Source organism: Neopelma chrysocephalum, unplaced genomic scaffold (assembly GCF_003984885.1).
Source record: "Neopelma chrysocephalum unplaced genomic scaffold, ASM398488v2 Primary Assembly neopelma1_97033, whole genome shotgun sequence".
NCBI lineage: Eukaryota > Metazoa > Chordata > Aves > Passeriformes > Pipridae > Neopelma > Neopelma chrysocephalum.
In genome coordinates this window covers 1,776,640-1,920,818 of record NW_020925675.1, presented here as the reverse complement: position 1 = coordinate 1,920,818, position 144,179 = coordinate 1,776,640, and the positions used below count along the sequence as shown (strand labels likewise).

At 42.0% G+C, this 144,179-nt stretch overlaps 1 protein-coding gene and 1 long non-coding RNA gene across 4 annotated transcripts in view; one reads left to right on the top strand and one right to left on the bottom strand.

Moving 5' to 3' along the window:
* LOC113961070 overlaps positions 1 to 8,115 on the top strand; it is a 15,136-nt gene extending 7,021 nt beyond the window's left edge. Inside the window, exons 2-3 of the long non-coding RNA XR_003532189.1 lie at positions 1,422 to 1,425; positions 8,004 to 8,115. This is a non-coding gene — a long non-coding RNA (uncharacterized LOC113961070). The remainder of the gene's footprint in view (positions 1 to 1,421; positions 1,426 to 8,003) is intronic.
* Positions 8,116 to 36,589: 28,474 nt separating this feature from the next.
* LOC113961071 (kinesin-like protein KIF2A) lies at positions 36,590 to 139,952 on the bottom strand. 3 transcript variants are annotated; one of them, XM_027671088.1, is made up of 21 exons: positions 139,839 to 139,902; positions 99,598 to 99,692; positions 96,850 to 96,969; positions 96,360 to 96,414; positions 94,141 to 94,263; positions 93,465 to 93,565; positions 77,834 to 77,929; positions 75,190 to 75,244; positions 71,046 to 71,208; positions 67,759 to 67,849; positions 67,548 to 67,611; positions 65,982 to 66,073; positions 65,536 to 65,678; positions 64,658 to 64,862; positions 57,232 to 57,342; positions 47,518 to 47,585; positions 45,583 to 45,696; positions 44,329 to 44,479; positions 42,658 to 42,759; positions 40,181 to 40,316; positions 38,272 to 38,357 (listed from the first exon to the last, which is right to left on the bottom strand). In XM_027671088.1, exons 1-21 carry the CDS (start codon positions 139,900 to 139,902, stop codon positions 38,272 to 38,274), a joined length of 2,235 nt encoding a protein of 744 aa, XP_027526889.1. The 3 variants fall into 3 exon arrangements, with proteins under 3 accessions (XP_027526890.1, XP_027526889.1, XP_027526891.1); XM_027671089.1 differs by lacking the exon at positions 45,583 to 45,696 and having other exon boundaries at positions 36,590 to 38,357; positions 139,839 to 139,952; XM_027671090.1 differs by lacking the exon at positions 45,583 to 45,696 and having other exon boundaries at positions 94,198 to 94,263.
* Positions 139,953 to 144,179: the final 4,227 nt, after the last annotated feature.

Here is a 144,179-nt window from a genome sequence, read left to right as displayed (position 1 = left end):
CTCAGGGGGACCACGTGGGGCTCAGCACGGGGGGCCAATGAACACCACTCTGTTTGTGCCCCAGGGTGCTGGGTTATACATCTGGGTTTTGTGGGTTAAAACCAATTGTTTGTCCATATAATTGTATTTATTGTATTATTTTTATTAAATTGTAACTCTGACTTATAATCTCTTTTGAGTTGGGTTAATTTCTCCTGCTGGTTTACCTTTAAACCAGCACACACCCCCAACAGATTAAGGTCACCACTTCAACTGACAGACATGGAAGCTGCAACTACCAAGTTTCATCGCTGGACCCCATAGGTGGTGACTATATACATCTTTCCACTCTCATCTTTTCTTTCCCTTACTCTCCCTTACCCTTATCCTGTCTTTCCTTTCTCTCCCTTATGCATTTTCCCTAAAGGTTATCTTTATGCCATATTGCTATAGATGAGAGATATAGATGATAACACCCAAAATGGCAACATACCTGTTTACCTTTGAAACAAAATTGTTCTAAAATAAACCCTACATATATAAGTTTTCAAAAACTGATTATTTAGTGTTGTTTCACTCTAATCCACCCCAAGGGATTTATTAATAAGAACTTGGGTTACCCCATCCTTTTCTGGAGCGGGTCATAACAGCCTCCAATTCCCTCCAGCGTGGAGAGGGAGGGGAAAGTGGGGAGTGAGAGAGAGCAGCATGTGGTTTGGAGTGTCTCGGTGGGGGCACTGAATTGGGGAGTACCACTGCTAAACCACAACACTGATGCGCAAGAAGTTCTACCTGAATATCACCTGGTGGATGAGGGGAAGGCTGTGGATGTGGTCTATCTGGACTTCAGCAAAGTCTTTGACACCGTCTCCCACAGCATACTCCTGAAAAAGCTGGCAGCCCACAGCTTGGACAGGGGCACTCTCTGCTGGGTTAAGAACTGGCTGGAGGGTCGAGCCCAAAGAGTGGTGGTGAATGGTGATGAATCCAGTTGGCGGCTGGTCACTAGTGGTGTCCTCCAGGGATCAGTGTTGGGCCCAGTCCTGTTTAATATCTTTATTGATGATCTGGATGAGGGGATTGAGTGTACCATTAGTAAATTTGCAGACGACACCAAGTTGGGGGGGAGTGTTGACCTGCTGGAAGGCAGGAGGGCGATCACAAGGCAATCGAGTTAAAACCTCTGTCAACAGGAGGAAAATTGTCAGCAAAACCTCAGCTCTGCACATGAATTAGTAAGTAAGGTCTGCTGGGAAAATGTTTTTACAGGTGCTGAGGTCTATCAGTGCTAGTCACTTTTCAAATATCACCTCCTAAGGGCACAGGAGCAGGCAATTCCCAAAAGTCAGAAGTCAAGCAGGAAAGGCACAAGGACGGCTTGGCTGAACAGGGATCACCTCTTGGAAATACAGTAAACAAAGAAGGTGTATGCCCAGTGGAAGCAAGGTCAAGTGATGTGGGAAGAATTCAGAGATGCTGCTTGGCGCTGTAGGGAGAAAATTTGTGTGGTCAAAGCTCAACTGGAGTTGAAGCTGGCCAGAAATGGGGGGGGGACAATAAAAAGAGTTTTTTAAAATACATTAATGGCAATAGGCAGTATAGAAATATCACTGGCCCATTACAGGGTGAGGACAGGCACCTCACAAACAGGGACAGAGACAAGGCAGAGATGTTTAACGCCTTCTTTGCCTCTATCTTCAACATGGATGATGGACCACAGGGATCTCAGTGCCCTGAGCTGGAGGACCATGACTGCAAGAATGAAAAACTCCCAGTTGACCCTGAAATTATACGGGATCTGCTGCTCCTGCTGGACCCCTACAAATCTATGGGGTTGGATGGGATTCATCCCAGAATCCTCAAAGAGCTGTCTGATGATTTTTGAGTGGTCTTGGGAATCCGGAGATGTCCCAGCTGACTGGAAGCTGGCAAATGTTGTCCCGATTTTCAAGAAGGGCAAGAAGGAGGACCCTAGAAACTACAGGTCTGTCAGTCTCACTTCAGTGCCTGGCAAAATTATGGAGAAGATTATTCTGGGAGGTATTGGAAAACGCCTGAAAGACAATGCAGTCATTGGTCACAGCCAGCATGGCTTCACGAGGGTGAAGTCCTGCTTATCAAACCTGATTTCCTTTTATGACAAGGTAACCCACCTAGCTGATCAAGGGAAGCCAGTTGATGTACTCTTCTTGGATTTCAGTAAAGCTTTCTATACTGTCTCTCACAGGATCCTTCTGGACAAAATGTCCAGCACACAGATGGATAAACACATCATGCAGTGGGTGAGCAATTGGCTCACAGGTCGAGCACAAAGGGTTATAGTGAATGGATTAACATGAGACTGGAAACCTGTCACTAGTGGGGTTCCACAGGGCTCCATCTTAGGCCCTGTGCTCTTCAACATCTTCATAAATGACTTGGATGCAGGACTGGAGGGGATACTAAGCAAGTTTGTAATGACACAAAGCTTGGAGGAGCCACTGACTACTTCTAGAACATTGTGTTCAATTTTGTCATCATTGGTCTCCATTTCCCCAATTCAAGAAAAAAAGTGTAGAAACTGGAGAGAGGCCAGCTACTAAGATGGCCTGGGATCTAAAGCAAATGACCTATAAGGAGTGGCTGAAGTCTTGTTTAGTCTGGTAAAGTGGAAGCTCCATAGACACCTACAGGTAACCTGTACTGGGTTTGCATGTCAAGGTTTTGGTAGCAGGAGCAGGGTCTACAGGGGTGGTTTCTGTAAGAAGCTTCTAGAAGCTTCCCCCATGTCCAACAGAGCCAATGCCAACCGTCTCCAAGATAGACCCACTGCTGCCCAAGGCCAAGCCCATCAGCAATGGCATTAATGACTCTGGGATAACATATTTAAGAAGGAAAAAAGTTATTGCACAGATGTAATTGCGGCCAGAGAAGAGCAGAGTGAGAATATGTGATAGAAACAACTTTGCAGACACTGAGGTCAGTGAAGGAGGGGGGGAGGAGGTGCTCCAGGTATTGTAACAGACATTCCATGCTGTCCATGGAGGTCCACGGTGGAGCAAATATCCACCTACAGCCTGTAGAGGACCCCACACTGGAACAGGTGGATGTACCCTGAGGGAAACTGTGATCCCGTGGAGAGCCCATGCTGGAGCAGGCTCCAGGCAGGACCTGTGGCCCTGTGGGGGACCCATGCTGGACCAGCCTGTTCCTGAAGGACTGCATTCTGTGAAAGAGACCCATCCCGGAGCAGGGAAAAAGTGTGAGGAGTCCTTCTCCTAAGGAGGAAGGAGCAGCAGAAACAACATGTGATGAACTGACCGTGACCCCCATTCCCCATCCCCCTGCGCCACTGGGGGGGGAGAAGGTAGAGGAAATCGGGTGTAAAGTTAAGCTTGAAAAGAAGGGAGGGGTGGGGAGAAGGTGTTTTTAAAATTTGCTTTTATTTCTCATCCTACTCTGATTTTGTTTGTAATAAATTAATTATATTTCAATTTTTTTTTTTTAATTTATATTTTTCTCTCCCTTCTCCAGCGGAGGAGCAGAGTGACAGAGTGGCTTTGCTGGGATCCTAGCATCTAGCCAGGGTCAACCCACCACACTATTTGAAGGGCACTTACAAGGAGAACAAAGCCAAACACTTCTTCTCAGCAAATTATATAACTAGGGGCAAAAGTTACAAGCTGCAGTTTGGGAGGTTCAAGTAGAAACTTAAGGTTGTCTTTTCTTCCCAGCACATTTGTTTTTAAAAAAATGGAAAAAACCAAAGTTTTCTTTCTGAAAAGCCACAAGAACCACTTATGGGGTCACCTTCTGAAGAAATGAGTAACCAGCATTCATAGCAATATTCCCATGACATACTAGCACTGCTTTTAAGGATGCTGTCAATTTCAGGAACAGTTGGTAGTTACACCAACCCCTCTCCAGCCTTCTATCAACTTTCCTATGAGTCTCTTTTCTAACATTATAATACCTGTATCAATCATGCCATATATCAGTATTTCTACTGAACAGTAAAAACCAAAACCACAGGAAAAAACACAACCTATCAGTATCTTGGCTATTCAAGGTTCTCATAAAACCACTAACCACTAAACTAACAACCACAATCACTACAATGACTGTTAGTCATTACTGAGATTTTAAAAAGCAATAGATTATTTTTTCTTTATGTAAATAAACAAAGCTGTCTATACTTTGCCCAATTTAAGCCACAGTAAGGAAGACCAAAATGTCTAAGTAGGAAAGAGTAATGGTTGGTTTTTTCCCCATACTACAAATTTATTTTTACAAGAATGCAACACTGAAACGAAAATCTAGGTCTGAAAAAAAATCAGCATGCAGAAGACACAAGGGATAAAAGACTAAGAAGGAGGAACACTGGAATAAAGAACAGCAGTGAGCAAGGCTGACAATAATATCGAGGGAAGGAACTCAGATTACAATATAAAATATTGAGGCCAATAAGAATGGCCTTTCAGGTTAAATGGAAAGCACCAAACTGACAAAAACTCCTAACAAACAACAAACAGTAAAAAAAACCCCAAATCACAAACCACAACATGGACTATTCCAAGAAATTTGCTTGGATACAGCTCAGAAGAAACTCTTATCATAGGGTTCAATATTGATGACATCAGGAAACACAAAGGGATACACAAAGACAACAGAAGAATATTTTAATGTTTAATAGTACGCTTATAGAATGACCAATCTCACAAGACCAATCTTGTTCTTTTGACTTCTTCCTAGTTCACCTGATTTTAACATATTTTCAAAAAGAAAGAACACTTTATAAAAAATTATTGTGTGTGGTAGTTTACTTTGGCTGAATGCCAGGTGTCCGCCAAGCCTGCGCAGATTCCATCCCCCCCAAGGGGATACGGAGGAAAGAAAAAAAACATGAAACAATCCCAGGCTTACCAAGAACGAAAGTTTATATTTACATGGAGAAAAAGAAAGGAAGAAGCTAATAACGTTACAGACACATAGGCAAAGGAAACCAACAGTAAAAAAAAATTCTACCTCCCTCAATGAACGGCATTTCAGACAGGCCCAGTTGTCTATTCAGCCATTCCCGGAAGGAAGAAGAAGGCCGAATTAACTTTCCCTCCCCTTATATAGCCAGGGTGACTTAACATGGCATGGAATATCCTGTTCCTCCCAGGAAAAGGAAGTTCTATTTGACTACACAAACCTATTACATTGTGCAACAGCTGAAATAGAAAGTTAAGTTTCAGTCTGCTGTCATGCTCTGAAACTGCTTTAAACCATTTCAGTTTCACCACAGTTAAAACCTGCTTCTGATGACAAAGTTTTAAAATTTAATATATAAAGCTTGGGCAACAAAAAGCTTTATTATGTCATTTATATATATAGTACTAAATACCCTTCTGCAGAATGGTGCAATGAAAGAATGAGAGAAGAAAAGTAGACAGCAATTAGAAAGCCTAGCATTCAAAACCCATAAGGTACAGGCTATTTTCAAAGACTGAGGTTGTTCTCATATATTTTGAATGTCTGCAAATGCTACCCCCTGCTCCCAACCCCTGGTAATGTGGTTAGCATAACTAATGTCATTTTATGAGGCAAGCAGCCATTCTCTGTGACTGATCAGGTCACGTATTTGTTCCATTTCCCTCATTATAAGGCCCTGAAGGTTCTGTGAACCAAGTGGACAAACCAAACAGATTTCTTCTTCCCCTTCCTACTGGCCTCAAGATTCCTGGGTGCCAGGCTGATTACTGCCTTCCTTACCGGCCTTGAAGGTCCCACTCACCCGACCAGACAGGTGTTGTTGATGGCCCCATCACAGAACAGGGAAGTGTAACAGCGCACAGAGCACTGTCTATAAAATCAAGCAGTTACAAAACTTAAGTGGGAAACTTGGAGTAGAACTGCTCCCAGACAGCGAGACACGTGATCCTCCAGTGGCCAGGGACACCTCCCACCATCATCTGCTTCCTCTGAGGACTGAATGAATGACTCATATTCTTTTATATGATTTTTGAGTCTAAATTATGATTGTTTTATTGATACAGCAAAGCATGTATTAAGATTTGACCCAATCTGCAGAGGGTCCAGGTGATTAGAAATAATAACAAGTTGTATTTTAAATGCTGTATTATGCTGCTTATAGATTGTACTATATTGATTCTGCTTGTAGAAATCCCATGTCATTCTAATCATAAATTCTGTGCTATACTAATCATAATATCCTGTTAAGAAAATAAAGCTTTAATTGTAACTATGACTTAGTGCCATCGTCATTCTGCCAAAGATCCCTAAAAGAACCTTTCTCTCCCCTTAATGTTGGGTGGCAATGCCAATTTGAAAGCCACAACAAATACATTACCGAGATCATTTGACCTATGAGACAACGGAAACAAGGCACGTAGTAGCAGAAGTTGGAAGCAATGTCAGTACTCGATGCAGGACTACGTTCTTACATTTTACACATGTTGTCTTCTAAGGTAACAAACTGTAGAAATAACTCACCACTACTGCACTGACCCTACCTTTGATTTAGAAAATAATCTCTTTACCAGTAAGACTTTGACTGCTGTTCTTCAAAAACCTGTAGGAAGGAAATAACCATCTTTAACAAAAGACCAAGACTTGTCCTTTCCCCCAAAAAACCAAACCAAAACAAAAAAAAACACCAAAAAAACCCCAACCAAAAATCCAAACAAACTTCTGTGAACAAACCACACAGCTTAATGATTCATATTCTTCTGATACCTTCCTATTAATTCTATCCACATTTAAAACTGTTGCAATATGAAACTAGAAAATAGCTCCCTGGAATTAGGTAGCAGTTCTTTTCTTTTGACTCAGAGAAAGCACTCTGCCACTGACAAACAATATAAAATACAAAGCTGAGTGATCGTATCCTGGAAGGTCAACAGAAGTCAGCCCAGAAAATTACACACAACATAAAAACAATGTTACATTAGCACAGAACAGCACCTGTTCACAGATGTAAACAGCCTATATATATGGGTGAAGAACGGCCAGGAGAGCATCTCTTGGTGCACTACAACTTAAGGGCACCTTCCTCCAAGCTGTGCCTTGATCTAAGACGAAACTATTTTTCCTTCCCTTCCCCGCTCCCTGGCCTACTGCCTGCCTGCACCGTGTAGCACCTGTCCGAAACCAGCACTGACTGGCTTTACGTTGTGTTGCTGCCCGCACGCCATGCCAAGGGACACAGGAGGTCTGCTACCCTCACGCCACACTGGGATGACAACTTGCAACCATCCACTCCCAAGCCCAAACCACTGCCACTCCCTTGGTCCTAAAAGGGCCTGCGATGGTGGGAAATCCCCGGATAGCAGAGAACCAGCGAGCGCAGCTCACTGTGGCAGCCATCGGTGCTGCATGTGGAACAGGCCTGTCATGTGCAGCCCTGCCTATTACAAAGTTCACGCCACAAGCCAGGACTAACAGCCATGGCTGCAGCACCCCGCCTCCTTGGTGCGTCGCTGCTGACATCATCACCCAACCATGGGCGAGAGGCACCGGCACAGCTGGGTGGACACTCAGAATCACAGAATCAACTGGGTTGGAAAAGACCTCCGAGATCATCGAGTCCAACCTATGACCTAACACCACCTTGTCAACTAGATCATGGCACTAAGTGCCACATCCAGTCTCATCTTAAAAACCTCCAGGGACGGTGAATCCACCACCTCCCTGGGCAGCCCATTCCAATGTCTGATTACTCTCTCTGTAAAAAATTTCTTCCTAATATCTAACCTAAACCTCCCCTGGCAGAGCTTAAGACTGTGCCTTCTTGTCCTACTGCTGGTTGACTGGGAGAAGAGACCGACGCCCACCTGGCTACAACCTCCTTTCAGATAGTTGTAGAGAGTGATAAGGTCTCCTCTGAGCCTCCTGCTCTCCAGGCTGAACAGTCCCAGCTCCCTCAGCCTCTCCTCATAGGACTTGTGCTTGAGTCCCTTCACCAACCTTCTTTGGACACACTCCAGCACCTCGACATCCTTCCTAAATTGAGGGGCCCAGAACTAGACACAGTATTTGAGGTGCGGCCTAACTAGTGCCAAGTAAAGGGGAAGAATCACTTCCCTGGTCCTGCTGGCCACACTATTCCTGATACAGGCCAGGATGCCACTGGCCTTTTTGGCCACCTGGGCACACTGCTGGCTCATGTTCAGCCTGCTGTCAATCAGTACCCCCAGGTCCCTTTCTGCCTGGCCGCTGTCCAGCCACTCTGTCCCCAACCTGTAGTGCTGCACAGGGTTGTTGTGGCCAAAGTGCAGGACCCGGCACTTGGCCTTGTTGAACCTCATACCGTTGGATTTGGCCCATCTATCCAGCCTGTCCAGATCCCTCTGCAGAGCCCTCCTACTCTCCAGCAGATCGACACTTCCCCCCCAACTTGGTGTCATCTGCAAATTTGCTAATGGTAGACTCGATCCCCTCATCCAGATCATCGATAAAGATATTAAACAGGACTGGACCTCACACTGATCCCTGGGGGATGCCACTAGTGACCGGCTGCCAACTGGATGCAGCACCGTTCACCACCACTCTCTGGGCTGAGCCATCCAGCCAGTTCTTGATCCAGCAGAGTGCACCTGTCCAAGCCATGGGCTGCCAGCTTTTTCAGGAGAATGCTATGGGAGATGCTATCAAAGGCTTTGCTGAAGTCCAGATAGACCACATCCACAGCCTTCCCCTCATCCACCAGGCAGGTCATCTGATCATAAAAGGAGATCAGGTTGGTCAGACAGGACCTGCCCGTCCTAAACCCATGCTGGCTGGGTCTGATCCCTTGTCCATTGTTGCAGGATTCAAATTGTGTGAACAATTTCTATTGCATTTCTGTAGACCTTGCTTGACATGACTTTAGAAGTTGTAAGCTGTAATGTTTATACTTATAGACTGTGTGAAAATATGTAATGTTTATACTTGTTAGCTGTGTGTCTAATTATAAGGTTTGAGAACATAGTATGTTTATAGCAAGAAAGCCTTGAGAAAGTACAGATAAAGGTACACCTGCAGATTTCAGAAAGCCCCTAATTATGAAGGCCTCTACATGCCAAGTATGATTCCAGGTCGCGTGGACAGAACATCAGGTCCAATGAACTGGAGACATGAGACGCATGTACAGACTGAGCTATCCAATCACCTTGTTGTAAGCATGTGCCCAAAACAAACTAAACTGTATAAAAGTTGACTTAATTAAATAATAAATTGAACATATGGCCGACCATAATGGTCTGTGAGCTTTATGTTTATGCCCCTCCATCGATAGTCCATCCTGTAGGTGCCATGAGATCGCACTCATGATGATCTCTTCCATATCCTTGCCAGGCACTGAGGTCGGGCTGACAGGCCTGTAGTTTCCCAGGTCCTCCTTCTGGCCCTTCTTATGGATGGGTGTCACACTGGTCAACTTCCAGTCGTCTGGGACCTCCCTGGTTAGCCAGGACTGATTATAAATGATGGAGACTGGCTTGTCGAGTTCCTCTGCCAGCTCCCTTATCACCCTAGGATGGATCCCATCTGGTCCCATAGACTTGTGAGCATCTAAGTAGCTCAGCAGGTCACTAACTGCTTCCTCCTGGATTATAGGGGGGGCTATTTGGCTCCCCGTCTATGTCTACTAGCTCAGGAGGCCAGTTGTCCTGAGGACAACCTGTCTTATTATTGAAAACTGAGGCAAAGAAGGCATTAAGTACCTCAGTCTTTTCCTCATCTTTTGTAACTATATTATCCCCCGCATCCAATAAAGAATGGAGGTTTTCCTTGCTTCTCCTTTTGCTATTAATGTATTTATAAAAACACTTTTTAATATCCTTTACAGAAGTGGCCAGATTAAGTTCAAATTGTGCTTTCACCTTCCTAATTTTCTTTCTGCATGATCTACTGACTTTCTTAAACACTTCCTGAGTTGCCTGTCCCTTTTTCCAAAGATGATAAACCCTCTTTTTTTCCCTGAGTTCCTGCAAAAGCTCCCTGCCCAGCCAGGCCGGTCATCTGCCAACTCATCTTCCAGCACATAGGGACAGCCTGCTCTTGCATGTTCAGGATTTCTTTCTTGAAGTATGTCCATCCTTTCTGGACCCCTTTGTTTTTAAGGGTTGTTTCCCAAGGTACTCTCCCAATCAGCATCCTGAATAGGCCAAAGTCTGCCCTCCTGAAGTCCAGGGTAGAGGTTTTGTTGATACCCCTCCTTGCTTCACTGAGTATTGAAAACTCTATCCTTTCATGGTCACTGTGCCCCAGACGGCCTCCGACCACCACATGTCCCACCAGGCCTTCTCTGTTTGTAACCAGCAGGTCTAGTGGGGCGCCACCCTGGTAGGTTCGCTTACCAGCTGAGACAAGAAACTATCCTCCATACACTTCTGTCAGGGACTGAAATGGTTAATGGCTTAAACAGACATTGAAGCTGCAACTACCAAGTTTCATCACTGGATCCAGTGGGTGGTGACTATATGTGTATCTTTCTACTTTTACCCTTTCTTTCTCTTTCTTTTCCTTATACATTTTCTTTAGTGTTATTTTTTATGATTTAATATTGCTGTATTACTATAGATGATAACAACCAAAATAGCTACATACCTGCTTTCCTTTGAAACCAAATTGTTCTAAAATAAACCCTACATATATATATTTACAAACACCGATCATTCAGTGTCATTTCACTCTAATACACCCCAAGGGATTTATTAACAAGAACCTGGGTTACCCTCACCTTCTGGAGCGGGTCGTAACACACTCCAAGAACTGAAACAGGAGGGTAAGCCCAAAAGAGTTAACTAAGAAACTTGGGCCTACTAACAAGTTACTTACATCCAAAACGATCTGTTCTGTTCTGCTAACTGGACCAAAGCTTAACAGAGTGTTAGAGGTACATGTAATAGGCCTAGAGGCAATAAATTAGGACGCAGTAAGCTAAAGTAGACATTTGAATAGGAGAAATAGGCCGGGAGCCAGGGCTTTCTCCAAGCTTGAGCGAGCGGGTCAAGAACAATGGAAAGGAAGAAAGGTCAGACTGAGGAAGATGAGAATAAGCCCCCTCCCCATGGGATGAAGATAGGATCTACCCCTAGAATTGGGGATAGAGAGAAGCGTCGCCCCAAGCTCCGCCTGAGCTCCACCTATACTCCGTCTGTTATCAATATGCATGAATAGATGCTGTAATCACTTGAATATGCATTTAATCACACCTGAAAATTGTATAAAACTGCTGATTTTGTGTGAAGCCTTTGAGCAAGTTTTTCCAGCAATAGCTGGCTTGCTCCCAGCGCTGCTAATAAATACCTTTGCTGCTCAAAAGATCAAAGTTCTCTGAGCAGTTCTTTATACTCGATTTTTCGGATTCAGAACCTCCTAGACTGCCTCTTCTCTGCTGTGTTGAGTTCCCAGCAGACATCTGGCAGGTTAAAGTCTCCCACAAGAACAAGAGCTGGTGATCTTGAAACATCCACCAGCTGCTTATAGAATAATTCATCCACTTCTTCATCCTTGTTGGGTGGTCTATAACAGATGCCCACCAGGATGTCAGCCTTGTTGGCCTTCCCCCTGATTTTCACCTATAGGCACTCAACCTTATCATCACTAACCTCAAGTTCTACAGAGTCAAGAGACTCTCTAACATATAGAGCCACCCCTCCACCTCTCCTACCTTGCCTGTCTCTTCTAAAGAGCATGTAGCCATCCATTGCAGCACTCCAGTCATGTGAGACATGCTACCATGTTTCTGTGATGGCAACTACATCATAGCTTTCCTGCTGCACAATGGCTTCCAGCTCCTCTTGTTTGTTATCCATATTGCATGCATTAGTGTACATGCACTTCAGCTGGGCTACTGATTTTACCCCTAACTCTGGCTTACCACCCTTAGGCTCATCTCTGGAGAGTCTGGTTTCATTCCCTTACCCCTTCAAACCTAGTTTAAAGCCCTCCTGATCAGCCCTGTCAACTCATAGGCTACTCCTATGAGTTGCTAGATAGATGAAGCCCACTTGACTCTAGCAGGCCTGGTACCATAAAAATTGTCCCATGATCAAAAAAACCAAAATTTCACTGATGGCACCAGTCCTTAAGCCACTTACTGATATCACAGGTTTTCCTGTTCCTTTCATCGTTCATCCCTGCTACTGAAGGAATTGAGCAGAACACCACCTGTGCTCCTGTCCCATCAACCAGTCGACCCAGAGCCTTGGAGTCCTTTTTAATTACCCTGGTACCCCTCTTATCAACCTCATCACTGCCAACCTGGGCAACCAACAGTGGGTAATAATCAGAGGGTTGAATTAGTTCAGGGAGTCTCCTGGTGATATCCCTTACCGTGGCCCCAGGGAGACAGCAAACTTCCCTGTGGGATGGGTCCAGTCGGCATACAGGGCCCTCAGTTCCTCTCAGAAGGGAGTCACCTACTACAACTACCTTTCTTTTCTTCTTAATACCTGAGGTTGTGATCCATCTGATGGAGTGCAACTGGGAGACCCTCCAGACAGATTTTTTTCTTCAGTGTCATCTGCCTGACCCTCTAGATCCAGAGCCTCATACCTATTCTGTAAGGGCACCTGGGAAGGCAATGGGGGTCGGGAGGGGATTCTTTTACCTCCCGGAGCAGGGACCCATTTCCATTTCCCCCCATCTACTAGGTCTCCTTCTGCCTGATGGCAAGAGGGGCAGGGCATCTCTGACTCCTACTGAGCTTTTCTCAGGGTTGGAAGGATGTAACTCCACCAGTCTATGTCACTGTTGAGATGGCCGAAGCGACACAGAAACAGTCTTCTTCCAAAAATAGGACAGGAGAGGGATAGATCCTTTATTGTAACAAATCACTGACATTTATAGCCCTTGGCATAACATACATGTTACACTACAATTGATGTCTTCAAATAAATATGCATCAGGATTGGCTGCCCTGCAGCACACTCATGATGATTCAGCATTTGCAGACTCACAGTGACTTGCTTAGCTCTGTCTTCCTTCCAACAGACCTGTTGTCAACCCTGACAATTCATCCTTTTTTTGTATTTATGCCACAAAGATGGCCTTGACAGTCTGCTGCAGGGCCCTTTGCAACAGGCTGATCAAGCAAGGCATCAGTATCAACAACTCCTGATCTAAAGCTAAGAAGAAATGCAGCATCTCACAATAAAGATGGATAACAACACTTCACCAAGAAAAAAAGTTAGAGTTCACCTACCACCCAGAATAAGGATTCACTATGGTCCAACAGATTCATGTAACACGTTCCCTTAAAATCTTGACACTCATGTAAAGTATTTTTAAGTTTACACACATATATATCTACACAGTTTCTCTCTCTCATACAGTCTTTTTCCAGGCATTCAATTGGTGGCCACCTCAGTCATCCTTCATTCACGCATATTTGGAATTTCTATTATATTTTTACATTTTAATTACACATTTTACATTTTAAGTAGTTATTGGTTGTGTACTTCTCGGTTCGTCATTTTTGGTAGTCACGTTTAATAATTGTACCTGGTTTGAAGAGGAATTATTATAAGGAATATAAAGCCTAACAAACTTAAATGAGATCTATTCTGATTTAGCATCTGTTTATACGTCTGCATAGTCTCTTTCCCCCTTTTTGTATTTTTAAAATATTCATTTGATGTGTAATTCTATATTTTTGTTCATCTTTTAGTAACATGCCGTAAGAGTTGTAAATTAATACAAATGGTATTTCATGTCATAATTCACATCTTGATAGAACTGAAGGGACATTGTATCACATATGGATTAAATTAGCCTGTACAATATGTTATCATGGGATTATCTCCTCAACAGTGTTAATACTGAATAAGAATCTCTGAACATTTACATTAGACATATCAAGAGAATTTGAACAGCAGTAGTCACTAAAGGAAAACAAAGCAGTTATTAGAATTCACGCAGTATATCACAAATAATTCTTTTGAAGAGATTCATACTCCCTTTTACTGAGTATAATGTTGTAACTTCTGCAGTGTGACACTCACTCTAACCTGCAAGAATTGTTTTAGCTTTTGAAAAACAGCAAATCACAACATTACTTGTCTTTACAGTTTTTTAAGACTTCCTAAATTGTGGAAAAGTTAAACCGATGTTTGAGTTATGTGAGTAATGTGTGATTGGCAGCAACGCATGATTTCTGTCTATAGTCTGCACCTAGAAAAATGAATAGATAAGTCAGAATTACAGTCTATTAATACAGTGAGAAGTCAGTCCAAGTGGTCTCTGATGTCTGGGATGTAGTCAACTTTCGGCCTTTGTTCATCTGCCTCTTCTAGTTGTTCTTCACCTTTAATAAAAAACTTACAAATTTGTTATTAATAGTTCAATTAGTTTTTAGTGGTTATTGTGGGTAATTTCACAGTTTTTCTTTGAAGTTGAAGGCCTAGTAATGATTCTTTGCAGTGTAATTCTCTCTGTTGGAGATAGGTTCCATGGTTTGGTTCTTCAATCCTGCTTCTCAAATAACATCGGTTGGAACAATCACATTTAGTTTTAATTCAGCTTCTTAGGTCTCTAATTTTTGTATTTTCTTTTACTCTACTTTTATAATTTTGAGCAGCATTTTATCAGGTTGTACTGCAGAACAATTCTCTCTTATTGTAAAGCAAAACACACTGAATTTCAGGAAGGCCACTGTAACTTTGATAAAGTCAAGTAGCAAGGCATTAATTGAGAGCAGGTTGATAAGTGTCAGTTTTCATTATGAAGAAACAACTGGCTGTTCAAAATCCCAGCATATGGAAATTCTTCAGAGGATGGGATTACTGATTTTGATAAGGGTTTTATTTGCATGATTGGATTAAATATAGTTTTATCCCTTTTACCTTTCTGTTATCAAGTCACACACAGTTTGGGATTTGAACAGCATTTCTGAAACTGAAACTTCTACCTTTCTAATGTAAGGATTCACAGTAATTCATAGGGCAGATTTTTGCCTCTCTGGATGCAAAAAAAATGAAACTGGAGAACAGTCACATCCTTTCAGACTTAAGCAGTTTCACCCAGCCTCTGAAAAGACATGATCAGCTAGGATTTATAAGCAACTAAATCTGAATTTTTGCTGATATTATATATTTTTCTGGGATAACATAATATTTTGAGAATATTTGTATGTATTAAGTAATAAAAAATAGGAATGCTTGAAAATTCTAAACACATTACTTAAACAAAATAGTTATAATAGTTTAACTTACGCAGATGCATTCAAGAATTTAACAATTGTAAAGCAACTTCCAACTTTCATGGCTAGGCTTCGCGAACGAAGATTTGGGAAGGGCTCTACCCACGTTTGTTGCAGGCGCGTTGGTGGCTAAAAGCCACAGCAAAACTCACTCAGGTTGCTCCAAACTAGGGTCTTGCTCATAGGAGCATACTGGGGGATCCAGTACGCACACCTGACTACAGGGAGGATGTAGTGGTCTGGCAGAAATGCTTCCTGGCAAAGCAGCAACAGTTCTGGTCTAAGCTTGTCACTTGATAACAGGGACACATCTTTGCTGCTTAGTACAGACACTAGAACAGATGCAGTTTAAGACAATTTAGATACTTTCAAAATTACGCATATTTGTATTTCACACAATCTGAGCAAGGCAGAATTTGTCTTTTGAATCCCCAAATATATTAAACTTAAATCAACGTAAGGCTGTAACTAATAGTCAGTTGTGTTCTATTTTAGAGTTTGTTATTGGAGCTGTTATGTTTGTCAGCAAAATATCTTTGGGTGAAAGAGCATTTATACCCTTTTGTTTCCTTTCTCAGAAAACCTCACAGTTCTGAAGGTACTCGAGTTTTTTCAGAATGTTTTCTGGTTTTCAGCAACAATCTGCATTAAAAATTGCCTAAGAAACAATTTCCACCTCTCAGTCTTTCTGGCATATGCTCTACTGAAAAGAGAACAGAAAAATTAAGGTTTTCAAAGAGATTCCCATGGTTTGTTTCTTGTTTGTTGTTATAAAAAGTAGAAAAGGTTTTGATTTCTTCTATTCAATTACTAAGCAACAGTTTAAACTTGAAAGGCTGTCTGTTGCTATCCAATTCCTTTAATTATCTCTTTAGATCTCCCCACAAAGGTGGAATTCTCAGGCTAAAATGGCCCAATTTTTCTTTTTTCTCTGGCAAAAACTGCCTTTGTCAAATTAGTCTACACAAAAACTTTTCTAGTAATCTCTAGATTACTAGAAACGAAAGGGTGCTGCACAGCTGTCCACGCAGGGGGGAAGGAGAGGGTAGGCAGTGTAGCTGTGCCTGGTGCCACCTCCGCTCTACTCTGGTGGAAAGCCGTCCCCCCCCACCACGCTTCGGAATTCATCACCGCAGGCAGCAGGACCGCCCCCACAGGGGTCCCCGTGCCAGCCGCGGCCGCCGCTGCGCGGATCTGGGCTACCGCCCACACCCCAGTCGAGCACGGATCCGGCTCCAGCCCGTCCCAGCACGGCACCACCCCATGCCGCACCCCCCCCCCCCCCCCCGCTCACAAGTGGTCGGGGTCGTCTCCATCAGGGTCCTGGCACAGCGTAGGTACCCTCTCTCTTTTGTTCAAGACACTTTCTTCAGGCTTTCACTACATTAAACTTAATCTGTGAGAACTTTTCAAAACTGTTGCATGTCTTATGTGTTTCGCCTTACACACAATGTGAAACTGAAACAGTTAACTAGCACATTGTAATAAATTAGTAGTAGTAAAGTAATTTACTCATCAAATTGTATTGTATGTTATATTCCTATATATATATGTTATTGTAATCAATGTTCTGTTAAGGCTGGGAAACTGTAAGTTGCAGAATGGTTAATGAATCTGTCAACATTATAAGCTGATAGTCCTGCAGCTTGTAGTTCTCAAACTGACAAGATGAAGTACTGTGCCTTGCTGAATAAGTATTTTGCATCTTGTTTTTCTAAAAGTATATTATCTAAAAGTGTACGCATAAAGTAACGAGGGGAAGGACAAGGATCAAAGGGTCAAGTACGAGAACGATAAAGAAAATCCAGGATGAACATCTGGAAATGCCTACACACTAGGTCTCAAGGATGAAGGACTAATTAAAACTATATAGAGAAAAAGCACCTGGCAACTGAAACGGGCCTGCAAAAGAACCAACCAGATTCAGACCTGTGAACTCGGATCCAATAGAGAGATAACAAGTGACTGTGGGAAGGGAATTGATAAAGGTATAAAAGTTACTGGTTTTGCCCCCTTCATTTGCGTACTGTGAGGGAGCAGGGGTCTCCCTGGCCACCCAGCGTGCTGTTTTGCTTATTTGCATTTTATATAAATCTTTAATAAATTTTTGCTGCTACATTTCAGCCTAGTTTCATTTTACTTATAACAATTTTTGGTGCCGTGACTCGGATCAGAGTTCCTGGGCAGTATGACTTCCCTCTGGGGCAGGTGCCCCCATCCCTTTTGGATGGTCCTGAAGGGAGTCCTGCAGCACAGACTCTGAGATTCCGACCGAAAAGATTTAGAAAAAGCAAATAAGCAAATAAATTACTGCAGTTCCCTGTAATCTTTGTGTACAAAATCCGGGCGAAGGCTCACTCAGGGGGGAGTGAGTAATAAATCCTCTTCAGTCGGGAAGGGGTCCATTCAGCAGGGGTTCGAAAGGGGACTTACTCCAGGGGAGAGTAAGTGTCTTACTCCAGGAGAGAGTAAGAGTATTGGGTACCGTCCGGTCAGGGAAGGGACTGTCCAGCAAGGAGTTGGACGAAGGCTTACCCAGGAGAGGTAAGCATCTGCAGCCCCTTTTCGGTTGGGAGGGGATCCCGGAGTGTGAACAGCTGAGACGTCCAGTAGGACGAGGCGAGTGGGACCTCCTATTAGTGCAGTTCTTGTACCCCACAAGGGGGCAAGTCACGAACGGAGGGAAGTGAGTGAAGTGTGTGTGTGTGTGTGTGTGTGTGAAGGCATTCCGGAGGATGGAGCAGGAGAAAAGTAAATCTTCTGCTCCCATGGGTGGCTGTAAATTAGTGCAGGACAGCCCTAAGAGTCAGAAAAAAAAAACAAAAACAAAAACAAAAAAAAAAAACAAGGAGGAGGGTGGAAGGGGGGGTCATAAGGAGAAGTTGCAGGATACCCCACAGGAGAAGAGAAAACTTGAGAATGAGTCCGTGGTAAGGTTACCAACCATACCCCCAGACAGTCCTTTAGGAGTTATGATCAGATATTGGAATGATTATCCCTCTAGAGAAGGGAAGTTGAGAGAAAAGATGGTGCATTATTGTATGGAGGTATGGGGGGGGCAACAAATAAGACAGGATCATTTGTATTGGCCAGTATACGGTTCATTTGAGGGCTGGATATGTCAGGCTTTAAATCTGTATATAAATAACAAAGCCGTTTTGTGCAGAAGAAAGTGAGTATGCTAATTTATGGATCAAATCAGATACTAGAAATTACTCATTTCCTTTAAAGGAAACGAAAAAACAAACAAAAAAAAAAGAATAATTGGGATCTAGAAGATTTTTAAAGATACCCTCCACCATATATCCCGCCCCCTCCACCACCTGCACCCATTCCAGCACCGGCACTTCAACCCTCTGCCCCAACAGAACCAGAACCCCCACTATCTGAGAGCTCTTCACCTCCCTCACCTACTGGTAACAGGAGAGTGATGAGAAGCCAAACCAGGGAAAAACAAAAGGTGGAAAGTCAGTTATATCCTTTAAGAGAGATTGCAATGGGAGGACAAGATGCTGGGTTAGGATTTGTGTCTGTTCCTTTAAGTTCAGGGGATGTGAGAGAATTCAAAAAGGAGATGGGGAAATTGTTAGATGCTTAAGATGCAGTTTGTGCAGGGATCATGAGAGGATATTCGGAGGAAGTTAGAAAAGAGTGACAATTGGCAGATTAAGGGCTTGGATGAGTTGTTAAGGAAAACTCAGAGCGTGTATGTACGTCGAGATGAGGAAAAAGAGAAAGAAAGACAAAGGAAAGAAGAGGAAATGCAGAAGAGACAGGAGGAGAGACAGGAGGAATTACAGAAGAGGCAGGAGGAAATGCAGAAGAGGCAGACAAAGATTTTGACAACAGCTATACAAGAAGGACCAAGGGGGGAGTGCTGGGGTGGTGAGCAAGGACAGAGTGGCTGGCAGGTGGTCTGGCTCTCTGTGTAGTGGGCAGGGTGGAAGACAAAGATAGAATCATGATACGTTAGGGATAGTGACAGTGCAGTGTTGTAGTAGGTCTGTGAGTGAGAGGTGAAGCATAGAGAGACAGTGGGGACAAGCCTGGAAAGGAGTTGATGGGGTAAGATGAAGTTGCACAGGCTAGCCAGGTGCAGACAGTTCCTGCAGGGTAATGTGGCACTTCCAGGACAGAGTTTGTCCCTGCCTGAGGCAGGTGGAGGGCATGCAGGCACAGACACTCCTTTCCCAGGCTGTGGAGCAGAGAAGGCGGCACAGCTCAGTGTGGAACTGGGAGCCAGGGAATGCAGCACTGGGATGTGGAGTGTCCTCCCCGACATCATCTAGTCCTTTAGCTCTTTGGCACACCTGCCAGGTTTCAAAGCCTTTTTGGTGCTCTCAAGCCACTTTTTCAAGCACTTCCTTGCACCCCCATCACCATAAACTCCTTACTTTGCTTTATAGACAAACCCTCCCATTTCCAAGCAGTTGTCTTCCTCCAGACCAGGGTTGGGGCCTGCAGTGCTGGCATTGGCATCTGCAGGGATGAGCACACCTCCACCCCTCAGTGGGGAGTGAACTGCTGGTGTCTGCAGAAGGGCTCTGTCACATCTATGGTTTACACCCTCCAAAAAGTGAATCCAAGATCTCAGGATCCCCCACCAGCCCCCAGGATGCTCTTGGCTGAGAACCACCTGTAGTGACCTCCAAAGGACCCAGAGCTTGTTTCTTTTCTGCAAGCACTTTTATCACCTGCCTAGTGCTACAACCTCTAAGAGGCCATGACTGAAGGAGTATGAACTAGAGTCCCGATGTCCGTCCCTGTGGAAACACTGAATGAGGTGTGGATGAGACCCCCGGGGTCAGTATGAACTGTGCTATGTACCCTCTGCCACAAGACAGGGCTGGATGATGTGAGGAGCTAGAGAGTCCCAGTAGAAAGGAAAGAAGGACATGTTTTAGTGTCCCCAGCAGTGCCCTAGTGTCCAGGGGAGCCTCTGCACCAACCACAGAGGAGGCAGAGTGGGAGAGGGTGTTGTTTAGTACATGGGTGCTCCTGTCATCTGGTCACCACTACCTCTATGTGCCCTGTCCCACACCACTGTGGGCACAGCAGTGTGCTAGTCCCTCTACCCAGCATCCCACTACCAGTTTGCAGCAGTTAGAGGTGAAAGCATGGGGTGGGAGGCTGGTCCAGCTAGGAGGAAGAAGTGGGTATGGCAGCACACACAGGACATGGCGCAGACAGGGTAGGGATGCATAGGTGAGCTTGGAGAAGGATTTCCATTTGGGCAGACAGATTTTTCAGCAGAGGGGACGGCAGGAGCCCAGCAGCAAAATTGCAGCAAGCAGAAAAAAAAAAAGCATCTTCTGTCTGGCCACTTTTCCAGACCGTTTTTTTTTCCTCCCCCTCCTCTCTCCTAGGGGGGGGTGCTGGGCAACTGCAGCTGTAGGGAATCAGAAAAAAAGAAAAGGAGTAAAAACAGCTCCTAGCTGCTTTTCCCTCCCCCTCCCCCGGGTGGAAGGGGGGGCCGCAGCCTCAACAGCTGAGGCAGCAGGGAGATAACTTTCGGTTTTAGTGACTTTAATAAGGAAAAAGTATTTATATAGTGTGTTCGTGTTTTTGGTCGGCAAGCACCAGGTGCTGGGTGCACATAGGCAATTGGATGCCTTCGCACACATGTTATAGTTGGGTTTAGAGAAAGAGTTTAAGAATAATATTGAATTTGACTTAGAGAAGAAAAAGGTTAGAACCTCAAATTGATCGATTCATTTGTGCCTATGTTTGGAATCTGATTGTGTTGAAAACCCTATTTGGGGAGTTTGTGGTTATGTTTGTCAAATTGGCATGGCTAATAGCATCTAATTCGTGAAATCCAACAGCCCCCAGGAGCTGGTTTCTCCTCTGAGGGTGCAGAGCAGCCCCAACTGTGCCTTCCAGAAAAGGTGGATTTTTAGGAACAAACTTTGAATGGAGAAGTCAATTAGAGAATTAACTGCAGCACTGCTTGAGATGCAGTCAAGAAGCTTTGGTTTCACGGTGATGGTAAAAAAATTAGTTGTGACCCTTTTGTATGTTACGCCATGACATTTCTGAATTAACCTGCATGGGGCCAGGGATACTCTGTCCCCTGAGGGTGCTAGTGGATATGGAGTTTTATGGCCCTGGTGGGGGCAGTGAGACAGCAGCTGCCAACCTTAAAGTCATTGTGGGTTTAAGTTCCTGAAAATTTGGGAGCCATGGTAATTTTCAGTTCACGCAGTGACCATTTAGTTCATGCGGTGGGCATGTGTGAGCTGGGGTCACAAACAGACACCTCAAGTAGATATTAAGTTGTTAGTATGGGAAGGGGGGGCTTTGTTAGTGTTTTGTCTCCCACAGGACCTTGCTGGCTTCCAGCATGTTTGATGAAACCTTATTAGGAGCGGCAAGAATTCTGGACAGAGATCAGTGAATGCTGAGCAGCACAAGACCAGCCCAAATATCACATGGAAGAAAACATATCCTAAATATAATTCATTTGTGTCTACTAACCTTTACTAACTGATGTAATAACTCAGTTATCATGTGCCTGTCTCTTGTGCGCACCTGATGTTGTGATTCGTGTAATGAACAATACCTTTCAAGTGATCCTTGTTTGTCATTTGTGGTTCTCAGTGAACCTGGCCAGGGGCTGGGAAGATACAGCTACCACAGCCATGACTACTCCTGGATTAGCCTATTCAGCGCAGGCCTTGTATCTTAGATAACAAAATGGATTGGTTATTCTTTTCTGCATAACAAGTCTCGTGTCCCACAGATTTCCTGGATCCACTATTCCAGAGATAAGAAAGTCTATATTTCCTAGATGAGTTGCACCAACAATCTGTATGCTTTGTTTTGTTTTACTGGTAAGCAACAATCAGAATTGGGATATTATTCCTGAACGGTGTGCTGCCAAGTTGTTCTGGCAGCAAGGTTAAAGGTAAAAGCTAGAGCTAAGCCCTGACTTCAGGATGTGAAGGACATATGTGATGCCGTGCGCAGAGTGTCTGCAATTGTGCTTAGTTTTGCCTCCTAGGATGAGGCCGACGTGTTACTAAGGGGGGAAAGAAGACAATAGAAAACTATAGAACTTGTAACATCCTGAGGCCTAATGGTCGTCACTGTATAAAACAATCTGTTTTTGTGCTGTTCATATCACACCAGTGATGTTTGTGAAGATCAGGCAGAATGGTGTGGTTTGAGAATTCTAAACCAGACATTGATTGTTTTGCAATGCTCATTTTTGTAAGTGTTTTGTCCCAGTAATATCACAGCAGGTGGCAAGAATTATTTGGAATCAGCATATGACAGAAACCTTTTGGCTTACGAGTCTACCCAAGATTATATGTGATTGTGAAATAACAATATTTGAGGTGCTGAGCCTCCCAGAAGAAAAAAAAATCCTATGTGGAAAAACTGGTTGACAAGACTGCAAATGAAGGACTGATGTTTGTAGAGCTCCCTATGGGCTCTGGCTCGCATCATGCCTGCAATTTTCTTGTGATGAACTGATAACATTCTAGTTAAGTGCAGAAATGGTTTCTTTTATAGCATGGAGGCAAGAGATACCTGCACTATCACTCCATGAGGTGGAGGGGATTGACTGCAGTCAGGGGCAAACTGTGGCAGGACGGCTTGCCCTGATGAGGCCTAGAATCTTTACAGAAAGTATAAACTTTCTGTGGGAGCAATTAGTTAGACCTAGATGTTGTCTGGGGTTGAATCAAACTCCAGACATACATTGCCTGTGATGGCTCCTAATGGGCTCATAAGAAATAATGGCTGGCAGTCAACCACTTCATACTATAAAAGATGAATCTGAAGTATAAAAATTGTCTAATAGTCTAAAGTTACATTTAGGAGGAAACCCTAAGTTTCATCACATTGTCCGGGCCCATATGAGTAGACACACCTGTTCGTCTGTCCCAACTTGAGAAACTAGGTCTGCCAACCGTGGCCAATCATTCAGGAATCATCCGAAATTGTATGACTAAATTATGTAATGGACTTGAGCAAAGGAAAAAAAAAAAAAAGGGAAACACAACAAAGTTGGTTTAAATCTTAGTATAATCAATTCCCTTAGCTAACAACTTTACTGACTACCCTAGCAGGGCCCTTAATAACGCTACTAGCCGCATTAACCTTTGGCCCATGTATTCTTAATAAAGTAACAAAATTCGTCAGAGACAGGGTTGAAAACATACAGCTTATGAAACAAAATTATGAGAATATGAGTGGCAATACAAAAAAAGGAGGAGCAGGCTGACAATACAGAGCTTAACACCACAAAGCAGTATTATGAAAATATGAGCTGTGGCATAAAAGGAGAGCAGTCTTCTCTGTAGAGAACAGCCAAAGAAGCTGTAGAAAGATTTGATGAGTAAATTTATGAATAAATAAAAAGGGGGGGAATTGTAATAAATTAGTAGTAGTAGTAAAGTAATTTACTCATCAAATTGTATTGTATGTTATATTCCTATATATATATATGTTATTGTAATCAATGTTCTGTTAAGGCTGGGAAACTGTAAGTTGCAGAATGGTTAATGAATCTGTCAACATTATAAGCTGATAGTCCTGCAGCTTGTAGTTCTCAAACTGACAAGATGAAGTACTGTGCCTTGCTGAATAAGTATTTTGTATCTTGTTTTTCTAAAAGTATATTATCTAAAAGTGTACGCATAAAGTAACGAGGGGAAGGACAAGGATCCAAGGGTCAAGTACGAGAACGATAAAGAAAATCCAGGATGAACATCTGGAAATGCCTACACACTAGGTCTCAAGGACGAAGGACTAATTAAAACTATAGAGAGAAAAAGCACCTGGCAACTGAAACGGGCCTGCAAAAGAACCAACCAGATTCAGACCTGTGAACTCGGATCCAATAGAGAGATAACAAGTGACTGTGGGAAGGGAATTGATAAAGGTATAAAAGTTACTGGGTTTGCCCCCTTCATTTGCGTGCCGTGAGGGAGCAGGGGTCTCCCTGGCCACCCAGCGCGCTGTTTTGCTTATTTGCATTTTATATAAATCTTTAATAAATTTTTGCTGCTACATTTCAGCCTAGTTTCATTTTACTTATAACAACATGAACAAAGAATAGGTAACAGGCTGCGAAAAAGAAAGAAAAGAAGGTGGGTGCAGACTCTAAGCCTGGTGGCTCGTACAAGGACGGGCTCTGCTCTGCTGTTTTCCGCCCGGCCCCCGCTGAGGGGCCGTGGCACTCAGCTTGGTTTCACTGCTCCTCTGTTCGCTCTCGAGTTTGTTTCTGCCCCGCTCCTTTTGCCTGCATGTCTCGATTTGACTTTCTCTCCTTATTTGTCTTCTTGGTGGAGTCGTCTGGTGGAAAGACTGTCTTTGCTGCAGCAGCAGCACCGTGTGAGCCATGATGGAAGGTCTCCCGATCGGAGGGGGAGTCTAGAGGGTTGGAAGTGAGTCACAGTTCGATTTTGCACGGTTTGGTCGGGGCAGCGTGTGTCGGGTAGTGATGCACTCCTCCCCCCTCGGCAGGGCGCCGACGCCATTCCACGACTACGCAGCTGAAAATTCCCGCATCGGCAGCAATGGAGGGTAGGGGCCCCTCTTTCTTTCTGCCTCTGGGGGTGAATTGTCAGGTTTTTCTACATTTTCTGGCTTGGAGGGCGGTGACTTTATAAAAGCGCGATCTTTTAAAGTTTCAAAGACAGTTTGCTATGGTTTCAGGACACTGGCAGCCTGCTTATCTTCTTGGGTAGCTGCGTCTCAGAATTTGGTCCCTATGTGAATCATTGCATGGATTGCTGCCTCCTTCCCGCTTCCAAATCTTTCAAAGTCTCACAGAGCAAGCACCAGGCAGACACACTAAATGCAACTGACATAGTAGCTTCAAAGCCTTGTTTTCAGCACCATAACAGCACACGTCGTAATGCAAAATCGTTAAGCTTAACACCCTTACGACTAAGGAGGGCTTATGTTTTGTCCCATTGTTACAAGTTTTGTTCCCGATGGCTCACCTCCAATGTCTTACCTCGTGAGGTGTTGATAAAATCTCAGGTCTGGACCAAGGCAGAATCCCACTGCTCTCAAAGCTTCATCGGGCGCCGTCTCCACTGTGCTTCAGCCCACGATTCAAACTCTCTCTCTAGGAGATAAATCACTTCAAACTCTCTCTCTCGGAGATAAATCACTTACTTTGGCACAGCATCACGTTGGTGTCACCAAATGTCGCTGTTGAGTTGAGATGGCCAAAGCGACACAGAAATAGTCTTCTTCCAAAAATAGGACAGGAGAGGGATAGATCCTTTATTGTAACAAATCACTGACATTTATAGCCCTTGGCATAACATACACGTTACACTACAATTGGTGTCTTCAAATAAACATGCATCAGGATCGGCTGCCCTGCAGCACACTCATGATGATTCAGCATTTGCAGACTCACAGTGACTTGCTTAGCTCTGTCTTCCTTCTGACAGACCTGTTGTCAATCCCTACAAGTCTATTTCCCTTTCACTCTCCCTAATACTCATAAGCCTTTACACTTCTTCCTTAAGCTCTGCCACTAGACAGATAAGATCATTCACCTGTTCACACCATATACAGGCGTCTTTTGCCCTGTCCTCCGGTACTAATGCCAGGCTCAGACACTCCCTGCAGCCAGTGACCTGGACAGCTGTATCCTTCTTGGGGCGTTTCTGTCTGGGTTACCACACTCCTGCTGGCAGCAGTAGCAATGGCTTTCGACTGTTTGTTAACCATTGCTGGATCTAGTCAAGTTGGGGAAAAAAAACCCAAAAAACACTACCACACCTAACACGCAGCCCACCACCAGGAGCCAGGAGGGTGGCTGTGCCCTTCCTGCTCACCCTGCCTGCATCAACTGCCGTGCCACGCCCTCACTGATGTGCCCAATCAGTCACAAATGGTCCTGGACACTCCCCTTGCTTGCCTGATTGGCTGCCAAGAGCATTCCTCTTGAGGTAGTATGGGTGGGATGCCTAGTGTGCAGTGCCACTTTACATCAGCAGCTTCTATGGGTGGAAAGATGGGCAAGGGCTTCTCCTTAAGTGGTGGGGCCATTTTTTGTGTATGATTTCCTGTTTCACCTCAAGGTCCAGTAGTTTCTTCTCTTTCTATAATGGGTCTGGCTTTATATTCAGGGGGATTTGAAGGAGATAAAGTATCATCTTCACCTGTTTCTCTATCATTGGGATCACCCCTTATGTTTCCATCCTGTTCTTCAGGGGATACAATTAGTTTCCTAATTTGTACAATGCCAGGTGAATTGGCAGCCTGCTTAAGCATCACCTCTAACTTTTCTTCCAGCTTTTGTTTTTTTCTCCTGTTCTTCCCATAACTGTTTCTATAGCTGCTCAATTTCAAAAGACAGTAATAATTCAGCTGCTTTTGTCTCTTCTAGTTCCTCTCTTGGATCTTGTTTCTCTCTACTATGGTTTTTCCTATCATGACAGACAGCTTCTATGCAGGTGACTAACACTTTGAAAATAATTCCTTTGTCTTTTCCATCCTTTATACAGCCTCTGGCTACCTTTAACTGTTCCTCCATAACTTTCTAATCATGCCAATTATCATGACCCCATTCAATCTGATTCAGGTAACTAGTTTGCAAGAGCACTATGGTTGTAAACCAGGTAAGACTAAAATCTGGCAAGTGGAATCCTATCAATGCATACATAATAACGGCCCATACATTCGGATTACAGTTGGTCCTCTATGACAGCTGGTGAAATTTCTAATAGATATGGGAGCATAAAGTTCAATATTAACACAACAGGATGCCAACAAGCTGGGTGTGCAACCTGGATAGCAAAGAGGAGTAAACAAAGCAAGGGTTATGTGCCAAACTGCCTAATTTATGGCATGTTATCTACTCTCTTTGCAGTTAAAGAACACAATGAAAACATTTTGGATTTTGATGTTTTGCATAGCTGAACCTGGTGTTTGCTGGACTGCAGTGTGTGGTCCTTCGGTTCAAACATTGACCCTAACCCTGAAAGAAATCAGGAGAGCAGAGTGCATTTACTCTGTGCAGCACCTGCACTCCCTGATTCAAAAGTTACTAATGTACCTCAATATCCAATTCCTGCTGCAGCACAAAAAGGAGTTTCTGAAATTATAGCTGATTTGGAAAAGAGACAAATCATCTCCCATATAATTCGCCAGTTTGGCCAGTCTGAAAAATGGAATGGAAGATGGTGATAAACAGTTGAATATCGGCACTTAAATACCAACACAGCTCCACTAACAGCAACAGTACCCAATATCGCAAACCTAACAGCCACAATACAAGCAGCCACATACCTGTGGATGGCAGCACTAGATAGAAAAGATGAGTTCTTTATGGTCCCCTGTAGTGGGTTTCTGTGGCTGGGTTTTGGTAGCGGGGGGAGCTACTGTGGGGAAATGAACTCCATCTCATCCAGACCCAATACATCCCCTTACAAAAGGAGGATGAAAAGAAATTTGCTTTTACTTGGGAAGGTGTACAGTATACGTTTAACAGACTCCCACAGGGGTATAAACATCCACCCACGATTGCTCATGCTGTGCTTGCTTAACTTTTACAGTCAGTCTCACTCATTTCAGACACAAAATTATGTAATATTCTAAATGGAAGAGACCCCCCTGAAAAGGTATGGGAAGCAGCAACAGCAGTGCAGCAAGCACTTCGTGAAGCAGAAGTTGAGATTCCACCTGAGAAATGTCAAGGACCAAGTAAAGAAATAAAGTTTTTTAGGAACTTGGTGGATAGCAGGCAGTGTGGTGGTTCTTACAGACAATATAAGGAAAATAGAACAACTGCAGATGTCCCAATTTAGGAAAGAATTACAACAGTTAATAGGAACTTTAGGATATTGAAGAAAACATGTACCTGGATTTTCTATCATTGCTTGCCCGGTGTATTCACTTTTATGAAAGGGAAAATCATGGAGATGGAACTTGGAATATGAAGAGGCAGTCAAAACCCTAATAGAGGAATTAAACACATATCAGTCACTGGGCCCAGTACACCTTGCAACCCTGTTATAGCAGAATGGGGTTTTTCTGAATCCGGCACCTGTTCTCAACTGGCTCTGATGGACCAAAGAGATCTTTCTTATTCAGCTCAACTGCAATTAAAGAGACAGAACAGAGATATTCCAAGTGGGAAAAGGAACTTATGTCATTAGTCTGAGCAGTGAAAGAACTTGAGCCACTGTCCTGGTTAAAGAGATAGGAGGAAGAGTTTAGCGCTATGTGAGTGTGACCAAACTGTTTATTCTACACTATCTACATCATCATTGGAGGACGAGGTTTCGGCAGGGAATGCCGAGGCACCAGAAGCTGAACTTTTTCTTCTTGCCTGGGTCATGGAAGGGAGTGAAGTGGTCCCTTTAAATACCTCTGGCAGAAGCTGAAGGGGGTTCTTTCTTTTGCTCAAGAGAGGGTGTAGGACCAGGGTCCTGGGACTGCATGGCTGCTTGGTATGGAGAAAAAGCTTCTGTGGCCACCAAGAGTGCTGTTGTTGCACCTTCAGAGGGAGGGAGTGGCCCCAGACCGGGGTCGGAGTTGCCTCAGGGCCATTTCAAAAACACTGCTTCGCAAGTGTGGTGGGTTGACCTTGGTTGGATGCCAGGTGCCCACCCAGCTGCTCTATCACTCCCCTTCCCAGAGGGACGGGGAGACAGTAAGGTGGAAAAAAACCCCAACAACTCGTGGGTTGGGATAAGGCAGTTTATTTAAAGCAAAAAAAGTAAAGCGAAGCTTGCATGTGCAGAAGCAAAAGATAGCAGGTTTTATTCTCTGCTTCCCATGAGCAGCGATGGTCGACCACTCTCAAGAAGCAGGGCTTTAGTACATGTGATGGTTTCTCAGCAGGCAGCCATTAGACAATGAATGCCCGCCCTCCTGCTCTGTGCCTTAGCTTTTATATGAGTTGACGGTCATATGGTATGGAATATCCCTTTGGTCAGTTTGGGTCAGCTGGCCTACTTGTGTCCCCTCCCAGGATCTTGCCCTCAACTAAGGAAGGAATGTTACAGTGTTGGTGCTGTGCTCAGCAGTAGCCAAAACACCAATGTGTTATCAACACCCTTCTAGCTACCAATGCAAAGCACAGCACTGTGAGGGCTACTGTGGGGAAATGAACTCTAACTCAGTCAGACCCAATAAAGCAAGCCACTGCCAAGGGGTTTTACAATCACCACTTTGCAAGCCACTCTGCCGTCCTGAGACCCCTTGCCAGCGCCACCATTGCTGCTGCTGCCGCCACTATTGCTGCTACTGCTGCCACCAACACCACTGATGCAGCAGAGAGAGAGAGAGAGAGAGAGAACACCTACCTGCTGCCACACTGCAGCCTGGAATAAAGTTTGAGCCAGGAGAGTCTCTCTGTCATCTTGCCTTTGTTCTCAGGGTGGGGCACATGGCGTGCAGCGAGGGAACAGCCACCATTTTTTTTTTGTCCTAGGGGGCCAGGCTATACTTTGCCTTTGTTGGTTAAACCATACTTTCTTCTATATAAAATTTCTTCATTAAATTGTGACTTCAACTTATAATCCTCTTAGTATTTTTTCTCCATTATAAAAAGGGGGTGATTTGAGCGAGCTTGGTCTTCCTGCCGAGTTTTAAAACCAGCACATCTTTGGCACCCAGTGTAGGGCACAAGAGAGGAGTTGAAGTCACAATTTTGATTAAAGCATTTGCATATTGGGTACAGAACTCCCTGGTCACCACATTGCTAGGTCTATTCATGTGGGCGTGGCATCTAACCCTGTATATGTTTCTGTATATGTGGCACTATTTGCCCATCACAGTCCTTTTTCTCTGATCAGGGAGAGGAATCAAGATTGCTTTGTTGATGTACTGTGTGATATCAGCTTATATATGATAACATCGAGAGCAAAAGGGTTCATTTGGAATGTATATTAGGTGTTGTTTGCCTGTCCTGGACTTGACTGCTACCTTTGGGGGTTCATTAATAATCACACCCAACCTGTGAACAGGAGAGGATGATTTTTCCAAGCCTTTCACCCTCTTCTCCTCCTTCAGACCTGCTACAACTTTTGAGAATTTTGAATTCCCCTTGGATGTTAAGGAAAGCATGTTCTTTGTTCTTGTTGCTAAATCTGTTGTCTCCTCAATACTGCTAAGAGACATTACTGGCACATGGACTTTGTGCAGGGGACATGCCCTGCAAACCTGGGTTGCTGCCACACCACTATGGTGCAGCGTAGCTTTGAAACTGTGGCTGAATTGCAATTCCCTGATTTAAAATAATAGGAGTATTTGGCTTCCCTCACAACTGTTCACTGTTTCACTTTTGTATTTGACATCAAAACAGGATAAAGGCTTTCTCCTGGTGAATTTGGTGTGTAAATGATTGAAAATAATTTAAGAAAATTTAAACTTTTGACAGTTAATTACTTATGTGTTGTGTGATTATTCTGAACAGTTACAATGATGGGGAAGAATGGTGTGAAGGCACTGTAGTACAAATGTATGATATTTATATTTACATATAATTTTACGTTTAGGTGTCTGTCCCAGTTTAATGAGACTGAAGTGTTTTGCTAAGGAGGATGAGTTATGAGGTAGACCAAGCTCCTCCCTCTAACCAATTGTAAATCTGAAATTAAGAGGCTCCAACTGAGGAAGTATGGAGAAAAAAAAAATAACAACCCTTTATTAAAGGATATATGTGTATTGGCAGAACAACAAAAGAACACAAAAACAACCAAACAATAATCCTGTACCCAAAAATCCCCTTCAAAAGGAAACAGTTCAGTACTTTCTGCCTTTTGGTGCAATTCTAACCACGATCAGCAGGGGGCGCTGTTGGATCACTGGAGGAGCAGAGCCTGCAGTTGCTTGGTGGTAGTCAGCAGGGGGTGCTGTTGGGCTCTGGCGGTCACCGCGTGGGGCCCCAGTGTGCAGGAAAAAGCCGAGAATGGAGATTTCCCCCCCCCCACCGAGAAGGGGAAGGGGAAAAGGGGACAAAAGGGGGTTCTTCCCACGAAAACTCACACTGTCTGCGTCTGGCTGTGGCCAGGATTTCCCCCTTTTCATCAATGGGCACAAACCGCTGCCAAATGGAGGAGGGAAAGGGCAACATCCTGCCCGGAAGGTTCCTCAGCCAGATGGGTCAAACCTCTCCGATGAAGTCCGAGCAGGTCTGGGCTGGGGGCAGAACAGGGCACAGGCAAGCCAGGGCCAGAAAACATCCAGATGACCAGGCCGAGAACAAAACAACCTCGGAGCTTTTCCAACAACCACACCTTGCCTGAGTTAAGGCAAAAGTGAAGTGCCCCCGTTTCCAAGGAGAGGAAGAAAAGAACTCATCACACCCCCCCCCATAGCCTTAGAGACATCAGCTTGGAATGCAGTCCTGCCAGTTAGTTCTTTTGTGTAGATCAATCACCCAAGGCAAAATCGCCCTCCCCCATTCAACATCTTTCTTTTGCAGTGGGGCAGGGGAAAGAAAAAAATTCTTGTTTTGCCGACGCCTGAAAATCTATCTAATGCAGTTCTACACTTTTTAAAATGTCTGTTGGCTGTTAAATAAGACAATCTGACTGCATTACAAACTAGAGGATTTATTCTTCGTCCTTGTCGTCCCCAGATAATGGCAGAAAAGGCATGCAATGTTTACATTAACATATTTTTATCACACTTAGCGCAATGATTTCTACGTTACAGAAAGAGGCATACAGGGATCTACTTTTTACACTGTTACACACATTTTTTAAATTTACACACTCCTTTCAAACCTTTTAACAACACACTACTATTGCTAAATATATACCAGTATATATATTTTACAAGTGGTATCAGTCTAAAACAGTTTTCTCTTTCTTATTTTTATCTTTGGGTGCAGGTACTCATCACAGGTATTCTTCCACTGGAGTTAGCAACCTCTTTTCTCCCTTTCACAGGCTGCCCAAGGTCGCTTGGTAGATTCCAGCATTATCTCTGAGGCCTCCGGCTGAGTTGCTGTTTCAGGACCTCTAGCCTGAACACCTGTTTGGTTCCCTACATTGTTTGGTTTTTTAGAACAAGTGAACCTATGACAGGGGCTAATGTTAAATAACTTGATTTTTGTTTCTCTATTTTTGGGAATACCAAAAAGTATCTGATGAAATCCATAGGCTGGACTCTCAGATATCTCTATGTATAACTGGATAAGGAGTTACTGTGTGCAAGTATAGCCCCACAACTTGGTCTGTTTCCTCCTGCGTAACAGCACTTGGACTCTGTAACAACAGCAACAAAGTGCCCACTCATACTATGTACCAACAATAGAGTATTATTTAATTATAAACCACAGTTTCAGATTATAAACTTATAGATCATTTATGTCATATGGAGTTAGTGAGTTAGAGTGTCATGTTGCTTTATCACCAGAAATTGCCAAGAATCATCTTGAATATTCTGACCCAGATAAATTTTTAAACTGTTTTTATCTTTCCCCTTGTTATTTGTTCTTCCTCAGGTTTTTCCTCCCTTCTACTCATCCACAGTTACATGGAATGGGTATTATTCTGGGTTATTTACCTCTCTGTCAGTATCACCCCTTACCATGTGGCAATAAAACAAAACCTAAATAGCCAATGCAATTGACTTCCTACTTACTGTTTATTAAATAACATGTATTTAGCTAGGAAAACATACTGTCGCTCTTTATGACATTAGGGCTGTCTATATTCCCATATTTAGGTGCTCTGCCTAGTAACTTCCCCTGGAGAGTCTATTCTCCAGACAACCTAGAATAAGAGATCTCATGCTATGTGCTGTATTTATAGCCCTGCTGTAACAGAAAACCAGGAAATAAACTCTCTAACCAATTTGTTAGGTTAGAAAGCCAACATCACTTTATTCAGTGTTGAGGTACATCAGGATAGCTCCATAAAACATGTATGTCAGTTATCAAATTTTTAACTATTTATACATTTTAGCAAACAAAGAAATTAGTGTTCATTGGCTTACAAGTTATGTAGTTGTCTTCATTAATTAGCATTCTATCTTCTATTGGTTATTGATTTCTTGCTTCTCATGCTAATTAGTCCTCATTTTAGTCTTTTTGTTATCTTTTTCCCCAGTAGGGAGAGTCTCAGTAATTGTCTTTGTTAGTTTCTTATTCATGTCTGGTTTCTGTGTCTTTGTGGTTTATAAATTCTGCATTCTTTGTGTCCAGGTCTCAACAATAAATTTCTCTCAGGTTTAAGAGCACTGAAGCATGTCAGGCTCTAAACTTTTAGTTTGTTTTTTTAACACATGGACATGACCCAGAGTTTGCCCATCATCCGTTATCTATTTCATGGATTAAATTTCCTCTAAACAATTTCCCCCCCACTGCTGCATAGGCCCCTTTTTAAAGAAATATAACTTGTTCAGTAACAAATTCCCCCTTTGAGACTTCAATATCATTTCTTTAAAGTCTCATATCCACTTATTTTATCAACCTAGTCCACACATTTTGTTACATCCTAATTTGCAAATTTGGAATAAAACCCATAAGCCAACAATTAATATCAAAACTGTGATAAGTATGCCAATCAGTTTTCTTGCGATCACACTTAAATTTGGGATCCATGATGTCATCCAATAAAACGCATCTTCCACTTGACCTTTTTTTATTTCATGAAAGATTTTGCTGTTCCGTCTAATTTCTTCCAAATCAGTTTGAATTCTCAAAGTCTGATCCATGTATACACAGCAACTGGTGTTAAAGACTGTGCACACACCACCTTTGGAAGCCAAAAGCAGATCTAGAGCCATTTGATTTTTTTTTTACTACTTTCGAAAAGCTGGTAATTTCTCGCTGCAAAGCTCTGATTGCATCATTTGTTCAGTTTTCTAGTTGTTTGATAACTCTGGATATGTTCACTATAGCCTTTTCCAATTTAGGTACTCCTAACCATGGTAGGAGTACTCTCACAAACATGTGGAATCCAGAGGACCTCTCAACTAATCAATTTAAAGTTCATTTGTGTCTTGTTATAAAAGATTGCAGATGTCCTCTGGGGAATTCTGATTTATCAATGACATCTACTTTTGGTACTACAGCTCCAATGGTGCATATTCCTTGCCATCCAAGGGGTAGAGCTTTTCTAGTCTGGTTTCCACAAAGCCAGTAGAATCCCATATTATCTGCAATAGGCCACCATTGTGTATTTAAAATATTCATGTTACATCCAAATATGAATGACACTTGAGATAATCTCCTACTAACACTCCTTGCTTACAATTAGGTCACTCCATTTTCCGGTGAGGGGCTGCTCCTGGGCTGCTCCTGGTCCTTTTAGGCATTGTTGAACACAGGAGGTCTCAGTGACTACTACTTCTACCGACAGGATTTGTTGATCTATAGGGGGTTGGGCTGTTTCTCCCTCCAAAAGGTGCATCACTCCAGTTGGAGGAAGAGCATTGGAGAATACACTTGGTGTTGGAAGTCCTATCATCTGAATACTTTCATCTGAATGAATAGGAAATTGAGAACAAATCCAACAATTACTACTATTTGTTATCAGTGTTACGGCTTGCACTAGTTTTAGATGTGAATTTTTCTTCCAAGGGTCAGGTAGTATTTGTTCTATTTGTGTCATGTTACAGTGGTCTTTAGGGAAAAGGACATTGCTCCTTTTCCCTAAAGACCACTTACACCTCAGACACTTGAAGCCATACTTGCCATTACAATCGTTAGTTGCAAGGCCTTGCTAGGATGGTTGACTAATCCAGGAACAAATAACCATGTTGTAATACTGGAAATATTGTTCTGTAAACACAAAAAGATAAACCATTTAACATCTTCCATTTTAAAGTCTCTGGTTCCATTGCAGTTTTATCTGCAGCAGATTTGCTGTTTGCTATACTGTCCAGTAAGGTTCTTCTGGGTTCGAAGCTGGCTTGATTCAGCTGTAGTGGATCCATGAATCTACTCCATGCATCTTCACAGCAGTATTGACAGTTAGCAGCACTTGATATGGTCCCTTCCACCTTTCTTGGAGAGGTTCTTCAATCCAGTTATTGGGGTATACCCAGTCTCTGGGTTGGTATGGATGGGGGCAACATCCAGCGGCATGGGTGCTGCCATCACAACATATCTGTGAAGACAACACCTTCCCTAGAGATATAACATATCCTGTTAGACTTTGATCCCCACCAATTTGGATATTCCCTTTGCTTTCTGTAACCTGATATGGTCGCCTATACAATATTTCATATGGGCTCACCTTTTCCTTGGATGTAGGTCTAATTCGTACCCTCAGTAAGGCCAAAGGAAGGGCATCTGGCCATTTAAAATATGATTCCTGGCAAATCTTGCTAATTTGTCTTTTTATACTCTGATTCATTCTTTCTACTTTCCCCTTGACTGAGGTCGCCATGGAGTATGCAAGTCCCATTTCACCCCTAATGTTTTAGCTGGGCTTTGCACTATTTTCAGCAATGAAGTGTGAACCTCTGTCTGATGACATTCCCACTGGCATTTCAAACCTTGGGATAATTTCTTTCAAAAAGTCTTTACCACCTCCCTAGCTTTGTTGGTGCAACAAGGAAAAGCTTCTGGCCATCCTGAAAAAGTATCTACCAGTACCAATAAACACCTGTACCTATTTTGCTGTGGAAGCTCTGCAAAGTCTATTTGCCAATAGTCTCCTGGCCAATTTCCTTTCTCAACAGTCCTGGGTGTAGGTCATCTACTTTGATGTGTATTGTTCTTTAAACAGGTTTGGCACTTTCTAACAATGCTTTTTATGATACCAGTCATTCATACACTCAAAACTTGAGGCTTCAGTGCTTCTACCATAAACTCTATTCCCCAGTTGATGCAATTTCAGCTTGCATCTGCTACATGACAGGACATGTCATTTACAAGGCTTAGTAAAAAGTTGCTGAAATATGACTGCCTCTGTCCTTCCTGTCCTCTTTGATACCCCTATAAACCACATCCTGCTTGTGGCTCTAGGCTTGCATGAATGAATAGTAGGGAAGCAATTGTTTCTCATGTAGGAAGTCTCAATCTTCAGAGGCTTTTTAGAAAGTAAGATTTCTCTAGAGCAACTTCAAAGAAACTCTGGTATTATACAATAACCTGTACTATCACCTACTAACAAAAGTTGCTTCCTTCTATTTCACTGGGGGTTTTTTTTGTTTTTTTTTTTTTCTTTTAGCTGTGATGGAAGACATTCTTAAATGTTCAGAAAGATGCATGGTGGTGTTTAAGGCCTGTTGCAAAACTTGTCAGGATAGTCCTCTGGGAAAATTGTTCCTATATGACAAATTTGTACAGAATAGTTTTGCAACAAACGTGGGTAGTGCCCTTCCCAAATCTTCGTTCGCGAAGCCTAGCCATGAGTGACAGAATAGTTAGTTCCAGAAGTAAATATTCATTCTGAAATCATAGGACTTTTGAAAAGTGTAACTCAGATGTGTTTACAAAATCAAACCCTTCCAAAGCAGAAAAGAACTTTCATAGAAGTAAATTCTCATCTGTAATTCATTTAATAGCTTAATTTATTAAACACAGTATGCAAAATCTAGATTGTTGTTTCACTTTAAATGTTTACACACAGGATGATTTTTTTTATTTTTAACCACAATGCGACAAGAGCTTCCCATAGCCTACCTTCCTATGGGAGATACAAATATTAAACACTACAAGAATTCCTGGCTCAATTAACTCTTTTCATTGCCTTCCCTTTATTTCCCTCTGGGCCTGGCACAAACAAACAGGTTTGTATTACAAAAGTAATTTTTAAACAGTTCCAAGGGAAAGTCTGCTGATATGAACTTGTGGAAATGGAAAGAACTCCTAGAGAGGTCTACAATTCTTCATTTGACAATTCATTTGTACATGGAAGGTCAATCTTTTTTGGGTACTGACTTGCAAAAATAACTTGAATACCACCACCTAAAAAGTGCTGATACACATGATGCATTTGAGAGAATTCAGGTACTTATAGGATTTCCATTAGTACTAGGTAGAGATATTGTGCAAATCCTCAAATGATGCAATTTCACCTCACTTTTCAGCTGCTGGCACTGTACAAAGGGAAAAATAGGTATTAGTTACATTTTTTTTAAGCATCAGAGCTACTTAAACTATCTGCAAACTACAGTTAATGTACATGTAAGCCTGTCATGCATCAAAAGCCAAATTTTAACAATATGAGAAATGCATTTCTTTAGATGGATCCCTGAATTTTGACACTTAGCCTATCCATATGCAGATGTCAGATTGTACCTTTATTCTGACAGCATTATCACACCATAACACATACTGTATATCTATCTGCATTATTCTAAGATACAACTCTCCTCAGTACTTAAACATTACTCTTTATTATACATCAACCAATGTATTTTTTGTTCATTTTTACCTCTTTTTTGGTGTTTTTTTTTAATTACAGAGAAAATGCTGTATAACTATTCATTATGGTATTGAAATAAACATAAATTCCAGATATTTTACAAGGAGGATGGAATGTCCAGTTGTATGTTCACTCTAACAGTTCTTGCAGTTCCTGTTTGAAGGATACGGCACATGCTGTGAAATGCACCAGCCACCAAAAAAAAAAAAGTCTCAAAATACTTAAAAAATATACACACACTCAAAGTAATTTATATTGACAAATAAGGAATGTTGTTTGTTAAGGCTGTGCTTCAGAGAGAGGATGTTTAGGGTTAAGTAGCCTTCATCAAGGCACAGAATGGGAAGAGGTAAGCACAGCTATCTGTAGAAGTTATATAAAACCACTAGTGAGGTATGCATGCAGCAACACAATTTAAAAGTGCACAACTGGTCTTTGTAACAAAACTGAACATAGTTAAAAGGAAATACTGTGACTTTTCAATTGCCACAGTTTTACTTCATTATTAAAAACATGGCAAATATTTCCAAACATAAAATTCACAATTTGAATAAATGAAATTTTAAACAAAGTGCTTTGCAGATCTGAACCCTGCACAGTTGTACTGTCTGGCCTAGAAGCATTTCGTAGACATCATAGGAGCATTTCACACAAAACTGAAAATATAATTCAGATGAATAATAAACAGGACATTTCTAACAGTTTTACGCTTTCAAGTAGTCGAGTTCTTATGGCCACTGGGTTTTGTAACAAATGTGTTGTACAGCAGTACAGGTTCATAGATTCCTTTAGCAGCAGAGTCCCATTTCAAAGGGCACGTGGTCTTTTTGGGTTGATCTGTTTACTGGCCTGTTCCTCCTCTTGTAGAGCTGCCCGGAAAGATTTCACTTTATCTTTAATGAAAAAGAGAGAATGAGTACTGATGTGCCTGTGCTCAACATAGATCCTGAAACTAAGGCCTGATGCCCCACATATTGGCCCTAATGCAAAACAAAGAACATTCCTCCACAAAAATAGCTGAAATACAAACTACAAGAGGACTGAGATAAGCTTAAATTCAATACTCATCATACAAACAAGTTGCTTAGCAACTTAGTCCCTTCTTAGGTACTATCCCTGTCTCTTCTTAGGAAGAAATTCTTCTCTGTGAGGGTGGTGAGGCACTGGAACAGGTTGTCCAGAGAAGCTGTGGCTGCCTCATCCCTGGAAGTGTTCAAGGCCAGGTTGGATGGGGCTTGGAGCAACCCGGTCTAGTGGAAGGTGTCCCTGTCTGTGGCAGGGGGTTGGAATGAGATGATCTTTAAGGTCCCTTCCAACCCAAACCATTCTGTAATTCTATGATAACAACTTTTCTATGAATGTGAAAAGCATTTGTGATTAAATTTGGGAAGTAAATAGATAAATGCATCAATCATTTGTTTCATCATAGCTAGCATGAGAATGGAAGAAACCCGAGAAAAGAAGTATGTCATTCTTTCATATTTGTATTCCTCCTCCACTCCCATTCCCCAGTAATATGCCCAAGAATGAGAAGAAGGAAACCAAAATGACAGCATAAAAACGTCAGTCCAAAAGTGACAGGAATAAAAGCTGAAATATTCAGTGATCATTATGTGCCATGAACATAACACAAAAGTTACTGTGAGAAAGAATCTTTGATTTAACAGTTCTTCCCTACTGTAAAGCTATATATGTATCATGCTGTCTGTAAAGATGCAAGGATCTTTCAGATATCCTTTATCTCCAGTATCTTATTTCAAAAGCCATATCTAATAAGTTATGGAAGAACAGGGAGTCACCTAAACTATTTTTTCACTGCTGTTGTCTCAAATTGTCTTTCCCTGAAGAGGAAGCCACCATCCCTAAGAAGCAAAGGAATGTACATCTAATTCTTTGCTAAAGTATACTGGTGCCAATACATGCGTACAAAGCAAGCAGGTCACATCCAATTTGCTTGATGTATTCTTCTAACTTATAGCAGATACTCAATCTGAGTAAAATGTAAGGTTTTATCTTATAAGGAGTTTTCTAACACAGATAAAAAACCCAAACCAGTATTGCATGTCTGCTGGAATGCAGAGAGATACAGAAACTAAAATGAAAAATTAATCTCCACGAGGTACCAAGCTGACATGCTGATTTTAGAAGACAAGTGGAAAAGTCAGTTTTGGGAACTAAGAATTATCTGCTGTTGGTTTTTCAACAGAGGCTGACAAAATTTCAACAGAAAGGCTGCTAAGGAAAAATAGGCTAACAGCCAAGCTACTCAGAACTTGATGTTACTCTTAAGCACAGACTGAAAAACAACAGCAGGCTCCCTGCTACATTACAGAGTGCAATAGAACAGGAACTGGGAATTCCTACTACTTTTTCCTCATTGCATTACCTTTTTTTTTTTTCTGTACAGTTCTTTTGGATTTTCTTTTTCCTTCCTTTATTCTTTTGGAACAAAGAAAAAAACAACCCAAAGTCGCAGGATCAAGTTTATACTTCCTGGAGGTAAAGCAGACTCTTCCTTTAAACTAGGATGGATTGAATACAGATGTGAACTTGTTCTTAGGCAGCAGAATAAATGTTCCTTTCACAGAACATTGCAGGACAGCATAAGGTGAAAAAAGACCCCAAAACATAACCACACTCTTTTTTCCTTCTCATTATTACTGCAAGTCTCCATGGCATATGAAAATGCACACAAAAGTGATTAAAAGCAATCTACCTCTAAGTTCGGTCAGAATATCAATTTTTTGCTCTAGAATTGCTTCAAGTTGGGTAGCATAAGAATCCACATCATAGTCTACTTCTTCTGTCATTTCAAGAAGAGCTTTTTCATCTTCCAGCCATCTAATAGATTCCTAGGTAAAAGTTAAAAAAACCTCAACTAAATACATTAGCAAAGTTTCAAGGCAAATTTCAAGACAAAGAGTTGAATTATTCCTTTTCTCAAGATGACCACACTTTTACTGTCTAGTCACCTCACTATAACAGGTTTCAATCTGAAAATGAATCCTTATTCCTAATTCAGCAAAATTTTATGTTTTCTACATAGTTTCTTAACTCCAATGGTCATAACAGCAACAGATAAACCCCAGCTGCCATAGTTCTCTTCAAATTCAGAACTTGGATGGTTGTAAAACTAAGAAATTAAGAACTTTATGTCATGGTTATGTACGCTTACGTAGGTATCAAACTTTGAACCCAGACTTCAATTTTAAGTATGGGATGGTTACCACTGACTATAATCACAGTCAAGGAGCCAAAATAATTCTGTCCATACTCAAAACCAGTTTTGAGAGAAGGTGTATAAAAGAAGAGCTTTTTTAATCTCTCTATTGCAAGAGCTAACTCCCCAGACAGATAAGAGTACTGTAAGAGATGGTTAAAACATCTCTTAGGCATCTTTGCACTCTGAATATTACAAATAAAAAAAAAAAGAAAAGAAAAAAGCCTTGCAGCAAAGAAGAATGCAACCAGGAGCTTAAAGCTTACAGAATCATGCAAAGTTCTGATCAGGAGAACCGATCCCATTGGAAGTGCTTTGATTAAAAATAAACAGCTGACAGTTCTATGCATGCTGAGCCTGAAATACTAAAATTAAGTCTTTCCCTCTGTGCTCAGTAGTCCAAGTAATATTGAAAGCATAGTCCAAATCCTGTGTATGTTTTGTTGACTTTCAGGACAGATGGAGCTCTCACATTGGGATAGGATTCATGTCATCTAACATAAACTTGTGTATCCAAGAAACAAAGGAAGATCAAGACCTCTATAGTACAATTCATTCAGCTAATCTATTTTAGAGATTTTTGTTAGGATAGGATGTTTTGTATCCCAGAATCAACAGCTTCCAGGAAAAAGCTGACAGAAGACAACTTCTGCATGTTACAGCTTGTAGATTTTGTATTGGTGCAGCCCATCTTCACCCATGGCATAAACTAACAAGTAATGCTGCAAACGAAGGCAGCTGAGACTCAGACACATTTCCTTCTGATGACTGCTGTGAGGAGCAGTAATCTCCAGCATAAGGCCAGATGGACACACAGAAGCAGTAACATCTTAAACTAATGCAGTTTGTCTCTCCAGAAGTTGCAAGCATTAGGACACAGTTATGGCATATGGCATAAGACTTTCACACTTCTGCATGCTTTACTTCAGGGATAATGTTTCACAATAACTAAATCTCTACATCTGTTGTAAAATGTGTTATTTAGCATCCTACTGTATTACATGAACACACATCAATGTTCCACTAAGTTAGATATCTAAATTGAGGAGATTTGTATTCCCTATAGGTTTAATGTTTTGCTATTTTCTTGCATCAGATGCTCCAAATGGACAGCCTGTCTAAAGATTATAAGGTTATTAACAGAAGCAATTCACATTTCCTTCTGAAAAGTAGTAACTCATATATATATTATTACCATTTATTTTGTGAATGTAAAAGGCTCCGTGGTACTGACCAGCATTACACTATGTGGTCAGTACTCCTTTTAAAGACCCTGACTAATAGCAAGTGAAAACCTTATGTATCTGTAAAAAGGAAGCAAACAGGCAGTTAGAAATATATTTGTTTCTTCTGGATCTCAGTATCTCAGAGGAAGATGTCATGAAAGGATATTTAGAGAAAATACTTGGAGGGAGTATTGCCATATCTTAGAGGGAGATGACCACACAGAAATGATGCTGATAGAGACATTACTATATAGACACATTACTATTAATTGCCAGCTTTGGCATAGGAACACTGGCATAGATTAGACAGTGAAATTGAAAATTTTGAGATCAATCTGAGTAAACTCCCCATGACTAGAAAAAACAGTCACTAATGCTGGAAAACGACTATCACAGAAAATATAGTAAATAGTTGAAATAGTAAAAAGAAAATAGCAACTTTTCTTACAATGAACAGTCTATTTAGGAACATTTGTTGAGAAGAAAAGGAAAATTTCACTAAATTTCTGGGGTGGTAGGAAAATATGCTTCTCTTTCATCATGGGGACAAAGAATAATGGTTATTGGATCTAAACATCTGTTCCTATTTCTTTGCTACAATGGGCTTAGTGTAATAAAACAATTTAGAAATCTCTGACAGCAGCAAAATGACCAGATGATATCCTATATCTTCAAGAGTATGCACTTTCATTGGGAAAACCTGAATTCCTGGATTAGGATAAAACAAAGTAGAGCTCCATCTTTTACCTGGAAGATAGCCCTGTGATCTTCTAATACTTGCTCTTCCATTTCCACCATTTGTGACACAGCTTCATGGAAAGTAAACAACTGTGGAGAAACTTCCTCTTCCTAAAAGCAATAGTTAAGCTTGTTAGTCTGGAAAGAACTGTGGCTACAGGAAATATATTGAATATGATACATCCCATCACAGAACATGAAAATATGCAGAAAGCAGAACCTGTCAAAAATAAAACAATACTTTAAACAAGAAAATCTCCAGAAATGAGCGGAGAGAGCAATAAATTTAAACTGTTCACAGAGTTAAATTTAATTATTATTCATTAAAAATTTCCAGCCACTAACACTAGTGGATACTGGAAAACAGAATATTCCCCATGGAAAAAAACCCAAGTTAAAATAGTGGGAGGAAGAAGTCACAAGGGAAGAATGTTAATTTCTAATAGGTTTTAATAAGAAAACTTGTTTTCTGTCTGGGCTTTTTGTTGTGCCAATTTTCAAAAAAGAGAACAGCAATTACATTCAATACATTTCAGGAAATCAAAATTAAATTAACCCTTTGGAAAAAAAAGTGGAATAAATATAAAGTGAAAAATCTAAAAAGTATGTAGTGATTAATACATTAGAAGAATGCACAACATGGATTTACAAATTGGGACAAACAGGAATTCTTTAGACATAAATAGTTAATCACAATCAAAGGGGAAAGCACTAGGTAGGCTGCAAGACAATATGGTTCCTTATAATATGCCTTTAAAATCTTTTTAAAAACACATTGAAAAGCTTAATTGAATTCCACATGAACAACAAAAAAGTATGATATGAAAGATTATCTGGCTGGAAGGACTGTCCAGTGGGAAGCTCTTGGAATCACTAGCATGTTCTTATAAAACAGAGTCCTGGAAGAAGACAGTTACTAAAATAAGAAATACAGCAAATACCATGAAGAGGTGTTTGAAAAGGCAGAGAGTCTTGAGAAAAATAAGTTAGGGTAGTAAGGATTTATCTTTTCTACCTTTCATCAGCATTTTCACAAATGAAGTTGAACATTTAAGGAACCAGGACTAGAGCTGATAATCAGTATGGAGGGCAAAAATACCCTTTAGAAAATGCCTCTCAGTCCCAGATCTCCACTTATGCAGCCCGGGGAGACATCCTGGGAACATGATGTGGCTTTCTCCTGAACATTCCTCTGGTGTTTCACTACATGAAAATCAAGATGTGGGGAAGAGGAATGATGGGTAACCAGATTTCTAAACATGGAGAAGGGCAAACTCACTCAAAACAGGTGTTCCATGCAGGAAAAATAGTGGTCAAAACCATGGGAGTGGTAAATAAAACAGATGCATTTCTCAGGCTACTTCTAACTATCTAATAACAGATGAAGCTATACTGGAAAAACGCACACTAAAAATGTGAGAGCCTAGAGCAAACCCTGCCTAGATATTAAAAGCCCTAATCAGCAAGGAAGATAAAAAGTAAAATATTCTCCTCTCAGCATTCAAGAAACCTTTTTTGTGTGTGTACGGGAATGAACATAATACCATAAAATGAAAAGGTGAGGAAGCATGCTGTATCTACTAAATGATATTGCTAACAGGCTATAAATACACATTACTCAGTATTTGTTCTGCCACTGTATTTATCATCTCTTTCCATGTAATGCTGTAAACCACTCACGTTTTGTTCACAAAGCAGTTTGAGATCATCTCTCTGAGGAGAGCTCCCCACACCCCACTGTGCCTCTAAGTCATCAATCTGATTGGGAGCATGGTGTATAATAGGACAGATATCTCCTGAAGCACTAGGATCAACCATCAGCTCCTTCACCCTACATTCAGAAAATATTTAATTCATAAATTAGTAACTTCCTGTGCAAAAGAGTAGCAACCAAAAATAAAGCTCATTTAGGCATAATTTAATTCATTTAATAAGGATGATGTCAGCTTCACAAATTTAATGTACTTTCAGTGACAAAAAATTGTTAGTCCAACTCCTTAAAAGCATGGATTTTCAACTACTTACAGGTGGATTACAGTCCATCTTCTAGCAAGAGGTCTTTTTTGATTGAAATCGTACTACTCATTAACTGTTAAGAGGGCAAAAATCTCCAAACCCTCAATATTAACTCCTTAACAACGAATAATATTTGAAAACAAAGTTCATTCAGCATCCTAAACTTGAACATAATTTTTTTTCTGTACACACAATTGTGCTTTAAAAAAAGTAGTCAATCAGTACCCTACTAGCTGTTATAAGCAAATCCAGCAAGAATTCTGAAGAAAATAAGAATTTGCAACCAAGTATCCTAGAGAATGAATAGATCTTTTAATTAAAATGTTTTCAAAGGTGAAAATATCTTATTAAAATGTTAGGTTCTTGCATCATGAAAATAGTTTAAAAGATTGATAATGATTCTATCAAAAAAAGCCCATTTAAAAGAACATTTATGAAACAGACACATCAAAGTCTGCAAGTATAACAAGTTTTAGAGCAAATTCTTCATTTTTTAAGGGGAATTTTTTTTCAAGTAGCACATATTTACTACGATGGAAACTGAATTTCATTCATCTTCGGAATGATGAAAAGTTTTAAAAATATATATATATTAAAATTATTTTCTTTTTTAAGTAGATATATTCAAATTACCCTAAACATAGATTTGTCAGATTTGGTCCACTAAATGTATGAAGGTGACATCATCTTTTTTTTTTTTTGTAATGTATGAAGGAAACTAGAAAGTCTCAATAGTGTGGTTATTGTGAACAAAATAGTGGGAAGATAATTGCAGATCATGCAGAACTATGACCTGACAAGCAAAAACAAAGTATGTGTGATTCAAGGCAAGGGGACTAATGAAAGGTTGGTCTGTAAAATTACATTGCCAAAAAGAAAACTCAAAAATAAAGATTCCATGTATAGAATGAAGTAGACCTGGTGATTGAAGGAGAAAAGTCATCATACTCATAGGAAGGAGAGAGATCAGAGCGACTGCCACTACCCTGTGAGAAGGGAATGTCTGAAGGACTAATTCCAAATTCCTTTACTCTGCAGTAGCAAATTAAAAGAAAACATTTTCATAAACACAGTTAAAATGACAACTCTGTTTAGCATTCTTCTTTAATAGTTTAACAATAAATTATTTTTACATTAAAAATAAGACTTGACATATTTAAATCTTCTGCAAATAGAGTTACAGATCACTAACAAAATCAGTGCTGGTGATTTGCAGGAGAGTATAATAGCAATGTTTTCAGAAGAGTAATTCCACATTTCGGTTTGTGCAGTTGATAATATTTGCTCTACATTCAGTATTTCATTAAACTGCTCCTTTTAATGTATCAAACCACTACAATGCTTTAAATTCTATACTGCCCCGTCTTACACTGCGCACACAGTGGTGTTCAGCACCTAAAAACTAATTGTACTATAAAAATTATATATTGCTAGAAAAAATTAAAATACTACATAAAACACATGAAGCAACTTTACAGTGATAGGCATAGAAAATTTACTACAGCAAAAACCAGCACAACTCTATAACAACATACAAATTTAACACCAAGGGAAAGAAACTTTCAGCACAACAATTTAGTATACTAGAAATAGGTATTTAATTTGTTTTTCAGTGCCTATTTCTGGAGTAACTTCAGCAATATGTATTCTATAAGGGATAGAAAGATCCAACGAGTCTCAATGTGACACGTCCTTTGTTATGCTACTGTAAGCAGGGAAGTAGATGCCCCCTTCTCAACAAGAAAGAAATCACCTAGACTGGTCCAAGCCAAGTAGATTTGCTACTAACTTGATACAAACAGAAAGACATTTGGATACCGAGAACAGTGGGTGGTAAGCTACCCTAGCAGCCCTTTGTGCCCAATTAGCGACTGATCGTGGGAGGGAGGAGGAAGCAAAGCAGGAGAAGATGTGGTTCTGCCCTATCTTTCGCTGGGCAAGTAGGCCATTAGGTGGTAGCCTCTTCTGGGAAAAAACAGGCTTTCTGATGGCCCAGAAACTTGTTTGCCTCTATTGTTCTTGCAGCAAAGTGGTGGGCGGGTCTCTGGGCCACAGGTCTGACTGCAGGCACATGCAGGACCCCATCTCCACAAACATTAATCAAAGGAGAACTGCAGCTGTGGAAGGCTCCTTTGACATTCATTGCTCTCAGAAAGCAGTACAGGTCTCAGAGGTGCTGCATCAGCCTCTGGAGGCACTAACTTTTCCACTGATTATGTCACTGTTGGATTAACTGATTCTGTATTTAGGGGTCTCAGATATTTGCCTGAAGTTGGGAAATATAAAATTTAGGCCACAGCAACTGCAGAATTTTCATAAGAATAAGTTAGTTTAGATAAATCTATCATGGCTAGGCTTCACGAACGAAGATTAAAGATAAATCTATATATGATATGATATGATATATCATATATATAAAAGAAACAGGCTGGCAACTGAATGCAATTCCACCAAGGGCATGAAAAATCACATTGCAGAAAGGTAATTCAGCTAACACCCAAGGGAATCATAATGTAAACTGCCTACCCCTAATACAAGAGGTGATATCTCCAGAGCAGGGACAAAACTAGGAGGCATCTCCCAGATTCCTTGCAATCCACACTTTATCTATCTCTGGATAATGGCTTGAATGTGGTTTCTATTGATTCTCTTGTAGTGGTTGTAAAAAGTGACAAATTAAATTAAATGTGAGCCTGACTCAGTAATCAGTACTTTGGTTTTAATCTTATTAAGAAATGCAAGTATGCTAAAATTATTCAAGTAGTTAAAATAATTATACATCATGGAACAACGATATTCAAAATATCAGTGATCAACAGCCAATATATCTATAAGCAATAACATTTTCCATACCTATTTGCGTATCTCAATGTATTTAGAGTGTTTTCACATGATGCCATCCCTGGAGAAATTGTAGCGATCTGGAGAAAATAAGCCATGCATTAATAAATCACTTTGTACAGATGAAAGGGTTGATGATCTCAAATTATTTTTTTATCTCCACTTTCATTTGAGATGTTCTACAAAAACCGTCTACTATGTACAGCTGTCCTAATACAATGGCATCTCAAGAAGAGAGATGTCAAGTCAAAGCTTCAATTTAATTTTTTCAACCATACCTGAAATATTAGGAATTCATAGAAATTTCAGTCAATTTCCCCCATCTCACAATCTTTGTAAATAATATGTAAATGCAAAATTCTACTTAAAAAAAAAGACTCCTCAAGGAAGGAAATATGCAACTCAGTGGAAAGTAAGTCTAATGTATCCTGCAAACAATTATTGATTATTTATATATATATATATCTCTCATTGTGGTCTGTTCAAGTAAACTGTATGTTTATTTGAGAGACCTATTTTGGCCACAGTCTAAAACTGTACTTAATAATATTAAAGATAAGCATTTGTTTATTTCCCTAAGTAAAGATTTATATTTTTTCTCTGAACTGTTATCTGTAAATAATACTTAATAGCTTCCTTATTATCAAACATCAGGAAACTATAAGTCTTTCCTTTTCCAATTAAATAAAATACCCTGAAGATCTCACCTTCTTTTCAGCACTCAGCAAAAATAATAACTGTGATCAGGCAACAGTGGCATCATAATTTGCACTAGCTTCTCTCAGTACTTTAATTTTCTCATTTGTGCTCCTTTCAGGAGAGCTATAAAAACTTTACCCAGGACGAACACCTCTATGATCCTACACACTAACATTTTTTTTGGCAGCACAGCATCAGGAGACTGAAACTGATGACTATTAGATAATCCTGGTCTTCTCATTCATCCTGCTGCTGACATTACTGTACAAAAGCACAGGTAGTCATCCTGAGAGGAATTTCTCCTACTGGGAGGAAAGGAAAAATATGTGGTGGGAGGGGGTTAGAAAGTCTAAAGAGTCTGCTACCACATAGACTTAAGTTTAAATCTCTAATACTGTTATGCATCAGTTACTAATGAAAACAAGTGTAGATTTAAAATTATCATATGATTCCATGTCTCTCTATAAAGCATTTTGAGTGCTAATTAACAAAACCCTACAAATCCCTAAAATTCTTCCAAAGACATTTAATGTGAAAGATGCATGCACCTCTTCCATCAGTTTAATGTTCAGAGTATATCACACATGGCAAATGCCATAACGTCAGGTGACTGCTCTGACTTTTTGAAGAGTATAAGGTACAGCTGCTATAGGGAAGTGCCACTGTAGTTGCTGTCAGCTATAATGATACCCCCTTCAGGGCACAAGAACCCATGCATAAGACTCAGTCTGCACTACATCATATATCCTCATGCCTCAACAAGTCCAGTCCCGGAAGGACAGGAGGACTACAACCTCTCCATCAATCACTTCCTCATTCATAATTCCAAATGAGGATGGAAAAAGCAGCACTATTTATGGACAGGAATATCCTTAAGAACTGTAATTATCATTCTCCATACTTTGAATGTGTCTGCATTGCTTATAAGCCATCACAGTGGGATCAATTGTCCTTTTGGGACACTGAAGTCACCAAGTTCCTACTTTCCCCCCTGGAGAGCTGAGAGGTCTGGCACTTTAGCTATGGCTGAAGCATGTCAAGAATGCAGCACGTAGAGGATGCAGTACTGGTTAAAAAATGAGACTATTCTAACTATCTACCTGTGTTGGGTTGACCTTGGCTGGACACCAGGTGCCCATCAAAGCTGCTCTGTAACTCCCCTCCTCAATTGGACAGGGGAGAGAAAATATAATGAAAGGTTCATGAGCTGAGATAAGGGCAGGGAGAGATCACAAACTGATTACCATCACAGGCAAAACAGACTTGACTTGGGGAAATTAATTGAATTTATTACCACTAAAATCAGAGTAGGATAATGAGAAGTAAAATCAAATTTTACTAACACCTTTCCCCCACCCCTGCCTTCTTCCCAGGCTCAACTTTATTCCCGATTCTCTACCTCCTCCCCCCAGTGGCACAAGGAGACAGGGAATGGGGGTTACGGTCAGTTCATCACACATTTCTGCCACTCCTTCCTCCTCAGGGGGAGAACTCCTTCCCCTGCTCCAGCATGGGGTCCCTCCCACAGGACACAGTCCTCTACAAACTTCTCCAATGTGAGTCTTTCCCATGGGCTGCAGCTCTTCATGAACTGCTCCAGCATGGGTCCCTTTCTACAGGCGGCAGTCCTTCAGGAACAGGCTGCTCCAGCGTGGATCCCCCATGGGGTCAGTCTCCTTTGGGTATCCACCTGCTCCAGTATGGGGGTCCTCCGTGGGTGGACCTCTGCATCCCCATTGACCTCCATGGGCTGCAGGGGGACAGCCTGCCTCACCATGGTCTTCACCAGAGACTGCAGGTGAATCTCAGTTCTGGCTCCTGAAGCATCTCCTCCCCCTCATTCTTCACTGACCTTGATGTCTGCAGAGTTGTTGCTCTCACATATTCTCACTCGTCTCTTCTCTGTCTGCAATTGCTTCTGTGCAATAACTTTTTTTCTTTCTTAAATTTGTTATCCCAGAGGCACTACCACCATGGCTGATGGGCTCTGTCTTGGCCAGTGGCAGGTCTGTCTTGGAGCCAGCTGGCATTGACTCCATAGGACATAGGGAAAGCTTTAGCAGTTCCTCACAGAAGCCACCCCTATAGCTCCCCCTGCTACCAAAACCTTGTCATGCAAACCCAATACACTACCTTGCAAATGTCAAATAACGATATATTATCCTACTATGTAGCTCTTCAAAAACAACTTAAAATACTGTGTTTAGTTTTGGGCCACTTGCTACAAGAAAGACATTTGAGGTGCTGTGGCATGTCCAAAGTGCAGCAATGAAGCTGGTGAAGGGTGTAGAGCACAAGTCTTAGGAGCAGGTGAGGGAACTGGGGGTGTTTAATCTAGCGAAAAGGAGGCTCAGGGGGACCTTCTCACTCTCTAAAACTACCAAAAGAAGTTTATAGTGAGGTGGGTGTTGGTTTCTTTTCCCAAGTATCCAGTGATAGGATGAGAGGAAACGGCCTCAAGTTATGCCAGGGGAGGTTTAGATTGGATATTAGGACAAACTTCTTCACTGAAAGCATTGTCAAGCCCTGGCACAGGCTGCTCAGGGCAGTGGTGGAGTCACCATCCCTGGAGGCATTTAAAAGACATGTAGATGTGGCACTTAGGGACATAGTTTAGTGGTAGGCTTGGCAGTGCTGGGGGAACATGATTCTATGAAATGGTTTTTGTAAGTGTTTAAGGACAAGAACTTCATTAAAATTGCAATGACAAAATTATAAAAAAACTATTTATGCTGACTGTATGTCTCTGGATTTCTTTAGAATGATGTGGATCCTAGTCTTAGCTGTCCACAGGGAAGTTATTTTCAAAATAAGTTTTTGAATTTTTTTTAAATTTCACAAGAATAAGTTTCTGAATCATATTTTAACCTTCTATACAGATGTGATGCTCCATGCCTAAAGATGTAACTTTAAAAATTGCAACAAGAAATTACATAAATGATAAAAGGCAAAGTCAAATAAAAAGTGTAGAAATTACCAAAAGAAATTTGACTCAAACATCCCATTCAAAAATTATATATCAGAAAGGAAGTGGAAAAAGCCCAGTAGGTATTTTATACCAAGTTGTTTCAGGAATCTCTCAGAAAGTTAAAATCACAAGTTTTTACTACATCATTTTATATGCTTTCCATATAAAAAAATATCACATATTTGCAAAATGTCTTACTCTCTAATAGCACATTAGAACATTTGATCAAATCTTTGTATTGTTGAGGAATTTTTTTACAATAAAAGCCTCCTCACTGACAAGCAAAACCAGCAGCTTGAAAGAGGTAAAATTTTGATGAATTATATTACATGTTCAATAAATAATATTCTTGAACAATACTTCTATGTTTCAATCTCTTCAATTTATTTTGCCTGTTACAGGCTAAAATATTTTGGAGGAAATGTTATCATTATCTACATGTTACCTTGATATAACAGTATTGTACAGTTTTATTAGGTTTTCATGGCCAGGTTTTGTTAGTGGGGGGAGCTAAAGGGGTGGCTTCTGTGAGAAGCTGCTAGAAGCTTCCCCTCTGTCTGATGGAGCCAATGTCAGTCTACTCCAAGACAGACCCACTGCTGGCAAAGGCTTAGCCTGTCAGCAACAAAGGTAGCTGACTTGATTGGTAATAAATTAAATTAATTTTTCCCCCAATTTGAGTCTGTTTTGCCCATGATGATAATTGGTGAATGATCAAGGCCTTCAGGACCTTGGGATGGTTGGTAAGGGGATCTGGGGAACAAGTTATATTCTCCTCTGTACTTTCAGTTGAAGGCAGCAACATTGAAAGAAACAGATGGGCCCAGTCTATTAATACATGGCTCCACAGTTGGTGTCACAACCAAAATTGTAGGGTTTTTGACAATGGAATGGCTTATGCAGCACCAGGCATGCTGACATCAGATGGGACTCACCTTTCTCAGCAAGGGAGGTTCCCGCTTGGGAACTAGCGGGGCTCATTGGCAGAGCTTTAAACTAGATATGATGGGGGAGTGGGACAATATCAGGCTTGTCCCTGGGAAGCTATGGTATGAGAGGCAAAGGTTACAGGGACAGGGTGCTAGCAAGGGCCCTCTGACACTGACTCTGAGATGTGTTGGCCACACTGGAGCACACTTGTAGTCTTAAGGAGACAAGACAGGGACTCCTGAGGTAACAGAAGCCAACAGAAGCCAACCAGAGAATTATCTCAAAGAAATTAAGGGATGTTCCTCTGGGAAGGCGACATGGCCAACAGCCCAGATGAGGTTCTGGGTTGCACCCAGTTGGAAGCCACTGTGTTGCTAGAAAGATATGACCTTGTTGCCATTACTGAAATTTGGTGGAATGAATCCCATGACTGGAGTGCGACTATTGATGGCTACAGGCTGTTCAGAAGACACGGGAGGAAAGAGAGGTGGAGGGGTTGCCCTCTACATCAAGAGGTGGATTGAGTGTGAAGAGTTGTCTTTGAAGAACAGCCATGTGTAGGTCGAAAGCACCTCTCCTATGAGAAAAGACTGAGAATTGGGATTGTTCAGCCTGGAAAAGAGAAGGTTTTGGAGTGACCTAATTGTGGTCTTCCAGTACCTGAAGGAAGCCTACAAGAAAGATGAAGGGGGACTTTTTACAAGGGTATGCAGTGACAGGACAAGGGGAAATGGCTTCAAACTGAAAGAGGGTACATTTAGATTAGATATTAGGAAGAGATTCTTGACAGTGAGGGTGGTAAGGCACTGGCACAGGTTTCCCTGAGAAGTTGTGGATGCCCCATCCCTGGAAGTGTTCAAGGCAGGCTGGATGGGGGTCTGAGCAACCTGGTCTAGTGAAAGGTGTCCCTGCAGGGGGGTTAGGGGGGTTGAAACTAGATGATCTTTAAGGTCTCTTCCAACCCAGGATATTCTATGACCTCTCCCTGTCCTTATCTCAACCCACAAACCTTTAATTATATTTTATCTCCCTTGTCCAGCTGAGGAGGGGAGTGATAAAATGGCCTTGGTGGGCACCTGGCAGCCAGCCAAGGTCAAACCATCACAACAGTATATAACAGTATTGTTCCTTAAAATTTCTTCTATGCTTTAATTTGCTTCACATAGAGTAGACACTCTTCTAGAGAACATAACAGTGATCTCTACAATCAACTGCAGAAACCTGAAATGAAACTACTCATTATTAAACTATATTTGCATTAATTTTTAGAAATTCAAAGCACCACAGTTAATTACATAGCTCTGCTGCAAACAAGCAGTCAGTGTACCTGCAGGATACTTACTCTTTTAATTTAATAAAATATTGTTCAGCTTTAGCTATTATAAACCATAATGATATGCCCTTTTCTTTACCTGTATATTTCATCAGTAAAATTTTGCCAATGTATGATATAAAACTTAAACATGAACATGCTTAAAAACCAGGCACAGTCTGCCAAAGAACCAAATGCAAATACCACACTGGAAGGTTGAATACATTTTCTTGATAAAAGAGGCAAAGGAAGACCCAAAAGCTGCAGATCATTGTCTGCTCTTCTCACCACTTGGCCACTGGAGTACAAATCTCCTCTCCTCTTTCCAGGTGTGGTGGTTTGAAAAACCTTTTCTCTGGGGCAGTAATGGTTTGCCCCACTGATAATACTAGACCAATCAAAGGTTCATATGAGCCCTGCGGAAATTACATGCCCACAGCAACGGAAGAGAAGGTGGTGAGGTAGTTTTTTTTTGGTGGGTTGGTGGCCATGGTCTGAGCCACGGGGAGGCAGGGGGTCAGTGGGCCCCTCTGGGGGCCAAGGGCCCCCAGCCCCAGCTGAGGCTGCGAGAGACCCGGAGTAGTGTCAAAGCTGGACCGGGTCCCGTAATCAAGAGGCGGGAGAATTTCCTTGCTGTCAGCAGTGGCAGAGGACATTGAAGGCGGCAGCGGAGCAGTCCTGAGCAGAGACAGCGATGGCTGAAAGCCAAAAAGATAGCCAGCAGCAACAAGATAACATGAAGCCGGCTGAGAGACGCAGGGATGTTCCTGCAGGAGGGGGGGCTGGCAACGAGGCAGAGGAAGGTTCGGCGGAGCTGGTTTGGGGTAAGACTGTATTAATTTCCCAAAACTCAGAGACCTGTTGAAGAGGAGGGGTGGACTTCCAAACCTTTAGGGAGTCCCAAAATGCAGCAGCAGCTAGAGTGAGACAGAGGAGCCGAGAAACCCGGAGTCGTTCCTGAGAGTTGAGCCAGGATGGAACACGGGGGAGGTGGCCGTGCCCTCTGCTGCTGCTGCTGCTGCTTCTGTCGTGCTGGCGAGCTGAGACAGAGCAAAAGACCTTTGGTGGGACTGAACTGAAGGCTGCCTTCGGTGTTCTACCCCAGGAGGAGTGAAGATCTGCAGGGAGGTCCCCTGAAGGCTCGGGCTCGGGGTTGAAATTTCCACGGAGTGAGAACCAAGATCCTGACTGCCATACTTGGGTCTGCTGCCTTGGGAAAATGAAGGACACTAACCAGTGCCACAAAAAACTGGGGCGAGGGAGCTGTGGCCTGTGCAGTGACGGAAGGACTTTTCTCTTTCCTTCTTGGACTTTTATTGAGGGAAAAGAGGAATTTAATTCAATGTAAATATATATATATGGGTGTGAGTAAATAAACCTTTGTAAATGTTTTTCCCTTCCCCCAATAACGAATGGTTGTGTTTTGTCTGAAAACTCTCCACATGAAGTGAAAAAGATATCGGGTCCATACCATCACTACACCCTCTCACAGGGGCAGACTGTGGGAGGGGGGCTTGAACTTAAAGGTTGGATCCTTGGGAGTTTCAGGCCACCACACCAGAGAACTGGGGAGGACTGGAGGTAATTCCAGGCTAAGGTATTTCCTACACCTCCCTCAATTCAATATACGTTGTTCAGAAACCTGTCAGATCTCTAGACAGGCAACTTTTTTCTGCATCCATCTAATTATCACAGGAACAAGTGCTGCAAATGCAAGAACTCAATTCAAACAAACATAAAGATGCACTGTAGGTTTCTTTTCTTTCTCTCCTTCCTTTTAACAGTAATTCAGAGTAAGTCATAACTACCCAAGTGCTACTCTTCCTACATCAGTATCTTAAGAAAAAATATTGTTGATTAAATTCTTGATAAAAATTACATGTAAACAAACACTAAACCCAGAATGTTACAAATGGTCCTAGTACTGAGAAACTACATGAAATCGTAACAGGAAGAATGAGTTTGAAAGCAGTATCTCATCATGAAAGGGTTTTCTTATTCTTAATTATAAAGTGACTGCAGTTCTGTGAATGAAAAAATAAAAAATAATTCAAGCATATTTTCACTCACTTTCAGAGGGGATTTTTTCCTTAATTTAGAACTATATTGAATATAAAAGGAAGGAATGCAAGCTTTATCAGAAATTAAACACCCATAGATCACGAATTATTCTCAATTGCATTCTCATGCATTTAAACAGGAAAAATGTTACATCAACTCTATAAGAAGAGTAATAATTACATAAAAAAGCTTCACCAAAATGAAGACAGCTTGTTAGCACTTTAAGGAGTGGTAAAGGTAATAACTTCATGAAACATTCACAAATGTTAATCCTTCTATGTATAGAGAGCAATTCCCAACAGGTTAACTTTCCAAAACTTCTTTAGCAGTGTGGATACATTGGCTAGAGATGCATAGTTTAGCTTTCTGATCTTGAATATGATTTATGAAGTTATATCTCAGTGGAAAGAAAACAATTCTGTGTTTTCCTTAGAAAATCAAAGAAAAATAAAAGATTAATCAAAAATGCTATTTTACCACCAATTTTATATTAGAACCCTACCTAACATCCAAACACAAGACTAGGTTGCCCTAACACCATGGTTTTCATGTTGTGGTCTGCAGATTTCTGTGACCTCGAGACTAATTCCAAGGAACCTGTGGAAAGTAATCAGATGAGATGGAGTTCATTTTCCCATAGCAACCCTCAGTGCTGTGCTTTGCATTGGTAGCCAGAAAGGTGTTGATAACACACCGGTGTGTTATCTGCTGAGCACTATTTTCTCCAACATTCCACCCCCTCACCCCCAAAAGCCAGTAGGCTGGGGCTTGGCAAAATCTTAGGAAGGAACATAGCCAGGCCAACTGACTCAAACTGACCAAAGGGATATTCCATACCATATGACATCTGCTCAGCAATAAAAGCTAAGAGAAAGGAGGAGGAAGGGGGGCATTCATTATTATGACTGTCTTCCAGAGCAACTGCTACGCATGCTGAAGCCCTGCTTCCCGGCAAGTGGCATTGCCTGCTCATGGGAAGTAGAGAATAAAACATTTTGATTTTCCTTTGCTTCTGCACATGGCCTTTGCTTTTGCTTTATTAAACTGCCTTTATCTTGACCCACAAGTTCTTTTCCATCTTATTTTTCCCCCACTGTCCTGCTGAGGAGGGGAGTGATAGAGCAGCTTGGTGGGCACCTGGCAGCCAGGCAAGGTCAACCCACCACAGCAAACAAGCCTAAGTCAGTGTTCACTGCAGAGAGTTTACATTTCCATAAGGAGAAACGTTAAGGATGCACAAATAAAACCACTGGACATTTGTGCTTTTGTCTGTTCTTTCCACCATCTGACAGAAGAATTCTGTTTTTTTCAGATTCATGCAAATGCACATTTATACAGTACACAACTATTCATCCCATCTATTCCAACTACTTCTCCCCTTAACAACCTAGAGCATATTCTGATGCCTTTGATACCAATTCTAAATTTGTCTTTGTTATTTAAAGATCATAACTCACCTCTACACTTCCAGTCTACATGACTTTTTCCAAAATTCTGATTCAACAAGCAATATTCTCATATAATTAAGACATTGTTAAAAACAAACAATCGAACAAAAAAAGACTCAAGCTAAAGTGCTTCTAGCTATGTATCTAGCTAGAAAACTAGAACAAGCAATAAGAAAGGTCAATAAAAAATGAGAAGGGAGCAAGTTATCTGAAATTACTCTGCTGAAAGACTCACTCCAAATATAGTCTCAGTTAATGTATAAAATTAAATTAATTGTTAAAACATACAGTTAGCTAAACAAACTTACCATACAGGTACGGGAGTTTTCTCCTATGAATGAATCTCTTAGCACCTGAGTAAGTTTACTTGCTCTGAATGGTGTATGAGGTTTATTTCGGCCTAAGGCCCTAATGCACTCCTGAAAGAACAAACAGGTTTATATTTCATAAAATCAGAGTAAAAACTCATATTTATACAATCCATGTTAAAGAAAAATACATAATACAAATGGAATTCAAAATCAGAAAATATATGTCCTGGTTATGTTGCTGAAGTTATGTAAGCTTGAATTCAAGAAGTGTTAGGCTTTCATCTCTCATTAAGCTCAGCAGAGAGGTAGCAACTTAAAAAGGACTTAGGAGTCTAAAAACTTTCTGAATCTCATCCAAAATGTTTATATATATTGTATTCAACAACAACAAAAAATTAATTGTTGATGTTAAATCTCCAGACTAACAACTATTGCTGATTATGATCTGCAAAAGCTTGAATGATCTACAGCCTCTGCCAGCAGAAGAAGTGTGGACAGTGACTCACATTAACTCTATCAGTTAAAAGCAGTAGTTTTGATTCTGGCTCTACCACTGACTTTCTTTAGAAGAAAACACTGGTGCCCAAACTTTCTGAAAGCTTCCACAGGTCACAAACCTATTAAGTATAGCTCTGTATTGATGAACTCAATATTGGGAAACACTTGAAAATGTAAGTCATTCCCTGTTTTAAAACATTCTTCATGTGAAGGACAGGGATAACATCTTCCTCCCCTTTCACTCACACCAAGGGTATGGGGCTAAACGACTATTTGCAATTGGTTGGAGAGTTCCAGAGAGAAATACTGTACAGAAGTAAATATTAAAAAATTACTATAGAAGTTACAGCAGCAACTAAGTACAATAGCGAAAACCAAGATCGCACTAAACTTCACTTCTGCCCACTCAGAGCTCTAACATCAGCTAATAAATAACTTCTTACAGAAAGTTCAAATTTAAATTTTTTTTGCTGTTGTTGTCATATTTTGATCATTAATTCCATTTTCTGGCTTTGCCTTAATACTTTGTGTACAGGCACCTCCAGATTCGAGGCTTCCTTGGTACAGTTTTAACGTGTTTACACACAGAACTTCAAACAACTGTACATCAAAATCTTTTCATATTATAGCTTTGCTTTTAGCAGGACTAACAGATGGAATGGCTTTTGTGTTGCATGAATAGTTCTACAATAATTCAGCTAATTCTCAAGCTGCATCCATATCCTTGTGGCCTATTGAAATTTCCTAGAAACAGCTTCTTTCAAAAGACAGGCTAGAAACTGTGGGATGATAATCTAAGAAAGCATTGCAACTGTGAAACAGCATAAAACAACTAAACGGGCTCAGAATAAAACTGACATGATATGGAACAGAACAAACACAAGGGCAAGCTGGCTTTAACTAAAGTGATTATTTAAAAACTCATCAGCTGAATGTTATAGAATGAACACAGCTCACATAAACAGAAAGTCCAAAGCTTGTTGAACATGAATTTCACATGCAACTGCTAAAAAGGACTCAATACTTATAGGTAAGCATAGCAGTGCATTCCTTAAATTTTTTTCATTTGTTTGTACATTACTACGATACTTACATAAGGAGAAAAGCAGATTAGACAGGAAGAGGGGCGACAGAGTTTCAACAAGTGACATTACAAACTAAAAACAGTACAAATGTGTATGCTGAATTACTGATATGGCAATAAGTTTAATTAAGATATTTTAATATACTATAATGATTTTTAGTTTGGTCACCCTTGAAAACATAGAGTTACATTGTCTCCTTAATAGTAAAAGGATTATGGGAGGACACTGCCAGCTTCTAAATTAATGGGGTTTTTAACTACTTTTGCTTTTATCACAGCTCAGAAAACCAGGTAAAAAAATGACAACACTACTTCTATGTAGAGACATTACAGAAATAATGTCCTATACCAAAAATCTGAACAGTTTAAGACTGATATCCACACGCAAATAGCGAATCTTGGATCAGCACCAAAACCACTTCTCAGAATATACTAGTTCAATTAGAACATGACAATAACTGCAAGGGTCTTGAATACAAATGGAAAAACCTGTGTAATGTTTTTGGGGATAGATGAAAAATGGAAAAATAACATATAATTGAGAAACATTTATATCTTCCTTTACCACTTTTTAGATCTCTCCAAGGCCTCCACTTATTTTTATTTTCCCTTTTACATATAATTTAGATCATGATCACCAGTACAGCAGCAGCAGAGCCTTTCACTACAATTAAAAAGACAAGTTGTATGAAAATGAACTCATTATGTTGTATGAGTATTGCACTGAAGGCACTAGACAGCACAAAATCAGCAAGTAAACTAAAACAAAACCAAAACAGCTTTATTCAATTACATATGGAAACATCTGCTAACGTGAACATAATGTTGTTTGCATTGTTTATTTTTATACTAAATCAAAACAGTTTTGCAACTGCTGCTTCCAATTTTTCAACAACATACAATTTTGTAAGGACACATTACAATTTTTTGGTGTTTTGTGAGATCTGCTTAGAGTCTGATACAAGCCTCACAAGTTTATACTAGGATAAAAAATTAGGCACAATGATTTTTATGTTTAGATGCAGTGAGTTTTTGGTGCAGTGAGTAGTAAACCTAAGTAAAGCTGACCAACAACCGAAATAAGTTCTGGGCCATTCAAAATTACCATTTTCCCAACTGAGACAAAAAAAATTACTTTCCCTATTTAGACTGAACATCTTTCAAGCATTATAAAACAAATAATAAAAGCATTTGATTATTTAAATAATATTTCTTAGCTCTCTTGATCTCTTCTTGATTAATGTATGAAAAACTGCAGTGATTGTATCAGACAATTTGCTATAAAGAGCAGTCAAAAAACTCAAAAAAGAGCAGTGTTTCAGATGTTTCACTGTAAAATATTGTAATGAGACAAGAGTCCTCAAATCCTCATTTAGGCAAAGTCTCCCAGTATTGGGAGGAGTTTCTTTGGGATAGAAAGACTTCCCTGAAAGTGTTGTCAAATCCTGGAACAGGCTGTCCAGGGCAGTGGTGGAGTCACCATCCCTGGAGGGATTTAAAAGACATGTAGATATGGTACTTGGGGACGTGGTTTAGTAGTGGGTTTGGAAGTACTGGGTTAATGATTGGACTCGATGATGTTAAAGGTCTTTTCCAACCCAAATGATTCCATGATTTCATGAAAAATGAATTCCAACTTTTAAGGGTTATTTTATTTTATTCATTAATTCTTTATGGATGTAGTGCTGTTCTATTGTTTTCTTCTTTAGTTGATTAATTAACAGTGGTAAATAAATCTGTCATAAAAGTGTTCTGGTTTCGGCTGGAATAGTGCTGGAACTTCAATACGAAACTGGAGTCAAAGGCAGCCCAGTGGTGCCACAATTGATATCACTAATGCGTTTCTCTCAATACCTTTGGCGGCAGAGTACAGGTCACAGTTTGCTTTCACTTGGAGGGGTGTCCAGTATACCTGGACTTGACTGCCCCAGAGGTGGAAACACAGCCCTATCATCTGCCATGGACTGATCCAGACTGCACTGGAGCAGGGTGAAGCTCCAGAATACCTGCAATACATTGATGGCATCATCATGCGGGGCAATACAGCAGAGGAAGTTTTTGAGAGAGGGAGGAAAACAGTCCTAATCCTTCTGAAAGACGGTTTTACTATAAAACAAAGTAAGATCAAGGGCCCTGTACAGGACATCCCTTTTTTATGAATAAAATGGCAAGATGAACGTTATCAGTAGCAATGTCTCCACCAACTAGTAAGAAAAAAACAAGCTTTCTTAGGTGTTGTAGGATTTTGGAGAATGCACATTCCAAATTAGTCTGATTGTCAGCCCTTGCTATCAAGTGACCTGGAAGAAGAATGATTTCAAATGGGGCCCTGAGCAACAACAAGACTTTGAACAAATAAAACAGGAAATAATTCATGCTGTAGCCCTTGGGCCAGTCCAGACAGGGCAAGATGTATAAAATGTGCTCTACAGTGCAGCTGGGGAGAATGGCCATATCTGGAGCCTCTGGCAGAAAGCACCAGAGGAGACTCAAGGTCAACCTCTAGGCTTTTGGAGTCAGGGATACAGAGGATATGAAGCTCAGTATACTGCAACTGAAAAAGAGATACTGGCAGCTTATGAAGGGGTTCAAGCTGTTTCAGAGGTGATTGGTATTGAAGCCCAGCTCCTCCTGGCACCTCAGTTACCCATGTTGGGTTGGATGTTCAAAGGGAGGGTTTCCTCTGTGTATCATGCAACTGATGCTACATGGAGTAAGTGGGTCACACTGATCACACGACGAGCTCAAATAGGAAACCCAGTCATCCAGGAATCTTGGAAGTGATCGTGGACTGGTCAGAAGGCAAAGATTTTGGAAGGTCACCAGAGGAGGGTTCGTGATCAAGGGGTGGACTTATGGACACTATCGCACAGGTTATCCATGAATGTGAAATGTGCTGCAATTAAGCAGGCTAAGCAGTTAAAGCCTCTGTGCTATGGAGGACAATGGTTGAAATATAAGTATGGGGAGGCCTGGCAGACTGACTCTATCACACTCCCCCAAACCCATGACGGCAAGTGCCATGTGCTTATGATAGCGGAAGCAACCACTGGATGGCCGGAAACATACTCTGTGCCCCATGCCACAGTCCAGAACACTATCCCGGGCCTTGGAAAGCAAGTCTTATGGCAACACGGTACTCCAGAAAGAATTGTGTCAGACAACGGAACCCATTTCCAAAACAACCTCATAGACACTTGGGCCAAAGAACATGGCATTGTATGGGTGTATCACATTCCCTATCATGCACCAGCCTCTGGGAAAACTGAACAATGCAACGGATCATTAAAAACTATGCTGAGAGCAATGGGTGGGGAAACCTTCAAACATTGACATACACATTTGGCAAAGGCCACCTGGTTAGTCAACAGCAGAGGATCTGCCAATTGGGCTGGCTCTCCCCAATCAAAACTTTTACGTACTGTAGAAGGGGAAAGAGTTCCTGCAGTGCACATTAAAAACATGCTGGGGAAAACAGTCTGGATTATCCCTGCCTCAGGCACAGGCAAACCCATCTGTGGGATTGCTTTTGCTCAAGGATCTGAGTGCACATGGTGGGTAATGGGAGAGGATGAGGAAGTCTGGTGTGTGCCTCAAGGGGATTTGATTTTGGGTAAGAATAGCCTCTGAATTAAATTGTATGATGTTAATTGCTATATTATACACTGCTATATTATATTGCTATATTATTAACACTGTTTATTATCACTTCTATGGTGGCTATACATCCATCATCACAAGTCTCTGCCACTCCAGATTTGGGGATCCGAACCCAGCTCCACTTTGATCGCCACATTAACGAAGAATGAACTTTGATGAAGCTGGACAAGTGCAGTAGTGATGGAATCAGAACTGGCTTCAGCATGTGTGGGGGTTTTAAGCACCACAAAAATCCAAAATCCAATTTCCAGGCTTCTCCCACCCCTTCCCACAATTTTACCTCAACACCGAAGAGAAACTTTCAGGCAGACACCTCTATAGGGGGAAGGGAAAGTATATACATTCATTCTATACAAATTAAATACTGTACAAGCTAAAAGCAACTATATATATACAATATTACACACTTCTATCATCCTTCTAAGCCCCTCCCTTAATTCAGCCCAGGAGGAGCCCTTCGGCTGATAGGTAAGCAGTCTTTCTCTCATGGGAGTGTTCAGGGAAAAGGGTTTCCTTTGATTCACTCCCCCCCACCAACCTCCAGCTGTTTACTGAAGTCTCTTCTTCCTTACGAAGTCCAAGAAAATAGTTTGAGTCCGTGCTCTCTTGGTTCCGTGCCAATCTCTGCTGTGTGATTCTCTCTCATATCTCTCTCTCCCTCGGTTCCGTAGCTGCTGTAGTTCAGCTTAGCTTATCATGTGCACACGTCCTGGAATTTTCATTCCTCCTCCGAGTCAGTTTTCGACTGCCCCCGGTCAAACCCCTGTAGGGCACCCGTTGAGCCTCTCTCTGGCCCGTCTCCAATTTTGCCTGGGTTTTTCTTCCCTGGCATCGAGCCTCCTTCGGCCCGTCTCCTGGCTCAGCTCCAATGCTGAGCCTTCCCTCCACTCTTACAGTGAGAGGGAAAAAAGAAAGCCCCCGCTCCGCAGTCTGGCTTGAAAGGGGGGGGGAAAGGGCCTGGCTCCTCACAATGAGCTTGCCTCTCTCTCCCGCTTACCTCATGGTTGTGAGTCTCTCTCTCTCTCACAACACTCCAATGCTGCCTCCAGCCCTGGCTTGGCTAGAGCTGTGGGGCGCAGGGCCCCTCTTCCCCGGAGGTGAAAGGGGCCCTGCCACCCCTGGGCCCTCTAACGCACACACCGACACAGCAGCAGACACAGTAGCAGACAGACTGCCAACTTCCGGCGGTTGTGTATATCTGATTTTTCACAGGAGCGAACAAAACGAGCGGTGATTGGTCCTTCAGGGGAGACTGCCCTGGGACCCAATCACCTCTAGGCCCCCTCCCGACTCCCGGGGAGGGCAATTTTAAACCAAGACAGCATGCAACAATCCAACACCATACACCTGCCCTGAAAGACTGTTACAACAAAAGGTCATGGACTAAATGAACTCAATGGACTTTTATAGGTATGGTCCATAGACTAACGGAATGACATCTGTGTATATCTATCAAAAGACAGGAAAGGTGATAGGGTATTGGGAACTGTGTGACCTGGCATGATGTAAATGGTATGGAATAAGGGGTGGATACTGTCCTGGTTTTGGCTAAGATAGAGTTCATTTCTTCTCAGTAGCTGTCACAGTGCTGTGTTTTGGATTCAGTATGAGAATAACGCTGATAATACACTGATGTTTTGGTTGTTGCTGAGAAGTGCTTACCCTGAGTCAAGGGCTTTTCAGTGTCTCATGCTCTGCCCTTGAGGAGCTGCACAAGAATCTGGGAGAGAGCATGGCCAGCACAGCTGATCCAAACTGCCCAAAGGGATATTCCACACCATAGAACATCACGCCCAGTATATAAACTGGGAAGAGTTGGCCGGGAGGTCGCTAGTTGGGGTTAAACCACTAAAAAAGGTATCTTTTTTTATCTTTTCTTAATAAAAAAAATAGGTGTGTATCAAAAGTGTTCAAATTGAACTACTGGGGATTTTGTTGGGGTTTTTTTTGTTTTTTAAACTACATGAAAAATGATAGCACACTGTTTTTGCAATGTTTCTACTTGGTAATTAACAAGTGTTTTTTCAGGCATTTAAAGGAAAAACAAGATGTTATTTTACCTGTCACATCAGTAGACAATGTAGACAAGCAAAGCCTGCAAAAACACTTGTTTCAATAGTCATTGCTATTATATGTAGAAGGCTTTCACCTACTCAAAAGCAATGGAAACATTTCAGTTACCTTGAGTGCTAAAAGACTCTTGTTAATTTCCGCACCTTCCAGTCGAGTCTGCCTGTCTGCACTGGAAGTATCTGCTCCTCTTTCATTGCCAGCCAAATCAATCAGAGAAAATTTACCATGCAATTTCCCTTTCCTTCTGAGAATAATCTGAAATACTGCATGGCTTCGAGATGAGTGAGCATTTGCAGATGTCTGGCCAGATGTCCTTTAACAAAACAAAAAAAGGAAGGACATATGAACAGGCAAAGGACCATACATGTTAAACACATTACCCTCATGAGTTTTTTCAGGGCAGAGTCCTGTTCTTACCCTAATAATTCGATGTGCATAGTATAATTATACCTATTTCTCCAATTCTTCAAACAGAAATGGAAGATTTGTAACATTTTACTACCCTCTTAAAAGCAAGAATAATCAGATCTCCAAAGATTTCAGACTATCAGAGAGCTTATGTGCAAAATGTTGCATGTGGTATTTTTATCTAATCAGGCAGCAGTCTATCACAAGACTGATTTTAAAAATAATACAACTAGATCCTAACAAAATCCCAACTTTTATACTTCTGTCACTACATATCAAGGTCTTTTAGAACTGAAGAATCTGGCAGTATTCCAGATTATAAATGATGTGAATTTAAGACAACAAACTGGTTATATAATGCATGCAATTCACATTCTGTAGAAAAATCAGTTATTTCTCTCTAGCTGAGAAACTCTAAGCTATCTTTATTCAAAAGATAAGCAGTTTTCTTACTTGCAGCCAATATCACCAAAATACCACTGCATATTAAGAAGCCATCACTATGAAGAGACACACAAAAAATCTGGTTCCAATTCTTTAATTTACAGTGAAAAATTGGTGAAAGCTATGGGAGATACCTGCAGCTGTTGCCTATTTCAATAAGCTTAAGAACATCTTCAACACATTTGACTTCCCGTTCCTGTAATCCCACCACCTGGACTTGCTGTTTACCATCTTCTAATACTCTTAATTTTGTCTTCCTGTTCAACAAGTCAAAAACCTTGGGGAGGAGAGGAACAGAACAGTTATAGAGGAGCTTTAAAAGACATTTTTGCTTCAAATCTCATATCAAAATATGCAAAGCATTCCATGCACAATGCTGCTTTAGCAGGGAGGTTGGACCAGATGACCCACTGTGGTCCCTTCCAGCCTGACAGATTCTGTGATTGAAAGAGAAGTGTAAAGAATTATTTGAAATAAAGCTTTCAGTACAAGAAGGAAAAAAATCTTTTCTGTGATAAGCTCACAATCTGTTTTGTGTAAAAGAAATTCCACCTTCCTCAGAAAAAGATCAGGTACTTACCTTACCACTATAGATCTCAAAAAATGTTGCATATACTTGAAGTTCTAACTTCTTATAGTTTGGCTTCTTTAGCATTAAAAAGACATCTCTAGCTGTGAATACATTTACAAAAAAAAAAGAAATGTAGTTATGTATTTTCATTTAGTGAAGACTCATTAATGCATAGTGGTCTATTTTATAGCATCTCGTATTTTGCAAGTGTAATAGTCAATCAAGTCAATCAAATAAAAAACACTGCAGTTTAAACTGCCACATTACATTGGAACATGCAGAAGACTCCAAAATTGTAAACTCAATAATCATTTATATTTCTTATATTTTTGAAGTTATATATATATGTTTACCTTACCGTGTAAAATCTGCACACCTAGGAACTATTTTTTATGTTAACAAAGTTCCACTGTAATGCAAAATATGTAGACCCTTATGTTTGTACAACAGGAAGTAGAAATGTATTGACCTCAACTAATGTTATAGTTTCTTTTTTTTTTTTTTGTGAATTTTCCACACCAACAGTCTGCTAGGATAAGATGAACCGTTGTTTTCTAGCTCGGAGTCTAATTGCCCCCCATTGAAAAGCTAATGACTTTTCTCTGCAAAAAGCGGGACTCTTGTTTTCCTCTGCCTCCGCCTGAGGCAGTAGGGGAAGGTAGCAGCAGCAGCCAGAGGGAAAGGGGCGGGGGGGGTGTAAGGGGAAAGGGCCTGGCAATTTTTGGCTGGGCATTTTAGGCTTGCGTTTTGCCGGGCATTTAACGTTTTTTGGGGGAAGTCACGTGGTGTGGGCTGGAGTGGTTCGGTCTGGTTTTTGGATCGCTCGCCTAGCTCAGGAGGGTGTGGGGGTCGCTGCCTGCACCTTTTCTTCCCCCTCCTCCCTTCCCGTGTCGGCAGCAGTTTGCATCCATCGACAAGGGGGTCCCAGCCAGAGCCAGCCTTCGATAGCGTGAGTCCACAGGAGCCCATGAGGGGAGGAACCACCCTTCCCCCTTCTCCCCTCCCGTGCCGGCGGCGGTCCGCGCCCTCCGGGAGGTCGACCCAGCTGCCTCCCGCGCGCCGATGCCCGTGGGATTGGCAGCCACCAGAGCCCGACAGCTCCCCCTGCCGGCCGCCAGTAAGTAACTGCAGCCTTCGCTTCTCCCGAGGCACAACAGCTCCTCTTGCTGGGTGAAAGGGGGTCACTGCAGCTCCAGCATTTCGCCAGAGCCCAACAGCGCCCCCTGGTGACAGTGAGTGAGGCACTGCAGCCCCTGCCTCCCAAGGCACGCCAGTGCCCCCTGCTGGGTGTGGTTATAACTGCGCCAAAAGGCACAAATACTTAATTGTTTTCGGTGAAAGTTTCAGTTACGGTATTGTTGCTTGTTCTGTTTTGTTATATATATATATATTTAGTAAAGAGCTGTTATTTTCTTTTCCACACTTTTTCACCTGAAGTCTCTTAATTTCAAAGTTATAATAACTTAGAGGAAGAAGTTTGTTTTTTTCCTGTTCCACCATCCTTGGCAGACATTTTTGTCTTGTTAAACTAAGACAACTAATTTTCAAAAAGCCACAAGAAGTATAAAGTCTCACCTGCAAGTGCATATATTCCTTTAGAACAATCTTGGTTTTTTCCTGAAAAGTCACCACCCATAGTCTAAATTAAAAAACCAAAAAAGACCAAGAATACACTATAAAGATCATAGAACTGTAACTTACATATTTGTTACTTATTAGAATTAGAATTAGAAGTGTATCATACATAAAAAGAAGTGTATTGCTGATATGTAGAAGAAATACTTACATGGGTTTTTCCACTGCCTGTTTGTCCATATGCAAAACAAGTGGCCATTCCCCTTTCAAATATGGTCTCTACTAATGGTCGAGCTGTAAACCTTAAATGCAAAAAACAACAGTACTTAAGAAATTTAATTACTTTAAAATCCCACACTACCACAAGGGCACTATAAATTTTAATGCCAGAAGTGACAAAACTGGTTCTGTACTTTGAGAGGCCAAAGGACATCACATTAATTCCTGAACTAAAGAGGCTACCAGCTCTAAGGCATTCAAATATCCTAGACAATTAAAGAAAAGCTACAAGGTGTTTCCCATTATCTTCCTTCAAACCCTCAGAAAAAAAAATTTCTTGTTTTAGTGATGCAACACGGCACAGCTTATTACATGGAGTTTGGAGCTCCCTAAAGAAGGCACCATTGTAAGATACAGAAATAGGACAGTGCAGCCAATAAATACTTATATTTTGCCAATACAAAAATTCCACTATAGTTTTTTTTCCCTAAATCAGCTTCCAAGATTAAGTTTAGAAGACAGATGGCCAAAAAAAACATTGCACATGTTTAAATATTTTGAGAACATAGTTATGCTGAGAGAAGGCTCAATAAAACTTGTACCCAAGCTCATCAGAATGGAAAAATCCAGTTATACCTTAATTATTATTTGATGTGTCAAAAATATTTTCCAAAGTATAATTTTTCTATTTTAGAGAATTAATTTTTACTTAAATAAATATAGCTATTGCTCCTACTTCAGCTGCTTATCACCATTACTTCATTAAAACCTCCAAAAGCAAAGAGTAACTTTATGGAGGGTTACCTCCACCAGGTGATGGAGCTAAGAGACTGTCTTTCTAAACTTTTTCCAGGTGGTTAAAAATAAAGTATGTTTAGTGACAGAAACAAGAATGATTGTTTACAGAAACGCTGAGGTGTTACAACATCCTTTCATTCCACTTAAGACCAAACACAACATTACTTATGAAAATAATATGGGCCATTCAGCAACCAAGGGTTATGCAAAAATCTAACTGAATCATCAGTTTTCATCAAAAATGTACCAGATGATTCCTGATCAGCCTTAGACTTGTTTGCATCCTCCAATTATATACCTCTTTTGTCCTCAAGAGGATATTCCCAATCAATTTCAGGAAACCTATCCACCTAAGAAGCACATTCCATTATCTCTGTTTAACTGAGTTTGAAATTATTTATTTTGATGATTAATAAAAAATTGACTTTATTATATGTATTTTAAAATAAGGCAAAATACAAACATATCTAGAAAAGTTATTGTAAAGCATTATACAACTCCAAATGGTACCATGCCAAAACAGTCCAACTTTCCTTCTAGTAGAACCTTTATTTGCAATCTTGATCATTTAGAAATATAAACTCTGATTCTCCTTTAAAATTCAAAAGGCATTTCAGTTTTTTAATACTAAAGAAAACTTGCAACTCAGTGTTGTGCCTCAAGGATTCAAAAATACTTAAAATACAGCTTAAGTAAAATAATAATAAAAAATAAGAGTAGTACATTTCTTGAGAACATTTTTCAGTGTAGAAATATAATGAGCAATTTTAGCATACTGAAGAAAACTGAAGTAACTTGTCATACTTTTTTTTTCCCCTGCTGTGACCCTGATAGTTCTGGTTAGAGCAGGCAATGATACCTATTTTCCTCTTAATTGTGTTATTACAGGAGGCCTTGAAGCAGATTATCCTTCATGTAATAATCATTATTCTGCCATATGAGGGAGAAGAAAAAAGCCTGTACTGCTACACAGACTAGAGATTTATTGTTTCAATATGAATACAAGCATCTTTCAATATTTTCCCATATTACTATTAATTTATTATGCAACTAATAAAAATTTTGCAGAAGAAACTCAGTGCAAAAACATAATAACATTGTATGTCAAAACCAGCCCTCACATTTAAACACTATGCTCACAAAGACAAATAACATGAAGGAGAGAGATTACAAGAACTGGTTGTTAAGCAGGAGGAAAACTGTTGCAAGAGGCTGTAAGGAAAAGGCTAGACAGAAAAGCAAAACTCAAGACAAAGGAAGGACATGGGGTGGAGACCCCTTTGAGCCCTTCCAAGAAATGTCTCAAACACTCTCTCACCTCCAGTGTTGTTTCACTGCATCTCTAGCCAAGTATTTTTCGAATCTGAGTCACTTTCCCCCCCCCTTGTGTTGGAAAGTCCTAAGGGATACTGACTCTCTACACAATAAGTGAGCAGGGAGAGCCAGGAAGTGACCTCTCAGCTATGTCAGAAGAGGTTCGAGCAATACCAAGACAACAGCTGCCTAAAAAGACCAGAGCTCAACTGCTACCCTATTTGAAGATGTTATCTCCCTGTGACAGAGGCACATTTCACCAGCTAGATCACTCTCTCAGCTCTTTACTATCAAGAAAGAAAAGATGCTACCAGTAGACAATCATTAGAGACAGAAATTTCCAAGGGCACAGCTTTGCTGTTTAGAAGTTTTTTCATTAGTGTAAATTGACAGACTAAGAAGTTTTTACTTTTGCTACACTTCTCCTCTTATTTATATCAAGTATAAGACACAAGTTTTGATTTTCAAGGTCTTTTAATAATTCTCTTATCCACCAACAGGATGTTAGCATCTAACATCAGTCAGGATATGATGCCAACTTTCACTTCCTAATTGTTGGATTAAAAACAAGAATTAAGATAATTCTCTGTCCCTACTCCTTAAGGCTATAGGAAGCACTTTCTATGCATAAGGGAAATTATCTTAATCAAATTCCTTTCTAATATCAATATTCCTTGCAAAAATATTCACAATATTTAGGCTGTGTACCAAGATTATGACCTGTCATGGTGTCTAACCTTGCCTTCTACTGTATCTAATCCATTTAGCAACTTATACAAGGTAAACAACTACTTCTAAACAAGTTTTTTAAAATACTGTGTGCATTATTCTGTTCCAACTGTGGGAGTGAAACAGAAGAATAAAGGAGAAAATGGAGATCCAAATACCTTGGGGTCTCTCCATACTCTTTCCCCACCCTCTCCTGATTTGTTTGCCTCCTGAGGAGGCAATACACACTAGAGCCTGGAAAGGTCTTGGAGGAGAACTGAGACCAGGATTCAGGATAAACAGAGCTAAACCAAAAGTGAACAGGCAAAAGAATGGAGTTAGAAATATGCATATCTGATAACACACAGAATATAAGTCCATGACCAAGGTAAGCCCACAGCTATTGACATTGGAGATATATGAGAAAAAAGATTCACCAAAGAAACCACATACACATACCTGTAAATCATTTCATTAGGAGCCGTGTCATCAAAGGCATAATCAAAACGAAAAGTTTGGTTTTCTAGGTACCTTGTTAAATCCACTTTTTGTTTTGGTTCATGTACCATCACAACATCTTTATTAGGAATCGTTATTACATCAAGGTCTTTCATTAAAGTTTCTATAAAATAAATGAAATACATATATTTAAGTAGCAACACATCACTATTTTTTACATATTTTCATTGTTTACACTCTTATAATGTCTCAGATAACACAGCTCCTGCAAGTAACAACACTGCAATGGACTTGGGCTTCTGATACCTAGAAGCCTTACTTCTGCTAAGTAAGAGATTTCACTTTTGAAGTCATCATCCTATCTTACCAAGTGCTAGAAGGTAAAGAAAGGTTGTACAAAGTCGATTAGAAAAGCTAAGATCATTAATGATAGCACTATCATTATAACTTCATTTTTAAATTATCTTTTTATTTTTCGTAAATCCTTAAAGTTATAGTCACATGTTCACAGCTTTCAAAAAGAAAAAAACTGTTTTCATTCTACACAGACATTTTCATTTGTGTATTCCTCCTGGAATCTCAAGTATACATCTTTAATATAGAATTTCTCTAAAGGAAAATCTTTTCTTTAAATTATTTGTAAGGAGAAAAAGCTGAATGTGCTAATGATGCTTCCTATCACTAGGAATGAACAAAAGCCATCTAGATGTGATTTCAATAGTGAGTCCCCAGGTTATAATTACTACACAGCACTACAATTTATTGCTAGTTGTTGTATGAGATATGACTCGGTAAAACAGAGAACCCAGTGATCCATGATATGCACAAAAATAAAGATTCTTTCTGTGTACAGTCAGGATGACTAATGTGTCCTACTTCCTGCAAAGTCAATCTACAGAATGATTGGTGCTGAGAACACCTAAAGACTTTGGTGATAATTCTGTGTTTGTGAGACTGACAGAAATTGATTTGTACACTTGATTTCTATTAAATTATTTGAACATGAAAGGGGAAATATAATATTATTGGCGTGTTGTTATTGCAATAATAAAGGAAAAACTATATTTTTTCTCTTCAAGGTATTACAGACTAATATCTTTGATTTCTTTATACTTTATATAATTTTATATAATTTTAAAATGTGACAAGAGAAATATTGTTTCTTATGAACTTTCAAAATTAAAGTGAATGTTCTCAGAATACTGCATTATGTGGGTATGAGATTATCTCTATGGTTCCTCGCCAGCATAGATTATTTCATTAATACCTTTTATTATAGCCTATTCCTAAAAATGCAAAATAACTTCAGTGCCAACCTCATTTTTACTTAGGCACTCATCTTCCTACCAGCGCTTCAGAACTACTTTTTAATAGCTCCAAACCACTAATACCCAAGATATACAACTTGCACAGAATCAAGTCCCACTTCTGAATCCTAATTTATGCCTCATGACAACTTGCTGTCAATTACTGTATTTTCACTTTCTCCACCTTCAGTGCAGGTTGAAGGCAACGTTCCCCCCAAATGTATCACGTCTCTGAGTCATATTTTATTAAAGATAACCTCCAATGCTAAAACAGAAATTGAACTGTTACCAGACGTATATTGAATGCCCTTATTACATAGGTTGTGAAAAATAGTTTCAATCAATCAATTTTTGCGATTATGCATTCCTTTCAGATCAATAAAAGAAAAAATACATGGAATAAGAAAACAGCAAAAGTAAATATAAACAAAAAAATGTAGGGGAAGCAGCAATCTGTAGGGGAAAAAATAAGACAAAAGTAAACTAACTATATACTGACATCAACATATGTTTTCCCTTTCCCTTTTCTATACAATTCTCCCATGTTTCTCTGGATATCCTCCAGATAATTCTCAATGTGTAGTTGACAGTACAAAAATAATAAATTCATCCCATGTTGTTTCAAAGTTCTTTGAGTCCTTAAGTTAAAAAAAAATAACAAAGAGAAGGAAAGAAACATCTTTCAAAATGAAAATCAGCTTACTTTAGTGTTGGATTCAGACAGGATGCAATTCAGAAGCATTTGCAGTTCTTAATTTCCCATGAAAGTAAAGAACTTCATAGAAAGATTGGGATTTAGCTGGAGTTGAAAACCTAAATGGTTTTTTTTGGGAGGGCTACAGACTCCAGTCTGATCATCAGGCAGTAAGAAAAAAAGTAGTAATGCTAATCATACTAGAAAAGAAGTCACTAGGGAGTGATTCCAGTACCTAAAAATAATTGTTTAGTGCCATTCCATATGCCCTAAGGTATCCTGCCCAGCCCCAAGCAACAACTCCAGGAGATACAAGTCTCCAGTTTGTCTATAACCTGCTAATCCTGCAAGGATGTCTTGGACACCCTTGAACACCTGTCGTGGTTTGAGCTCCCCAAAAATCCAATTTTCATGCCTCCCACAATTTGTTTCAGTGTGAGAGGGGTTTTCAGACATAACACATCTACTAGCATGGGGAAATTATATCAAAATTTATTACTAACACAATAAATACTTTAATACCTTTATATACAACAATTCTAACTATCTCTCTTATGGTAAAGCAATATATTTACATAGATCAAATCCCTCCTTTCCCTCCAATAAAAGTTCAGAAGGAAAGAAGAAGAAATCTTTCAGGGTAGCACAATCTCTTCTCTTCCAAGCAGCAGATTCACTTCGTCGTAGCTGGAAAATCTCTCTCTCACTCTTCGTTACAACGCAGGGGTTTTTTCTCTCACGCCCCTGCAGCCCTTTGGCTCCAACCGAAGGTCTCTCCCGTGGGCTGCAAAGCAGGGATAAAACTCGCCTTACCACGGTCATATCATGGGGTGCAAGGCATCCCATGAAAGTCCCTTCCTAGGGGGGTTAAGTTCCCCCTGAGTCAGAACGTTTAGGGGCTCTCAGTTCAGTTTTTGCCCCAAGCGTTCTAACAGAGCTCCTTTGCTCTGTCTCTGCTGCAAACGTGGCAGGGGAGGGCCACTTCCCCTGCATTCCGTCCTGGTCCAGCTCACAGGACGTCTCCGAGTTCTCAGCTCTTCTCTCTCTCTCTAGCTGCTGCTGCATTTTGGAACTCCCTTCAAATGGAAGTCCACCCCTCTTTCCAAAAGAGGGTCTCTAAAGGGGTTTTGGGGAGATTTAATTCAGTCTTAGCCCAAAACAGTCTCTACTGAGTTTTCTCTGCTCTGTTGCCAGTTCTCCCTCCTGCAGGACATTTCTGCATCTCTCAGCCTGGCTCCGTGCCATCTCGCTGCTTGCTGGCTATCTTTTTGGCTTTCAGCCACAGCTCTCCACTCAGCGCTGCCTCTGCCACCGCTCCAGCATCTTTCTGCTGCCCACTCACAGTGGAGAAAACTCCCCCCAGCCATTGGCTACGGCACCTGGTCCAGTTTTAATACTGTTCCGGGTCCCTCGCAGCCCAGACGGGGGTTGGGGGCCTTGGCCCCCAGGGGGGCTCACTGGCCCCTCTCTCAAACACCTGGCATCTCAAGCCATGGTTGCCTCTCTTCTAGCTACGTAATCAGGTCTCCTTTTCTGGTCTGTTGTAATATGTTAATTTCACAGGGGCGAATTGTAACTTCTGATTGGCTCTACACCAAGAACACCACCCCCCGGGGTTAACCACTTTCCAACTCCAGGGGAAAACCCTTTTTAACCCACAACAACACCTTAAATATCAGAAGACACCAACATTCAAGCACCTGAATTGTACCCTTGATGTTTGATTCAAGACTTGAAAGTACAAATATACAGGTATAAAAAAAGTGTAGAAAAATTTTCATTGAGTAGCTCACTGATCAGGTGATTACTTAAAGAATAGTTTAAAAAAATGGTGATCCTAACACAATGTAAGAATACTGAAGAAATTACAGTAGAATTAATTCCCAGATCAACTAAATACATCCTAGATGACCTTGGGAAAAAATTACACTACATAAAATGGTGACAGTTAAACTACTTTTCTCACCATCTTTATTCAGGTTATGATAAGTTTATGAATTTTCTGGGTGCCTCACACATATTGTCTAGTATAACAGTGTTTCATCTTTGATCAGTATTTCTAGATCTCTTTAATACAAATAATATTACTATCAGAAGCAGCTTTTCAGAGAAAAAAAATCTGCAAAATCTTAAATGGCCATACCTTTTTTATTGAGTGGTCGTTTTCGTACACAAACACATATCTTGTGCTCATCAATCTACAAAGGAAACAATCTTTCAGTGAACTATATCCCCATTCCAGTTATACAATATTTTACTTCTATTCTTGAATAATAATATCATTTAAACAAAGAGAAATTTACAAGACAGTGAGTCATCTGAATGTGTAAAAGGCCCTTGCATCTGCACAATAACCTAGAACCCAAAAGGGAGAACCCAAACTAAAACACAAAGCCAAAATGCATAGGCAGTGGAGGCAGTGAAACATATCCTGGGGAGATTATAGGGATATGGCCTGGGAGTGCAGGGAGGAGATCAGGAAAGCCAAGGCGCAGCTGGAGTTGAACTTGGCTAAGGACATGAAAAATAACAATAAGGGTTTCTACAGGCACATGGGATAAGAAAGATAAAAGAAACCGTACACCCCCCCCCCCCCCCCCCCAATGAGCAAAACGGGAGACCTGGCTACTTGGGCCACGGAGAAAGCTGAGGTACTCAATGAGTTTTTTGCCTTGGTCTTAACTGGCAAGTGCTCCAGTCACACTGCCCAACTCACAGAATCCAAAGGCAGGGGCTGAGAAAATGAAGTACCACCCACCAAAGGAGAAGATCAGGTTTAAAACCATCTAAGGAACCTGAAGGTGCACAATTCCCTGAGACCTGACAAGATACATCCATGGGTCCCGAAAGAACTGGCTGAGGAAGTGGCTAAGCCACTATCCATCATATTTGAAAAGTCAAGGGAGTCTGGTGAAGTTCCCGTGACTGAAAAAGGGGAAACATAATCCCGATTTTTAAAAAGGGAAATAAGGAAGACCCAGGGAACTACAGGCCTGTCAGACTCACCTCAGTGCCTAGCAAGATCATGGAGCAGATCCTCCTGGAAACTAAGCTAAGGCACATGGAAAATAAGGAGGTGATTGGTGACAGCCAACATGGCTTCACTAAGGGCAAATCACAGAATCACAGAATAGTTAGGGTTGGAAGGGACCTCTGGAGATCACCCAGTCCAACCCCCCTGCCAAGGCAGGTTTACCTAGAGCAGGTGACACAAGAATAAATTCAGGTGGGTTTTGAATGTCTCCAAAGAGGGAGACTCCATGACCTCCCTGGGCAGCCTGTTCCAGTGCTCTGCCAGCCTCAACATGAAGTTCTTCCTCCTGTTGAGGTGAAACTTCTCGTGTTTTAGTTTATGGCCATTGTTCCTTGTCCTGTTGTTGGGCACCACTGAAAAGAGTCTGGCACCATCCTCTTGGCACCTGCCTTTGAGATATTTATATGCATTAATTAGATTTCCTCTCAGTCTTCTCTAGACTAAACAGGCCCAGCTCCCACAGTTCTCTCCTCATGAGAGGTGCTCCAGACCCCTAATCATCTTTGTGGCCCTCCACTGGACCCTATGCCTGACAAACTTGGTGGCCTTCTACAACGGGGTTACAGCATTGGTGGATGAGGGAAGAGTGACTGATGTCATCTACCTGGAATTGTGCAAAGCATTTGACACTGTCCCGTGTGACATCCTGGTCTCTAAACTGGAGAGACATGGATTTGATGGATGGACCACTTGGTGGATAAGGGATTGGTTGGATGGTCACACTCAAAGAGTTGCAGTCAATGGTTTGATGTCCAAGTGAAGACCAGTGAGGAGTGGCGTTCCTCAGGTGTAGTGGATTTCTGTGGCTGGGTTTTGGTAGCGGGAGGGCTACATCAGGGGTTGGTACTGGGACCAGGACTGTTTAACATCTTTATCAGTGATACGGACAGTGGGATCAACTGCACCCTCAGCAAGGTTGCAGATGATACCAAGCTGTGTGGTGTGGTAGACATGCTGGAGGGAAGGGATGCCATTCAGAGGGACCTTGACAGGCTTCAGAGTTGGGCCCGTGTGAAGTTTGTGAAGTTCAACAAGGCCAAGTGCAAGGTCCTGCACCTGGGTCAGGGCAATCTCAAATATGGATACAGGTTGGACAATGAGTAGGTTGAGAGCAGCCCTGCCAAGAAGGACTTGGAGGTATTGGTGAATGAAAAACTGAATATGAGCTGGCAGTGTGTGCTCACAGCCCAGAAAGTGAATCGCATCCTGGACTGCATCAAAAGTGTGACCAGCAGGTCGAGAGAGGTGATTCTCCCCCTCTACTCTCCACTCTTGTGAGACCCCACCTGGAGTACTGCATCCAGCTCTGGGGCTTCCAGCATAAGAAGGATGTGGACCTGTTGGAGTGAGTCCAGAGGAGGCCATGAAGATCCTCAGAGGGCTGGAGCACATCTGCTATGGAGAAAGGCTGAAAGAGTTGGGACTGTTCAGCCTGGAGAAGAGAAGGCTCTGGGGAGACCTTATAGCAGCCTTCCAGTGCCTAAAGGGGGCCTACAGGAAAGATGGGGAGGGACTTTTTATCAGGGAGTGCAGTGATGAGGGGGAACGGTTTTAAACTAAAAGAGGAGAGATTTAGATTAGATGTTAGGAAGTAATTCTTTACTGTGAGGGTGGTGAGGCACAGGTTTCCCAGAGAAATTGAGGATACTCCCTCTGTGGAAGTGTTCAAGGCAAGGTACATACATTGAAAAAATTGGAAACAGAGAGCAAAATTCAGAAGGATAAAAAATTTCCACATCACTCAGGTACTTACAGGATCTGCAGTTGTCAGTGGTCTATAATCCAAACTTCCCCTGAAATCTCTTATCATACACATAATTTCATAATTTGGGTTTGTAGCGTCAACATCCTAGGGAAATAAGCAACAGAACTTCTAATATACTTTTTTTCCTGAAATGAACTAATTTCAATAACTTCTACATGTACTTGAAAAAAAATCCACGTTAACTGAAATGTTAATTTTTCTCCAAAACACCATAAATGTCTCAACTGCAAGTTTAATGCCTTTTTCCATTCTGATGTAGCTAATTTACTGATCGTAAAGCAAAATAATTATATGCTTTCTATTTAATATTTTTGGTTGGCATGTATTAGAAAATACTTTTGGATTGGGGACTCATTAAAATTCTACTAAAAAAAGAAGTGACTACCGGTTTTGCAAAAATCTTCACCTTAAAGAAACACAGCTGAACAATTGCACAACAGATAGCATATACAGTCAACGCTTCTTAATCTGAGATACGGTGATCCAACAGACAAATGGATACTCTCTATTACTTTAGGTTGTTGACCCTGACTACAGTGAACTAAAAACTACTTATAGTAACTCCATAATAAATGTATTCCTGCTGAAACATTTCCTTCTAACATTCAGAAAGGGGTATTACTTATTATGGAAAAGGTATTTGCCTAATATTCTTCAAACTCTGTTTAGAGGTCTTGCCCACCAGAAGCCAGTGCTTGGTTAATTATCGATGCATTTCACAACAACAACAGAATACACAAAACAACACAAAGCATAGATACATACAAGTCACCAAGAAAAACAGAACTTTTTCATACAGAAATTTAAGGCTTGGATGAAAAGGGAGTTGTCACAGAAGTGATAAAAAGAAAATTTGAGGTGTAGTACTGTAGCAGTTCATATTACAGGAAGAGTGCAGCAAAGCATTCTGGAACCTGTAGTCTTTGGTACTCTATCACACATGCGCAGTGGAGTGCTCTAATGTCATTGGTTAAGAGATCACGTGTTACGATTTGAACACTATTTAAACTGCTGTTCTTGGTAATAAAGCTAATTTAATTATAGCATAAATGTGTGCAAGCTGGGTTCGTGCCAAACAGGTGCCACAGATGACGCCCGAATCGGGACATTCAACAGACATCAGGAACCAGAAGCGTTAAGCTTTGGGATGTCTGCCGGTGGCACTCCATCCTCATAGAATTAAAAGGAAAAAGGAAGAATTCTTCAACAAGTCGCGTGCACCAGTTACCTCTGCAAACACAGGACAAAAAGGGAAAAAAAGGACGAAAAGGGACAAAAGAAGAAAGATCCAGCTTCAGCAAACTGAGGTAATCTAAATCTATCAAGGATGGGAGGGAGGTGTTCCCACGAAGGGAGGTTTTCCCAAAAAATGGAAGAAAAAGCTGAAGCGTTATTAATATATATTGCCGTAGTTATAACGGAATTCCTGCCTGTCAGGATTCTTAATGTGACTGTTTAGCAAAAAGTTAGGAAAATAAAGAGAAATAAAGCAACTTTGGGAGATAGGGAAGCCTTTAGAAATTTAGCCATATGGACAAAAATTATGGACGCTTTAAAAACTGCACAAAAGAATTCAAACTCGTCCATGGAAACTGACTCTAACCCTGCCCCCCCCGCAAACCCCTTAGGCACCCGGCAAAGACATGGAGGTGGGGGGAAACCACCGGGAACGCGGGAGGAAAAAATATGGGAAGGAGAAGGTATATGGTTGGTATCGGCACTGTATTCCCCCGGCCGGGAGCGGGAAGGAGATGTTACAAGCGGTAGTTCTGTGCCGAGTTTTCGCGGGTGCGTGGGCTCCGGGGTGCGAGTGCATGATTTAAACCGCGAAACTGTTGCGGGGAGGCATTTATTAGATTCCCGCCGCGAGATGGAGGAATGCATGCAGGATAGCTCTTCCCGTGGAACTGCTGTGGAGTTGCAGCCGCATGGAGACCGCGTGGTTGCACGGGCGCGGCCATTTTGCCCCGGCCACGTGGCAGGGAGTAGTTCATCTCTTCCGGTCCCGCGGCGACGCCCGCACCGCGCTAAAGAACAGCGGCGTGGCGAGGCGGCAGCTCCAATAGGAGCTGGGGAGAGGGGGGACCTGGCGCGGCCCCCCCCCCCCGCGCCCGGGGTGGAGCGGCAGCAGCGGCGCTGTGCAGGGGCTTTCCCGGCGGGGCGGACACACGGCCCCACCGGGGCTCCGCCCCCGCTGCGTTGCTGCCGCGGGACCGGGGCTGTTCCAGGGCACCCCGTGGTGCGAAGCCAAGGTCCCTGGGCGCGGCTCTGCGCAGCCCCCGGGGGGCCACCCCCGCCCCGGCTTGGATCTGCGGGCTGGTCGGCCGCTCGGCGCCGGCTCCGCTCCCGCCCCCGCCCCCCCCCCGCCTGCGGCGAGGTGCGGGGACACGGCCAGGCGAGCCCAGAACGGGGGCCGGCGGCAGCGGCAGGTTTGGCAGGGGCGGTTTCGGCAGCAGCGGTGGCGGGAGCAGGAGAGAGGGGGCCGGTCCGGCCCCTCCCCGCGAGGACGGCTCAGCGCCTAAAACAGACCAGCACGGACGAGCGGGGGCAGGGCCCGGGCCCCGGGCCGGCAACAGCAACCCAGCACCCGAGCCTCCACTCAGGATCAAACAACTGATACAGCGTTTCCAGCAACAACGCCCACAGCCTGCAAACCTAGCCAATGAGCCACTGCTCTCAAAGAAGCAATATCTCTCAGCACCCTACTCCAAAAACTGAGTTTCAACCTGCAAAACATCGTGACAAAAGCACACACCCTCCCTGCCAGCATAACTGCTCCTGAACCACCTGTGCAGAACTCAGCTGTGAAAGCTTCCACAGCCCCACAGAATCTCAGCACCATCGTCCAGACCATCCACTGACTGCTGACCAATAGAGAACTGACCAAACCGGACAGCAGCCTGCCAGGGCTGGCCAAAATCTCCAACCAAGAAGCAACAAGCATGAAAGCATCCACAAACACCACTGCAACCCTGCAGAAACAGACCAGCATCTACGAGAGACAGCTTCCTTCAATGGACCTTTCTGTAACACAATTTTATCCCTTTTACAAATAGCCATTCTTTGCCCCATATCTCGACAAGCTATTATCAAGAAACCACACAACACATTAAGAAAAATATTACAAAAACAATAAAAAGGGGGGGAGGGGTTATAGGTCTCTTCTCTATGTATGTAAACCTACATTAACTCTTCTTCAAAACAGAAACAATCACCAAAAACAAGTGATGAAACTGAACCAAAAGAAACACACAATCAATAACTACTGCCAATTCATACTTATAGTTAAAAAGCAAAACAGAATGAAAATACAGAACGTGAGAACGAAACGCGTGAATAGCGGCCGCTGTTTGAATGGAAAAGTTTGAGAGTGTGTGTGTGTATGGAAATTCAAAAAAATTCAATATCAATTATATCTCAAAGGCACAATTATACAACAATATCACCTCAACCACATAAATTATCCTCAAATAGCAGTAACTACAATATTCATTCCCTCAGATAAAAAGTCTTACATATTTATAAACCCTGAATAATTGAAGGTTACACAATTAATAAAGTTATGAATATTACATGGTTAATGAAGTTACATAGCTAATAAAGTTATTACTGGTTTTAATAAAGGCCTTACCACATAAGGCCCTGGTTAATATTGTGGTTAAGATAAGTTTGTCTACATTAAGAAATGTTTATGAAAAAAGTTTTAAAATTGTTCTGTAACTTGTTATAATTATAATAAGGAAAGGGGAAATGTAGCAGTTCATATTACAGGAAGAATGCAGCAAAGCATTCTGGAACCTGTAGTCTTTGGTACACTATCACACGTGCCCAGTGGAGTGCTTTAATGTCATTGGTTGAGGTCACATTACGATTTGAACACTATTCAAACTGCTGTTCTTGGTAATAAAGCTAATTCAGTTATAGCACAAATGTGTGCAAGCTGGGTTTGTGCCAAACAGGTGCCACATAGTACCACATCAAAGAATTTTAACATTCAAAACAAATTATTTGCTCCAATTATTTGCTCCTCACACATAAAGCCAGAGTAATGCTTTGCATTTGTTTAAGTGGATGGAAATTAGAGACCAAGAATTCAAAATAAGTGAATTTGAGTCAACTTAGAAAAATCATTAAACCATGAAGTAAATTGCCTGAATTTACTTGGTGGTGGTATTTCTCATATCACTAGCAGATTGGCAGTTGTATTGGGTTTGCGTGGCAAGGTTTTGGGTAGAGGGGGGGCTACAGAGGTGGCTTCTGTGAGAAGCTGCTAGAAGCTTCCCCTATGTCCAGTAGAGCCAATGCCAGCCAGCTCCACGATGGACCTGCCACTGGCCAAGACTGAACCCATCACCGATGGCGGTAACGCCTCTGTGATAACGTATTTAAAAAGGGAAAAAAATTATTGTGTGGAAGTACTTGCAGATAGAGAAGAGAGGAGTGAGAGAATATATGAGAGGAACAACTCTGCAGATACCAAGGTCAGTGAAGAAGGAGGGGCAGGAGGTGCTCCAGGTGCTGGAGCAGAGGTTCCCCTGCAGCCCATGGTGCAGCCCATGGTGAGGCAGGCTGTCCCCCTGCAGCCCACGGAGGACCCCCATGCGGGAGAAGGTGGATGCCCAAAGGACGCTATGACCCTGTTGTGGGAAGCCCATGCTGGAGCTGGCTCCTGGCAGGACCTGTGGCCCCATGGAGAGAGAAGCCCACACTGGAGCAAGTTTGCTGGCAGGATTTGTGACCCTGTGGGAAATCCATGTTGGAGCAGTCTGTTCCTGAAGGACTGCACCTTGTGGAAAAGTACCCATGCTGGAGCAGTTTGAGAAGGACTATAGCCTGTGGGAAGGACTTAGGTTGGAGAAGTCCATGGAGGACTGTCTCCCATGGGAGGGACCCCACACTGGAGCAGAGGAATGAGTCCTGTCCCTGAGGAGGAAGCAGCACCAGAAACGTGTGATGAACTGACCGTAACCCCCAATTCCTGTCTCCCTGTGCCACTGGGGGGAGGAGGTAGAGAATCGGGAATAAAGTTGAGCCTGGGAAGGAGGGAGGGGCGGGGGGAAGGTGTTTGTAAGATTTGTTTTACTTCTCATGTAAGATTTGTTTTACTTCTCATTATCCTACTCTAATTTGAATGGTAATAAATTCAATTAATTTCCCCAAGTCAAGTCTGTTTTGCCTGTGCCAGTAATCAGTGAGTGATCTCTCCCTGCCCTTATCTCAACCCACAAGCCTTTCTTTATATTTTCTCTCCCCTCTCCAGCTGAGGAGGGGAGTGATAGAGCAGCTTTGGTGGGCACCTGGCATCCAGTAGATCCACCCCTGTAGTATCTCTTTAGAGAGACTAACACATACACACACAGGCATGCCAACAAGATTTTGCTAGTAGTTTTGCTAAAGCTTTTACACTTCTGTGACAGGAAGTCATTTAATATTAATAGATTTTTCTCAAAGGATTAACAACTTCATTTCTTTCCCACAAGTTTATAAAAACTAACTGGCAAACCGCGTTTTGCAGAGCTAATTTATAAATGCATAGACAGGTATAAAGGAAAAAAATCACTGTTCAAACTTGAGTCTCAAATAGATCTCCCCTAAGACATCAGTGATCATAAAGAACAATTTATCATAATGCTGTAATTAACCCCATGCACCACTACAGACTTGGGGAAGATCTGAAGGTTGGGGGCAGCCTTGGCTGTAGTGACCATGAGATCGTGGAGTTAAGTATTGGGCAAGGAGGAAGCAGGACAGCAAGTAAGATTACAACCATGGACTTCAGGAGAGCTAACTTTAGTCTCTTCAGGGACCTTCTTGGAAGAATCCCATGGGAAGAAGCCCCTAAGGGAAGAGGGGTCCAAGAGACTTGGTTGATATTCAAGGATCACTTCCTCCAGGCTCAAGAACGATGCATCCCAATAAGAAAGAAATTGGGCCAAGGGGGCAAGAGACCTGCATGGATGAACAATGAACTCCTGTCATTACTCAAGCACAAGCAGGAAATACACTAGAGGTGGAAGCAGGGTCAGGCCACTCAGAATGAATAGAGAGAGGTGGTCAGAGTAAGTAGAAATGAGATGAGGAAGGCCAAGGCCCATCTGGAATTAAATCTGGCCAAGGATGTCAAGGACTACAAGAAGGGCTGCTTCAAGTACATCAATAACAAAAGGAAAACAAAGGATAATGTGGGCCCAATACTTGGAGGGGGGACCCTGGTAACAGAGGATGCAGAGAAGACAGAGCTACTGAATGCCTTTGTTGCATTGGTCTTCACTGACAAGACCAGTTCTCAGGGATCTCTGACCCAGGAGACCAGGAAAAAGGAATGTTGGAATGAAGACTTTCCCTTAGTCAAGGAGAATTGGGTCAGAGAACACCTAAACAAACTTGACATTCACAAGTCCATGGGCCCTGATGGGATGCATCCACGTATACTGAAAGAGCTGGCAGACACCATAACAAGGTCACTCACAATGATCTTTGAAAGGTCGTGGTGATCAGGACAGGTGCCTGAGGACTGGAAGACAGCAAATGTAACCCCATTCTTCAAAAAGGGAAAGAAGGACCCAGGGAACTACTGACCAGTAAGCCTTACCTCAATCCCTGGAAAGGTGATGGAGGACATCCTTTTGGAGGCCATCTCTATCCACATGGAGAACAAGAAGGTGATAAGGAGTAGTCAGCATGGATTCACTAAAGGTAAGTCATGTTTGACCAACCTGATTGCCTTCTATGATGAGACAACAACCTGGATGGATGAAGGGAGAGCAGTGAATATTGTCTACCTGGACTTCAGCAAGACTTTTGACACTATCTCTTACAATATCCTCATCGATAAACTCAGGAAGTGTGGACTGGATGAGTGGATGGTGAAGTGGATTGAGAACTGGCTGAACAGCAGATCCCAGAGGGTCGTAATCAGTGGCACAGGGTCTAGTTGTAGACCTGTCACTGGTGGTGTCCCCCAAGGTTCAATACTGGGCCCAGTATTGTTTAACTTATTCATCAATGACTTGGATGAAGGGGCAGAGTGCCTCCTCAGCAAGTTTGCTGATGACAGAAAGCTGGGAGCAGTGACCAATATCCCAGAGTGCTGTGCAACCCTTCAGAAGGACCTTGACAGATTGGAGAGATGGACAGAGAGGAACTGTCTGAAGTTCAACAAAGGCAAATGAAGGTTCCTGCACCTGGGGAAGAATAACCCCATGCATCAGTACAGGTCGGGGGCCAACCTGCTGGAAAGCAGCTTTATGGAGTAGGACCTGGGGGTCCTGGTGGACAACAGGCTGTCCACGAGCCAGAAGTATGTCCTTGTGGCCAAGAAGGTGTCAAAGTTGACAACAGGTCTGTCGGAAGGAAGACAGGATTACAAAAGCAGATATCCTGAACTTTCTGCAAAGTCACTATGAGTCTGCTATAGCCAAGCCACTATGAGTCTGCAGATGCAGTATCATCGTGACTCTGCTGTTTTGCAGCCAATCTTGAAGTATGTGTATATAAAAGCACCAATTACAGTGTAACATGTATTTTGTGCCAATGACTATAAATGTCAGTGATCTGTTACAATAAAGGATCTATCTATCCCTCTCCTGTCCTATTTTTGGAATAAGACTGTTTCTGTGTTGCTTTGGCGGTCTCAACAGCGACATTTGGTGACCCCTGGACATGATACGCAATCAACATGATCTCCAGCGGTTTGATGACCTTGGCAGGTGATCTCCTAGAGAGTTCGTCAGGGACCTCCGAGGTGCTCTCCGAGAGAGTTTGAAGTGATTTATCTCCTAGAGAGAGAGTTTGAACCGTGGGCCGAAGCACGGTGGAGATGGCGCCCAATGTAGCTTTGAGAGCAGTGGGATTCTGCCTTGGTCCGGACCTGAGATTTTATCGACACCTCACGAGGTAAGACATTGGAGGTGAGCCATCAGGAACAAAACATAAGCCCTCCTTAGTCGTAAGGGTGTTAAGATTAATGATTTTGCATTATGACGTGTGCTGTTATGGTGCTGAAAACAAGGCTTTGAAGCTATTATGTCAGTTGCACTTAGTGTGTCTGTCTGGCGCTTGCTCTGTGAGACTTTGAAAGATTTGGAAGCGGGCGGTAGGCAGCAATCCATGCAATGATTCACATAGGGACCAAATTCTGAGACGCAGCTACCCAGGAAGATAAGCAGGCTGCCAGTGTCCTGAAACCATAGCAAACTGTCTTTGAAACTTTGAAAGATCACGCTTCTAAAAAGTAACCGCCCTCCAAGCCAGAAAATGTAGAAAAACCTAACAATTCACCCCTGGAGGCAGAAAAGAAAGAGGGACCCCTACCCTCCATTGCCGCCGATGCGGGAATTTTCAGCTGCGTAGTCATGGAATGGCATCGGTGCCCTGCTGAGGGGGGAGGAGTGCATCGCTACCCGACACACGCTGCCCCAACCGAACCGTGCGAAATCGAACTGTGACTCACTGCCCAACCCTCTAGACTCCCCCTCCGATTGGGAGACCCTCCATCCCGGCTCACACGGTGCTGCTGCTGCAGCAAAAAACAGTCTTTCCACTGGACGACTCTGCCAAGAAGACAAATAAGGAGAGAAAGTCAAATTGAGACATGCAGGCAAAAGGAGCGGGGCAGAAACAAACTCAAGAGTGAACAGAGGAGCGGCGAAAGCAAGCTGAGTGCCGCGGCCCCTCAGTGGGGGCCGGGCAGAAAACAGCAGAGCAGAGCCCGTTCTTGTACGAGCCACTGGGCTTAGAGTCGGCACCCACCTTATTTTCTTTCTTTTTCGCAGCCTGAGTTACCTATTCTTTGTTCATGTACTAGTTAACTGTTTCAGCTTCACAGTGTGTGTAAGGCGAAACACATAAGATATGCAACAGTTTTAAAAAGTTCGTGCAGATTAAGTTTAATGTAGTGAAAGCCCGAAGAAAGTGTCTTGAACAAAAGAGAGAGAGTACCTATGCTGTGCTGGGACCCTGACACAGACGGCCCCCGCCGCTTTCGAGTGGCGGGGGAAGAGAGGGGGGATTGTGCAGCGCGGCGTTGGGCAGAGTCGTGCCAAGACGAGCTGGAGCCAGATCCGGGCAGCGGGGCCACTCAACAGCGACCACGACTGGCGTGGGGACCCCTATAGGGGTGGTCCCGCTGCCTGCGGTGAAGAATTCTGAAGCGGGGTGGGGCGGCTTTCCACCGGAGCAGAGTGGAGGTGCCTTTCTCCCCTTCCTCCCCATGCAGACAGCCGTGCAAACACCCTTTCGTTGTTCTGTGTTTTACAGACAAGACTCTAGAGATTACTAGAAAAGTTTTTGTGTACACTAATTTAGCGAAAAGGCCTAGTTCCAAGATATCTTATTTGACAAAAGCAGTTTTTGCCAGAGAAAAAAGAAAAATTGGGCCATTTTAGCCTGAGAATTCCACCTTTGTGAGGAGAGAGATAAGATCTAAAGAGATAATACAAGGAATAGCATAGCAACAGACAACCTTTCAAGTTTAAACTGTTGCTTAGTAATTGAATAGAGGAAATCAAAACGTTTTTTACTTTTTATGACAACAAACAAGAAACAAACTATGTGAACTTCTTTGATAACCTTAATTTTTCTGTTCTCTTTTCAGTAAAACATATACCAGAAAGACTGAAAAGTAGAAATTGTTCCTTAGTCAATTTTTTTAATGCAAATTGTTGCCAAAAACCAGAAAACATTCTGAAAAACTCGAGTGCTCTCAGAACTGTGAGGTTTTCTGAGAAAGGAAACATAAGGGTATAAATGCTCTTTCACCCAAAGATATTTTGCTGACAAACATAACAGCTCCAATAACAAACTCTAAAATAGAACACAACTGACTATTAGTTACAGCCTTACATTGATTTAAGTTTAATATATTTGGGGATTCAAAAGACAAATTCTGCCTTGCTCAGATTGTGTGAAATACAAATATGCGTAATTTTGAAAGTATCTAAATTGTCTTAAACTGCATCTGTTCTAGTGTCTGTACTAAGCAGCAAAAATGTGTCCCTGTTATCAGGTGACAAGCTTAGACCAGAACTGTTGCTGCTTTGCCAGGAAGCATTTCTGCCAGACCACTACATCCTCCCTGTAGTCAGGTGTGCATCCTGGATCCCCCGGTATGCTCCTATGAGCAAGACCCTAGTTTGGAGCAACCTGAGTGAGTTTTGCTGTGGCTTTTAGCCACCAACGCGCCTGCAACAAACGTGGGTAGAGCCCTTCCCAAATCTTCGTTCGCGAAGCCTAGCCATGAAAGTTGGAAGTTGCTTTACAATTGTTAAATTCTTGAATGCATCTGCGTAAGTTAAACTATTATAACTATTTTGTTTAAGTAATGTGTTTAGAATTTTCAAGCATTCCTATTTTTTATTACTTAATACATACAAATATTCTCAAAATATTATGTTATCCCAGAAAAATATATAATATCAGCAAAAATTCAGATTTAGTTGCTTATAAATCCTAGCTGATCATGTCTTTTCAGAGGCTGGGTGAAACTGCTTAAGTCTGAAAGGATGTGACTGTTCTCCAGTTTCATTTTTTTTGCATCCAGAGAGGCAAAAATCTGCCCTATGAATTACTGTGAATCCTTACATTAGAAAGGTAGAAGTTTCAGTTTCAGAAATGCTGTTCAAATCCCAAACTGTGTGTGACTTGATAACAGAAAGGTAAAAGGGATAAAACTATATTTAATCCAATCATGCAAATAAAACCCTTATCAAAATCAGTAATCCCATCCTCTGAAGAATTTCCATATGCTGGGATTTTGAACAGCCAGTTGTTTCTTCATAATGAAAACTGACACTTATCAACCTGCTCTCAATTAATGCCTTGCTACTTGACTTTATCAAAGTTACAGTGGCCTTCCTGAAATTCAGTGTGTTTTGCTTTACAATAAGAGAGAATTGTTCTGCAGTACAACCTGATAAAATGCTGCTCAAAATTATAAAAGTAGAGTAAAAGAAAATACAGAAATTAGAGACCTAAGAAGCTGAATTAAAACTAAATGTGATTGTTCTAACCAATGTTATTTGAGAAGCAGGATTGAAGAATGCTCCAAAACAAATTCAAAAAACCAAGCCATGGAACCTATCTCCAACAGAGAGAATTACACTGCAAAGAATCATCACTAAGCTTTCAGCTTCAAAGAAAAGTTGTGAAATTACCCACAATAACCACTAAAAACTAATAATAATAATGGCCAGAAGATTTTTTGGGAAAGGTCTTTTACCTTTCAAGCCTGCGCAATGGATTTTTTTAGGTGAGACACAGCATGCGCTGAACTGAGCCCACCCTTTAATCCTAAGGTTCATCTGCCGGGGCCGAGCAAGCTTGGACAATGGCAGTGAGGTCCTCAGGACGTAGGTTTGTTTAGAGTGACCTTCTCATAGATGGATGGCCTCACAGGGCTAACAAGCTCCATCTGCCCGGGGGACCCGGAATCAAACCTGGGTCGCAGCGGTGAGAGTGCCGCATGCTAACCACTAGGCCACCAGGGGTCCCTCCACTAAAAACTAATTGAACTATTAATAACAAATTTGTAAGTTTTTTATTAAAGGTGAAGAACAACTAGAAGAGGCAGATGAACAAAGGCCGAAAGTTGACTACATCCCAGACATGAGAGACAACTTGGACTGACTTCTCACTGTATTAATAGACTGTAATACTGACTTATCTATTCATTTTTCTAGGTGCAGACTATAGACAGAAATCATGCGTTGCTGCCAATCACACATTACTCACATAACTCAAACATCGGTTTAACTTTTCCACAATTTAGAAAGTCTAAAAGAAAAAAACCCTATAAAGACAAGTAATGTTGTAATTTGCTGTTTTTCAAAAGCTAAAACAATTCTTGCAGGTTAGAGTGCGTGTCACACTGCAGAAGTTACATTATACTCATTGAAAGAGACTATAAATCTCTTCAACAGAATTATTTGCAATATACTGTGTGAATTCTAATAACTGTTTTGTTTTCCTTTAGTGACTACTGCTGTGAAACGTCTTGATATGCCTAATGTAAATGTTCAGAGATTCTTATTCAGTATTAACACTGTTGAGTAGATAATCTCATGATAACATATTGTACAGGCTAATTTAATCCATATGTGATACAATGTCCCTTCAGTTCTATCAAGATGTGAATTATGACATGAAATACCATTTGTATTAATTTACAACTCTTACGGCATGTTGCTAAAAAAAAACAAAAATATAGAATTACACATCAAATGAATATTTTTAAATACAAAAAAGGGGGAAAGAGACTATGCAGACGTATAAACAGATGCTAAATCAGAATAGATCTCATTTAAGTTTGTTAGACTTTATATTCCTTATAATAATTCCTCTTCAAACCAGGTACAGTTGTTGAACGTGACTACCAGAAAATGACAAACCGAGAAGTACACAGCCAATAACTACTTAAAATGTAAACTGTGTAATTAAAATTTAAAAGTATAATAGACATTCCAGCTATGTGTGAGTGAAGGATGACTGAGGTGGCCACCAATTGAATGCCTGGAAAAAGACTGTATGAGAGAGAGAAACTGTGTAGATATATATGTGTGTAGACTTAAAAATACTTTACATGAGTGTCAAGATTTTAAGGGAATGTGTTACATGAATCTGTCGGACCATAGAGAATCCTTATTCTGGGTGGCAAATTTACTCTCTAACTTTTTTCTTGGTGAAGTGTTGTTATCCATCCTTGTTGTGAGATGCTGCATTTCTTCTTAGCTTTGAATCAAGGGTTGTCGATACTGATGCCTTGCTTGATCAGCCTGTTGCAAAGGGCCCTGCAGCAGACTGTCAAGGCCATCTTTGTGGCATAAATACAAAAAAAAGGGGAATTGTTGGGGTTGACAACAGGTCTGTCGGAAGGAAGACAGGATTACAAAAGCAGATATCCTGAACTTTCTGCAAAGTCACTATGAGTCTGCTATAGCCAAGCCACTATGAGTCTGCAGATGCAGTATCATTGTGATTCTGCTGTTTTGCAGCCAATCTTGAAGTATGTGTATATAAAAGCACCAATTACAGTGTAACATGTATTTTATGCCAATGACTATAAATGTCAGTGATCTGTTACAATAAAGGATCTATCCCTCTCCTGTCCTATTTTTGGAATAAGACTGTTTCTGTGTTGCTTTGGCCGTCTCAACAGTGACAAGAAGGCCTATGGTATCCTGGAGTGCATTGGGAAGAACATTGCCAGCAGGTCATCAGAGGTGATCCTGCCCCTCTACTCATAGAATCATAGAATCATAAAATGGCCTGGGTTGGAAGGGACCTTAAAGGTCATCGAGTTCCAAGCCCCTTGACACAGGCAGGGACACCTTTTGCTAGACCAGGTTGCTCAGAGCTCCATCCGACCTGGCCTTGAACACTTCTAGGGATGGGGCATCCACAACTTTTCAGGGAGACCTGTGCCAGTGCCTCACCACCCTCACAGTCAAAAATTTCTTCCTAATACCTAATCTAAATGTACCCTCTTTCAGTTTGAAGCCATTCCCCCTTGCCCTGTCACCGCATGCCCTTGTAAATAGTCTTTCTCCATCTTTCTTGTAGGCTCCCTTCAGGTACTAGAAGGCCACAATTAGGTTACCCCAAAGCCTTCTCTTTTGCAAGCTGAACAATCCCAACTCTCTCAGCCTTTCCTCATAGGAGAGGTGCTCCATCCTTCTAATCAACTTGGCGGCCCTTCTCTGGACTCACTCCAACAGACTGTTGTCCTTCCTGTACTGGGGACCTCAGAGCTGGATGCGGCATTCCAGGTGGGGCCTCACCAGAGCAGAGGGGCAGAATCACCTCCCTTGATTTGGTGGTCATGCTTCTGATGCAGCCCAGAACATGGTTGGCTTTCTGGGCTGCAAGCACACATTACCGGCTCATGTCCAGCCTCTCATACACCAGCACCCTCAAGTTCTTCTCGGCAGGGCTCCTCTCAATCTGTTCATCCCCAATTGATACCGGGGGTTGCCCCGACCAGGTGCAGCACCTTGCACTTGGTCTTGTTAAATTGCATAAGATTTCCCATGGGCCCACTTCTTGAGCTTGTCTAGGTCCACCTGGATGGCATCCCATCCCTCAGGTGTATCAACTGCACCACTCAGCTTGGTGTCATCAGCTCTAGTGAGGCTGCATCTGGAGTACTGTGTCCAGTTCTGAGCTACTCAGTACGAGACATGGAGCTCCTGGAGTGGGCCCAGCGGAGGGCGACAAAGATTATTAGGGGACTGGGGCATCTCTCTTACGAGGAAAGGCTAAGGGAGCTGGGCCTGTTCAGCTTCAAGAACAGACGACTAAGAGGGGACCTCATTAATGTATATCAGTATCTAAAGGGAGTGTTTCAAGAGGATGGAGCCAGGCTCTTCTTGGTGGTGCCAAGCAATAGGACAAGAGGCAACGGACAGAAACTGATGCACAGGAAGTTCCACCTGAATATGAGGAAGAACTTCTTTACTGTGCAGTTGATCGCACACTGGAACAGGTTGCCCAGAGAGGTTGTGGAGTCTCCCTCACTGGAAATATTAAAGAACCTCCTGGATGCAATCCTGTACAATGTACTCTAGGATGACTTTGCTTGAGCAGGGAGGTTGGACTAGATGACCCCACTGTGGTCCCTTCCAACATTAACCATTCTGTGATTCTGTGATTCTGTGAAAAGGACATGGGGGTGCTGGTCAACAGCAGCTGAACATGAGCCCAGGTGCCCAAGAAGGCCAATGGCATCCTGGCTTGTGTCAGCAATAGTGTGGCCAGCAGGACCAGGGCAGCGACCGTCCGCCTGTGCTGGGCACTGCTGAGGCTGCATCTCAAATCCTGGGTTCAGTTTTGGGCCCCTCATCACAAGAAAGGCATTGAGGTGCTGGAGCATGTCCAGGGAATGGCGATGGACCTGGGGAGGGGACTGGAGGACAAGTCTGATGACAAGCAGCTGAGGGAGCTGGGGGGGCTCAGTCTGGAGAAAAGGAGGCTCAGGGGGCCCTTCTTACTCTACAACTACATGAAAGGAGGTTGTGGTGAGGTGGAGGTCAGCCTCTTCTCCTAGGTAATAAGTGACAAGATGAGAGGAAATGGCCTCAAAACATTTCTTCATGGAAAGGGTTGTTGAGCATTGGAACAGGCTGCCCAGGGAATTATTGGAATCACCATTCCTGGAAGTGTTCAAAAAACACGTGAATGTGGCGCTTGGGGACATGGTTTAGTGGTGAACACAGTGGTGCTGGGTTGACACTTGGACTCTATGATCTTAGAGGCCTTTTCCAACCTTAACCATTCCATGATTCTATTAATACCTCCTACAGAATAACACCCCTATATAAAAGCCAAATATTTGATTATTTTCATAAATATATTTTCCTTAAGCAATAGCTATCATCAGGACTTGATTTTTAAATAACATACAGAATGATAAGCAATTGCAAGCAATTATTTCTGTAGGAAAAAAAAGAGGGGGAAAACTGCCTAAAGAAATAGTTATCAAAGCAATGCAACCATGCACCAAAATACTTAGCAAAACTGTATACAGTATAAAAGCATTTCAGGTTGAAGACTGAAAAAAGTACATAATTTTGCAAACAACTTCTTTTCCTGATAAACATTTTCCATCTGAGCTAAAAATACTAACCTGAGCTCTTTTTTCTCTAAGTTCCTGCTGCTGTAACCTTCTTTTTTCACGTTTCTCTTGCAGTTTTTCAACTTCTTTTACACAATTAGATTTTCTACGTGCTTAAAGAAAATTATATCATTTTAAAATATTTTTAATGTTGCATGAATTTAGTATTTACACTATGACATTTCAATTCTCCTAATTTATGAATTATTAGAATGCATTTATTTATATCAACTATCTTTTCAAGTAAATCAGTAATAGTACAAAATAATTACAGCAATTAAATTTCTAAAATGTATAGAATAAATGAATGCAAAAAAATCATAGGAATGGGACAATAATTACATAACTGAAAATATAATGACAATGACCCTCAAAACATATTTGGATGTATGATGATATTTGGATACATGTGATCTCTTGGTTTGAATTAAAAGAAAGCCCAGATGCATTAAAAAACCACTGTCATGGTTAAAAAGAGATAAGGAAAAATAAATTCCAAATACTAGAAAGAACAAATATGACAAAAGTGAACAGTTGTTTAGCCACAGCACTCTGAAAAAGCTTTTTGAGGAAGCCTACAGGCAACTGCATATATAGAACATCTGTCATTTATGGACAACAACATAATTGAAAAATATCTACATGTAATGCCCAGAACGAATGAATCCTTGATACACGGTTTACATACAGGGGGGTCCAAATTCCTTTTTTGCGGCTTGAACTGGAGATATATCTGAAACACTACAATTCTGTTGAGAGGAGGAAGACTGTTCAGGAAGTTGAGTAGGACGCGTGCGTGCAGAACCAACCACTGCAAATGAAAAGCACAAAGCTCATCTAGATATGGAAGAGTAACATTTATATCTGATTCTGAAATACTTTATGACAAAATCAGAAGAGACCCCTTTCAAAACACAGCAATTTATTGGGGGGAGGGAGGGGAGAACCATACATGTAGAAAGTATTAATAAAGACATACAGTATGCAGCTTCTTTTATCCTAGTGTTATACACCAACACAACATAATTATTAAGTATTGATGCTGCATGTGCATATTTTTAAATACTCCACTACAGAATTAATAGAACTTATTGTGTGAATAGAATGAATTATGTACTTGGAGATATGCAGTTTTGAAGTTTAAAGTGTTGAAATTTTATTTATATCGTAATTATACACAAAAGCACAGTAGAAAAAAAAGGACCCACTGCTTCACATTCTCTAGATGTTACAAAATGGTCCCACCCCATTGAACCTACAATTTGCAGATGAGTAGAGGGATACAAATGAAAGGCAGCAAAGTGCAGCTCAGTCTATAAGTGGAATAAACAAGCCTTTTTGACATTATATTGGAAAGCTAAACTTATTGATTCTATGATATGTGATAAGGATTCCAATTTCTGAAGATGCAGAGTGATGTCTTTTCCCAATGAATGCAGTGGGAGTGGCATGCATGCTAGCCTCTTTGGTAGAGCTGAATGTTTTGTTTTTCAGAGTTGCTTCAAGCAGCTCTGCTTCAGATGGCCATTTTCCTGTACACGTTCCTAGCAAGGTCTGCCAGAAGAGTATGAAAGTGAAGGTAACACTTTTGATTAGTAGCCTAGAGATGACATTCCAAATGAAGACCGTTACACTGTGCAACATGGAGAAAACTATGGAATCAGGTATTAGATGGGATAGACAAAACAAATCGCCAGATCATTCAAAATATGTAGGAGATCTAGCTTATAGCATGAATTAACTACACTAAACAAGACAGTGTGCTGAGAAAAGTTTAATTATAAGGCCAACAAATACTTAGGCCAACTGTGAATAGTAAGATGCATAGGACCTATTAAAATACAAGCTATGGGGTTATTCCATAAAAAACAGAACATTTATTACAAATGATGGATGTGAGGAGAGCCCATTGAGAAGATATATCAAATTTAAACCATATAAGTTTGAAAAAAAACACCCTCTTCATGAGGTTTCTGAATTAACACCCCCAGAGGCAAATGGCAGAAGAGAGAAAGTGATCCCAATCATCCACCAGAAGAGTCTGAACACTTGAAAAGATGTGCAAGCCCACTTGTTTTTCAAGTTTAAACAGATAGAATGGAATCTAGCCTGAATTAATGTCAGTAGATTAATGTTTGGAAGAAGAATCATCACCACCATCAGTATGAGCTGTGGGGAAGCAGGGGTGACAAATGGAAGATTTTGGGCGAGGAGGAAGGGTGAGCTGTTTAAGGATTTTCTTTGCTCAAGAGACCTTCCGCACCTGGAAGGTTAAGTCTGGGAGAGGTATAGTGTGGGAACTGTAACATTCTGTCTTTCCCTTGGGCTGTTTTTGCTCAAACAGAAGGAAGTTTCTATTAAGGAAGATAATTGCAGGTTGTTTGAAATTTCAAAGCATTCTTTCCCACAGGTTTGGGGGGAAGGGAGGTAAGAGAAAGTTAGAACTGTAAAAGAACAGCCTAGTGGGCATCTGTGTATGCATCAGGCCTTTGATATGTAAGACAGGAGACCCGACTTCTGTGTGTGTTTTTACCCACGTTTCAGATTTTGAATTAAACTTTCCTCAATGTTTTAGCCATGGCTTAGCTCTCTGGTTACCTGCATACATATCAAGTCTTACAGAGCTTATTTTAATGCAGGAGAGAAAATAAAACCAATGAGCAATAACTATTCTTTCTCCTGTTATTAGATACATTACATCTATATTCATCCAATACAAACTTTTCACCTATCATTCTGTGATATTTCAGCATTTTTGTAGCTTTTTCGCTATTTAAGCATAGAGTGAGAAATAACCCGTAGGGTTAGAATTAGAAATGCAGAACTATTAAGAAATGTTATATGATCAGGAGATTAAAATGTTCCCATATATTTACCTTCCTTAAAAGGGAAAGACATAACATTTACCTCTGTTATCTCTGGCAGGAGTGTCATTCTTAATAGGTGCCACAGTTCGTCGACTCTGTAAAGAAAGAAATCTCTGTTATTTGATCACCTTATTATTGAAAAGGTAAACTGCAGCCCTTCACTTATTTCCAGTTAATAAAAATAACATGACATCAGAAATACAGAGAGGTGATTGCTGCCAAATCCTTCCCTGAAGAGCCCAGGGTGAAGACTGCTTGCACTATATGTATGGTTTCAAAACAACCTCCAAAACGTTTTCTATATTTTTCCTTGAGATACATTTAGTTATATAAATATTAGTCCCCAACTCCCTGTCTGCTAAACCTCTTAGAAAATTTTTAGAAACCCCTATTCATCATAGGAAAAAGAAAGGAACACAGTTATCAAGTAGCTCCACAGACACAAAAGTTAGATTTAAATATCCAAGCATAACAACATGTATAGGAGTACTGAAAGTTTAATATGGACATGTTGCATAGGTATTACCAACCTTCATGATTTTGTTTACTTTGGCTCCTGGAGTAGGTGGTAGTGGTGTCTCTGAACTAGGTTCAATATCTTCATCAGGTGCAAGATCTGGGTTAAGTGAAAATATGCTCTCCAAGTCAATCTGTGTAAAAGAATATAAAATGCATTTATGAGTCTTAGAACAATATTCACCCTCTCCATTTCTCCTGATACTTTTGAGAATAAACAATAAAGTGTTTATTTAGTGTTTTTTCCCCACAATTTGTTAATTCTATAACCTGAATGATCTTATTTTATATTCACTAAAACAGTGTAAGCTTTGGTCTTCATATAAGTTGAAAACACATCCTTCAGAAAAGAGATTAATTAAAAATAACCAATTCTAGAAGCTAGAAGCCTGGACAACAAGGAGTTAATGTGCTGCTATGTTTCAAACACCAATAGCTGTGCAAGCAGGAAAGTTAGAACAGGATGTAGCTGGAGAGGGGGGCTGTAGGAAGGTAGGGCAGCACCTTTCTGAGGCCCACGTCCCTGTTCTTGTCCACGGTGACTGCACAACACAAAGGACAGTGCAAGCACAGAAGTGGGGTCAAGAAGCGGGCATGAACTGTTGACTGAAGGTCAATCCAATACAGGGGGATCAAGACCACGAAAGACACTCAAAGCCCCCCAACCCATTTCCAGAAAGGTCTAGAAGAACGGACGACGCATGTTAACTCATTGACATGGAGAGCAAGAAACCTAATCCGAGGGCAGGGAAAACTTGCCTATAAAAAGGTACCCCACAAAGCCCGGGTGGTGCCCCCAGGACCCTGGACACCCCATCAGCTGGATTGATGCTGGAACCAGGACTGGTGATCTCCTTTCCTCTCCTACCTCATCTCTCTTTCACACTATCTCTGTCTTTCTCTCTTCCCTCTTCTCTTTTATTCTTTTCTTTCTCCTACTACCAGAAAATAAGGGCAAAACTTATATCAATTTCCATGCCAAGTGTATGATTTGATAATAAAACTCTAGGGTTTTTTTGACCATTCTGGCTTTTGCCATTCCTTTTCTACCAGAGGTGATGCCTTAAGCCCCTAATGTTTTTTTTATTTTTCTAATATTTGTAAGCCTTATAAGTTTATAAGTAGTGGAAGTAGATTTTAAAAGCAGCAGCCCTTATCCCTGCAAACCTCTACCCTGTAGCACCCTTTAGTTTACAAATTCCTTAACCCTCTTACCCCATTCCACATACCCTATATCAACCCTACCCCCGAATCCAGCAGAAATGTTTAGTCTCTTGTCAAGGCAAGGCCTGTCCTGTTTGGAGAACGCCTGTATCTTGGCTTAAACCGCAGTACAGAGTCAAAGAACTGGGTGACTCTGTGCTCTCTGTGCCCCGAAGAAGATGAAGATAGATGAAGACAGGGTCTCAAAGCCCCCAGACCCAATTTCTAAGGGGTGGACCAGGGGGTGGATCAGAGCAAAGGGTACAGGGTGGAAACACTTGGGATTGGACAGATATTGTTATAAAATGTAACATCTCAGGCACAGCCAGCGTGTGTCGTGTAACATCTCTTGCCTTGGTACAATTAAACCCTTTCCTTATCTAGCCCTCGTTTAACGGCTCCTGGATTTTTTCTTAGCACCAGCTGAGCAGGCATCACAGGCATCTATGAATCTTGGGTGCTCCCTTCCTCTTAGGAGTGGGATGCGACACCAAAAAGTATTCATAATTCTGTAAAGTGATTAAATTAAAACAGAAGTAGCTAGTATTACTGTGGTAATTTGTCAATTACTGCAGAATACGAAAGACATTTTGTAACATAAAAAGAAAGAGATCTCAATTATTTGAAATTTACCAGACAGTGCAAAAGAAACAGATGAATTACAATCACGCAAAAAATAATAGCACAGTTGAAACCATGTCAAATTTATCATGCTATTTTTTCCCTTATAAATGTTCTTCATTCAAAAAGCTGCAAAATGTAAGGGGGAGAAGGACAGGAACTTAAAAATAACTGTCTTCAGAACTATTGAAACCCAGTTTCCTAAAAATCTTAAATAGCTTTGGTCTCTATAGACTGCCATTTCCTTTGGCTGGACCTTTCAAAGACCTCACTACTCTACAGATTCTGTGTCCAGAGGGATGAGTTCAGTTGATGAGATCACCAGGACATTCTCATAACCTTTTTTTTCCTTTTCCCCATGTTTTCACAAAACTGGTGAAATGCAATTATTTTTAAGCTGCTTCTCCAAATCTCAGCTGAAACTGGCTAACATGATCCAAAATTTACAGGAAGAGGGGACAGCAAAGCATAACTGAGACACACACAGACACAGTTTCTTAAGGAAAGCAGGGCTGTAAAATTATTGCCTAAAACAAACAAACTAGCAGTTCAATCCCTCAGTAATACAAACACAAAAAGATTTTTAATCCAGCTCCCACTGGTCTCCTGTCTGAACTGCAAGTCATTCTCCCTCTCAAAAATTTGATTTTTCTACTTTCAAAAAGGGGTAACAAGGTCAGCCTTTGTAATATGTTTCAAAATCAAAAGATGAAAAGCATTATTTAAAAGTTATGACAAAGAGCTCAGGAAGTCAAATGTAATACAACAGAAACCAGCATTTGCCCAATAACTCCCATTCAAAACAGTCTGTAACCAAAGAATCATCACATAAATTAAAATTTATATTTTCTCTTTGTTTCCAGGTCAAATTCCAAAGCATAATTCAAGCAGATTACCCATTTTTTCAAAGAGAAAAGTTCTAAAATAATTATGTTTACCTCTTTGCCTTTAGTATCTCCATTTTCAATCCATTCAACAGTTACGCTTTCATTATCTTCATTTAGGGATGTTACCATAGCTTGGTGAATTCGGCCTAGAAAGAAAACACAAATGATGAATTAACAGATGGAAAATTTTTCCAGAAGTTATTTTAATCCCTGATCTGAGAAATGCAGATAGAAGCAGAAAGAAGGAGGTTTAAAAAAAAAAAAAGTGATAAATAGAAGACAATTCCTGGTCACATACTGTAAAATGGCTCAGATTTGATCCACTAACAGAGGCTCTCACAGTGTACAAGTGAAAAACCTAATGAACAAAAAACTGAGTGGCAAGTAAATAAAATACCATGTGAAAGCCACACGACTTGGACTCTCTTTTCTGAGTCTCCCTTAGGTGGGAATGTTTCCTGAGGTGCACTTCACAAAGGTTTGTTTGTCTCCCTTCAAGGCTGATACAACATTAAACATCCCGACACAGGAGAGAAGTCCCCTGAAATTGTATTCTGATATCCATTTCTTGATGGCATTCAACAGCTGGTTATTCAACTAAAATTAAATTGCCTGCAATTCAATACAAATCATTATTTTAAAAACAATTATTAACACAGACTGTTAAGCTGGAATTAAGGTGCCATTGCTATGACTTCTTCAGTGAAATATCCAAAGCCAGAAAGCCCTCATAAAGTACAATAAAACCAGTAAACTTTCAGTAGGAATAAGGTTTTTCCTTCTCAAATATATAGTGTACTGCATTTTTTAAATGCCATCTGTCATACTTTATCTTATTTCCTACATGTCATAGCAAGGAGCAACTGGAAGAGCAGAGCAGCCGTGCACTGACACAAAGGTGCATGTCACATTGATTTCACATCTGTGCTTTGCCCTAAGAGTATCAAGTACTGGAATTTCTAAAGAACATGAGTCCAATGTGACTGCTCCTCTAATACCCTACTTTAATGAGTTATGTCACAAACAACCCCTTACTCCATCTCATTTGAGAGGGAAACACAGGTGATACAGTAAAAAAAGAAACCTAAATAAAGTTTTCCTATCTCCCCAAAGAAAAAAAAATGGAAATGGAAAGTTTTATACACCCAGTAAGAAGTATTTTCATTGCAACTGTACTTAATCCTTCCATGAATCATAGAATCATAGAATCATAGAATCATAGAATAGGTAGGGTTGGAAGAGACCTCCAAGATCATCAAGTCCAACCCCTGATCCAACTCCAATTACTATATCATGGCACTAAGGGCCACATCCAATCTCTTTTTAAAAACCTCCAGGGATGGTGAATCCACCACCTCTCTGGGTAGGCCGTTCCAATGTCTTATAACCCTCTCTGTAAAGAATTTTTTCCTAACATCTAACCTAAACCTCCCCTGGCAGAGCTTGAGCCCATGTCCCCTTGTCCTATTGTTGGTTGCCCGGGAGAAGAGACCAACTCCCGCCTGGCTATAACCTCCCTTCAGGTAGTTGAAGAGAGTGATGAACTCCCTGAAAACCATAGAATTTTAACTGGTTTGTAGCTTGTGGCCTGCAGTCCACACAAACTCACAGAGACTCCCGCAAGTGTCTCTACCAGGCCACCCTCAGTCCCACCAAGCTCACCTGGGTACGTGTCCGTGCACCGACACAGCTCCCCAGCAGCTCTGCAGGATGAGTGCTGTCTGGTAATTCTCAAATCCACACACTACAGTTTGCACGTCCTCCCGCAGTACTGTCAGGCAAATCCACTCCTCCAACACCAGCAAGTCCCATCTGTCTGCCACCTCTGAGCCACCCCCCAGAGACCACACTTCAGCACTCACCCTGAGCCCCTCCCAGAAGTCCAAGGGCCACATGCAGCTCCAAAAGCACAAGCCAATTATCCTGGAGCAGTTCATGCATATGCTGCTGCTGTGTCCTGGTTGCAGAGAGGGAGCGAAGTTTAGTGCTGTGTGGGTGTGACCAGGTTGTTATTCTATACCACCCCTGTCATTGCTGGGGGGCGTGGTTTCAGGAGGAAAAGTCAGGCATCCCACCGGAAGTCAGTCATTATGCCTTTTTCTCTCTCCAGCGGAGGCACTGTCAGGATCAACCCCTGCAGACTCAGTCCCTCTGTCACCCTGCCAGTCCACCTCCCATTTTCTCTGGTACATGGCTATGGGACGTGGTGCTGAAAGGGACAGTGGCGAAAATGCGAATCGACCATAGTGCAGAACCAACAGCATCAGTGGGGAGTCTGCTGGCAGGGAACGGACTGACCACAAGGGTGACCCCAACCCAGTCAAGCACGTTGACCAAGAGGAAAGGAGCCCTGTCGAACCCAGTCAAACTGAGCCAAAAGAAGAGCAGCTGAGTGGTAGGAAAAAAGCGACAATGACCTGTGGGATCGACTTCCAGCACAGCAGAGGGGTAGAAACAGCGGCACAGGCACCTGTGCAGAACTGAGCCCAATGGAGCAGCTGTGTGACCCTACTCAGATGACCTAGTTTTCGGGGGGGTTGTTTCTCATTGTTTTTTCATTTTTTTCAGGCTGGGGGGTGGGAAACATTAGCCATGGGAGCTCCTCGTCCATCCTGTCTTTGTTTCCTGCAGCCACGTGGGCAGCACACAGGAATGGTTACCATATTGCCTTTGTTTGGGGAAACCACGCAGTCGTGGCTGATGCCTTAAGCCCCTAATGGTTTTTTATTTTTCTACCTTATAAGTTCTATAGGTAATAGAAGTAGATTTTAGAAGCAGCCCCTTTATCCCTCTTCCCTGTAGCACTCCTTAGTTTACACATGGTTTAACCCTCTTACCCCATTCTATACTACCTCTATCAACCCTACCCTCGTATCCAGTAGAAGATGTTTAGTCTCTTGTCAAGGCAAGCTTGTCTTGTTTGGGGAACGCTTGTATCTTGGCCTAAACTGCAGTACAGAGTCAAAGAACTGAGTGACTCTGCTCTCTGTACCCCAAAGATGATGAAGGTTGATGAAGAGAGGGTCCCAAAATGCACCCTAGACCCAATTTCAGGGGTGGATCAGAGGGTGGACCAGGGGGTGGATCAGGCCAAAAGTTACGGGGTGGACACACGTGGGATTGGCCAGATATTGTTATAAATGTAACATCTCAGGCACAGCCTGCGCACGCGTCGTATACCATCAATTGCCTTGGCACGATTAAACCCTTTCCTTATCTCACCCTAATTAATGGCTCCTGGATTTTTTCTAGCACCAGCTGAGCAGGCATTATGGCCTACAGGGAACGTCCGCCATCTTGTTTTTGTTCCTGGTGGTGAACACCTTTTTGTGGGTAAAACACCTTCTCTTTTTGTATACTTTTGCTAACAATACTGCTGTTTTTATTGTGCATGTCTTATTCCATTGCTTTGTGCTTTCAGTAAATTGTTACCTCAAAATCTCTACATTACCAAAACCTCTACATTTGTCCTTCCCTTACCAGAAGGGGCGGGGGGAAGGGGAGTGGCTTATTTGGAGTTTAGTTTCTGACTGGTGTTAAAACCAACACACTGTTGCTAGGCATCCGCTTCTTTTGTCTTAACAGACCCTTCCATTTGTGCTTCCTGAGCATCATTCTCCTAGGTGGCTCAGATGTGCGCACTGCAGGGACGATCTGGATTCCTCACCAAGGCACTGCTAGCAGGAGATGTGCAGGCAGGGATCACAGCCATGCCCTCCCCTCCATGCACAAGCATCCCTCCATTTCCCCCCCATCAAAACGACATTGTGCAGGCACACATCCTGCCCTCAGGACCATGCCCAAATTCTGCTGGTGGCTGGGCTAAAGCAGACTCACTGAGCATGACATTCCTACACCATATTTCCTTGGACATGCATTTTTGTGTAAGTTTTCTTAGTGCAAGGTCCTCAATACACCACTCCATTAATTTTTCTGCATTTAATAACCTCTTGTGCCTTCATTTGGTGCAAGAACACTGTCGTAGAACTGTTTCAATTAGCTAACTGGTCTGTTAGTAAAGTAGCAACAGGAGTCACTTCTACAAATAGCATGCTGAGATGCAAGGACCCAAAAACTTTTTAGCACTGTGAGAAGTGGAAGACTCTTCAAGTTTACAGTGGTATAAGCTTCTGCTACTGTTTTGAGGCTTGGTCCAGCTGTCAATCCAGAATCAAGAGAAAACTGAGACATGAAAAATGCAAATTTAGAGAAACATATGCTATACAACACTATAACCTTTTGCATGTGTAGCAGGGTGAATTTATGCTGATACTTTTGGTCTGTGTTTGGCCCCAGCCACCTGTAGCAGTTTATATTCCCCCTGCCAAGTTCACTGATAAAACAGTGAATTCGTCCTTGGAGGGAGAACTTCTGTATAAACTATTTTAATTGGTATTCTACTATTGGTTCATTGTCTGCCAAGGGCATTTGAAGGAGAAATCAAAGAGGAGGGGAGGAAGGCTCGACCCCCGACTCAATTAAGAAAGACCCCCAAAGCATACTGCGCATGCGTTAGGGGATTTCCGAAGTTCTCACACATGCGCAGAAGAGATGCACTTACATAATAGGGGGTGGGACTGAGGGCCTCTGGCTGGGCGGTGATGGCCACACCTGTGGAGGTTGAGGTCACTCAATTGTATAAAAACAGATAGCGCTTTCTTGGAGGGGAGCTAGCTTCACAACAAGGACAATGTTGCCTTTGGTGAGGACGCCTGCCAGTTTGTGAACTTACTCTCCAAGGATGCAGCTTCTGCTATGGGTAATTATAGGCATGCTAGGTCAGTAAGATAAGTTTATGGGCAACAGCTGGGTGACTGGGCAGGTCGTGCTGGGGCTTATTTCTCTCCTCCTTCCTCCCTTTTGGGTTTGTTCATTTTGTTGACCACCTCTTGGTAATAAATATCAGTTTTGTTGAGCTTGCAATGGTGTCATGGTTTTCAAGCTTCCGTATGTTCGAACTCCTCCCTAATACAGCATGTTAACAGATTTTATAAATTTTGAAAAAAGGCACTATTCACAGCCTGTGACACTATATTAGTCACATAGCCATCATATAAGTCCTATTATCTGCTCCTGTACTCTATTACTTTTTACAGAGAACAAATAATTAAAAAAGGTTTAATCTTTGCCATAACAAGTGAAAGGAGATCAAAGCAGGCTGATGAATTAATAGAAAATACTGAATCCTCTCACAAACACAGTAAGCCAGTATACTGTAACAAAAAAATCATAGTAAATCTTCCATCTCTATGCCAGACTTTATCTGCTCCCTGGTCAAAAAAGTATTAATAATGCTGATGCAGCAATTCTAAACTCAGCGTTTCTTTAATTTTTATTTCCTCTCCTCACATGATTAGAATTCACATCACAGGCAAAACATTTTCTGGGAAGTCAGTCCATTGCTATAGAACTCAAACTAATGGGAAAGTTTGAAAAGGCTAATATTTGTGTAACTAAGTCCCATCATACAGTGTGTGGCATCTGGCTTATCTCCTACTGACCAGAGCATGGAGAAACTATTGCTGCAAATACAGCAAGACAACACAAATGTATGTGAAACCATCACTTTACAATTGCCTTATATACACGTTATGATATTCTCACCCCCATCAATACAAGTAAAGAATACAAACTCTCCATTCCCTCTCTTTCCTAGTCATGTTATGAAAATTTGACAAACAGAAGAATGCAAGCATAAATATCTGCAGAAACAGCAGATAAATCCCCTCTATTGTAAGAGTTCCTAGGTTAGCTATTGGTACAGAAAAAAACAGTAGCAAAAGCAAATAACCAGGGCTAAATCAAATATTTTGACCCTCAACCTAGGCAGCAATGGCAACTGTTAGAAATACCAAGCTGTACTTATATCCCTACCTCTAAGCAAACTGAATGTTTTCTACCTGTAAAACTTCTCAAAACTACCACAATTTTGCAGCAGTGATCAATGACAGTACTAAAGCCATGGCTTTTTCATCTTGCTAATACTTTTCAGAAACTTAAGTTACCAGTGATAAATATGGGTTGGTGGTTTTTAAACTAGTCTGGGCTAAAGCATTAGCTGATGTGATTCAAACCACTTTGCTCTCCCCTAAATGAAAAGGTTGGAAAAAGACCACAGCCTTCCCTACCCTTCCAAATAAAGCACACTGGCCCCAAAAGATACTGTGTGGGAAACGACTGGATGGTAGGCCTTGAATTTGAGCAGTTGCAGCTGTGAAGTTGCAAAGAATGTAAACAATACAGAATGAGAAAGCAAATAAGGAGAAAAACTGCTGTAAATAACAGGTGCTGTTTTTGAGATTTGCCAGCATACGAAGAAGTGTCGACCACCTATCAAAAGATGAGTTTAGACGCGTGAACAGAAGTACCAATAGTAGGTTGACATGTATATGGCCTGATGTATGTGTACCAATAGTAAGTTGACATGTATATGGTGTGATGTATGTTTACATGAAAGTACCAATAACAGGTTGACATGCGTATTGTGTGAAGAGTATAAATATCTGTAACCTGTTGCAATAAAGTTGCCTTGTGCCTTGCCTTGTGCCTTATGCTGAGTGCCTTTCCCTGCTTAATTGCTGTCTGAGCGCACTTCTCATGCAAAAGTTTTGTGAAGTCTTAGAAATATCTTTGAGCCAAAATAATTAAAAATCTACACACAGGCTCTAGATTAGGCTAGAGAAGAAAGGTTCATAATTTCCACTATGACCCTCTTATTCCTCCCCCCAAAAAGCAGTCAGGACTGCCTGGCAGCATTAAAACTATCAACATCATACAGTTAATGGTGATCAACTCATATAGTTGAGTCTTGTCAGCTCAAACCCAGACAATTATGTTTAACAGGACCAAGCTATGACAATATTAGAGTCCAACATTCAGTACAGGAAACACACAGATTATGTTAAATCCTTGGAATTTGCCACTTCTTTAGGAGCACAAATGTGTTATATTAGCTCAGGCAGTGGTCTGGTCAGCTGAGCACTTACTTTTTCTAAGTGCATCAATAGTAGATGTTTTACAGATAAATACAAAAAATATAGTACAAGTTAACATGTGCCATAGAGCCTTACTGAGGATGACCACTGCAACAGAAGCGATCCATACCTTAAAGGATTATAATGGGCACTATGAAATAGCCATGATTTTCCTAATCACATTCAAGAGGGGCTAACATGAATGTTATCTCATCTAGAGACACCTCAACATGCTTGACCTTGATGCTCTGACACTTGATATTAAAAAATTAAAATTGTGCAAAATTAGGGTTTTCTTCACTCTCTTTTAAACAGAATACAAACCCCAAGCTTAAAAAAAAACAACAAACAAACAATTATGCTTAGGAGAGACATGAGAAGAAGCAGCATTTAACAGAATTAGAATGGTCCAGAAAATTGTCTCCTGCACTACAGGCTCCAATCCTGGCAATTCTGGTGGATGGACTTTCCTGCTCTCACAAAGCTCAGGAAGGAAAAAAATAATCCTTTACTCACCAAACAATGTCTATAGCAAACTTTCGGAAAAAAAATCCCAAGGAAAAAGAGAATTCTAGGCTCAGTGCCTCCAGCAATGTTATCCATGGTGACACCCCTATTCACATGATCAGTGCTTGTTATGGTTCTCCCTGCACTATAGGGACAGTCTTGCTGCTAATCACCCAAGGAAAAACTGGAAGTTACTAGTAACTGATGTTTCTTTCTCCACAACATTAAATATGTGTTCTTTCATTATGTTTCAAAGTTTCATTTATCCATAAACAAGTAGCCTTTTATTTTCTTTGTATCTATAGCATGGTTTAACCCTAGCCAGCAACTAAGTGCCGTGCAGCTGCTTGCTCACTCCCCCCACTCCTGGTGGGATGGGGAGGAGAATCAAAAAACAAAAGAAAATAGAACTCAGGGATTGAGATAAGAACATTTTAATAATTGAAACACTAAAATATAATAATAATAATGATAATACTAATATGAATATGAATAATAATAATTGTAATAAAAAGGAGAGGGAGAGAAAACCCAAGAAAGTCAAGTGATGCACAATACAATTGCTCACCACCCACTGACTGATGCCCAACCAGTCCCCAAGCTGTGATCAGCCCCTCCTTCCAGATAACTCCCCCCAGTTTCTTTATTTGGCATGACATTCTATGGTATAGAATATCTCTTTGGCCAGTTCAGGTCAGCTGTCCTGGCCATGCTCTCTCCCAGCTTCTTGTGCAGCTCCTCACTGGCAGAGCATGAGACACTGAAAAGCCCTTGACTCAGGGTAAGCACTGCCCAGCAACAACCAAACATCAGTGTGTTATCAACATTATTCTCATACTGAATCCAAAACACAGCACTGTACCAGCTACTGAGAAGAAATGAACTTTATCCCAGTTGAAACCAGGGCAATCTACCACAGTTATGCTTTATTTCTGTTTTACTTTATCATATATAGTTGTTTCCTTGTTTAATTTTTACCATGCCACCCTTCCTTATTGTCTTGTTTCTTGCCTTGGTTATAGTGTTATCACACTGTCAAATGGGTTACTAAACATATACGGTACCTGCCATATTTCTAAAGCAAGTTCTTAAACATATTTTTAATTCTATATAATTTTAATTGAAGATATATTTTAATATTTTTGTGAATGATCCCTAGCTACCAACTAATTTTGTTTTATTCTCTAAATTATCACAGCAACACCCAAGTCCTTCAAATGACAAGCTTATTACAACTGCATTTTATGATCTCCATAAACCTCTACAAAATAACAGATAGGAATTTTAAGAACAGAAACGTTCACCAAATCAAGTTTCCTATATCTGCCTGTATATTTCAGTTTTGAAATAAAATCCAACCTAATCTATTCTTGCCCCCATATAGAAAGCTACCAAACTCAGAAAACTCCCCATATAATTTCTGTCCAAAAACCAATCATAGTGCTTTAGAAAAACAAAGTTCACAGATCTTACTGACAATCCACTAAAAAATGAGGGGGAAAAAAAGCACACACATGCCACTGAACTGTGTATAATATTTAGCTTCAAAATAAAAAAGGGCACATTTAATGTCCTTTTTACAGCAAACAGGACACAAGCAACATTTTGGTCCTTCTTGCATTCAGTACCAACATCCTCCAGCCCCTGCCTGTCCAATCATATCTAATACATACTACCATAAATACCCTATAAACTGAACTCATTTCACCTTTATGTTAAGTGGTCTACCTCTGCTATTCACTCCTGAAAGTTGCACTAGCACCTTTCTGTCAACATATGCAAATTTTTTTTCCAGATTACATGTGTTCACAGTCATTTAGTATTCTGTGCTTTCTTTTATGACTTGTATAAAGACACCTGTCCAAGAATTATGAGTTTATCTGTACCTGTTTCAGTCTGAGTATCCCTTTTTCCAACACTGGCAACAAGGACGAGGTGCAATATCCCACACAGGCTCCAGACTGCTTTCCACAGGAACATTCACTGCCAAATTATAGTAATTCCAAAATTGCACTCCCTTTGTCACTTCACCCTGGTAGTCCACACTTATTGTGTGATTAACTAGAATATCAAGAATTTTCTCCTGTCATTTACAGTTTATGATCTCCCAATTTATAGCATTTACTTTTTGTCATGTTTTACCTGTTGTTTAATTCCATATCTCCTAATCTTCCTGCTTAATATAAATCTCCACAGTGATGATACTCCCACTCTAACATAGTAATGAAGTTTCCTGAGAACAATGTTACTTTCTGTGCTATGACCAGAAATCGATAACTATAATGGATGGAAAAAAACAGCCATCGAGTCCCAAAACTGATCCCAGAAGGCACACTATTAGGTAGAAATTATTAGGTACAGTATCATCACCTGTCTTAAATACATTACTGTTCTTGTATTAAACTTCATCTGAATAATATTTAATGCTGTACAAAACATTTAATTGAAATTCAGAGAAATTTCTGCCTGACCTCTGTAATGGGTTGATACTGGTAATGCTGCGCAAAGCCTCTCCCATACTGATGCACTGGCAGGGCTAAACTCAGGTCATGTCATCCTGCACTTAGCTCATTCAGCACTGCATTTACTCACTCCACCTCTAGGATGCCAGTTTGAGACACAGAGACTAGAAGCATTTCAGCATCTGTCCTCCACTGTTTGCCGCTACTTTTAGTTGAGGCACTTAAGTTCCTAGAGTGTTTCAATTAGATTTGTAATATCCATCCTCCACCACTCCCACCCCAACTCCCATTTTACTACAAAATCAGGCAGGATGAGCTAAAATCACTTCCAAAACTGATGTTAATGTGATGGCTGATTGCTCCATGATACAAAATCCTTTTATTCAATTATGTTGGTTTTGTCATTGGGGTACTGCAATAGTCTTTTTTTTTGATGGAGGGGGAGTGTAGGGATAAGTAACTCTTTTTGCGGAAGATTTTGTTACCGAGGAGTTAGTTATTTCGCTTAGGAAAGGCTTGCCTTGCCACTTTCTCAAAATAGTGCTGCTCTCTCCCCCCTCGCATTCCAGAAGCTCGCTCTCTGATATGTGAGGAGAGAGCAGATGCCATAGGCATAGGCCTTCCCATTCCAGCGGGGAGAGAGGGGGGAGCAGAGATAATAAAACTCAAAGGAGAAAACAGGAGGTGCATTTTCACCTGTGAAGGTCCAATGCGCTGCATTGAAAAAAGTGGTCCTTGCATCTGAAATAAACCTTTTTTTTAATCCTTCCACTCTCTCATCATTCTTGGAAAGAATACCTGCGTATGTTTTACCTTACATTTTTGGTGTAGAATTGGCAGTTCCCCAGAGTAACCATGCAGTGGTTGTGGAGAAGATCAAGGACTGAGGGGGCCGTGTCAGTGGCCCTCTGTGTCATGAGATGGCTGGGCGACACATCTTAAGCCTCTGTAGCTGCCTCTTTCGTGATGGTGTCTCTCCTGGAAGCCTGGCTCACCGTGAGGAAAGTGGATGGGCTGTTACCCCTACAGGACAGGTTGTAATTCCACCACCACTCCTTAGAGAGATAGCTCAGCAGAAACATGAGGCTACCCACTGGGAAACAGAAAACCTTCTAAAACATCTGAAGAAGACAGTGATAGGGACAGGTATGACCGAAGTTGTGCAGTCCATAGTGAGTAGGTGTGAAATCTGTAAGCTAAACAACCCTGATACAACTAAGAGAGTAGTACTAGGAGTAACAAAGGCTCGAGACCAACCCGGAGATTATTGGCAAATAGATTTTGCTGAGTTACCACCCAGGGAGGGATATAAATACATACTCGTGTTGGTTGATACTTTCAGTGAATGGCCTGAGGCTTACCCCTGTCGTACTAACACAGCAAGGGAAGTGGTAAAAGCTTTGCTTAACCACATAATTCCAAGATTTGGGGTTCCTCTAGGAATGTCATCAGATAGAGGGACACATTTCATTGCAACAGTAGTGAAAGAAGTATGCCGTATCCTGGGAATTGTCTGGGACTTACATACTCCCTACAGACCTCAGGCTAGTGGCAAAGTCAGGCGAATGAATGGCACTCTTAAAATGCAAATTGGCAAAATTTGTCAGGAAACATCCATGTCATGGGTTCAGGCTTTGCCTCTAGCTCTGCTGAGAATTCGTATCCAACCAAGGCGGAGAGATAACATAAGTCCTTATGAAATACTGTGTGGAAGACCATACCAAGCACCACACATACCAGGGGACGTACACATGAGAGGGAAAGCTGATTTACAAAAATATTTGATTGCTCTAGGCTCTACTTTACAGAAGCTCCAGAAATTCATCGAGTTATCCAGACCCATAGGACTGGTATGGGTTCTGCTGACCAAACTCGGAGCCCTGGACCAGGAGATTGTGGCTTTGTGGGGCCAAGTAGCGGTCCTGGAGGAGCGACTCAATGGCCTGGAGCATGTGTGACACTTGGAACGTGCAGCATTAGGGGCTTTTGGTCAGCATAGTCAGGAGCTGCAGCAGCTCGTGGAGCATTTGGTGTCCCGCATTGCTGGCACATGGTCAATGGAACAGGGTGCAGGTACAGTCTCGCCTACCTGAGTTTTTGCCCTTAGGGATCCCTCTGGAGTCCAGGGAGGTGGGATGGATGTATTTTGATGGAGTCTTTGGACTCCAAAGTTGAATTTGGGCCTAGGCCAGTGGACGTTGACCTAGTGTAGGCCTGACCCCCAGATGTGGGTACTTTTGCTCAGGAGGTGGTGCAGATTGCAGGGGTGTATTCTCCAGGGGCTTTGAAACAGTCAGGACAGAGATGGGGCTGCTGCGTAGGGGAAGTTTTGCTCCTGGCAGCGGCCTGTGGGGAGGCATAGCCCACCCGTGCCTCCCTCCCTTCTTCCCCCGCAGCTGTTCAGAGCTGTCTCTCCTAGTGGGGACTGGTGGGGGGGGGCTGGCTCCCCTGGGTTGCTGTGGGGCCCGGCTCCCCTGGGTTGCTGTAGGGCCCTTTCTTGGGCCGCGGGGGGTGGATGGGGGTGGCCCCACCCCTTCTTGCTGGGCTTCTGGCATTGAGAAGGGCTGTCTTGTTTGTTTTTCTGGTGTGTGTTAGCCCCTTTGATGGTTCTGTTTCCAGTGCTACTTGGGCAAAGATGCTTATCTGCAATTTTTGCATTTCGGTCAAGGAGGGGGGGTAAATGGCGGCCCTGAGCTGCCAGGGCAGGAAGATAAAAACCCCTTGGCCATGTCTGCCAGCTCTCTTGAGCCTGCTCGAAACTCATATAGTTTTTGGGAGGCAGCTGTTATGTATTGCCTTGTGGACACAGCCCACTATTTGCTCCTTGGCAGGTGCCTGCCTTGACCCACTGCCCCCCCTCTGCCTCTGTCAAGGGTGTTCCCCCGGCTTATTGATATGCAGTAGGGAGGTTCTTCTGTTGCATTCTTTGCTAACATCTGCTTCCTGAGTTTCCTGTGTTTCAGGTGTTTTCCACAACCCCCAAGACCTTCTCCAAGGGGGGAGGCACTGGACCTGTGTTTTGGGCTTTGGGCTCACACTCCAATTGACATCCTGCTGAGCATGACTGACACAGAGCATCTGCGATGTGTTTGCACCTGAGTACTTTTCTGGTCCAGTTGCTGCTGTGCTGCCTTTTGCCTCAATGCTACACAGACTGTTTGAGCCTAATGGCTTGTACTGCTCCCACATAACTGCCAAGTCAGCTGCGTTGGGAGGGACTTGGACATCAGCAGGACTCCATATGACAATTGAGGCACCGTATTGGTGACACCTTGCTGCCTGAATGGTTTAATAGCACGGCAGAAGGACTGAGACATTTGCCCCTGGTGTTATGTGTTTAATCCTTTCATGTATGCTGCGCATGTGCCTTTACACACTGTCACCTTCTGTATTTCTGGTTCTGTTGGGGAAAGCCTTCCTTAGCAAAAGGGGTGGAATGTAGGGATAAGTAACTCTTTTTGCAGAAGATTTTGTTACCGAGGTGTAGTAGGCAGCTTTGACCTTGAGCTACAGCCATAGCCTGGCAAAAGAACAAGTAAAACATCATTAAGGAAGTGTGAGAAAAAGAAGAAAAACAGCTGCAGATAGAAAGATATGTTTGGACATGAGAAGAGCTGCTGATGACCTATCAAGAGGAGAGATAAGTCTCGTGCACAGAAGCAAGAAACCAATTAGAGATGAAATACAGGCACGTGGACAGGGAAAAAAGGGATAAAAAGAACGAATTTGTTTATAATAAAATCCTTGCCTGCCAACTTGCAGTCTGAGTGCATCTTTAGGCTGCCATCAATTGGTGAACCCCGATGTGATTTATTGCAATAACGACCGTGGAGAGAGAGCAGTGACGGCAGAGCTAAACATAGCGAAAGTCGGCGGATCTGAGCGCCGAAGTCCGGACCTAATTATTTTCAGACACCTGAAGAGAAGGTGAGCTGTTGGGAACATAATGGGACCACAGAATACTACAGAGGAAAAGTCGATTGTGACTTTATTAACTAAAATACTAGAGAAAGGTGGTGTTAAGTATGAAGAATGAGTGCTCTGCACCTTGCATAGTTGGTGCAAACGAAATGGGGTAGATGCTCAGACTGCATTTTGCATAGACATTTGGCGGGCTGTCGGGAAGGTGCTTTTTAATGCAGCCACTGAGTCTCTTAAGCAGGCTGCCAGCATCCTGAAACTGTGGCGAACTGTCTTTAAAACTTTAAAAGATCACGCTTCTAAAAAATCACCACCGTTCAAGACAGAAAATGAAGAAAAACCTAGCAATTCACCCCCGGAGGCAGTGAAAGGAAAAGCCCCCCCCCCTTCCCCCCTGCCACTAATAAAAGACTTTTCGGCCGCAGGGGTAGGGCGGGAGTGCCCGGGAGCCAGGGAGAGGGCAGCCCGGCGGCAGCAGTGCAAGAAAAAAACAGGAACGGAGCAGCCCCAGAGGGAAACAGGAACGGAGCAGCCCTGGAGAAGTGCCACTTCTCGTTGAGAGAGGGGGCAGGCTAGAGAGCTGCATTCCCGTATTTCTGCTAACTCTCGTGTTAACTGTTGTCTGTCCAATGTGTCGTTGTAAGCTCACAGTGTTGCTAATGTTACCATAATAACTTATCTGTGTGTGCAGTGAGTGTGTTGGGGGCTGTGTGTGTGTGGAGAAGTGAGCATGAGTTTGTTAGTAATAGTGATAAAACCCAAGGATGGGGGTCCGGGAGATCCCCTTCCCGTTAGAGCCTCTCAGGTGGACGCAGGAGTTTTGGAATTCACTTTGGGATTGTTCAAACTGCTGCCTGAGTCCGGCGTGCCAGCGCCGGGGCCGCGCTTCGGGGCCGGGAGCTGCGCGCTGGGGCCACTGCTGGGCCGAGCCGGGCCAGGGGGAAGGCAGCGCCGGCAGCCACGGCAGGAGGCGGCAGAGCGGCAGAGGAACTCCAGCGACAGAGGCGGCGGCGGAGCAGGCGGCAGCGCCTAGAGCTGCTTCTGCAGAGCCAGCCAGACTCCTTGCGGGGGTCCCCAGGAGTTCCACAGCGCGCGGAGCTGCCCGGAGAACAGCAGACCGACGGCGAGCCCAGCAGTGGCTGCAGCATAGAGAAAAGAAACTAAAAATAGCTACACCCACTTCTCTCTCCCTCCCCGCCCGGCCCTGCGGGGGAAGGGGGAGGGGCGAGCGAGAACGGCAGCAGAGGCTGCAGTGAGAGAGAAAAACAAGTCTTCTCTCTTTTTTCTGTTACTCTTGGAGAATAGGTATTTAAAACAAACAGGCACACAGCTTCCCATAGTTCTCATTTCCATCTTTAACTCCTTAGCTCTGCCATTTGAGAATTAGCGATGGCGGTATGATTCGGAGGGGTACCACAGCTAGTTGAAGGGGAAGAAGCTTGTGTTTTTACCTCATGACTCCTGAGCTTTGGTCTGTTTCAGGCAAGGTGGACATACCTGAAATAACTCCAGATATCAGAAAAATCTGTAGCATGGGGTAGGGAAGGACCCAGATGTGTCCCCAGCAAGGGACAGGCTGTACTATGGTGTCTTGTCAGCTGTGCGTCCCTTGCATGCAGCTGCAGTCCAGCCATGTGCAGGGCAGCAAGCAGGAGTGTGGAGGAGAAGAGAACTTGGGAAGTCCTAGAGCAGAATGCAAATTCCACCCTTCCTGATGTCCAGAACCTTCTAATTCTCTGCAATGTCAGGAAATGAAGGAGCAGTTCTCTTTGCAAATAAGATGGATGAAAAACCAGCAAGCTGAAGATTTCCTTGGCTCTTAGATAAAACATCTCTCTATCTCCCTGTTGTGGACTGGGAAGTAACTGTGACAGTGGAGTGGCCCTGTAAGGTTCTATGTGTACCGAACAGATGAAACAACCGTGACGCTGCTTGTATTTTTGCTGCTACATTTGCTCAGTTCTTCTCTAGACCCTCAGTCTACAAGAGTGAGGGAAGTGTCTTCTTGAAACACCCCCACAGTTAGTGCTGTGAACACAAGTGGCTGAAGCCAGAGGCTTTGCTCTGAGTTGGCATTACACTGATGCACAATATGCCCTTGTTTTCTTCCTCACCTGTTCACATCCTTGGAATTGTGTTTAAAAAGTTTACTCAGCTGATTTTTACATGATCTTACAACTGGTTATTTATTCTCCTTTGTGCTGCTTATGTTGTGAATTTTGTTCTCTTTAAAATATTTCTCTCTAGAAGTACATTGCTGCTGCCTCTTGCTAGAATTTCATGGACAAAGGGACTAAAAATGCAAGCAGATAGTGTGAATCACATATGAGGAACCAGCTGTAGGCTGGAATCTGGCCTTCTCCATCCTTCTGAGCTGCACATGTGGCTTGAAGCTGAGTATGGAAGGGAATAATCAGACAGTATTTTTTCACTGTTGTAGACTCAAACATACTAAATATATTAGAAAGTAGGTAAATTAACTTTTAAGTAATTAATTTTTCCTTCCCTCTTGGAATAGTGGGCAACATTTCTACAGTGTTCTGAAGGGAAAGACCTTTGTGGTTATATTTTTAGTTTCTTAGTGGGATAATATCGGTTATAACAAGTCATCAAGTCAAGGTAACTTTGTCTCTTCTGTAGAAACCCAATTTTTTAACTCTGTCTCAAAAATTCAGTGTACCTTTTAAAAGACAAACTACTGTGAGATTTGCTGGGTCTTCTACTGTTACATTCTAGAGCCCAGCTCTCCCATGGCTGCTGCCATGATCCAGCTACATCCATGTAATGTCTCTTAGTATGCTGTCTGTAAGGATTTTTTTCCTGGAGAGCTGTTGGATTTGCTCTAGACACTGTGAGGAGAGTTCTTGTGATGGAGCAAACTGCTTCCCGCTGCTTCTTCACCTGTCTCCAGTGGCAGGAAGTGAGTAGGCAGCTCTGTTTTTGAGGATGTGGTTATTTTCTCTGCTTTATTTTGTCTCCAGAGATATTCTTCCCATTAATTGAAGCCAGGCAAGGCCTAGAAAGCAAGTGTAATATAGCAATACGAAAAGTAGAGAGTTTAATTCAGAATATAGGTATAAGCAAGAGCAGAAAGCTTAGTCTTAGAAACAGTGGAGGTAATAATTCATTAAGGTATGCAGAACACACTGACACGAGAGAACAAAAACATATGTACTCAGGAAAACGGTCTGATAAGGAAGGAAGATGAGCCAAAATCTAGGTATCCTTGCAAAATTATCAGAGACCTCTGCCAGGTGCACTAGGAAGTCAGCCAGAATAGGAAAGTTCACAAAGTTCATGATGAGTATGAAAGGAGGGCTGGGGGCCCATGAGGCTGAAGGCCGGAACGGCTCTCCCAGATTCTCCCCAAATTGAAGACCACACCTCTAACTCTGCCTAAACTCCACCTGTTATGAATATTAAAATGTATGTTGCAACATTATGCATATTCATGTTATATTATGCAATTGCTTGCCAAAAATTGTATAAAAAGTTCGATTGTGAGTTGTGGGATCGGAGCAGTTTGTCCAGGGCGACCTGGCTGCTCCCCGGGCGCTCCCGGGGTCCGTGAAATAAACATGCCTCCTGCTTATAGGCTACAAACTTTGTCTCTGAGCAGTTTCTCCGTTCGTGCCTTTTTGGGGGCAAAATTTTGGCATCATAATCAAAACTGACTGTCTCCTAATTCTCTTAAGAGGTTTTCTGGTTTTTGTGGGAGGGTAAGATTTGAATTCTAACTATAGAGGAACAAACAAAATAATTGACAAAAAGGCTTCATGACAAACAAATAGTGTCTCCAAAACTCTTTATACTTAAAATAGATCCCTTTAATCTTATTTTTTCTTATTGGTATTCTCAAGGTATTTAATACATTGTCTACAATTACTTATTTTGGCTTCTCTTATTTATTTTTTACAAAGTTTATATGACTGACTTCTTTTTGAAATCAAGCAGTACTCTCAAAAGATATTTTTCCCCCACTTCTGGGCTTATGCAGGGATGTTGAGTGCGTGTATACCACTGTTATTGTCCCAGGGTGACTGGGTAACATTTAGAACCAAACCTGTGTACTTGGAACTGAGCCAAAAACTGATACTATTAATGAACCACAAGGTACGAAATTTTTTTGAAAGCCCAGTTTGCAGACCAATAGCTTTTCAATAATAAGCAGTGAGCAAAGTAATTAATTTCCCCCCCATAAAATGTTTTGGTAAGATTATGTGTATACCAGCCCTGCTTCATCACCAGTTTGACATCATTTCTGCTACTCTACCTCAAGGACAAATATGGCAAAAATACCCATATGTAGTGAGTTTCTCAGCAATGTTTACAGATCACAGTGTCTGTTCTGTCTGGGCACACGTTTTCACAGGTGTACTGCAGTGCAAAAGACTTGACTTTGGGCTTTTAATGAAGTGCTATAAAGACTTTCTTTTTCCATTTTTCCCATTCCTGAAAGTGAAATCTCTGCACTGAAACTTCTCTTAATAAACTGTCCAATTTTTTATTACATCAAGAGCGAAGCTACCAATTTTAGATCCCAGGGTGCTGCCAGTTTTATTTCCACATCTAGTAACAGTGTCTGTATAGGTATCCAGTGTCTCCTATAATTTTTCTTTCACTCTCAATTGTGAAGTGAGATGCTCTCCTCCCATCTTACTCTATCCTATTCCCCAGCAGCCTGCTGAATTTCAAGAGAGCAGCATCTTACGACAAAGGTATTCCTGCACTTTATCTGCTACCCCCCTCAAAATGCTGCACTGTCAGTAAGACCCAGCTCCAAGATACCAAAATATACAGTGAACAGACAGGATGACACCTATCAGCTGAAAGCTCTGTTTGGCTCAGACTTTCAAGTTTGCTTTTTTATTTGTTTGTTTGTTTCCTGTTAAGAAAATATTTTTTCCTCCACTGTAATAATTAAGGGAAATACTGAGATATGATTTAAGAAAGAAAGTCATGAACTATTGCAATAAATGTGAATCTGAGAGTGCCTAAAAGATGTTACTAAATTATATTTCCAGTGACTGTATTGATAGTGATAATATGGAATCGCAACTTTGATGTTTAAAAATTATTTCCTATGCCATGCTTTCCTTTTAACAGTGTCCTGGAAGAGTAGTATCAACAGCTTAACTTTTAAGTAGACTTTAGTTTTTAAGAGCATACTAAACTCAATGTGTTTTTGGTATCACTAAGTACTTATTTTATTTGCCATTTGTCTTAAATTTTATACACCTTTAAAGTGTCAACTGTATTTTGAAGACATTCTTACAGTTGTTTCAAGTGAAATTTTGAATACAAATTTAGAAAGAGATTATTTTCCTGTAAATAAACTATTAAAAAAAAAAGGGGGGGGGGAGTGAGGAAAGACAAGTTCAGGAGATAACCTTACTAACTGTTTTTTGAAGTTGTTTACCTAAATAGCCAAAATTGTTTTGAGATGCATGCATAAACATGGTGGAGAAGTAGAGTTTTTGTATTTTGACAATTTTTGAAGTTTTTTGCAGGGACTACTGACAGGTTCTCTTTGAAGTCCAAAACCCATTAGCATGGGGAAATGTGTGTTTTGCTTTAGAAATAGAAGGAGTATATATTTATCTTTGAACTATAGAAATGTTTATATGTATTTGAATTTTAAATTGAACATGAAGCAGAAATATGCTTGTGTTTTACAGGTTATATTTTCATAAAAATAGAAATGCATAATTACATCTTACTCATCTGAGGGCAAAACACAAGAATGATAATTTCTTAGTTCATAAAACACAGGGACATGAAACTCAGAAGTATGTTTGTGTGAAAATGTGTTTGAATGGTGGTGACCACCGTGAGAATGTGAACAGATGAAAATGTATGTATGTGTGTGGATAAATGATGACTGATATGTTTTGATTTTGCTCACAGATACACAAACACCCTTAAATAAAAAACATAAAACACATAACCCTAAACTGAATGGAGTTCCATTTGCAGAAGTATTTTTAGATTGAATAAAAGCTCTCAAGAACAAACCCTATATTAGAAACACCTTTAAGCAAAAGTTAAGGAGCACAAACCCTGAGGTCATCAAGTTGTTAAGTTTGGTTCAAGGCCATTTGTTTATAGGTCGATTCTGGTAAAGTGTTGAAACAATACCTTAAATAAGGTTAATTTCTGATAGAGAATAATGGGAATTAATTAAGTAGTTTGTTTAAGCTAACTAAACATGTTTTATATTAATCCATGGTTATTTAATTTAGCATTGTTTAGAATTTTTTCTTTTTGCATTTGTTCCTTGTTTACTTTTCTATATATAACAAATGTTTGATAGTCTTTCTTGATTGGTTAAATATTTTTAATGTTAGTGTTAGATTTAGGAAAATAGTCATTGTGACATTATTTGGAGTTTTGTGCATTTTATTATGTGTCCCCTGTTTGATGTCTTGTGTTCAACGAGTGATTGGTCAGAGTTTCTCCCAAGCCTTTGTTTTTCAATTTAAAAACAAAAAGGAGGAATTGTAGTAGGCAGCTTTGACCTTGAGCTACAGCTGTAGCCTGGCAAAAGAACAAGTAAAACATCATTAAGGAAGAAAGTGTGAGAAAAAGAAGAAAAACAGCTGCAGATAGAAAGATGTGTTTGGACATGAGAAGAGCTGCTGATGACCTATCAAGAGGAGAGATAAGTCTCGTGCACAGAAGCAAGAAACCAATTAGAGATGAAATACGGGCACGTGGACAGGGAAAAAAGGGATAAAAAGAACGAATTTGTTTATAATAAAATCCTTGCCTGTCAACTTGCAGTCTGAGTGCATGTTTAGGCTGCAGTCACCGAGGAGTCAGTTATTTCTCTTAGGAAAGGCTTGCCTTGCCACTTTCTCAAAATAGTGCTGTTCTCTCCCTCCTCGCATTCCAGAAGCTCGCTCTCTGATATGTGAGGAGAGAGCAGATGCCATAGACCTTCCCATTCCAGCGGGGAGAGAGGAGGGAGCAGAGATAATAAAACCTTAAAGAGAAAACAGGAGGTGCCTTTTTGCCCCTGAAGGTCTGATGCGCTGCATAGTAAAAGTGGTCCTTGCATCTGAAATAAACCTTTTTTCTAATCCTTCCACTGCCTTGGCATTCTTGGGAAGAATACCTGCGTATGTTTACCTTACAGGAGGCAACTCATAAAAAGATCCAACATTCACATCATATGTTTTAGAGGTGACTGGGGGGAGGGGCTAGTGCCACAGACTGAACATCCCTTGTTGCAGCGCATCACATACATTTCTGGAGTATACCCTCCAGCTAAATTTCATCCAAAAGGAATTCAGTGTGCTCCAAGGTCACCTTCAAAGCAAACTAAAGCATAGTACGAGGATGTAAGGGATGATCAGAAGATACATGTCCAAAGCTCATTCTTGATCTGAACTGAAGTGCTTGTACGGTTGCACCCCTGTGGTCCCAAGAGGTATGCTTAGAGCACTAAGACCTCTTAATTTTTTATGGTTATTCACTTTGACCTATGCAAAAGTGAGAAAACTACATTGCAGCCTCCCACTATGATGCTTTTAGAGCACGAACAGGAGCATGTGCTGCATTGTCCTGAGATGTGCAAGAGAATTTGAAAGTGCAATGCCTGGACTGCAGGACTGTCTGAGGAGTGATAGCCAAAACAATGCAGTTCAAGTCTCTTCTCATCAACCAATCAAGGAAATTTAGGTTTCCTATAGAAGATTGGTCATCTAGTTCACTCCAGATGGGAGCCTGGGAGTGAATGAGTACATGTGCGATGAGAATGATTATGGTACCAGGATGCTAGAATAAAATGAGGTGCAAGATAAATTCATAATCAGAACAGTCCAAACCATGAAATACATGAATGCTCTCTACAAGACTATATGCAAACAAGTGCTAATGAAGGAGGGGATTGGGAAAATGAAACACTGTTTTCATTTATGATGAAGGCCTTTCAAAACATGAGCTAGAAACTTACACATCATCTTTCAGTCTGATGTTCGGTTACAGTGAATAACACCAAGTTTGGGGTCTGATCCTTTGGTAAGACGGTTTTTTGGGTAGTCAGGTGCCATGACAATTGTGAGGAACTTCAAAATGGCCTCTCAAAAATAAGGGAGTACACAAAAAGGGGGCAGACAAGCTTTCCATAGACAAAATAAAGATAAGGAAACCAGTAAAAAATAATCTAATTTATGAGTACACAATGTTGAAACTGGAACTAGAAGTTATAGCTGTGGTGGGTTGACCGTGGTTGGATGCTAGGTACCCACCAAAACTGCTCTATCCCTCCCCTTCCTAAGCTAGACAGAGGAGAGAAAATATAATGAAAGGCTCATGAGTTGAGATAAGGATAGGGAGACATCACTCAGCAATTACCATCATGGGCAAAACAGACTCAACTTGGGGGAAAAAAATATTTATTATCAATCAAATCAGAGTAGGATAATGAGAAATAAAACCAAATCTTAAAAACTCCTTCACCCACCCCTCCCTTCTTCCCGGACTCAACTTCACTCCCCTGAGCAGCAGGTCCATCTTTGAGTCAGCTGGCATTGGCTCTATTGGACATAGGGGAAGCTTCCAGTATCTTCTCACAGAAGCCACCCCTGTAGCCCCCTGTGCTACCAAAACCTTGCCATGCAAATCCAATACAACAACTCAAGTAACAGATCCTTAACACTTACATTTCTCCAAAATCACCAACTCAGTATGCAGCTGCAACAAAAAAAATGAGCCAATGAAACATTGGACATCATCAGGAACCTAGAGAATTAAAGCAAGGATCATTTTAAAACTGTAAATAAAACTTTGGTGCCCTGACATTTTAAGTACTGCATGCAGTAGTCTTCACTAGAAGAAAATGATGCAGCAAAATTAGAGGAGGTAGAGAGAAACACAGTGAAAAAATCAAAGAGAATGAAGCAAGTAGAGATTAAGGCAGGTGAGATTACTCACTTTTGAGGAAAAGGCTGCAGGTGAATTTGTTTGAGCTTTACAACCATAAAGGACAAAATGAGTGGAAACTGTTATTCACCAAATCCTGCAACACTAAAACTAGGAGCAGTCTCTTTAGGCAGATTGGTTTCAGGAAGATAAAAGTAGTAATGTACTTCTCTATGCAGCAAGCAACTTCCCAATCTTGCCTCCACAAGAGGCTCTGGAGGCAGACAGTGTAGGTTGGATCAGTGTGTGAGCTGGCACAAGCAGGACACAGGAAAACCACAAAACCACGGATGAAAGGCAAAGAGTACATTTATTTTTGCTACCTCACCAACTGGGGGATCCCCAAAGCAGCACCCGGACAGAGGCACACAAACAGAGATGCATCCACCACTGAGTTCAGTCCATACTAGAGGATCACCAAACCTGCTGTTTTCACCTGTATATCAGGGATTCACTGTCCTGGTTGCGGCTGGGATAGAGTTCATTTTCTTCTCAGTAGCTGGTACAGTGCTGTGTTTTGTTAACATGAGGCTGAGTGGTGCAGTTGACACGTCTGAAGGATGGGATGTCATCCAGGGGGACCTGGAGAAGCTTGAGAAATGGGCTGAAACAAGAAGCCAGGCCCAAAAGAGTTAACTGAGAAATCTGGGCCTGTTCTACCTACTGGACCAAAACTTAAAGAATGGTAAAAGAATCATATAATAGGCCTAGAGGTAATACATTAAGATGCAGTAAGATAAAGTAGACATTTGAATAGAAGAAACAGGCCTGGAACCAAGGCTTTCTCCAAGCTTCAGTGAGCGGGTCAAGAACAACAGAAAAGAAGGAAGGTCAAGTAGTTTTTGTGTGAAACCCGCGCTGTCAATAAATACCTTTGCTGCTCAAAGATCCAAAGGACTCTGAGCAGTTCTTTATACCGGATTTTTCAGATTCAGGGCCCATGAGAACCTCATGAAGTTCAAGTCTAAGTGCAAGGTGCTGAGCCTGGGTTGGGGCAATCCTAGACATGAGTACAGACTGGAACTCATTGAGAGCAGCCCTGACAATAATATCGAGCCCCTCAAGATTTTAATCAAGCTTGGCAATTTTTTTTAGTTGTTAATCAGTAGCTATAGTTGGACAGTTATGATTAAGCAATTGCATTGTGAACCTTGTAGGCTTGACTAATCTTTTGTGTTAAGGGAAGACAATCCCAAGATGTCTGGACAACAGCCACCAACAGTGAAGTCAGCAGGACTGAACAGTAACTGAGGGAAAGGTAAGTCCAGCAGGGACAATCATGACCACCAACTCATTGACCACCTACTCAGAATGGACCCCCAACTCAAATGGAGGGAAGAACTGCACCTGAGGACTAATCATCATGAGAAGAGAGAGCTATAACTAGCAAATAGGGGGTTGAGTACTAAATAATAAAAAATTTTTGTAATTTGTAACCAATGAACGCTGATGCCTTTGTCTGGTAAAATGTATAGATAGCGTAAAGTTTTGATGATCGGGGAGCCAGCCTTTTGTGGGTTACCACCCAGCTCCCTACTTTGCACAAACTAGAATAAAATGCAGAAATACCTCGTCTTGGTCTGTAAATTGGTGCTGCGCACCGGGTAACGAGCCTGCATTTGGGACAACTCTGAGAAGGACCTGGAGGTTCTGGTGGATGACAAGCTGGACATGAGCCAACAGTGTGTATTCGCAGCCCAGAAGGCCAAGCACATCCTAGGCTGCATCAAAAGAGAGTGTGAGGACAGAATATGCTTCCAGAAGATTTAACTATGAGGAGACAGTTATTTGCTTAAGAAAGCTTTCCTGCCTAAAAGAAACATCTTTCTCAAAGGCAGTTTTGATGTTTTCTCCCCCTGCATTCCAGAGAGGCTCTCAGGCAGAGTCTCTTTCTGGTTTGTGAGGAGAGAGATAATGCTCACAGACATGTTATGGCCTCCGCGGCCAGCGGGGAGGGCTGGGGGGGTAAGAAGTGGGGCGGCGGCGATGGTAAAGCCCAAAGAAGAACAGGGGGCCAGGGGGCATGCCTTTCTCAGGTCCAGTGTGTGGGAAATAAAGAATCGGTTTTATTACAAGCAAATGAATTAAACAAATCACTAACATAGGAGTTTTTCTTTACTAACCTATAAGGTGTATCGCAGAGTTGTAAGACACTGGATTCAGCCTGGAACCGGTGTCAGGGAAACATGCGGACAGGAATAGGGAACTGTAAAATGAATATTGGTAAGGAAACCCCTTATACCACATGGCTAGTCCTGGAAGCCACCATGCTGCTGGACACTCCACCTCCCAGCACGACACAGCCAACCAGGGAGAGGGGAACGTCTCTTCTATGACGTAAACGGGGTTGAACCTTAAGAATGTTCAAAAAGCAGGACTTTTAAATTGGAAGGTGTGTTCCTGGGAATCCTGCATGCCTAGGACACCCAACACGTGTTGTAATTAATTTTTCCTTTTCGTTTTATTCCTTTTGTTTTGCAAACTTTTGCCGTTTTTCTAAATTTAATAAATGAGATTTTTCTCACAAGTGTGTTTCAAGCACCATTAGGATTTTGCTTGTAAGTCTAGTGTTCTCGACTTCGGAAATAAGTTTTCCACAATCCTTCCACTGCCTGGCATTTCAGGGGTTACCTGCATGTTATCTTACTTCACAATTGGTGTAGTTTGGCAACTCCCCCCAGAATAACCATGCAGTGGTTGTGGAGAAAGTTGAGGACTGGGGAAGCCATGCCAGTGATTCCCTGTGTCATCAAGGCAACGACTGTTGGGCCCCTGCACTTGCCTTCTTAGTGACAATGACTCCTCTGGAAGCCTGGCTTGAAATACAGTCTGTGACAGAGACTGGCCCGGAAATGATCGAAACAGTTCTGCATAAGTTGCCGTGGGACTCAGCATACAAGTCTGCTCGCACACTAGCAGGCAGAGTGGGCTGATTTCTGCTCCCTGGACTTAAGGCCCTTGACCAGGAGACTGTGGCTTTGTGGGGCCAAGTGGCAGCCCTGGAGGAGCAGATCAGTGACCACCTGAAACATGCACGGAGCTTGGAGCAGGCCATGTTGGCTGCTCACCAACAGCATGGCCAGGAGTTGCAATGAGTCATAGAGTGCTCTGTGTCCCGCATCGCTGGTACGCAGCCGATGGAACAGGGTGCAGGTATGGTCTCGCCTTCCCGGGTTCTTGCCCTTATCACGGATCCCTCTGGGGGTCCTGGGAGGTGGGATGGAAGTATTTTCACAGTCTTCAGACTCTGAAGTTGAATTTGAGCCTGGCCCAGCAGATGCTGAGCTGGTGCAGGCTTGACCGCCGATGCGGCAAATTTTGCTAAGTGGGGCAAATTTTGCTAAGTGGGGCGGTGCAGGTCTCAGGGACAGGTGCTCTGAGGGAATTGAAACAGTTCTTACACCAGCAGGAACCTGGGGAATGCGTACTGGCATGGCTTTGGCAAGCAGGGGATGGGGCCACCGCATTTGAAAAAGTTTCGCCAGGAAGCCTGTAAGGAAATGTAGCCGCTCCCTGTTTCCCCCCGGCCCCTGCTTACCCCGCTGTGGCTGCAGCTCTGTTTGAGGGGGGCAGCTCCGCCCCCACTCTCCAGGCTCAGGTTATTCTGGCATTAAGAGGTACTGTTTTGTTTGTGTTCACGGTGTTTATTACCCCCCTTAAAGGCTTTGTTTCAAGTGCTAATGCAATGCAGATAGTTATCTGTGTGTCTCGCATTCGAGACAGAGCGGGGTGGACAGCAGCCCTTTGCTGCTAGGGCAGGGAGATAAAAACACCTCGACCGTGTTTCTACCAGCTCTGTTGAGCCTGCTTGAAACTCATATAGTATTTGGGGAACAGCTGTTAATTATGACCATTTGGACACAGTCCACCATTTACTTTATGCTACGATATCAGATGTGTTTACCCCACCGCGAGACAGGAAGTGGGTATTAAATCTAGAGAGGATGCAGGGCTCTAATGAATTATACAACTTCTGGGGGTACTGGGGAACCTTCGTTCTACTCCTGGAAGCATTACCGAGTTACCTACAAGAAATGACCAGGATGAGAGCTGTTTGGCAGTGGGCTAAACAACAACAAAAAGCTTTGAACACTTGCAAGAATGCCTTCATTGAGTGTGCCCAATTGTACTTAGTTGTATTTGAGGAGATTATTACATAGACCTTGGAGGATGCTACAAGGGGGTCAGTAGGTTTGCTGCCTGGGAGGTACCTGCATTGACCCCTCTGCCCCTATCAATGGGGTGGCAATACATGTTCACAAGCCATGGGTATAGTGTTGGTAGTACTTCTGCTGCATTCTCTGCTAATGTCAGCTTCTCAAGTTACTGTGTTTCAGGTGTTTTCCACAACCCCCAAGGCCTTCTCCCAAAGTGGAAGCACTGGACCTGTGTTTTGAGTTTTAGGCTTGCACTCCGATTGACATCCTGCTGTACAAGAGCAGTTTATGCCTCACTAGTCTGGGTGGGCAGTCACCCCATCCCGAGCTATCAGATCTGGGTACATCCTGTAGAATTATCATGTAAATACTTGAGTGTAATACTTCCTTTATTTTATTTCTGTTCTCCACACAGTAGATATAGACCACCTGCGGTGTGTTTGCACCTGAGAACTTTCCCAGTCCAGTTGCTGCTATGCTGCCTTCTGTCTCAATGCTACACGCGCTGTTTGAGCCTAATGGCACATGGTGCTTCCACATAACTGCCAATCCAGCTGCATTGAGAGGGACTTTGAAATTAGCAGGACTCCATGTGACAACTAAGGCACCTTGTCGGTGATGCCCTGCTGGTTGAATGGTTTAATATCGCAACAGAAGGACTGGAGCATTTACCTCATAGCATTACATGTTTATCCCTTTCCTATATGCTTTGCCATGTGCCTTTGCACACTGCTACGTTCTATATTTCTTGTCCTGGTGGGAAAGCCTTCCTTAAGTGAGGGGGTGGAATATCAGGATAGAATACTCTTCTGGAAGATTTAACTATGAGGAGACAGTTATTTGCTTAAGAAAGTGTGCTGGTTTAAAAGTTAACCAGCAAGGGAAAATGAACTCAATTCAAAAGAGAGATTTATAAGTCAGAATAACAATTTATTAAAATAATGTAATAAGTACAATTATACAGACAGACAATTGGTTTTAACCCACAAAACCCAAATGTATAACCCAGCACCCTGGGGTATGAACAAAAGTGGTGTACCTTGGCCCACCCCCGAGTCCAAAGCAAAGGGAGAGGGGATAAACCTGCTGGTGGGAGAGCTGCTGCAGTCTGGTCAGAAGTGGTGATTGCAGTCCAGTCGAGGGTGGTGGTCCCAGTCTGGTTGAAGGCAGTGGTCTGCAGTCTAGTTGAAGGCAGTGGTCTGCAATCTTCCTCTGGATCCCACGAGAGGTGGTAAGGTTCTGAAACTCCCAGTTATATACTCTCCAGTTCAGGCGGGAGTGCTCAGTCCCTCCCTCAGAGTAGGGAATTCCATAAAAGGGCATGCGGATGCTCAGTCCCTCCTCCATAAAAGGGTATCAGAGCAGGGAATTCCATAAAAGGGTATCAGAGTGGGGAATTCCATAGAAGGGTACAGGAACATCTTCCCACCTTGCAGGCCTCTACTGACAACAGTTTTTGGGAAATGGCATGGAGGTTATAGAATACACAGTTTTGGGTTACACCCATCCAGTGATGAATTGGTCCCAGCCGTTCTAACCAGGACAGAAAGCTTTCCTGCCTAAAAGAAACATCTTTCTCAAAGGCAGTTTTGATGTTTTCTCCCCCTGCATTCCAGAGAGGCTCTCAGGCTCTCTCTGGTATGTGAGGAGAGAGATAACACTCACAGACATGTTACAGGCAGCCGGCAGGGAGAGCCGGGGGGGGCCAGTGATGATAAAGCCCCAAGAAGAACAGGGACCGTGCCTTTCTCAGGTCCAGTGTGTTTGAAACACTGTTAGGACTTTGCTTGTAAGTCTAGCGTTCCCGACTTTGGAAGTAAATTTTCCTGCAATCCTTCCACTGCCTGGCATTTCAAGGGTACCTGCATGTTATCTTACTTCACAGAGGGGCAGCCAGCAGGTCGAGGGAGGTGATTCTCCCTCTCTACTCTGCTCGTCTGAGACCCCACCTGGAGTACTGCATTCAGCTCTGGGTTCCTCAGCACAGGAAAGATGTGGACCTGTTAGAGCAGGTCCAGAGGAAGGACATAAAGAGGGCTGGAGCACCTCTGCTATGGAGACAAGCTAAGAGAGTTGGGGTTGTTCAACCTGGAGAAGAAAAGGCTCCAGAGAGACTTCATTGCAGCCTTCCAGTACTTAAAGGGGTCTTATAAAAAAGAGGGAGAGCAACTTTTTACATGCGCAGAGAGTAATAGGTCAAGGGGGAACAGTTTTAAACTAAAAGAGGAGAGATTTATATTAGGTGTTAGGAAAAAGTTCTTTACTCACAGGGTAGTGAGGCACTGGCACAGGTTGCCTTGAGAAGCTTTGGATGCCTCATCCCTGGAAGTGTTCGAGGCCAGGTTGGATGGGGCTCTGAGCCACCCAACCTAATGGGTGGCATCCCTGCCTATGGCAGAGGGATTGGAACTAGATGGTCTTTACAGTCCCTTCCAACCCAAACCATTCTGTGATTCTATGATTATTCCTCTTTCTCTCTCATTTACATTACAATTATTATTATAATTAGTACTGCTAGCATTATTATTATATTTTACTTTGTTTCAATTATTAAATTGTTCTTATCTCAACCCTGTGAGTTTTACTTTTTTTCTGATTTTCCTCCCTGGCGGGGGAGAGTGAGTGAGCTGCTGCATGGTACTTAGTTGCCAGCTGGGGTCAAACCACAACATTCGCTCAGGTGTAATTTACTACTTTGCTTTCATCTTTCCTTCAGTAAAGCAGGAATCTTAAGCATGTTCGATGGGGTGCTACTAAGTCTATTACAGTGATGCCTTAAATGCACGTTTTATAGATTTTAGCACAGCTTCTTAACACTTATAACTTCTTAACACTTTATAACTTATGTTAGAATAGGACTCAGCTAATCACCCTTGTACCAAATTTTGAAATATTGTTTAATGTTTCTTGTCAAGGATTTTAATAGATAGAGATTTTTTAGCAAGACAGAGAATATCTTACCTATAGAGAATGTACCTAGAAATAACATAACAGCCACATTGTTTGATATGGTCTAGTCAAAACTACCCAAAAAGGACCCAGAAACCTTGAAATTGCTTCAAGCAGAACAGAGTCATGGCGAAGACGAAGATGGGAGGAAGGGGTGGTCTTTTTGGGACCACTGACTCAAATCTGGGAGGTGTGCCTGAGGGCTTTATTGCCCTTCTCTGGACATGCTCCAGCACCTCAATGCCTTTCTTGGAGTGAGGGGCCCAAAACTGAACACAGGATTTGAGGTGCAGCCTCACCAGTACTGAGTACAGGGGGACAATCACTTTCCTCGTCCTGCTGGCCACACTATTGCCGATATGAGCCAGGATGCCATTGGCCTTCTTGGCCACTGGGCACGCTGCTGGTTCATGTTCAGTCACTGTTAACCAGCACCTCCAGGTCCTTTTCTGACAGGTCACTTTCCAGCCACTCATCCCCCAGCCTGTAGTGCTGCAGGGGGTTGTTGTGACCCAAGTGCAGGACCCAGCACTTGGCCTTGTTGAACCTCATAACATTGTCCTCGGCCCATCAATCCAGCCTGTCCAGTTCCCTCTGCAGAGCCTTCTACCCTTTAGCAGATAACACTCCCACCCAACTTGGTGTCATTCACAAACTTGCTGAGGGTGCACTCGATCCCCTCATCCAGATAATTGATAAAAATATTAAACAGGACTGGCCCCAAAACTGAGCTCTGGGGAACACCACAGTGATCAGCTGCCAGCTGGATTTAACTCCATTCACCACCACTCTCTGGGCCCAGCCATCCAGCCAGTTTTTTACCCAGTGAAGAGCACACCTGTCCAAGCCATGAGCAGCCAGTTTCTCTAGGAGAATGCTGTGGGAAACAGTGTCAAAGCCTTTACTGAAGTCCAGGTAGACAACATCCCCGGCCTTTCCCTCATTCGCTGAGTCAACTAGCTTCTTCAGCAACCTGAAGTCTGTTCTCCCCATATCCAGGGACAAAGTTTCGCTGGCAGTTTATCTCCCATGGTCAATGATTTTAAGCTCAATTACTTCCTGGTCACTGTGACCAATAGAGCCATCAATTACCACCAGAGTTCTTCTCTACAGTTTGATGAAAGCTTATTGTAACTTAAAAATCATCAGGTTGTGATTTATATTTACCTCATTCATCACCACCTGAATTCCTATCCTATTAAAATGTCAAGATGACCTGGGAAGTTCAATTAATAAATGTAGTATAGAAGAACATGCAAACATAACCCAAAATTCAATCAGAAACCTGGAGGATTAGAATAAAGTAGACTATTTCAATTGGAAGGGCCCTACAACGAACATCTAGTCCAACTGCCTAACCACTTCAGGGCCAACCAAAAGTTAAAGCATGTTATTAAGGGCATTGTCCAAATGCCTCTTAAACACTGACAGGCTTGGGGCATCGACCATCTCTCTAGGAAGCCCGTTCCAGTGTTTGACCACACTTTCAGTAAATAAATACTTCCTCAGGTTCAGTCTGAACTCCCCCTGATGCAGCTTTGAAGCATTCCCATGCATCCTGTCACTGGATCCCAGGGAGAAGAGCTCAGCACCTCTCTCTCCACTTCTCCTCCTCCAAAAGCTGTGGAGAGCCATGAGGTCGCCCCTCAGCCTCCTCTTCTCCAAACTAGACAAACCCAGAGTCCTCAGCTGCTCCTCACAGGACATGCCCTCCAGCCCTTTCACCAGCTTTGTTGCCCTCCTCTGGATGCATTCGAGGACCTTGACATCCTTCTTAAATGGTGCATGCAGTTTCCAAAATCTAAGTGTAAATGTGCTTTTCAAGCTTAATTCATTTTCACTGCCCTTGTCCTAGAGTCAGAGATCTTCGTCACCACATCATTATGCATGCCTGCATCTCTAGCAAACACTTTTATAGATCAGTTGGGAATACACCTCAAACTCCTTATGCAGTTCAACCACAAGGGGAAAGTAACACATTTTAATGATTGCAAGATGTGCAACACTGGGCAACAAAAATTCTAGATCCAAACTCTGCAAGGGAACAAGTATTCTATGTACCTTGCTTCTAAAGAGAAACCTTTAAACAAAGCAGGTGCTTTACCTCCCTCCACTCACATACACATTCAGTGTGTTCATCTTAACATACTATCCTGTAACTAACAGAAGAGACTGAAAATACTCACACTTCTGATACCTAGGATTACACAGAGCTTTCAGTGCCTGATGGGAGCCATGAGAAACTCAAACTTGAACTTGACAAACCTTCAGTGGTATTACTGATGACTTGAAAGCAATTAACGTTCCTCTATGTGAAAAGCATGACCACCCACAGATAAAAATGCAACCCAAGTCAAAGATTTATTGTTACTTGAACTCACTTTGTTACTGCTTGGGATTGGACAATTATGTTTTACAGACCTCAGGAAAGGAATTATCTACTCTCAAGCCTTCTCAATGCTGACCTTTGGACTGATAAGTACACTGGTGTTAGATCAAGCCCTTGCCCAGAACTCATTATGGTCTCAGGCCTATAATGGAGTCTCTGATCTATTATTTTATTTACAACCAGATCTTCCACCTCAGCCAGCCCAAATGAACCAATACAATGCATCTGTTATAGTCCTCCAAGGAACGAGGGTACTGAATAATTGGTAAAATCCTGATACCCCATACGATGCAAGTGTTTTAATAGGCATAGGTTAGATGGTCACCCAAAATTGACATTACTGTGAAACATAATTAGTGGCTGATCAATGTTGGCACACCTTCACTCTAGATAAATCAGTTTCTGTGATGTGTCAGTGGACATTCAGGGAAGGAAATATATTCCAACTACCAAATCTCCTACCACCCCATTGACTAAGCCTTCGTTAACCTGTGAGAGCGTCCACAATTTAACTTTTGCTGGACCTTACGTAATTAGACAATCAAATGAGCAGAAGCTATTGTTCCACACATACAAAAAGACTGTCAGCCCTATATACAGCAAAGTCTTGAGGGCTGGAATGCATGGTTTGGCACAGGATTAGGTGACCTAAACACCATAGACCAAGAAGTGTTAGTAAATAAACTAAGTGCCGTCACTTCTGATCTGAGAAAGCTTAAAGTCCCTTTAAGATCATCTTTGCTCACTTTGGCAGAAACACAATCATTGGCAGTCGAATTGTTGACCAAGATTGCCGACTATGCTGGCAGCACCAATAAAAGGTTTGCACTTGCGATCACTCACTATCAGTGCAGCCAAAGACCATCTTTCCTATCTTGACATTAGGAGCCATACACCAAAACATAATTATCAGACCCATAGGCCATAATGTTTGGGCAAGTTACTATCACACCAAGAAAAAGGGGCAGTCAGTCAGTACTGAGGCATGTATTCCTAAAGGACAATTAGGATATAGCTGTGAAAATGCTGTAGTAGAAAATGAAGATTTATGCTTAGATACTGAAGACAGTGTGTGTACCTTTGAAATGCTTCCCCATGCTAAAACCCAATCACAAGTCTATTACGTAGGAAATGGATGTGCATGTGTTAGAATCTATTCTGTTAATTTTACCATAGATACTTGTCATGAAATAGTGAGTGGTATTAATTTTTGTTTTACTAAAATAATAGGCTGTGATTTTAACTATACAATTTCAATAACTAATGAGCAATTAATTGAAAATGATTATTTGTTGTATCATGATGTACATAAATTACAAATAGGGATAGACATAAATCTTTCCAAAAGATGCTTGAACACCCAGATATAGAAAAGATGGTGCAAGAGGTGAATAAAACACAAAAGTAGAGCAAGTAGGAGAACATCATTGATAGGACATTTTTACAGGGTACTCCCCTACAGCATCACAAGTGTTTTACTATTTAATACATCCAATATTGGTTTTAGTAGCCACTATGATTCTGCTATCCCTCTTAAATGCCTGGCTATGGTGCAAATTGAGTACCATGGTCAAAAGGATGCAGATAATGTGGGCAGTGATGCATACCTATCAAAACCCATTAGAACTTGACGAAAGAATTCATAAGTTATAAGTAAAAGGGGGGATTGAAACAGGAGCCAGGCCTAGAAGAGTTAACTGAGATATCTTGGCCTGCTAAGAAACCTCAATACCTGTTTTGCTAGAAGAACATTTTAGGAGCACTGGTTAATATCATGTTCTGTTCTGCTCACTGGACCAAGGCCTTATTATAGAAAGAATAGGAGTAGTACACACACAGTAATAAATTAGGTAAACTGGACATTTGAATAAGATCTAAAAGGCCCAGAGTCAGGATTTTGCAAGCTTGAAGAATTCAGGTCACCTAATTGAAGAGGTCAAATTGAGGAAGACGTCCATGGCAACCACCAGAGGGATGAAGGCTTGAGGAGAAGACCCCCACAGTAGAAGACTGCGCATGTCTGGAAAGACTCCGCCCAGAGACCGGCCTACTTATTAATATGTATAATAAATGATGTAACCATGTATCTAAAGTGTATAAAATGGCTTAGTTTTGCACTTGCAAGTCAAGCAAGTTTGTCCAGCGCAAGCTGGCTTGCTCCCAACGTTGAATAAACAAATACCTTGCTGCTTAAAGATAAAAAAGTCTCTGAGCAGTTTCTCGGACCGATTTTTCAGATTCACAGGACTTCAACTCTTGTCATTCCAAAGCTATTTATACAAAATACAGAAGGCCTACATAAATATCTGAGAATCTGGGAGTTACAGTCAAAATACACTTACTGCATAACAAAAGCCGAACACTTAAAAGGTTATTTGAAAAAGGACAGAAAATTTAACACATCCTCCTGCAGCAATCCCCAGAAACTCTGGATGTAACAATATGAGAACCTAAACTGGATAAGTAAGCCTAAATGTTGGACCCATTAGATCAACCAGCAATAGTAAATTTCAAACCCTGAATATGATCTGGCCACTATGGAAGGACAAAGATACATTGTGTCCATATGGCTTACATAGGGATTAGGTAATTGAGTCAGATTATTTAAATATGGTAACAAAAAAAAGTCATAATAACAAGGAAGGAATATCATCATCATCATCATCATGGCTAGGCTTCGCGAACGAAGATTTGGGAAGGGCTCTACCCACGTTTGTTACAAAGGAAGGAATAGATGTATGTCACAAAAGGGAAGAGTAAAAGCACATTACCATTTAAATCTACCCTCAAGAGCTTGTAAAATAGGGTGACTACCCAAACCTGAACAGAATTTTTATAACATCATTATACCTTCTATCTTGCTATAAAATCATTATTGCTATTGGGAGTTGTACATAAAGATCATCATACAGGATTACCCAGAAAAAAGAGGATGGTACAGACCTCTCAACTCTGAGAAACATCAATTTCATGGAAGTTGGGCTGTAAAGAAAAATATTACAGACCTTACATTACAAAAATTTAGTCTTGTTCATGTTTGAAGGTGAAACAGTTACAATGATGTTTTGGCAAGTCTAAGGAGAGAGGAAGTGCCAGTAGGTTTTTAGACTGGATGGATCATCTTTGACCGTGACCAGTTCCAGCTGCTTCAGAGACAAGTGAAGAAAATTTTTAAGTAGACAATTACAAAATAACACAGCCACAGGCAAGATTTTTCTCTACCTCCCATCAGTTAGAGGTTATTTAAACTACAGACTCAGGTAAAACAGAAACCACCTTTTACAGTTGCTGGTGTATTTCTTTAATTTTTAGTGTAAAATTGGATATTCCTACCATCCACATCAACATCCTCCTTAAAATTCTGCTATGCTTCTAGCCTCCATCTCCTCTGATAACAAGCTCCATGTGATAACTGTACCTAGTTTGATTTCCTTTATCAGTTTTAAATTTTCTCTCTCAAATGCTGATGGCTCTCCTGTTCTTGTATTATGAAAAAAACGGGCACAAGTTCATGATCTTTCTTTTTTACACTGTTTGATGGTTAATCCCTAAAAATTCACCATTCTTCCCTTCCTGGCAGTTCTGTCAATCTTCAGTCACTCTTCCAATTACAAGAACATCCCTTCTCCTCATGCCTGTTACATTATTTCTGACAGTGAGACCAGAACTGTGTTTTCCCCCTGCTTTCCAAATGAGAAAATATATAATTAATTTCTCCATCCTTCTAGGTAGTATTTCAGATCCGCAAAGACAGGGAAAACAGGAACAGCCTGAGGAGGAAATGGATGGAACAGAACTGGACTAAAAAAGTAAAGGAAAAACACTAATCAACTAATCAGCCTACTAAAGGGCTGCAGTGCATAAGAGATGTATCCTATTTCAGCAAAAGACTGAATTTATGGGGGGAAAAATGTGAGATATTCTTTCTCCAAGTAGTTATATAGGTCTTTGTCATCATTAACTGAATAATACACAAGAAGTGGAGATACAGGTGTAAGATCACACATAAAGCAAGGGACTATTGTTATTTGAGTGAAGGGAATTCATCAACAGACAAATGCCCATATTTAGATCTCAACAAGGATCATCTTCTGGACAGGAGGAAACACCATTACGGCAGGTCTTGCAGGTACCTTCTGGCAACACCTCTACTTCCCTAAGCTTCCATGTGATACGGCACAATTTTCAAGAAGACTGGAAATGCAGCCCATTCTTAGCAATTCACAACCTAAAATGAATGAGTTCTTTTTCATTTCCAAGATAGATTACGAAGGCATATTTCAAGCAACATACATAAATTATACTGAAATAGGTAGTAAATTCCAAGAATCATTATAAAAAGCCAAACTAGCTGACTTAATATGCTCTAACACTACATGAACCTAACTAGTTATTCCAGTTATAACTGAAAATATTATCTGCAACTCCAGACAACATTTATACCAATGTTTAACCACTGAGAAAAAACAGACATACAGCAAGCAGCTCTGCAGCATCAGTCCTTGAAAATGTTGGGGTTTATCCAAACATTGGTTTTCATGTGTTTTTGGCCACAAGTTCTAATAATATGCAACATCTATTTTCTATTCAGTCCTATAAGAAATCCCTCATGAAACACTTAAACCTAATTAGAACTTGTCAAAATTAAAGAATACGTAACTTCTTTCCAGAATGTTCTGGTTGCATTCTCACATTTACTGTGTTCTACGTCTTTGCAATTTTGTTGTAATGAACAAGTATGACTTTTAACAGTGATGTTTCACCAAAATAAACGTTATTCTGTTAGTCTTTCTTTTTATTTAAAGAATAATAAAGTTATCCAGAATTAATCAAGCTCTGTATTCAGAAAAGTGTTTAGCATAACTGGTAGAGAGATGGGAAAAACTGCATACTTTTTCAAATGACCCAATTAACAAACTAAAACTTTTCTCTGGATTCAGCAAATAAACAGGTAAATAAGGAAATTTAAAAGACTCATTATACTTACATTTGAAAACAATTTTAATTTTAAAAAAGGACTTACTACAGACAAGGCAATGTGAAAAAAAGCCCAGACCAACACACCATTTTCTCCAAAAGTTTTTTAAATGGTTTTAATCATGTTTTCAGCCTAGGGTAGCTGGTATGATACACAGCCCTGATTCTACCTAGGATATATAGTTCTGGGTAGAGCAGATTCAGGTAGCTCACTGTTACTGAACCAGATCAAACTTCTCACCTTCACTTCACCCTGTCCATGCATTTCCTATACACCGATAATGTTGAGGTCACAGATCCCTCCGAGTCATTTGAACTCACTAATCCTGCAGAAAACTAGCACATCCAAAAGTTTTCTACTGTGTTTAGTGAATCAAATAATCAATTAATGTATTAAATCAACAGAGAAAAAAAAATCATTGCTGTGTTGGTTTTGGCTAGGGTAGAGTTAATTTTCTTCACAGTGGCTGCTATGGGGCTGTGTTTTGGATTTGTGCTGAACACAGGGCTGATAATATAGAGATGTTTTTGTTATTGCGGAGCAGGGCTTACACAGAGCCAAGGCCTTTTCTGCTTTTCATACTGCCACGCTGGCAAGGAGACTGGGGGTGCACAAGAAGTTGGGAGGAGACACAGCTGGGACAGCTGACCTCAACTGACCAAAGGGATATTCCAGACTATATGACATCATGCTCAGCATATAAAGTGAGGGGAAGTAGGAGGAGGGGGGGACATTTGAAGTTATGGCATTTGTCTTCCCAAGTAAGGTTACACAGGATGCATTCCTGCTTTCCTGGAGATGGCTGAACACCTGCCTGTCCATGGGAAGCAGTGAATTAATTCCTTGGTTTGCTTTGCTTGCATGCACGGCTTTTGCTTTCCCTATTAAACTGTCTTTATCTCAACCCATGACTTTTCTAGCTTTCACGCTTCCGATTCTCTCCCTGATCCCGCTGGTGGGGGAGTGAGCGAGTGACTGTGTGGGGCTTGGCTGCTGGCTGGGGTTAAACCATGACAATTGGCCACACTGGATGGAAGAGTTTATAGGAACAACACAGCTGACAGGCAACAAGAGCCTCGCCCTGTTAGAAGCAGCTAGATTCATCTCAATTGCCTGTGCAACCACAGTTCAGATTGGAAACCTACCTTCTGAAAGGCAATGCAATCTAAATGCAATCTAGTGCTGGCTGTCCTTTGATATCTTTCTTAAAATGCTCCCTTCCACATACCTAGGACAGTTCCTCCTACAGTTTACTGGAAAGAGAATGACAGAACAGAACAGTAGCCTGAGTCATAATGGGGCACCTCCTCCTCCAGTCCCAATGAAAAACAAGCAAACCTCACAATAACCAGGACCCACTAACTGGTATGACACTGCAGTCTGGTTGCTCACAAGGACCAAATTAACACAAATGCTCCAAATCCTATAGTTTGAGCAACTGCTGTGAAGGCATCCCCCTACTATATTACTGATGTGTAATATATTTAATGTGCTGCATCACATATGTGATACTGCGAAATATGTAAACCATTAACAGTAATGAAAATAAAGATTATTATGTTCAAGGGTTACTGTCCTCACTTCTGACATTACAGTGAGCAGAACCCAGGGGAAGGGGGGGAAGAAGCCAAACATTCTCTTGCCTTATTTTCCAAAGGCATACAAAACAAACAGCAACGTTTATTAGAAGTTCACACAAGCCTCAGAAAAAACAGTTTTACAAGTTGCTAAGTGAAGTTTTCTGAAACCTTAAACAGAGTTATGTAAATAACTGCCAGATCAATCAGATTCTTCACACGACACACAAGCCATTAAGCACAAATTGAGGGCTTAGGTTTAATATAGTGTCCAGCTAACACTGACCATTATTTTATTGTAGGGTTGAACTGCGGTATGGGACATGAGTAGACAAGCTTGTTGGATTATTGTTTCCTGCCTCATGACAAAACCATGCTAACTTCACTGCCTTTGATCTCCAGGTCTTTCTTCCCTTAAAAACATCTGCAAACTCCTGAATCTGGTGGGGGAAAACAACCAACTTTCCAGAAAATCCCAGCAGATCCCCACCCCTGTTTAGTAGGTATCATAGATCTCACAGAGGCTGAGAACAGATTACATATTCCCACTCAAATTGAAGAGCTGAAGTCATGAGCGACTTGCCATTGATTCAGTCAGTGAACTTCCCATTTCAGTTCTCTTTCCAGACAAATATGACAAATTAGTACCCTAAACCTAACACACACACTTCCTTTATTCACATGTATTCCTAGTCAGCACCATACATCCTCTCATAGATACTGAGCAAGATGAGAAACAATGGATCCCCAACAGCGAAATAACAACTCATGGGCATAAATCGCAAATACTCTTCGTATATTTTAATCATAAGGAACAACTGGAATAATAATATCAAGCTTTTTTTGTCAAACGATGAAAGTGTCTAAAGGCATTTCTATCAGAGCATACTGTTGTGTCATTTTTTCAGAACACGGCTCATATGCCAGAGTAAACAAAAAGTTATTACTTTGCATTGAAGGCCTTTCCTCCTTCCATCACCTCATCCCCTCCCACCTTCCCAGGCTTTCCTCCCCACCCACACCCCTCTTTCCCACAAATCACCTCAACCCCATCCACAGCCACCCCACACGTCTCATTGCTCACTCCACACTTGTCCCGTTTTCCCCTCCCCCATGAGCCCATTACATCCCTGCTTCATCCCTCTCGCACCCACGTCGCCCTTCTCCCCCCCAGTTCAGCCCCCCTACCCCGCCGCCGCACCTCCTCGTCGCCTCCTCGCCCCGCTGCAGCCTCCCTGCCCCCAGTAGAAGCGGTAGCCGCCGCCACCGCCAAGCGCGAGCGCTCCCCGAAAACCGCAGCGCGCGCCAGGCCCGGTCACTCCCCAGCCCCGCGCACACAATGAGCCCCGAGCAGCCTCCTCCCCGCCCCCCCTGCACCACGCACCGGGGCGGCGGCGGCGGCACTCGGCCACTTCGCCGAAACAGCCCCTCCCGCCGCCCCTGCCCCACTGACCATCGCTGCGCTTGATCTCCACGTAGATCCCTAGCTGAACCTTGCTGAAGTTGGCCGTTGCCATCGCTTCATGGGGCAGCCAGGGATATCGGAGGCACTGCCGGCCGGCGCACAGGGGGCAGTGAGGATGCGCACAGTAGCAACGGTGGCGAGGGCAGCACCGACCGTGGCAGCTTCGGGAGGGCGGGTAAGCGGAAATGGGGGGGAAGGGCGGAGAGAGAAAAAAGCCGCCGGCCGGGTACAATAAGCACCGGTAGCTGCAGCGCCTGTGCAGCTCGCCGCGGCATCACGACAGGCCTGGCTCACAGAGGAGGCGGGGGCAGAAGCGCTGTCGCGGTTCATCCTCCGCCCTTCGCAGCACCTGAGCGGGGCTGGCACAAGATGGACACCTCCACTCCCCTGGGGTTGCCTCCCCACTCGCTTTGGCCTGCGCTGGGAGATGCTCGTCTCACCTGCGGGCTGCCTGTGCGAGCCTCTCCTCTTGGCCCTGTCCCTGACTTAAAAACACACACGTGCACCTATTTGGCACCAGATGGTGACCAAGCTGCCTCGAACTTTTAATGTAATAGCTTTATCTACCTAATATCTACTCATAAGGCTCCTGTGTGTCAAGTAGAGCAGCTTAGAAGCATGCTTTGTACTTGCTCCCCAACCTGCCAGCATCTCTTCAGTCTATTAGGTATAAATAGGTGTTCTTGCAGTTTGTAGTGTAGTTACATTTAGTAGTAAAAAGTGACAAGTTACTGGTTGTTCAGTTGTCAGTTACAGAAAGGTGCAGTTTGCCCAGAGACAAGAGAATCTATCAGCAGCAAAGGATCAGTAACCTCCATTTTGAAAATGTTGGAGACCCTTCCCCTAATGACCATGTAATGAGGGACACACTGTAGGTGTGTTGGAAAGTCTGAAACCCCGGAGTACCTCAGCCAATGGGGAAAGGGGAGGGACCTGCGTTTCAGGCAAAGGGGATAAAAGAGGCTGTGACCTCTATCAAGTTGAGAGACCTCATTGGGGATTGGCCAGTGAACTCTCCCTTTTATTAGAGTAAAAGTTTTAGTTAGCTCCTCCGTCACTTGGCTATTTTTTAGGCTCTTAATACCAGAATTATTATTTGGAACAAGTCCAAGTAAGTCTATGCTGTCAACAGCATCCATCCATCCATCTTCACCTCGTGATTGCCTTTATAGAACTTAAATAAAAACCAAAGCTCATTTCATCTTCCTCGTTTCCCTATAATGATTCCTGTACCCCAGCAAGCCATTTTGTTAAACATTGTCCCTTGGGTTTCTCTTCTGAGGGCAGTTCCTAACATGATGAAGCCACAAGAGGATTAAAATTGTCCTTCCCATACAGTTTCCTAGTTGTCTTGAGTAGCATCACAATATTTGTGACTACTGTTTGATTGTTTAATTGTCTGTAGTAATTGCTTGTTGTTATAATTATTTAGATAAAGTATAACTATAATGGGTGCAAGAATCTCTGCCTTGCAAGAAGAGGAGATTGTAAAAACTTCACCCTTAAGATGTATTCTAGGGCATTGGAGAAAGTTTGGAGGGGATCCCCTTACTAAGAAAAAGTTGATTATGTATTGTAACCAGTGGTGGCCTTTGTATGTATAAGAGGATTGGGAAAAATGGCCTCAGAATGGAACACTGAACTATAATACTATCCTACAGTTAATGTTATTTTGTTGCCAGGAAGGAAAATGGGATGAAGTACCATATGGTGATGTGTTCTTTGCATTGCGGAATAATTACAAGGCTCGTAAAGAATGTGGATTGGTGGCAGCGAATGCTAACCTGTTGGCATTAGAAAGGGAAAGTGTAATAAAGTGTATTGTTCGGCATGTAGCTATGGGGAAGAGGTGCAGGAAGTTGGGGAAGACATGATGAGGAGGATTTTGGAGGGTTCATGCACACTTGACAGTGACAACTGGAGTGTGTGGTGTTGTGGAATTGGTATGTGGAAGAGTTGCAAGCCCTGTGTAAATCCAATCACAATTTGTAATAGTGACTGTTAATATACACAAAAACTACATGAAAGGGGGGAAGGGCCCTCCTATCTTTACGGACATGGGGTTGGAGCAATGTGTAATAAACAATTTGTATTGAAGGTCTGGACCTAAGGATAAAGGAAATGAGTAATTGGGTATTGGCAAACCAGTCCACAATTCCACCCTGTAGCCCTCTGGGATGTATTTTGAAAATCTGTAATAAGTTTGGAGAAGATCCAATGACTAAATATAAAATAAATAAATATTGTAATCGATGGTGGCCACCTTATAAATTTGAGAATAGGAAAACATGTTGTTGCACTTTAATATTATCTTACAGTTGATGTTGTTTTGTTTCTGACTTGGTGTCCTGGTTCCAGCCCAGATCAGCAGGAGGGGGCACGGCCAAGACATTGTGTTATTCGATACACTCTTACATCATTGCCAGGGGTGGGGAAAAGGGGCTCTCTCTCACTTCCAAGATAAAAGGGCATTCCTTTTCAGTTGTGGGAAAGCTTGGCAGGCAGAGGGTCTGTCCACCATTGTTTTTCATTGTCCCGAGCTTGGCGAGAATGTTGCATGTAAATCACCCTCTCTTTGAACACTTTCGTTATTAGTATTGTTGCCGTTACTGTTCGTTTCCTTATCTCATTGCTGTTTCCAGTAAATTGGTCTTATCTCAACCTGTGATCTTTGCCTTTTGTGTTTCCAACTGGACGGGGGAGGACAAGAGAGTGCTTTGGTGGGAGCACTAAATTGGGGAATACCATTCCTAAACCACTACAGCCTTAATTGGCTCCCAATGTGAGGCACGAAGGGTTGAGATAACAACAGATCTGACCAGAGCAGGTTGGAAACAAATTTAATCTAAGCATTTGCAGTATTAGATAGGGAGACACTGGTCACAATGTTGCTTGATCTGTTCATGTGGGTGTGTTACCTAAACCTGTATATGTTCCCACATGTGCTTCTTCCAGGGATCTTTTTCAGAGCAGGGAGAGGGATCAGGATTGCTTTGTTGATGTACTGTGGGATATCAGTTTAAGACATGATAACATCAAGGGCAGTGAGGGTCATTTGGGATGTGTATTCAGTGCTGCTCTCCTGCCCTGGCCTTGGGGCCTGGGGTGCTACCTCTGGGAATTCATTAATAATCATACCCAGCCTGCTGGGAGGGGATGATCCACCAGGAAACTGCCTGCAAGCTTGAAAGATTAGTTTGACCAATTGGTCCTTGTACCCTTTTGTAGGCTGATGTGCACCAAAGTCAATCGCCAACATCACAGCTCTCCCATGTCTGGAATGCATTAACTATGCGAGCATCCAGAGACTTCCTTCTGCCATACCTGCCTGGTGTGCTTATCTTAGGACAAACCACATTGGCCATCAGAGACAGCAAGGGGGTAAGGGGGTTGTGTGTGGGGGATGCATGCAAAGACCCAACTATCTTTTGTCACTGTCACAAGGTCCCTTCCAACCCAAACTATTCTATGATTCTATAAACGCACACACAGAAGAGAGCCAGAAGAGGAACTGACAAAAAGTTAAAATAAGCAGTAACAGCTATCTTGCACAACTTGGTTGCTACTTATATTGGCTCTAACTGGTGTAAATCACCCTTTTAATGAACTGCTAAGGAAAAATTAAAAAAAGAATGAAAGGGTAACACTTTTTTAGTTTTAAAAACTGAGTCTTACTTTTTTGTCCTTGCCCAGCTTCATTTTTCACATGAGAAATTTAGGTCTGAATCACATGATTCATTAAGGCATTCCTTACTATGGTTGTGGTGGAATTACGATATTAAAGGTAGCACGATATGCCCAGCAAAATCAGATTGGCTTTCTAGTTTAGTCACTGTTCATTTAATTTAGACTATTTAGACTGAGAAGAAATATCTATTCTTTGCAAAAGATCAGATGCAAGTAATACCACAATCAAGTCCCTTTAAGAAGGCCTCTTCTAATTATAACAGAGCTAAAGATATGCTCTTTTTAACCTATAGCTGTTTTTGATATAAAAACAAAACACAACAAATGTTTTAGACTTACATATAAATTATAGAATCATAGAATCAGACGGATTGGAAAAGATCTCTGGGATCATCAAGTCCAACCCTTGATCCACTACCACCGTGGTTACTAGACCATGGCACTAAGTGCCACATCCAGTCTCATCTTAAAAACCTCCAGGGACGGAGAATCCGCCACTTCCCTGGGCAGCCCATTCCAATGCCTGATTACCCTCTCCGTAAAGAATTTCTTCCTAATATCTAACCTAAACCTCCCCTGGCACAACTTGAGACCATGCCCTCTTGTCCTACTGATAGTTGCCTGGGAGAAGAGACCAACCCC

Coding starts and splice junctions, on each gene's coding strand:
- LOC113961071 (XM_027671088.1), bottom strand. CDS start 139,902: ATGGCAACGGCCAACTTCAGCAAGGTTCAGCTAGGGATCTACGTGGAG. Junction 65,679..65,981: donor TTGAGATCTATAGTGGTAAG/GTAAGTACCTGA, acceptor CTCCTCCCCAAG/GTTTTTGACTTGTTGAACAG. Junction 47,586..57,231: donor AAAACTCCCGTACCTGTATG/GTAAGTTTGTTT, acceptor TATTTTCTCCAG/ATCGCTACAATTTCTCCAGG.